The 141698-nt window shown below is 42.1% G+C and overlaps 5 protein-coding genes across 6 annotated transcripts; 1 reads left to right on the top strand and 4 right to left on the bottom strand.

Moving 5' to 3' along the window:
• Nucleotides 1-32593: 32593 nt before the first annotated feature.
• Nucleotides 32594-45264, bottom strand: LOC311142471 (FMR1-interacting protein NUFIP2-like). The gene is made up of 4 exons (XM_084178121.1): nt 45026-45264; nt 40208-41896; nt 39986-40018; nt 32594-39817 (listed from the first exon to the last, which is right to left on the bottom strand). Exons 1-4 carry the CDS (start codon nt 45174-45176, stop codon nt 39765-39767), a joined length of 1926 nt encoding a protein of 641 aa, XP_084034247.1. The 5' UTR covers nt 45177-45264; the 3' UTR covers nt 32594-39764.
• A 19806-nt stretch (nt 45265-65070) lies between these two features.
• Nucleotides 65071-66666, top strand: LOC311142266 (large ribosomal subunit protein eL42). Its single transcript, XM_084177887.1, has 5 exons — nt 65071-65137; nt 65535-65640; nt 65983-66050; nt 66247-66369; nt 66595-66666. The coding sequence occupies exons 1-5, from the start codon at nt 65135-65137 to the stop codon at nt 66613-66615; spliced, it is 321 nt and encodes a 106-aa protein (XP_084034013.1). The 5' UTR covers nt 65071-65134; the 3' UTR covers nt 66616-66666.
• An 892-nt stretch (nt 66667-67558) lies between these two features.
• On the bottom strand, nt 67559-91910 carry LOC311142206 (glycine receptor subunit alpha-4-like). Its single transcript, XM_084177799.1, has 5 exons — nt 91795-91910; nt 72815-72941; nt 72658-72705; nt 70508-70612; nt 67559-68705 (listed from the first exon to the last, which is right to left on the bottom strand). Exons 3-5 carry the CDS (start codon nt 72685-72687, stop codon nt 68436-68438), a joined length of 405 nt encoding a protein of 134 aa, XP_084033925.1. The 5' UTR covers nt 72688-72705; nt 72815-72941; nt 91795-91910; the 3' UTR covers nt 67559-68435.
• Nucleotides 91911-92503: 593 nt separating this feature from the next.
• LOC311143120 (glycine receptor subunit alpha-4-like) lies at nt 92504-98149 on the bottom strand (the record flags this gene model as incomplete). Its single annotated transcript, XM_084178918.1, has 9 exons — nt 92504-92626; nt 92816-92974; nt 93228-93442; nt 93530-93667; nt 93857-93939; nt 94111-94334; nt 94428-94495; nt 97112-97239; nt 98112-98149. The coding sequence occupies 9 exons, from the start codon at nt 98147-98149 to the stop codon at nt 92504-92506; spliced, it is 1176 nt and encodes a 391-aa protein (XP_084035044.1).
• A 1806-nt stretch (nt 98150-99955) lies between these two features.
• LOC311142751 (apoptosis-inducing factor 1, mitochondrial-like) lies at nt 99956-118245 on the bottom strand. 2 transcript variants are annotated; one of them, XM_084178417.1, is made up of 21 exons: nt 118006-118245; nt 116818-116948; nt 116190-116310; nt 116050-116076; nt 110162-110227; nt 109984-110058; nt 109815-109883; nt 109650-109715; nt 109489-109560; nt 108862-109016; nt 108542-108672; nt 108334-108424; nt 107918-108002; nt 107717-107793; nt 107109-107217; nt 106884-106991; nt 105270-105499; nt 104768-104910; nt 100957-101081; nt 100609-100802; nt 99956-100484 (listed from the first exon to the last, which is right to left on the bottom strand). In XM_084178417.1, exons 1-21 carry the CDS (start codon nt 118091-118093, stop codon nt 100413-100415), a joined length of 2235 nt encoding a protein of 744 aa, XP_084034543.1. In that variant the 5' UTR covers nt 118094-118245; the 3' UTR covers nt 99956-100412. The 2 variants fall into 2 exon arrangements, with proteins under 2 accessions (XP_084034543.1, XP_084034544.1); XM_084178418.1 differs by lacking the exon at nt 110162-110227 and having other exon boundaries at nt 118006-118217.
• Between the last annotated feature and the right edge of the window lie 23453 nt (nt 118246-141698).

Here is a 141698-nt window from a genome sequence, read left to right as displayed (position 1 = left end):
ATGCCCACTACCAAGGACTGTGGCCTCTCCTTCTCCATGGCCGATGTGATTAAGACATTTAAGCATGTTAACCCCCGCAAGGCTGCCGGCCCAGAAGGCATCCCTAGCCGCGTCCTCAGAGCATGCGCAGACCAGCTGGCTGGTGTGTTTATGGACATATTCAATCTCTCCCTTTCCCGGTCTGCTGTTCCCACATGCTTCAAGATGGCCACCATTGTTCCTGTACCCAAGAAAGCAAAGGTAACTGAACTAAATGACTATCGCCCTGTAGCACTCACCTCTGTCATCATGACGTGCTTTGAGAGACTAGTCAAGGATCATATCACCTCTACCTTACCTGTCACCCTAGACCCACTTCAATTTGCTTACCGCCCCAATAGATCCACAGACGATGCAATCACCATCACATTGCACACTGCCCTATCCCATATGGACAAGAGGAATACCTATGTAAGAATGCTGTTCATTGACTATATCTCAGCATTCAACACCATAGTACCCTCCAAGCTCATCATTAAGCTCGAGTCCCTGGGTCTGAACCCCGCCCTGTGCAACTGGGTCCTGGACTTCCTGACGGGCCGCCCCCCAGGTGGTGAAGGTAGGAAACAACATCTCCACTTTGCTGATCCTTAACACTGGGGCCCCACAAGGGTGCGTGCTCAGCCCCCTCCTGTACTCCCTGTTCACCCATGACTGCGTGGCCAAGCACGCCTCCAACTCAATCATCAAGTTTGCAGACGACACAACAGTAGTAGGCTTGATTACCAACAATGACGAGACCGCCTACAGGGAGGAGGTGAGGGCTCTGGGAGTGTGGTGCCAGGAAAATAACCTCTCACTCAACATCAATAAAACAAAGGAGATGATCGTGGACTTCAGGAAACCGCAGAGGGTGCACCCCCCTATCCACATCGACGGGACCGCAGTGGAGAAGGTGGAAAGCTTCAAGTTCCTTGGCGTACACATCACCGACAAACTGAAATGGTCCACCCACACAGACAGTGTGGTGAAGAAGGCGCAACAGAGCCTCTTCAACCTCAGGAGGCTGAAGAAATTTGGCTTAGCACCTAAAACCCTCACAAACTTTTACAGATGCACAATTGAGAGCATCCTGTCGGGCTGTATCACCGCCTGGTACGGCAACTGCACCGCCCACAACCGCAGGGCTCTCCAGAGGGTGGTGCGGTCTGCCGAACGCATTACCGGGGGCAAACTACCCGCCCTCCAAGACACATACAACACCCGATGTCACAGGAAGGCCAAAAAGATCATCAAGGACATCAACCACCCGAGCCACTGCCTGTTCACCCTGCTATCATCCAGAAGGCGAGGTCAGTACAGATGCATCAAAGCTGGAACCGAGAGAATGAAAAACAGCTTCTATCTCAAGGTCATCAGACTGTTAAATAGCCATCACTAGCACATTAGAGGCTGCTGCTGCCTATTGAAATCACTGGCCACTTTAAGAAATGGAACACTAGTCACTTTAATAATGTTTACATATCTTGCACTACTCATCTCATATGTATATACTGCATTCTATTCTATAATATTCTACTGTATCTTAGTCCATGCCGCTCTGTCATTGCTTGTCCATATATGTATATATTCTTAAATCCCATTCCTTACTAGTTTTGTGTATATTGGGTATATGTTGTGAATTGTTAGATATTACTGCACTGTCGGAGCTAGAAGCACAAGCATTTCGCTACACCCGCTATAACATCTGCTAAACACGTGTATGTGACAAATACAATTTGATTTGATTTGATTTGACAGCTGTGGCATTGTGTTGTGTGACAAAATTGCACATTTTAGAGTGGCCTTTTATTATCCCCAGCACAAGGTGCAGCTGTGTAATGATCATGCTGTTTAATCAGCTTCTTGATATGCCACACCTGTCAGGTGGATGGATTATCTTGGCAAAGGAGAATTGCTCACTAACAGGGATGTAAAAAAATTAGTGCAAATAAAAATAGAGAAATAAGCTTTTTGTGCATATGGAACATTTCTGGGATCTTATATTTCAGCTCATGAAACATGGGACCAACACTTTACATGTTGGGTTTACATTATTGTTCAGTATAGAAATGTGCACAAGCGGGAATGCTACTGTACAGTATATCTCATATATGAGAGAATGCTCAGAAAAGCAGTATGGATAGCAATTGTGAAGGCAATTTCTGAAAGCTTCTGTCTCATCATCTCCCTCATTCTGGGCACTTTACTGAGATGACTGACAAAGATGATCTGTACGTTTTCAGCCTTCAGTCCGATTTCACGGCACCTAGTTTCTTTGTTACACTATACTTAACTACAGATTCAAAAGTAAAGAGCAAAAAGGGAAGCCAAAATCAAAGGCCTTCCAAACATCTGCGTCGCATCGCATGGCAGGCAACTGCCCTTCTATTTGCTACAGATGACAACTGCTCAGTGAACTGTGCTGCACGCACTTTAGACTGAGAGGCCTTCCTGTCCAGGCACAGATGGAGCCGAACGATAACAGCTTCACCCAGTGGCAGCAGAGGAACGCTACCCTCTCTTGTCAGAGAAACTCTCATGGCTTCAGGCTATTATTCAACAATGACATTTCCCGGCTAATCAATATCTCATCATTGGCAGTCAACACAGCCTGATCCCAGTCCCTGGAAATAGCTGGAGTTCTAAGCGCACAGATACCATTGTGCACAGTGTGTGTTTGTGTGTGTGTGTTTGCGTGCGTGCATGCGTGTATTTGTGGGTGTGTGTGTGTGCATATGTCAGTTGTCACATCTCACAGCTACTATTTCATGATGAATACTTAGGCTACATCAATTAATTGATAAATGTGTGACAGACATTATTAGATTAGATTTCCTAGACATCTAATCTTCTCATACATGAGAATGAGGTGAGAAAATGTGTCTTTACTTTGGTTTCTTTCTCTCTATGCAAATCATCAAAGAAACACACCACAAAACAAAACGCACATCAGGCTCAGAATGGTGAAATGTCAGTCATAGTTCATAAGCTAATAAGCTTTAAGGCCCCATGAGAATCCCATTCTTTTCTTGTGCAAGACAAAGCAGTTGAGGAGGCGGATGATGGAGTGAGATGTGATGATAGGGGGGTTTATGGTAAATATGAGTAGGATATAAGTCAACAGATAAAATAAGTCACTCAAAGCCATTTCCTCTCCATTTCACACGATATAGTTACATTTTAGAGCTGTCCGTCAAAGTGACTGGCAGCCAGTCGCTCTTCAGCGATAACACTAAAAAACCCGACTGTGCTTTCAATATAGAATAATATCCTGTTTTCTATGATAATTACACATTGCCTATTTCATTGTTGTTTTGGGGATACCTTAGATATTACCATGTGCCAGGATTTTTAATGACAAAAATGTGTCGGCTCAATCAGAAATTACCTTTACATTTATTTTAATTTTATTTAATTTCACCTTTATTTAACCAGGTAAGCCAGTTGAGAACAAGTTCTCATTTACAACTGCGACCTGGCCAAGATAAAGCAAAGCAGTGCGATAAAAACAACAACAACACAGAGTTACATATGGAATAAACAAAAACGTACAGTCAATAACACAATAGAAAATAGAACAATCTATATACAGTGTGTGCAAATGTAGTAAGTTATGGAGGTAGGGCAATAAATAGGCCATAGTGCAAAATAACTACAATTTAGTATTAACACTGGAGTGATAGATGTGCAAGAGATTATGTGCAAAGAGAGATACTGGGGTGCAAATTAGCAAAATAAATAACAATATGGGGATGAGGTAGTTGGATGGGCTAATTACAGATGGGCTGTGTACATGTGCAGTGATCGGTAAGCTGCTCTGACAACTGATGCCTAAAGTTAGTGAGGGAGATAAGAGTCTCCAGCTTCAGAGATTTTTGCAGTTCATTTCAGTCATTTGCAGCAGAGAACTGGAAGGAATGGCGGCCAAAGGAGGTGTTGGCTTTGGGGATGACCAGTGAGATATACCTGCTGGAGCGCATACTACGGGTGGGTGTTGCTATGGTGACCAATGAGCTAAAATAAGGCGGGGATTTGCCTAGAAGTGATTTATAGATGACCTAGAGCCAGTGGGTTTGGCGACAAATATGTAGTGAGGGCCAGCCAACGAGAGCATACAGGTCACAATGGTGGGTAGTATATGGGGCTTTGGTGACAAAACGGATGGCACTGTGATAGACTACATCCAATTTGCTGAGTTGAGTGTTGGAAGCTATTTTGTAAATGACATCGCCGAAGTCAAGGATCGGTAGGATAGTCAGTTTTACGAGGGCATGTTTAGCAGCATGAGTGAAGGAGGCTTTGTTGCGAAACAGGAAGCCGATTCTAGATTTCTATCGCACAATCTGTAACACTTTAGCGATACAGATTGAATAGAGCCCTTAATCTCAGAGCCTATACCAAGGCAGGAGATAGAAACACAATACTTTTAAATTGTTTTCTAATTAAGCAATAATGCCCGAGGGGGTGTGGTATATGGCCAATATACCACGGCTAAGGGCTGTTCTTATGCACGGCGCAACGCAGAGTTATATATATTGGCCATATACCACAAATGCCCAAGGTGCCTTATTGCTATTATAAAGTGGTTACCAACGTCATTAGAGCAGTAAAAATAAATGTTTTGTCATACATTTACGTCATTTAGCAGACGCTCTCATACCCGTGGTATACAGTCTGATATACCACGGCTGTCAGCCAATCAGCATTCAGGGCTCGAACAACCCAGTTTAGAATTACAATCAATCTTGCAGAATGTGCGGACAGTGTATGGCACTCACTATAGGTAGCTAGCATGTTTTGAAAAAGTCCTTGCGAAATATCAAAACATTCTGCCCACACAGCTACAGAAATGTGATAAAATTAGCAATTTCTCTTTCTTTTAGAAACTTAATTCATAACCAAGTGGGAAGATGGTATTTACCACATACGACTGGGAAAAATCCACTTGATCACCCCTCGAACTAGTAATAATGCTGTGTTCACATCATGTCGGGAACTCGTAAATACAACCTTCCTACTGGGAAAAATGCATGTGAACGCCCCTCCAACTCATAATTACAACTAGGAAGACCTCGATCTTTCCCACATGCTGAACTCTGACGCCATGCACCACTGAAAATGAAAACAAACATGGCCCCGATTTCAACTGTCAATGGTGAGAATAGTTATTTAGTTCCTTCCGCGCTCCAAGCACGTGAACACTCCAAGTCGTTCCTCCGAAGTACACAAGTCGTTCCTCCGATCACTCCAACATGATGTGAAAGCAGCATTACTAGTGGGAAACTTGTCGATCATCCTTGGGAGGGGGGGTGCAATTCGTATGATATGTTACGAATTCCAATTCATACAATATGTTACGAATTTGTAAGTGCTTAAGATCCCGGACTGCATCTTTAAATGCAACAACAAAACATTATTTATAAAAAGCAATATATTCATACGGTTTTTGAACACTATCATTTGTTTGTGGGTGTGATAGCTGTACTTTTAGTTTATGGTTGACGCAGCTTGACGTTGGTGTTTTACCCAATAAATTACTGGGAGTTTATATATATAGAGTGTGCGACTCTCTTTATTAAAAAAATTGACGCAGCTTGTTCAAGCATGTGAATGCATCCATCTCGTATTTACTACTTTACAAATGGAAATTACCACCTTCCCACTTGGTTATGAACACAGCATAATTCCAATGGCTCCAAATTATACTGCAAATAAAGGGTGTAATTTTCCCCATTTGAATGGAGGGTGTTTTCCAGGTCAGAGTTATAATGCTCATTTATAAAGTTTATAAATCCCTATATTTTTTGACACGTTTAACTTTTCAGAAATGGTGCACATAGATATTTTGTGTGAAATTCATGCAACGGTTATAAATGCGGCCGCTGGGCCCTGCTCATCCATACAGTCTTACTGCAGGTCTGCCTCCTGCCCCATGGAGGAGGACTGATGTCTGGGTAATGGGCCTCCCATCCCTGGGTGAGTCATCTTTCCATTTATCTTAGTTGGAAGGTGGCTGGGTGGGCTGGCAGTGGGGGCCGGATGGATGGGTGGTAATCAAATGAGGGCCAGTGTTGCTGCATCACCTACACAAGGGACGGTCCCTCCTGATGTGACAGCTCCGTTGAAGGCCCACACTCAGCACTCAACGTGGATTCTGATATTAATTGGTGTGTTTGGCACGGACCCCGTTGCTGCTTGGCACTGCCTCCTCAGCTGGTCTGCCAGACGCCGTAAACTTTTCTCCTTTTCTGCATTTATTACACTCAGTCCACTTGAGTGGCAGAGTAGAAGGCATTCTGATCAATTAAATTCCAGTCCATGCTCCATTGGCATCATTTATACCTATACTACAGGTCCTTGCCAGGAATTTAACTGAAAAAACCTAATTACCTGCCTGGGAAGACATTTTCAAAGGAAATATTGGGAAAGCTTGGACTGGTGCCAGCATGAGGAAATACAGCTGAGCGTTGCAGTCCCTGCAGCATCAACCTCACACACACTGACAACACCTAGCACACTTTTAGTCAATCTTCATTCCATCACAGCATGCATTCTAGTAGTACAGTGTATACAAATCCTATGCTTTTATTTTAATTTTAGCAGGGAGTCCCATTGAGACCAAGTTTTGAAGAGCAAGGTATGATAAGAGCCTCTCACTTTCTTCACATTAGGTTAGCTTACACCACTACTACATCAATGGCAGGTAGAATATTTCATTGAGGAATTCTTTGCAACTTACTGATCATGATGGATAACAATTTACTTGAATACACAACCCAGTCTGTCTGTTTAAAGGTGTATTTACAGGAAAGAGAGCCAGGGCTTTTTTAACTTCATTTTAAGCTTAAAAACTCTAAATGAGATCCTCTATTGAGCCATGTTATCATTGTCCAGAGTCACTCTGGAATTCATAGCCTATTTTTTACAATCTCATATCTATCATTTTCATTGCTGTGTTTATAACTCATCTCCACACCAAAGCCAGGCCTCTTACCGTCAGGATTGCTTTCCAGTCGATTGTGCGCAAACAATCACAGGTTCTATTATCATGGAGGCATTTTCCCAGGTACAACAGGGTGAGAGGGAGCATCAAGAAGACCACTGTCTTTTTTCACAGCAAAAATAAGGTTAATAATAAAAGACAGGGACAATGTCATCGCTTTCAAATTACACTTAGCCTGATCTCAAATATCTCTTTTGTCAGCTACAAGGACTGGAGAAATTGAGGCGGTGGGACATCACTAGCTTTCATGAAGCCAAACACCACAAAAGCCCCTTTCATTTAACCCCTAGGCTTTGTAAGCCCAGACTCGCTGGGTTCTTTTTGAATGGAGACCAGGGTGTAGAGACCAGAAATGAATAGGATCAATCTCCCTTCTGGTGCTGGGACATGGAAATGAATTATCCTCTGGTCAGGAACAGGTAGGGAGGGAGGCCATTCATACATTCTGCCAATCCTAATTACTTCATTATATATTTTATACAGGACTTATAACAGACTGGTAGATTCTGATGGTATGAACTGGAAATATTGTAGAGATATTTCTAGGGTTTTTTGAAAATCATATTTGTTAGAAAGTAACATTTAAATGCCAGCTTTTAGCGGATATCTTACAGTATGTGGTGAGGATCACCTTCTCTCTCACTCTCTCATGTCTATTTTTAATGCTGCTATTCTATTACAGCATTACAAAAACACCCCTTATGAATACTGAATACACACAGCCAGAATGTTATGCAAAACAATGTAACAAGCTCTCCTTCTTCTCTACCATATCAGCGATATACCTTCAGTGTTGACACAATACTATCATTACTTTTTTTTTTCTCGCTGCACTCAAATGAAATAATAGCACAGTGACAGTGTGTGCATGGCTGTATTTAACAGCTTTTATCAACCTCCTCCATTCACAGTATTCCATCCATCCATACACTGAGATCTGGACTGGAGCTGGACTGGACTGGAGCATGTTAGCTAACCCTAACCTTAACCTTAACCCATTTAGCTAACCCTTCACCTAACCCTAACCCTTTTAGGTAACACTTCCTCTAACTCTAACCCTAACCTTAACCCTTTAACCTAACTCCTAAATGTAACCCTAACCTTCACCTTAACCCCTAACCCTAACCCAGCTAACGTTAGCCACCTAGCTAGAATTTGTAACATGTCATGCGTTTAGAATTGTTTTAAAATATTGTACATTTTGCAAATTTGTAACATATTGTACATTTGCAAATACGTAACATATAACACGTTTTGCAAATTCCTAACATATTGTAAATCACACAAAATGGGTATTGGACATCCATAACTGAATACATGCCATAAGAAACGTGCTTGTAACGCCAAGGTAGTGGGTTCGATCCCCGGGACCACCCATACACAAAAAATGTATGCACGCATGACTGTAAGTCGCTTTGGATAAAAGCGTCTGCTAAATGGCATATTTAATATCTCATACTAAATGGAGAGCTCGGATTTACGTACAGAATAATACAAAATGCTCTGAGACCAGGTTGCTCCACCATGCAATAAGAGAGGTTCATGTCACAGACAAGGACACCATCTGAGACAAAGTATTATCCATCCAGCCCCCATGTCAAGGGTAATCTTGTTCCCTGTTCGTCATATTGGCCACCACAATGAGAGGCATCATCACTCTTGCCTGGGCCGACAAAAGCGGACAGTGATGGGGAACAGAGAGGACCCATGTTGGACCACAGATTCTGTCAACATAAAGTGAGGGATTTGAGAGAAATGTTAGTGCGAGAGGGACGGACAACAACAACACTATCTCTTCCATTCAAAGCGAAGAGATCTGGAGGCCATCTTTTCAAACTCCCTTTATCTGTGCATTCTTTCAATGATACAATGAATAACAAATACTTGCTTCACTTTGCAAAGGTCACATTTTGGCAACATGTAGTCTTATTTCACAGAACATCTGTTTTCACATTTGATTTGAACAGTTCACTGACGGCTCATACAAACATGCACAGTGCATCTGTGCAGCTATCTTAGTTTACCTGTTTTCTTATTCAGGATTCAGCACCATGTATATGTCAATAGACATATTGTTAGATGGCCATCATACAGTACCCTCTACTGTATTTAAGCCTTGTTGCATTGCAGACAACTAAATCCTAATCAAACGTATACCATATAACGTAAATATTCTAATAAAAAGTCAATTTAAACGCAACCACATCTGTTATGTCTACATCCGGTCATATCAAGTTTTATTAGAGAACATGTTTGAACTGAAAAGCCTTTAAGATGCATGTTGAAGGGGCTTCTCCTTTTCCTTTCCTTAGGAATAATCATGGGCCCACAGCACCATCTACAGGGGACCAGCATTTATGGTAGCCATTGGTAGTGGTAGTACTGTTGTAGTGAGAGTCAAACAAGATTAGGTGGCTCAATGTTTTCTCTTTTTTGAACACCAATAATGTTCCATAATCATTAGTCCGTTAATAATGTCACCGCCTGGTGCTGTGAATTTGCTCTCACCTACTCATCAGCATCAACAAAGAAGAACAAAGAGAACAACAAGAAAAAGGACTGAGCAAAAAACACAGCATTGCTGTTGATGTCATTCATTAGAAACCTTATTCATAAGTCAAACAGGATGGGATGACATGCTACAACATTGCCAATGTTTAACCAGGTGAGTGGATGAAAAACTACACATGGAAGTGATTCAAAACAAACAGCACTGCTTCAGAGTCCACTAGAGGCAACTGTATTTATCTCTCAAGTGGATATACTCTCAAGGGCTGGTGGAGTAATCTGTTCATACTCATGTCCATTCCATTCCAGCATCCCTTAGCAAGGGTTTTTTCAGAGTATTCATGGCATCCCATTTGTTCCTGTTGGTATCTAGTGAAAAACGTATAGCTACAGCTCCTGCTCAGTGGAAGGACGTGTGTGTAGAAGGCTGGCCATGATAGGTCTAATCCAACACAGCTAGAGATGACATACTGTGACCTTGGGACTGACTATAAGGATCTAGCTGACATTTTCATAAAAAATGAGTTATTCACATAGAGTTGCTCTTTAGGTGGTCCTCTACATGTGAGATACACTATATATACAAAAGTAGACACCCCTTCAAATTAGTGGATTTGGCTATTTCAGCCACACCCGTTGCTGACAGGTGTATAAGTGTTGTTATTTTGAAGTGGAAACGTCTAGGAGCAACAACGACTCAGCCGCAAAGTGGTAGGCCACACAAGCTCACAGAACGGGACCGCCGAGTGCTGAAGCGCGTAGCGCGTAAAAATCGTCTGTCCTTGGTTGCAACACTCACTACCGAGTTCCAAACTGCCTCTGGAAGTAACGTTTTGTCGGGAGCTTCATGAAATGGGTTTCCATGGCCAAGCAGCCATACAAGCCTAAGATCACCATGCGCAATGCCAAGCGTTGGCTAGAGTGGTGTAAAGCTCGCTGCCATTGGACTCTGGAGCAGTGGAAACGCGTTCACTGGAGTGATAAATCACGCTTCACCATAAATAATAAATAAATAATATGCCATTTAGCAGACGCTTTTATCCAAAGCGACTTACAGTCATGCGTGCATAAATTTTTTGTGTTTGGGTGGTCCCGGGGATCGAACCCACTACCTTGGCGTTACAAGCGCCGTGCTCTACCAGCTGAGCTACAGAGGACCATCTGGCAGTCTGACGGACAAATCTGTGTTTGGAGCATACCAGGAGAACGCTACCTGCTCGAATCCATAGTGCTAACTGTAAAGTTTGGTGGAGGAGGAATAATGGTCTGGGGCTGTTTTTCATGGTTCGGTCTAGGCCCCTTAGAAATCTTAACGCTACAGCATACAATAACATTCCAGACGATTCCGTGCTTCCAACTTTGTGGCAACAGTTTGGGGAAGGCCCTTTCCTGTTTCAGCATGACAATGCCTCCATGCTCAAAGCGAGGTCCATACAGAAATGGTTTGTCAAGGTTGGTGTGGAAGAACTTGACTGGCCTGCACAGAGCCCTGACCTCAACCCCATTGAACACCTTTGGGATGAATTGGAACGCCAACTGTGAGCCAGGCCTAATCGCCCAACATCAGTGCCCGACCTCACTAATGCTCTTGTGGTTGAATGGAAGCAAGTCCCTGCAGCAATGTTCCAACATCTAGTGGAAAGCCATCCCAGAAGAGTGGAGGCTGTTATAGCAGCAAAGCGGGGACCAACTCCATATTAATGCCCATGATTTTGGAATGAGATGTTCGACGAGCAGGTGTCCACATACTTTTGGTCATGTAGTGTATGTCAGATTTGTGAAAAGGTCAACTGATGATGAAAAAAATGAAAAATCTGAAAGTTATATCTGCGCAAACACCTTTTAACTTGGTGCTATAGGTTCTATCTACAATCCAATCACACAATGCTGGGTTGTCAATCAAAAATAATTGTATGTAAGGTGATACATATTGTACATATTGATTCATGAAAGAAGAAGACATCACAAAACAGCTCTGAGATCTGGGACTTGAAAAATACTAATTATCTCAACACTATACATTTTGCAGATAGAACCTTATAGTCCCAAATCCTTGATTATTCATATCATAGGTTATGGTCCTCTTTTTCAATTACTTAGATTTTTTCTTACCACTTTTTCAGAAGAATGGCCATAACCCAAGCTCTTTGTGGTAAAAACAAATACATGCAGGTGCCTTAGAGCATATGTAAGGCCCTTAGGAGAAGCTTTGCTGTTTTTGTCTTGTTCTATATCAATATGAAAACCTCCATGTAAGGGGTATTTCACAAAAATTACAAACTTACCACATTTTATTGATTAATAGCAAGTAGTTTACTGACTTTGGGTGTCAGAGACCAGAAAAATATGTCAGTTTACTCATCCAGAGCTAAGCTTTAGCAATGTTGCTAGTTATCCATAGGATACAGTGTATTTGTCATTTTAGGGAACTATCGCTTTAACAAATGTGTGATGAACATGAATTCATATATTTGATGCTGTGATTAGAAAGAAGGAAGTGTATTCTCTTTTTTATTGAAATTGAAATGATATTTACATTCTTTGCCAGATAGAACCTTATGGCTGAACCCAGATTGACATCTCCAATTGCACCCCCCTAAAAAAACAGGTTTACAAATATCTTAGGATTTTGATACTCTGCACTTTAGGTAGTTTTAAGGTGAGGACCTTAATGGGTTATGAATGAAGAATTCACTACAAAACAGTTCTGAGATCTGGGATGCAAAACTTTGATACTCAATATCTCAGAATTATGCTTTGCGCAGATTGAACCTTATAGTCCCAAGGTCTCAATACACTAAGTCACAAACCAACTCTCTACTTTAAGGAGAGGTAGACAGACTGACCAGGTAAGACACATAGTCCACATTCTAGGAGTGGACATATATACTGCTTAGGCGGAGATAGGGGTAGATTAGAAATACACAATGTGGTAAAGAAAACCAATTAAATCAACGCATGCTGTGGAAAGCAACAAAGTGTTCAATATGCTACATGCATCTTCCCTTTCCCTGGTACATTGCAAGAGCTCATGGACATCCCGAGGGACTGGATGATCAATCATAGGGTCACACAAAGAACACACACCACACACCATACTGTACACCAGTCATATGTACCAGGGATTTATGTTAGCAAACAGTTGGATACCAGGAGCCAAGCTAATCCCCTGGTGGAGATAATGCCCAGAGAAAGAGAGGAAGGAGTCCCAGTTAATATTGGTAGAAGGTCTGCCTTAAGCCCACAGCCTTCTAATACCAGCTGACAGACTATGCCACAAATCCAAGGCCGTGGCACAGGATGACAGTCCATTACAGGAACACGCGTCCCTGGGGGGATTTCACCAGGCCATGATGGAAGCATTATTACTATCAGCAGAGCAATAGCCTCAGGAATGGATCAGTGTCATAAACACTGACTGATGCGCCATAAGCTCACATGGGAGGTGAGGCACCGGAGGGCTCAGAGCAGGACCCAACAGCAGTCTGAACCACTAACCAGGAGGCAGGAAGGGGAGGCGAGAGAGAGAGTTACATGGAACATGTTCGGTTGTGGATGACCTTTGACCCCTCCGGACAGCAGACAGGTCATTCTCACAACGCCATCATAGAACTTATGGCAAGCTCAAAGTGGCATGTTTAGACCTGGCTTATAGAGGCCAAGCCAAAAGGAGGTGACCAGCCTCATGAGAGGCCTAGTTGGATAAGTAGAACAGGATATAAAGTGATGCCTATGAGGGTGAAAAACAGCCAAAGAAACGTAAACATTATCAACCTTTTTCATCAACCATTCACTCAAATACATATCGATTCGAATGACTTCCCACATCAGAGTTGCTGTATTCAGAGGACACTGATGGGTTGAGGTATAATGCACTGCCCAGCTATCACATAACGTTCTGAGAACCATATGTTTCTTAGAGCTTGGTGAGAGCATGGTTGTCCTATAGTTATTTTGCATACAACCTTCTCACCATGTTCTGGGAATGGTGCAGGATACCCAGTTAGCACATGACGTTCTGAGAACTATATTCCACTGGGCAGGTTTCCTCATGGTTCTATTTAAAGTCATGTTCTCAGAACATTAAGAAAACTTTCCAAAGAATGTTTTAAGAATGTTATTAAAAAACATTTCATTCTCAGCATCAACAAAACTCTCTCTATCCTCTATCTTGTTAAATGTGTTCAGGTTTGTTGGCCGCGCCCACTAATTGGCCACACCTGATCTAAATGAGTGCTTGTTTCTTTTGAAATGGGGTCTGTTTGAATAGACTAAAATGAACAGCTTTGTATGAGTTAAAAATATATGGCATGCTAGAGCCATCCTGGTGGCGCAGTGGACTAATTCCATGGATAGAGAACAGAAGATCACTGATGCCATGCCACAATAAAAAATAAATGTGTTTGCATGATTAATGCCTAAGCAAATTAATTTCCATTTGTCCTATCTGTGCTTGTAGTTCAAAACAGTTAAGCTAGCAGTGTTATTAAAATTATAATTGAAACTTTCAGGGAACCATAGTAAAATGCTCTCAGAACCTCCCTGCAACCTAAAAAATAGCATTCCCCGAACAAACTACATTTTCACTTCCGTTCTCAGAATGTTTAAAAAACACTCAGTTTTACCGGTCAAAAAACGTATGGCTTTCTTCCCAGAACCAATTGGAAACCAAACACTTACATTCCCACAACTTCAAAGCAACTAAATGTGCTGGCTGTGCGCATGGCCATTGCAATCTTTCCCATTTCTCTCTGCACATTCTCCCAGTGGGATTTACAAATGATCTTCAATTATAATTTCTTCCTGTTGATTGCATTTTCATGAGCAGCCAGAAGTATAGTAAAGTCCTGTCTGGTGATTCATTCGTGAGGTGATGGCTTACTGCCCTCCCAAACCCACTTCATCAAAACAGATAGCTACAGTAGCTCTGCTATACCAACCCATCCACCCACTGATAAGAGCAATGCAGTGAAAAGGTCATGGACTGGCAGGTTCATGAAAGAGGCGGCTTAGAGCCCCAGCAAGTCAAAATGAGACAGTGCACACCCGGACCCTTGAATTACATCCTCCATAATTGTTGTCCCCTGACTTACTCCAAAAAAGTCCCAAACGGGATGGGGACATCTCAGAGCTGTGTGAACTCTACTGTCAAGAAATCTCAGGGTTTTCAATTTTCCTTCCCCTCGCCATTTCCTTCATATTGAACTTCTAAGACTACATCTTGAGAGGCCTCATCTGTCCCGCCAATGTCCCCTCAAGCCTTCTTCTCATCTGTTGGCACCCTTTACCCCTCCACCCTTTAGAGCAGGGGTGTCAAACTCATTTTAGCTCAGGGGCCACATGGATGAAAATCTATTCCCAAGTGGGCCGGACCGGTAAAATCATGGTATATATAACTTAAAAACAACAACTTCAGATTGTTTTCTTTGTTTTAATATGATCAACATAAAACATAAAGCTGGAGCCTGAGGACAGTGTGTCCAAAATAGTACAAGCACAACATCACTATTAATCATAAAACACCAAGTTTATTTGAAAATTCTAAAGAAAAAGAACACACAATGCCTCAGTGATTAACAGAACTGTTTCACAGATCACAGAACTATATCAGGGTGTCATTTCTCAGGCAGAAATGTAGATACAAATAATGAAATCCTGTTCCCCAAACAAGTGCAAGAACCACAGAGTCAAGAATAGGTTAAATATACAAATAAAATAAAATCAATTAAAAACAATAGCACATCAACATAAAAACATATAAACATAAAGCTGGAGCCTGAGGACAGTGTGTCCAAAAGCACAACATCACTATTAATCATAAAACACCAAGTTATTTGAAAGTTCTGAGGACAAAGAACACACAAACACACAATGCCTCAGTGATTCACAGAAGTATATCACAGATCACAGAACTATATCAGGGTGTCTCATGCAGCACTTTAAGTGGGGTTGCATAGTTTATTTGACTCCTGATACCTGGCATCTTTTAGCTTTCACCAGCACATCAATATCAGGCGTCACATCCTGAGTGGCAGCCAACTTCAGGATGTGATTCAAGTGCTTGTGCGTGAGCCTTGAGCGCAGCTTTGTTTAATTTATGCTCATTACAGAGAACTTGCTCACAAAGATATGTGGTTCCAAACATGCACAACAGTTTTGCAGCGAGGGCTGTCAAGTTGGGGTAACCTGGCAAGAGATTCTGATAAAATGTGTCCAAGCCAGCTGCGGCAAATTTGCCCTTCAAATCCGAGTCACACTGCAAGTCTATTATTTCAAGTTGGATGCTGACGGGCCGATCAGAGGGATTCACGGTGAATGGCGAGCAAAAAACGTTGAAGTCTTTCTCCAGTTCACCAAAAATCTGAAAGCGTTGCTCAAACTCCCGTAACAGTCCCGTTATTTTATCTTTGAACCGCTTCATGTCTGCCACATGTTGGGTCGCGCACACATTTTTCAGACAGGGGAAGTGAGCTGCATCACCACCGGCGAGTTGCGTCTCCCACAATGACAGCTTCAACTTGAAAGAACGTATGCTGTCATAATACTGCGTGACAACTTTGTTGCGCCCTTGCAGCTGTTTGTTCAAGTTATTCAGGTGCTCTGTAACATCCACCATAAATGCAAGGTCCTGCATCCATTCTGCGGAATGAAATTCTAACACTCCTTTTCTTCCATTAACTGTTCAATTTCTTCTCGTAAATCAAAGAAACGAGGGAACAGCACCTCGGCTTAACCATCTTACCTCAGTGTGGTATGGCAGGCCATAGATGTGGTCTTTCTCTCTGAGAAGGCTGTCAAACTGACGGTGATTCAGGCTTCTGGATCGGATGAAATTATCAGTTTGGATGACCACCTTCATGACGTTATCCATCTTTAATGACTTGCAACACAAAGCCTCCTGGTGCAAAATAGTGAAAAGTCAAAAAATCACGTCCTCCATTTGCAGATTGCACTTTCTCTCTGAACTTTGTCACAATGCCTGCTTTTTTCCCGATCATTGAGGGCGCACCATCTGTAGCCAGGCTGACAGCGCGGGACCAGTCCACTCCGACCCTGTCCAGCGAGTCGATGAGTGCGGTGAAAATATCAGCTGCTGTCGTTGTATCTGTCATCGGCACCAACTCCACAAACTCCTTGGTGACGGTCAATGTGTCATCAACTCCGTGGATGAAAATGGCCAGTTGTGCAACATCTGTAATGTCCGTGCTTTCATCAATTGCAACCGAAAACGCAATAAATGACTTTACTTTTTGCTTCAACTGGCTGTCCAAATCCACTGAAAGATCGGAAATCCTGTCTGCAACTATGTTTCTTGTCAGGCTGATATTTACAAAAGCCTGACGCTTTTCAGGGCACACAAACTCCGCTGCCTTCATCATGCATGTTTTTACAAATTCACCCTCACTAAATGGTTTTGAAGCCACTGCGATTTCATTAGCAATGAGTTAGCTAGCTTTCACTGCAGCTTCACTGATGTCTCGGCTGTGAGTAAACACAGACTACTGTTTCTTCAGACCCGCCAACAGTTCATTCACCTTCTCTCTTCTCCGCTGTCCTTGAAAGTTGTCATATTTGTCGGCATGAAGACTCACATAGTGGCGACGAAGGTTATATTCTTTCAGCACTGCAACATGCTGTGAACACACCAAACATACAGCTTTCCCATTGAATTCCGTGAATAAATAGGAGGATGACCATTTTTCTTGGAACACTCTGCACTCTACGTCCACTTTTCTCTTTTTTGACAGAGACATATTGGGGCAATGAGGGTGCCAAAGCACATAATGTTAAAAGTAGAAGCCATAATAAATATCGCGGGCAAAACAAAGTAGCTCATCCGGACTGGCTGCACGTGCTTGACGTACTTGCTCTGCCCCGGTATAAACAGTTTGCTTGCTTAACACAATTGCTATTGCGCCATCCAGTGGACGCAATTGGAACAGCAGTTTATTTTATAGAAAAATTGCAGCGCATTTTTATACTTTACAAAATCATCTCGCGGGCCGGATTAAACCCGTTTGCGGGCCTGATCCGGCCCGCGGGCCGGACATTTGACACCCCTGCTTTAGAGAGAAAAAGATGGACATAGAGAGTGAGCTGAAGAGAAATGAGAGCAACACTAAGTGTGTCTTTGAATGATAGAGCTAGAGACCCAGACACTGGCAGTCTGGGAACTAAAGTATGTTGACTTTCCTTTCATCTCAGTCCTCTCCTCCACACCTCCTGTCTACCCTGCAACTGCCAGACTTTCTCTCAGACCTGAGGACGCTAAAGGAACCACAACAAAACACAGATTTAAGCTTTTCTGATGCTTATCTGTCTTCAAACCATTCCAGACTTGAGGGGATACACAAAGAATCTCTGGAATTAAGCAGGATGCCTAGCTGATTCAGAACAAGATAACAACATGTTAGTCGTTTGCAGCTAAGTGAATCTAAGCCTTTACATAGTTCACAAAAATCTATGCCAGGAAATAGCAATATCATATCCATGCTCCACAGAATTCATAATCCATCGAACACTATCGAACCTACTAATACTCCCACTAAGAGCTGTAACAGACACCTGAGTGTCAGAAGGCTAAATGAAAAAAGGCCTCAAAGGTAGACTCAGCAATGACATCATACACAGTGGGGCAACTTCTTGCAGACAGAAATCAACAGCAACAATATTCAGAGACCTTTCGTCATTAAAGACAAAAAGGAGATCATTAAAGAGTATAACACAATAGGTTAAACAGGCAAGTTGTGTAGGTGAAAACACTTCATGACTGAGAGGAAGCTAAATAAAAAACATAGCGGGCAATCCTCAAAAAGGGCTTTAGTTTTTGAGATACCCCTACCCGAGGTAGAACAAAACACAACAATGTTTTTTTCACATCTATAATGTCTCCCATTTCTGAAATGGATGGTTGTGAAAAAAAGATTTGACTGCGAAAGTGGTTAAATGTATAGATATTGTGACACACTCCCTAAATGCAAAACGTGCAGAATAATGCCTGGCTGGAGGGGTGGTTGGCCACATAAGCCAATATCTAACCCAATATTACAAGTGCTGATATTGCTAAAATGTGGAATACAATTAGTCAGTTGTCTGGACTACATACACAAATAAACAGCATTGGGATATTTGAATGCAGCTTGGAAATATAGACCTGTAAACACAGAGATACAATAGGCGGAAATATCAACTATGAATATTTATGACAAATGTAAGCTTTACTTTTTGGTAGCTGATTAATAGACAACTTTCCAAGTGAAATTTCGGCTCTTCGCAGTGCTTGAGGCGTCACTACAGCCCTGGGTTCGATCCCAGGCTGTGTCACAGCCGGCCGTGACCGGGAGACCCATGAGGCGGAGCACAATTGGCCCAGCGTCGTCCGGGTTAGGGGAGGGTTTGGCCGGCCGGGATTTCCTTGTCCCATCGCGCTCAAGCGACTCCTTGTGGTGGGCCGGGCGCCTGCAAGCTGACTTCGGTCGCCAGTTGGACAGTGATTCCTCCGACACATTGGTGCGGCTGGCTTCCGGGTTAAGCGAGCAGTGTGTTAAGAAGCAGTGCGGCTTGGCAGGGTCGTGTTTCGGAGGACGCATGGCTCTCGACCGTCGCCTCTCCCGAGTCCGTAGGGGAGTTGCAGCGATGGGACAAGACTGTAACTACCAATTGGATATCACAAAATTGGGGGTAAAAGTACAAAATATATTTAAAAATAATAATAACAATTTGGCTCTAAGGAAAACAAGTGGGCTGAGACAGTGAAAACTGTCATTTGTTTTCAGTCAAAGGTTCCTGTGTGGATTTTATATGTTCAGCCTCTTGCAATTACATTAGGAGGCCCCCCCTAGATTTTTTATTTTTTTATTTAACCTTTATTTAACCAGGTAAGCCAGTTGAGAACAAGTTCTCATTTACAACTGCGACCTGGCCAAGATAAAGCAAAGCAGTGCGATAAAAACAACAACACAGAGTTACATATGGGGTAAAAAACCATAAAGTAAAAAAATACAACAAAATATATATACAGTGTGTGCAAATGTAGCAAGTTATGGAGGTAAGGCAATAAATAGGCTATAGTGCAAAATAATTACAATGAGTATTAACACATTTGAATGCAAATCCATTATGGTGTCCAAAATCCAATATGGCTGCCATTAAACAATACCATTAAACGTTGGTTTAATCACTACATGTTTTAAATGAGAGACATTTTTCAGATTTTTGTACTGTATTTATGACCTGTACGCAATACCATTTTTGTGTAATTCAACTATGTTGGGAATCCAATAGGCCTGCCATAACTACACTCAAACACCACTGTCTGGATATAGAAGGCAGCAGACTGCTTGGCATGCCAACATCAAGTATTCCAAGTCACAAGCCTCTTTGAGGATCAATGAGGCAACTCGGACGCTCCAACGAAAGGAAAGAGAACTCTGGACATCCTACAACTTGAGGTATAACAACTGTGGTAGAGTATTGGGCTCTTAAGTCACCTCATTATTTAGAGGTAAGCTTTGATTCATTGCTAGTCCAATACAGCTGCCTGAATCCAACATGACCTTCCGCTGGCTCACTACATTCTTGATGTGCATTGGGATGTTCCCGTGCACTCTTATGCTGTTTGGGTTGAGCTGGCACATTTCTTAAATTAAAGAAATGATGTCTGTCCACCATCCTGGCTGTCTGTCCTGGAGTTGCCGTATATGTTGACTTGGTGACATTATGGTCTACTCATTGATAAGAAATGCTATCAACTTAGTGGGCCTTCACAAATGTCATAGGAACTGTGCCTATCCATTGTCAATGCCATACTGAATCTCCCAGTCTGACCTGGAGTTGCCGTAAATGTTGACTTGGTGACATTATGGTGTATGGAGAGGATGCAACCACATATGATGACAAGCTCATAAGGCAGGTGTTCACCACATTGAACCAACGTACCTCTCCAATGCAATGCCATCCTGAATCTTCCAGAATTGTCCTGGATAGGCCCACTCCAACATCAGTCCCCCCTCTGGCAGTTAATAAAGACACCATGGAACTGGACTGTCAAATGTCAGGAGGCCATTCAACAGCCAAAATGCCATCTGGAAAGTGCTGGCGTCCATTGCCCTCATATGTACCTATTTTGTTACCACCCATACCTGGCCAGCCCATGTGACACCTGAACTGGACTCGCATATGAAGAATGAGCTTTCATGCTGAGGTGACTCACGTATTGGTCTGGTGAACTGTTCAGTAATCCCAACAAGGACATAATGCCATCTATGGCAAACAAGAGGCCCCTTAGGATAGTCAAACTTAAACAAAGACGCTGTATGTGATTGTGTAAGGTGGCTGGGGATTGACTGTGAGATAGTGGTCTTTGTGCACCATGTTTAATCAGTTCCACCACCTGTGCAACCCCTTTACTTTCCATCAAAGCCCAGGCATCATCTTCAAATGTATATGTGCTACGTCCCTCATAACCAACGCTTCATAGTCGTAGTCTATGACCTACACTCTAAGTAACCTCTAGGTTCTGTCACTCTCTGTCAATCTTCTGCTTGACCTGCCCCAGACCATAATCACAACCAACTACCCACAGTAAATATCAGCCAAATAATCATCCTACACTCTTAGAAATAAAGGTGCTATCTAGAACCTAAAAGGGTTCTTCGGCTGTCCCCATAGCAGAACTCTTTGAATAACCCTTTTTTGGTTCCTGGTAGATCCTTTTTGAGTTCCATGTAGAACCCTTTCCACAGAGGGTTCTACATGGAACCCAAAAGGGTTCTACCTGGAACCAAAAAGGGTTCTACCTGGAACCAAAAAGGGTTCTCCTATGGGGACAGCCAAAGAACCCTTTTGGAACCCTTTGTTAAGAGTGTACCCGGTAACAACACATTTGCCACGCTGATCCTCAACAGGGGGCCCCTCAGGGGTGCATGCCCCTCCTGTACTCCCTGTTCACCCATGACTGCATGGCCAAGCACGACTCCAACACCATCATTAAGTTTGCAGACGACACAACAGTGGTAGGCCATGTCTCCTGAGTGGCGCAGTGGTCTAAGGCACTGCATCGCAGTGTTAACTGTGCCACTAGAGATCCTGGTTCGAATCCAGGCTCTGTCGCAGCCGGCCGCGACCGGGAGACTCATGGGCGGCGCACAATTGGCCCAGCGTCGTCCAGGGTAGGGGAGGGAATGGCCGGCAGGGATGTAGCTCAGTTGATAGAGCATGGCGTTTGCAACGCCAGGGTTGTGGGTTTGATTCCCACGGGGGGCCAGTATAAAAAAAAGATGTATTCACTAACTGTAAGTCGCTCTGGATAAGAGCGTCTGCTAAATGACTAAAATGTAAAATGTAAATGATCACCGACAACGATGAGACAGCCTATAGGGAGGAGGTCAGAGACCTGGCCGTGTGGTGCCAGGATAACAAACTCTCCTTCAACGTGATCAAGACAAAGGAGATGATTGTGGACTACAGGAAAAGGAGGACCGAGCACGCCCCCATTCTCATCGATGGGGCTGTAGTGGAGCAGGTTGAGAGCTTCAAGTTCCTTGGTGTCCACATCACCAACAAACTATCATGGTCCAAACACACCAAGACAGTCATGAAGAGGGCACGACAAAGCCTATTCCCCCTCAGGAGACTGAAAATATTTGGCATGGGTCCTCAGATCCTCAAAAGGTTCTACAGCTGCAGCATCGAGAGCATCCTGACATCACCGTCTGGTATGGCAACTGCTCGGCCTCCGACCGCAAGGCACTACAGAGGGTAGTGCGTACGGCCCAGTACATCGCTGGGGCCAAGGTTCCTGCCATCCAGGACCTCTATACCAGGCGGTGTCAAAGGAAGGCCCTAAAAATTGCCAAAGACTCCAGCCACCCTAGTCATAGACTGTTTTCTCTGCTACCGCACGGCAAGCGGTACCTGAACGCAAAGTCTAGGTCCAAAAGGCTTCTTAACAGCTTCTACCCCCAAGCCATAAGACTCCTGAACAGCTAATCAAATGGCTACCCGGATTCTTCTTATTTTTTTATTTTTACTTATCTATTTTTTACTTAACACTTATTTTCCTTAAAACTGCATTGTTGGTTAAGGGCTTGTACGTAAGCATTTCACTGTAAAGTCTACACCTGTTGTATTCGGCGCAAGTGACAAATGCTACTAGAGTGACTGACTGCTGTGTTACAGGTTGCTTTCCTGTAAATTGGTTACGCTACTATATGCTTGTGTCATGAAAAAAATTAATTATTCAAACACAAGAACTCTTGTTATACCAAGAGCCATATTAAACCCTTTTAAAGACAGAATAACACAATACAAAATAAACCAGGGAAATGTATATGCAGGCAAAGGTGTTTGAGAGTAATTACAGTGCATTCGGAAAGTATTCAGACCCCGCATTTTGTTACGTTACAGCCTTATTCTGAAATTGATTAAATAGTTTTTTCCCCTCATCAATCTACACACAATACCCCATAATGACAAAGCAAAAACAGGTTTTTAGAAATGTTTGCAAATGTATTAAAAATAAATAACTGAAATATCACATTTACACAAGTATTCAGACCCTTTACTCAGTACTTTGTTGAAGCACCTTTGGCAGCGATTACAGCCTCGAGTCTTCTTGGGTATGATGCTACAAGCTTGGCACACCTGTATTTGGGGAGTTTCTCCCATTCTTCTCTGCAGATCCTCTCTCAAGCTCTGTCAGGTTGGATGGGGAGCGTTGTTGCACAGCTATTTTCAGGCCTCTCCAGAGATGTTAGATTGGGTTAAAGTCCGGGCTCTGGCTGGGCCACTCAAGGACAATCAGAGACTTGTCCCGAAGCCACTCCTGCGTTGTCTTGACTGTGTGCTTAGGGTCTTTGTCCTGTTGGAAGATGAACCTTCGCCCCAGTCTGAGGTCCTGAGCACTCTGGAGCATGTTTTTATCAAGGATCTTTCTGTACTTTGCTCCGTTCATCTTTCCCTCGATCCTGACTAGTCTCCCAGTCCCTGCCACTGAAAAACATCCCCACAGCATGATGCTGCCACCACCATGCTTCTCCAGAAGTGACGCTTTGCATACAGGCCAAAGAGTTCGATCTTGGTTTCATCAGACCAGAGAATCTTATTTCTCATGGTCTGAGAGTCTTTAGGTGCCTTTTGGCAAACTCGAAGCGGGCTGTCATGTACCTTTTACTAAGGAGTGGCTTCCGTCTGGCCACTCTACCATAAAGGCCTGATTGGTGGAGTGCTGCAGAGATGGTTGTCCTTCTGGAAGGTTCTCCCATCTCCACAGAGGAACTCTAGAGCTCTGTCAGAGTGACCATCGGGTAGTTGGTCACCTCCCTGACGAAGGCCCTTCTCCCCCGATTGCTTAGTTTGGCCGGGCAGCCAGCTCTAAGAAGAGTCTTGTTGGTTCCAAACTTCTTCCATTTAAGAATGATGGAGGCCACTGTGTTCTTGGGGACCTTCAATGCTGCACCAAAAATAAGTTAGGGATTTTCTTTGAGGGTGACGAAAAACATGTTACCAAGATTTTCTTTCTTTTTATATTGTTATTTTATTGTAAGTGGAAAATTGTCCTCTGTAGTGGTCATTATGACGTAAATATGAAATAATTTACATTACAGTCAATGGGTACAGTAGGTGAAAAACATAGTTACAGCATCTGGGGTGTCCACTGCAAAGGACATTTCTTGATAAGCTATACAAGCTTGATTTAGCTCTTATTTAATGTGAAAAAATTATTACACAGTCCTGACAACTCACTTATCTATTCCTGAGATATTCACTTACTAGAAACAATTTGAATATCACTCACACAAATTATACACTGAAAAACGCAACATGCAACAATTTCAAAGATTTTACTGAGTTACAGTTCATATAAGGAAATCAGTCAATTGAAATAAATTCATTAGGCCCTAATCTATGGATTTCACATGACTGGGAATACAGATATGCATCTGTTGGTCACAGATACTTTTTTTTAGAAGGTAGGGGCGTGGATCTGAAAACCATTCAGTATCTGGTGTGACCACCATTTGCCTCATGCAGCACGACACATCTCCTTCGCTCCTTCGCATAGAGTTAATCAGGCTGTTGATTGTGGCCTGTGGAATGTTGTCCAACTCCTCTTACAGTTACATTTGAGTCATTTAGCAGACACTCTTATCCAGAGCGACTTACAGTTAGTGAGTGCATTCATTATTTTTATTTTTTTCATACTGGCCCCCCGTGGGAATCGAACCCACAACCCTGGCGTTGCAAACGCCATGCTCTACCAACTGAGCTACATCCCTGCCGGCCATTCCCTCCCCTACCCTGGACGACGCTGGGCCAATTGTGCGCCACCCCATGGGTCTCCCGGTCGCGGCTGGCTACGACAGAGCCTGGATTCGAACCAGGATCTCTAGTGGCACAGCTAGCACTGCGATGCAGTGCCTTAGACCACTGCGCCACTCGGGAGACTGGCTGTGCGAAGTTGCTGGATATTGTCAGGAACTGGAACACACTGTCGTACATGTCGATCCAGAGTATCTCAAAATGTGCTCAATGGGTGACATGTCTTGTGAGTATGCAGGCCATGGAAGAACTGGGACATTTTCAGCTTCCAGGAATTGTGTACAGATCCTTGAAACATGGGGCCTTGCATTATCATGCTGAAACATGAGGTGATGGCGGCAGATGAATGGCACGACAATGGGCCTCAGGATCTCGTCACGGTATCTCTGTGCATTCAAATTGCCATCGATCAAATGCAATTGTGTTCGTTGTCCGTAGCTTATGCCTGCCCATACCATAACCCCACCATGGGGCACTCTGTTCACAATGTTGACATCAGCAAACCGCTTGCCCACACGACGCCATACATGCTGTCTGCCATCTGCTCGGTACAGTTGAAACCGGGATTCATCCGCGAAGAGCACACTTCTCCAGCGTGCCAGTGGCCATCGAAGGTGAGCGTTTGCCCACTGAAGTCGGTCACGACACCGAACTGCAGTCAGGTCAAGACCCTGGTGAGGATGACAAGCATGCAGATGAGCTTCCCTGAGACGGTTTCTGACAGTTTGTGCAGAAATCCTTCGGTTGTGCAAACCAACAGTTTTATCAGCTGTCCGGTTGATCGTCTCAGACCATCCCGCAGGGGAAGAAGCCGGATGTGGAGGTCCTGGGCTGGTGTGATTACATGTGGTCTGCAGTTGTGAGGCCGGTTGGACATACTGCCAAATTCTCTAAAACGACATTGGTAGAGAAATGAACATTCAATTCTCTGGCAACAGCTCTGGTGGACATTCCTGCAGTCAGCATGCCAATTGCATGCTCCCTCAAAACTTGAGACATCTGTGGCATTGTGTTGTGTGACAAAACTGCACATTTTAGTGGCCTTTTATTGACTCCAGCACAAGGTGCACATGTGTAATGATCATGCTGTTTAATCAGCTTCTTGATATGCCAGGTGGATGGATTATCTTGGCAAAGGAGAAATGCTCACTAACAGGTACGGCACCAAATGTTTTTAAAATAAGCTTTTTTTGAGTATGGAACATTTCTGGGATCTTTTATTTCAGCTCATGAAACATGGGATCAACAATTTGCATGATGCGTTTATATTTTTGTTTATTCTAATTAATAATTACACACACGTAATTATAAATTACCATAAAATGTGCTAATTTTGATTGCAGAGGTTTTTTTAAGAACCAGGGAGATGAAGTTGTCAAGGTCACACCCCCACACATATGATATCAATGAAAAGCCAAGAATGTCCTCTCAAAGGGACAATAGGACTTAATACAGTGGCTTGTATGGCCTCAGCGATACGGACCAAGTACTGATGTCCACTAGAGAGGACAAAATTGAATTGCTGGGTCTCAGGAGGCTATAGTGAGTGTGCCCACTCTGGTATTGGCATGTGCGCTCTAGCCAACAGCGCTGTTAGCTAGAGCGCACGTATAGCCTACATGATGAGATTATTATGGACAACATTTTTATTTTTCAAATGGCAGTCAAGCATTGATTATCATGTCACCAGAATAAGCCCCTAGATATTTATTGGAAAAGAGCATCAAGCTCATCACCTTGCACTTTCACCACCAAGTAGCCTAATAAATTGCATGCCTTCCCGAAGAGTCGTAGTGGGAAGACCACACAATGTCATCGTGTGACTCCAAGTTTACTTCGATATGATGGTTGTTCTATCAATATTTGTGAATAAAAGCTTTTCCACCGACATTTCTTGCATAATTGATTTTATTGACACAAAAAGATCCCACCATGTCTAGCGTATTTTGTTTTCTCGACATTCGGAAAGTTTACCGAAAAATGTTCTGTTTCCATCAGGCCTGTCATTACATTATTTTGTTCTACGTCCTTTTATCGCACAAATGGTTGGCTGGAAACCTGGTTAACTTAACCACTTTTTCAGTAATATATTTTTACACACCATCCATTTCATAAATAGGAGACATTAGAGATGTGAAAAAACATGGTTGTGTTTTGTTCTACCTCAGGTACCTCAAATTTGGAGGCCTTGCCCTTAGCCTAAAAAGTACTGAGGCAGGTTCAAAGTGGCAGTGAACAGGAAAGGATGGGGGATGGAGTGGGAGAGCAAGGCCCAGCCGGAAATGCACAGGCTATTATTAGAACCAAGGGTCCCTTGTACCAAATCAAACTTCAGCACTAATATACAGTGGGGGAAAAAAGTATTTAGTCAGCCACCAATTGTGCAAGTTCTCCCACTGAAAAAGATGAGAGAGGCCTGTAATTTTCATCATAGGTACACGTCAACTATGACAGACAAATTGAGAATTTTTTTTCCAGAAAATCACATTGTAGGATTTTTTATGAATTTAATTGCAAATTATGGTGGAAAATAAGTATTTGGTCACCTACAAACAAGCAAGATTTCTGGCTCTCACAGACCTGTAACTTCTTTTTTAAGAGGCTCCTCTATCCTCCACTCGTTACCTGTATTAATGGCACCTGTTTGAACTTGTTATCAGTATAAAAGACACCTGTCCACAACCTCAAACAGTCACACTCCAAACTCCACTATGGCCAAGACCAAAGAGCTGTCAAAGGACACCAGAAACAAAATTGTAGACCTGCACCAGGCTGGGAAGACTGAATCTGCAATAGGTAAGCAGCTTGGTTTGAAGAAATCAACTGTGGGAGCAATTATTAGGAAATGGAAGACATACAAGACCACTGATAATCTCCCTCGATCTGGGGCTCCACGCAAGATCTCACCCTGTGGGGTCAAAATGATCACAAGAATGGTGAGCAAAAATCCCAGAACCACACGGGGGGACCTAGTGAATGACCTGCAGAGAGCTGGGACCAAAGTAACAAAGCCTACCATCAGTAACACACTACGCCGCCAGGGACTCAAATCCTGCAGTGCCAGACGTGTCCCCCTGCTTAAGCCAGTACATGTCCAGGCCCATCTGAAGTTTGCTAGAGTGCATTTGGATGATCCAGAAGAGGATTGAGAGAATGTCATATGGTCAGATGAAACCAAAATAGAACTTTTTGGTAAAAACTCAACTCGTCGTGTTTGGAGGACAAAGAATGTTGAGTTGCATCCAAAGAACACCATACCTACTGTGAAGCATGGGGGTGGAAACATCATGCTTTGGGGCTGTTTTTCTGCAAAGGGACCAGGACGACTGATCCGTGTAAAGGAAAGAATGAATGGGGCCATGTATCGTGAGATTTTGAGTGAAAACCTCCTTCCATCAGCAAGGGCATTGAAACGTGGCTGGGTCTTTCAGCATGACAATGATCCCAAACACACCGCCCGGGCAACGAAGGAGTGGCTTCGTAAGAAGCATTTCAAGGTCCTGGAGTGGCCTAGCCAGTCTCCAGATCTCAACCCCATAGAAAATCTTTGGAGGGAGTTGAAAGTCTGTGTTGCCCAGCGACAGCCCCAAAACATCACTGCTCTAGAGGAGATCTGCATGGAGGAATGGGCCAAAATACCAGCAACAGTGTGTGAAAACCTTGTGAAGACTTACAGAAAACGTTTGACCTGTGTCATTGCCAACAAAGGGTATATAACAAAGTATTGAGAAACTTTTGTTATTGACCAAATACTTATTTTCCACCATAATTTGCAAATAAATTCATAAAAATCCTACAATGTGATTTTCTGGAGAGAAAAAAATCTCATTTTGTCTGTCATAGTTGACGTGTACCTATGATGAACATTACAGGCCTCTCTCATCTTTTTAAGTGGGAGAACTTACACAATTGGTGGCTGACTAAATACTTTTCTTCCCCACTGTAAATTAACAGAGATACTCCTGGAAAGTATTCATACAGTACATGGATCATACACTATTGAAAAGAGAAATATGTATGATTTATTCATATTGCCTTATACTTCTTAGATAAATATCAAGTCTACGGTGAATTTGTTTGAACAGCAGCCATACTTGCTGGATGAGGCTGTGTGCCTGGAAGAGGATTTGTCAGATAAGAGATGTGATTAATTTAAACCACAACTAACTTAGCTAAAAACATATGATACACATGCAGAAAGAAAAATAGTAAAATACTAAAGGTTAACAGAAAGCACAGGAGGAAATGGATGAAACCGAGAGAAGAGGACAATATTTGGCAAGAGGGTTGTTGTTCTGGCTTCAGAAATGGAGGTTCAAATCCACTCTCTTCCCTCCTGTTGGGCTTTGCGAATGGATGCCACCAACGCCACCAAGTGAGGCAGACACATTCAAACTAGATCAGAGAAAAATAAGATCTTCTACGCAGCCCCTGAGACAGTCTGAGAGAAACAGAAAGCACAGACACACAGAAACATAGACACAGACATCAGCTTTACACAGCGTCATTCCAGCTAACAGCAAACTCAATCCCCAGGTGCTGCCTGCCACAAAGTATGACTGGCTATACTGTAGTGGTTCAGAACAGCCAGGAGATGGGGGATGTTCTCAGGGTAACTGAGACAGCGTTTCACCACTCGTGTAAATTTTTTTGACATACACAAATGACAAAGTATTTCCCTGCTTTCTAAAGTAGCCTCATACAGTGAGGGAAAAAAGTATTTGATCCCCTGCTGATTTTGTACATTTGCCCACTGACAAAGACATGATCAGTCTATAATTTTAATGGTAGGTTTATTTGAACAGTGAGAGACAGAATAACAACAAACAAATCCAGAAAAACACATGTCAAAAATTTTATAAATTGATTTGCATTTTAATGAGGGAAGTAAGTATTTGACCCCTCTGCAAAACATGACTTAGTACTTGGTGGCAAAACCCTTGTTGGCAATCACAGAGGTCAGATGTTTCTTGTGGTTGGCCATCAGGTTTGCACACATCTCAGGAGGGATTTTGTTCCACTCCTCTTTGCAGATCTTCTCCAAGTCATTAAGGTTTCGAGGCTGACGTTTGGCAACTCGAACCTTCAGCTCCCTCCACAGATTTTCTATGGGATTAAGGTCTGGAGACTGGCTAGGCCACTCCAGGACCTTAATGTGCTTCTTCTTGAGCCACTCCTTTGTTGCCTTAGCCGTGTGTTTTGGGTCATTGTCATGCTGGAATACCCATCCACGACCCATTTTCAATGCCCTGGCTGAGGGAAGGAGGATCTCACCCAAGATTTGAAGGTACATGGCCCCGTCCATCGTCCCTTTGATACGGCGAAGTTGTCCTGTCCCCTTAGCAGAAAAACACTCCCAAAGCATAATGTTTCCACCTCCATGTTCTTGGGGTCATAGACAGCATTCCTCCTCCTCCAAACACGGCGAGTTGAGTTGATGCCAAAGACCTCGATTTAGGTCTCATCTGACCACAACACTTTCACCCAGTTCTCCTCTGAATCATTCAGATGTTCATTGGCAAACTTCAGACGGGCCTGTATATGTGCTTTCTTGAGCAGGGGGACCTTGCGGGCGCTGCAGGATTTCAGTCCTTAACGGCATAGTGTGTTACCAATTGTTTTCTTGGTGACTATGGTCCCAGCTGCCTTGAGATCATTGACAAGATCCTCCCGTGTAGTTCTGGGCTGATTCCTCACCGTTCTCATGATCATTGCAACTTCACAAGGTGAGATCTTGCATGGAGCCCCAGGCCGAGGGAGATTGACAGTTATTTAGTGTTTCTTCCATTTGCGAATAATCGCACCAACTGTTGTCACCTTCTCACCAAGCTGCTTAGCGATAGTCTTGTAGCCCATTCCAGCCTTGTGTAGGTCTACAATCTTGCCCCTGACATCCTTGGAGAGCTCTTTGGTATTGGCCATGGTGGAGAGTTTGGAATCTGATTGATTGATTGCTTCTGTGGACAGGTGTCTTTTATACAGGTAACAAACTGAGATTAGGAGCGCTCCCTTTAAGAGTGTGCTCCTAATCTCAGCTCGTTGCCTGTATAAAAGACACCTGGGAGCCAGAAATCTTTCTGATTGAGAGGGGGTCAAATACTTATTTCCCTCATTAAAATGCAAATCAATTTATAACATTTTTGACATGCATTTTTCTGGATATTTTTTGTTGTTATTCTGTCTCTCACTGTTCAAATAAACCTACCATTAAAATTATAGACTGATAATTTCTTTGTCAGTGGGCAAACGTACAAAATCAGCAGGGGATCAAATACTTTTTTCCCTCACTGTATCTTTATGGACAGGTTACCAACGTAGCCTCTGCTTTGGGTACTTGTTGTTCCTCATTTGCCAACAGTTTCCGTGTTTTGTCCTCTACCTGTAGTTCAAATCAAATCAAATTTTATTGGCCACATGCGCCGAATACAACAGGTGCAGACATTACAGTGAAATGCTTACTTACAGCCCTTAACCAACAGTGCATTTATTTTTAATAAAAAAGTAAAAATAAAACAACAACAAAAAAAGTGTTGAGAAAAAAAAGAGCAGAGGTAAAATAAAATAAACAGTAGGGAGGCTATATATACAGGGGGGTACCGGTGCAGAGTCAATGTGCGGGGCCCCGGCTAGTTGAAGTAATATGTACATGTGGGCAGAGTTAAAGTGACTATGCATAAATAATTAACAGAGTAGCAGCAGCGTAAAAGGATGGGGTGGGGGGGCAGTGCAAATAGTCTGGGTAGCCATGACTAGCTGTTCAGGAGTCTTATGGCTTGGGGGTAGAAGCTGTTGAGAAGTCTTTTGGACCTAGACTTGGCACTCCGGTACCGCTTGCCGTGCGGTAGCAGAGAGAACAGTCTATGACTAGGGTGGCTGGAGTCTTTGACAATTTTGAGGGCTTTCCTCTGACACCGCCTGGTATAGAGGTCCTGGATGGCAGGAAGCTTGGCCCCAGTGATGTACTGGGCCGTACGCACTACCCTCTGTAGTGCCTTGCGGTCAGAGGCCAAGCAGTTGCCATACCAGGCGGTGATGCAACCAGTCATGTCACCCCGCTCCTCCGCACACTCCACTGGCTTCCAGTTAAAGCTTGCATCTACTACAAAACCCTCGTGCTTGCCTACGGAGCTGTGAGGGGAACGGCACCTCCTTACCGTCAGGCTCTGATCAGACCCTACACCCAAACGAGGGCACTACGTTCATCCACCTCTGGCCTGCTAGCTCCCCTACCTCTACGGAAGCACAGTTCCCGCTCAGCCCAGTCAAAGCTATTTGCTGCTCTGGCACCCCAATGGTGGAACAAACTCCCACACGACGCCAGGACAGCGGAGTCACTGACCACCTTCCGGAGACACTTGAAACTCTACCTCTTTAAGGAATACCTGGAATAGTAAAAAAGTAATCCTTCTTTCCCCACCCCCCATAAAAAAAAGTGGTTGTCCCACTGGCTATCATAAGTTGAATGCACCAATTTGTAAGTCGCTCTGGATAAAATAAAATGGCAGAATGGTGCCAGAAATCAGACATGGTATTACTCAACTTTCAATGCTCACCAACATAGCCTATACACAATGAAGTGAGGTGCTGCAGCAACATTCCATGTTAATGGAAATTCAGCAATAGGAGAGTTGCAGTTAAAATGTTCCACGCCTTGTCCCAGACCTACTGTGAAAACCTTTAATTCCATGCAATGAGATTTCAATTGAAAATGTTAGGGGAGAAGAAAACACCTGAAACCAGTGAGGATTTTAAGAAAATTTTACATTTTAATGGAAACTGAAATTGTGAACACTGAATTTCTTTAATTTATTACATTGGTTTGGAAATTGAGGGATATTATCATGCTTAAAAAAAAAAAAGTGATGTTTTTGTTAAATTCAAAAAATGAAACCATTTCAGACATCACACTTTAAAACGTTTAAATGTGAAATTATAAAAACATTTTTAAAAACTTTTCTGCTGTTGCCTCAAATTCTGAGGGGCAAATTTCCTAGGAGCAGATTGATAACCCATCAACAGGCACAACAGTCACAGATGACAGAGAAAGAGTACAAAGTTGGACTTGGCACCACACACAGCTGTATTCTTCAGACACACATCTCAGTATGACCACACCACCTTTCAAAAAGAACAGTAGCACTGTGGAGCCCCAGAAATAAACACTTTCCCTTGTCGTTAACATAGATGTGTCTACAATAGCTCTCATGTGCCAAAGAGAGTAAACAAAATGCCCCCCACCCCAACCAACACCCCCAACATATTTTTACAGGAGGCATGGGAGACAGTGTTTGCTCCATTTTCACCCTAAGTCCAGCATTTCCCATTACAGACAATCGATAACTGGATGAAGAAGCAGCACTTTCGGTATTTTGTGATTATTTCTATTTACATGTTATTTTTTATTTGAGATTTGTCCTCACTCATACCAACACAGAGTCCAGAGTGGCATTCAGCTGCTGTGGTTGGCTCAGACAAAAGCTGGCTTAAACCATCAAAGTCTATCCAATCTAAGAGCATGGACCATACAGTAGCTGAATATCCGAGTTGTGTACCTTTGGCGAACGCAAAATAAGAGTTGTCAAACAGTATATCAATCCCCTTCACATCGCTCCCCTTTAACACGTGATGAAGAACATCAGGGACAAATTCTTTACAGGAACACTCTGGATTTCTTTCAGTGCTCATATCTCCACCATTACTATTTGAGGAAATGCATTGAAAATAAAATAATGTGTACTCAGAAAAATAGCAAAACGAAGCAAGGAGTAGGCTTAACATTGTTTTCAGACACAAGGATCTGAACATTGGGACTTATAAAATTATGAGAATTGAGTTTCAATAACAAAATGGTCTTAAAAAAGTAGGTACTTGTTATGATTTAAAAAGTTTGACCTTAGCCTAATTCTCCCCATCATTTTCCTTTGAAGCAAAATAGTTTCATTCTAATTGTGCACCTACAAATAAATTAAGTGACAATTCAAAAATAAAACACAGCATAAAAAGTTAATAAATTAATGTGTTAGATCAATTCAAAAGTAAAATTCAAAGTTGCTCTACTAACTTAACGATGGACTGACTATAATATACCAGCAAGCAGTTTTCATTCAAACATGGCACAAATCATTTTCGAAACACAAGAAAAGATCCAAATCACTGTAAAAGCATACTTTTCCACACAGGCACCTGAACATGATACAACAAGGGTCTTGAAAAAAAGGGGAAACTTGCATATAATTGGAAGAGCTCACTTTTACGCACACATCAAACAGCAGTCCTCCCATTCAGAACTTGGAGGACTGTGTGAATATCCTTGAGGTGTTTGCACATCCTAAGGGGATGAAAATACAGACAGAAATCACTTTCATGATTTTCTTTCACCACACAAAGCACATCAACTCGCTCTCTTGCAGCAGAGTATTTCTAAAACCAACTCCTCCATTAAGAACCAGTTTTTGGTTTACAGGCTACAACACTATCGTTAAAGTAATATAGCTATATATTTTTTCTTAAAATGCATATATAAAAAATACCCATTTCACTTAATTAAGTGCTTTAAAATATTTAAAGGAGGAAAACTTTTGCATTACTTCCCTAGAGATCAATGAGCCATCTTAAGAATCAAATAAAAGGGGACATGTATGGTTCAAAACAATTAACATATTATGTACTTAGGACTGTTAGAGCACTTTTACACACCGACTCCAAATAGATTGCCTACCCGGTTTCACAAAGAAGCATACTTGTTTTCCCACTCAGGATAAAAATATTTATTTAAAAAGAGGTTAGGCTTATGAAAAAGACAATGAACTTGTTTTGGCTTTTTTACCCCATGGTATGATCTGGTGTTTTCTATTCCAATATTTAGGGGAACCCAGTACAATGTCACCATTGAAAATTCAAAAGTACAATGTCACCATTGCAAACTACTCAAACTTGGTTGTCCATCACACAAAAACAATTCCCACTGCCGATAAAGACAAAATAAAACAGATCTATTCGCCATTGTCCAGCATTAGCCAAATAAGGTATTATTTTGCTCTTGATTGGAGTTTACCTAACTGATAACACTTATTCCACATACTGCATATAATGGAAGAAAAACTAAAGGTTTTAAATACCACATCCCAGAGGTCTATCCTTGGCTTAGAATTCCACAGTGAAGTAACTTAAACCGGCAACTTCACCACTTTTCAACCCCATTTTCATTATCTCCAGCACAATACCAGTGTCTACATGTGAAAATGGTGCATTACTAAAAAGTTATACCCGATGACAAACTGATTTTCAAACCCTATGAGATTCACGATGACGTGTTGAGCCAGAAAATACCCTCCCTCTGGCTAGAAACTCTGTTTTTCTTACTTTTAAATCCTACCCTGTGATGTCACAGAGAAGCATTTGTTAGGACCTTTCTTCTTAACCACAGATCATAGAAACATGCGTTTTCACATATGTAGCCACTGGTATGGTGCTGGAGATAATGAATGAGGTTGAAGTGGCGGAATTGCCCTTTAAGTGTGTGTGAGACACAGTTTTGTACACATCAGGGGTATGCGTTACCTTTTTGTAGTTCCCTCTCAGTCTGCAAGAACAAGCCATGACGTGACCAGAAAACCCAAGAGAGGGCTGGACTAGGAAGCACAGACATAGATTCCTGCCATTGCATATAACCTGGACTGGTACACAGAGAAGTGCTTCAGCCCATGAATGACAAAAGAATCAAGGACAGTAAAAGATCACACTGTCCAATAACAGGTGGAAACCGGTGCAAATCAGTGTGCTTATTAAAGTGAAATTGCCTAAACAGAGAACTTTAAAAAAAGGTTTGAAGCCTACATAACATGTATGGCAGCTGCTTGCAAGCCATGTCAGTGTTTTCTACAAGCTAAATATTTTGGTATTTTAACACAGCTCTGTAGTTTATTATTAAATATGACTCCAATTCAATATTTTAGCAATTCAAATTTGAGCACAATACGAGGATCTTGTTATGAACCATTTGGCAGAAAACAACATTGTTGCAACTTTGTCATGGCTTTACCAATGCTACCTGAGTGACATTTTGTATTTCGGTATTTATGAATTTATTTTTCTTAAAAAGAAAAGCCCAAAGCCATTCTTAAAAGAAGAAGTTAGTATGTCATACACACACACATACATACATACAGAGAGAGAATATCTGTATCTGTAGTAGTTGAAAGATAAAAAACAATTAGTTAAATAAAGTGCTATTAATCCACACAACCAAATAATTTATGCTAGAGAAAATAAACTAAGAAATGTCCTTCCTTAGCTCAAAACCAAAAACCCAACTGAGAGCGAGATGGTAGTACCAATGACATCGTGGCTGTCCACTCATTGTATTGCCAAATTTGGCCTACCTTGACATGTTTAGGCCTCTTGACAGTCACTTTGATCAAAGACACTAACTCGATGATACGGTATTATGAAACATCATCGCCACCAATTCTCTACACACAGTATAACAAAGAGCGGATGGTCTGGGACATGAAATGATTAGTATTGCGATTGTTTACTGTCTGTAATCTTTGCTTGGTTATACTATACTGCAACTTCTCACATCTCATCCACACCAGTAAACATGTGCAAGAAATACATTGTCATAATAACTAGAGAGAGATTAAAGACCAAATGCTGAAATGGCACAAAGTATCCTACGCTGAATAGGTTGGTTAGGAAATCAAACGCAAATTGCTTGAGCAAGAAAATAGGAAATTAGTAATTTCTCCATGTGGTGTCAGCGATTATAAACTGGGTGGTTCGAGCCCTGAATGCTGATTGGCTGACAGCCGCAGTATATCAGACCGTATACCACGGGTATGACAAAACATTTATTTTTACTGCTCTAATTATGTTGGTAACCAGTTTATAATAGCAATAAGGCACCTCGGGGGTTTGTGGTATATTGCCAATATACCACGGCTAAGGGCTGTATCCAGGTAATCCGCGTTGCGTTGTGCGTAATTCATTGGCTATTTGCCACACCCCCTCGTGCCTTATTGCTTAAATATAGCCTAGAAAGGCCTAATGAATTAGACAGACATCTTGAACCTCCTTACTGATGATTTCACTCTTTTTTTTGAAATATCACATACATAGATAGCCCTTGCTCCACAATGTCACTTTTCTCATCTTCCCGAAAACTCCAACAATCAAGTGAAAAGCTCAAGAGAACCTACAACTAAAATTAAGGAATAGCCTACATCAATCTTAATCTCAATTAATTAATGAAATATGTATACTGAAACTGCAAGGGTTTAAGAAGAAATAAAACTAAAAATAAAGCTAAACTCAGATGAAGACAATTAATACCGAAACATTTTTTTTTTTTACTGATTAGCACAGCTACCAAAAACTGACAACCGAACCACAAGATTATGACATGGCTTTAGTTTCATTTTAATTTGACACGTCTCTATCTGTGCTCTGGGAGTTTGTTCCTACTGTAGATCACATCTGAAATCGCTAAACCATACAAGACAAACTAAAATAGTTGTCAAAACAACAGATACCCAGCAGTCGGGTCTTTGCTGGGCATAGTTATTTCACTAAAGTAATTAAGACAAATGCGTTCTCTCAACAAATATATTTATAATTTAACCTGCAGCCTAACAGGACTACCAATACTACCAGCCTTCTCGTAATCTTCCAATTTTGCAAATTTCAAGGCATTCTTAGAATATATACTTCATTTTCTTATATACAGTTGAAGTCGGAAGTTTACATACACTTAGGTTGGAGTCATTAAAACTCGTTTTTCAACCACTCCACAAATTTCTTTATAACAAACTATAGTTTTGGCAAGTCGGTTAGGACATCTACTTTGTGCATGACACAAGTAATTTTTCCAACAATTGTTTACAGACAGATTATTTCATTTATAATTCACTGTATCACAATTCCAGTGGTCAGAAGTTTAAATACACTAAGTTGACTGTGCCTTTAAAAAGCTTGGAAAATTCCAGAAAATGATGTAATGGCTTTAGAAGCTTCTGATAGGCTAATTGACATCATTTGAGTGAATTGGAGGTGTAACTGTGGATGTATTTCAAGGCCTACCTTCAAACTCAGTGACTCTTTGCTTGACATCATGGGAAAATCAAAAGAAATCAGCCAAGACCTCAGAAAAAAAATGGTAGACCTCCACAAGTCTGGTTCATCCTTGGGAGCAATTTCCAAACGTCTGAAGGTACCACGTTCATCTGTACAAACAATAGTATGCAAGTATAAACACCATGGGACCACGCAGCAGTCATACCACTCAGGAAGGAGACGCGTTCTGTCTCCTAGAGATGAACGTACTTTGGTGCGAAAAGTGCAAATCAATCCCAGAACAACAGCAAAGGACCTTGTGAAGATGCTGGAGGAACAGCAAAGGACCTTGTGAAGATGCTGGAGGAAACAGCCACTGTTCCAAAACCGCCATAAAAAAGCCAGACTACGGTTTGCAACTGCACATTGGGACAAAGATCATACTTTTTGGAGAAATGTTCTCTGGTCTGATGAAACAAAAATAGAACTGTTTGGCCATAATGACCATCGTTATGTTTGGAGGAAAAAGGGGAACGCTTGTAAGCCGAAGAACACCATCCCAACCGTGAAGCACGGGGGTGTCAGCATCATGCTTTGGGGGTGCTTTGCTGCAGGAGGGACTGGTGCACTTCACAAAATAGATGGCATCATGAGGAAGGAAAATTATGTGGATATATTGAAGCAACATCTCAAGACATCAGTCAGGAAGTTAAAGCTTGGTCACAAATGGGTCTTCCAAATGGACAATGACCCCAAGCATACTTCCAAAGTTGTGGCAAAATGGCTTAAGGACAACAAAGTCAAGGTATTGGAGTGGCCATCACAAAGCCCTAACCTCAATCCTATAGAAAATGTGTGGGCAGAACTGAAAAATCGTGTGCGAGCAAGGAGGCCTACAAACCTGACTCAGTTACACCAGCTCTGTCAGGAGGAATGGGCCAAAATTCACCCAACTTATTGTGGGAAGCTTGTGGAAGGCTACCAGAAACGTTTGACCCAAGTTAAACAATTTAAAGGCAATGCTACCAAATACTAATTGAGTGTATGTAAACTTCTGACCCACTGGGAACGTGATGAAATAAAAGCTGAAATAAATCACTCTACTTTTATTCTGACATTTCACATTCTTAAAATAAAGTGGTGATCCTAACTGACCTAAGACAGGGAATTTTTACTAGGATTAAATGTCAGGAATTGTGAAAAACTTAGTTTAAATGTATTTGGCTAAGGTGTATGTAAACTTCCGACTACAACTGTATACTGATGTGTATAAATAAATCATAACACACACAAATCTACATATATTGGACTAATTTCAATGCATGAGGAAATAAAACGATTGAGGCATCCTACTGTCAGACTGATAATCGCCACTTTTCAATGGGCAACAGGATAAAGGCTCGGGAGGTGCAGTTTGCGCCTTCCTCCGTCTTATTTGTCCCCAACACCCAGAGGAAGGAGCTATGAGACCAATGTCTATTACAGCAGAAAGTGTCATAAGTGTCCATTCACATGGGAGAGGCACCCAACATTTCTTTCTTTCAAGTGTTTGAGTCTTTGTGCAGTCCAGAGCGTCAGCAGAAGCTCCTGCGCTCAACTTAATGCCAATAATTGGATTAATATGTCCTCATATTACATCTCCCCTTGTCTTCTTCCTCTTCTCCGATGCACCCCCCAAAAAACGAATCCCCATTATCCCATCCTCTATTCCAATAAAAGTTTGTCACAGGACACATCTTTCAGTCCCAATATCACAGTTGACTCGATTTTGTTTTCCAAAGGGATCATAACCACCAAAGATGATAACTGCAGCACCCAGGTAGGGAGAAGGTACATGTAATTGTTGACATTCACTACCTCACTGATCAGGTCCATCCTTGGTCTTGTCATAACAGACTACTCTTTTTGGATCTGGGGGAAGAAAAGGACAGAAATTGAGTGTAGGCCCTGGGGAACTTAGTTAGCAACTCATAATACATGTTATTCAAACTTCAGCTGTATACCTTTGAACATCAAATAGAAAACCCAATTTCACAACTTTAAAAATACACTACACAGAAAAGAGACCTTTTACTTTACCTTGTTTTTGCAAATTGAAAACATATTCCATTTCTGTAGAGAAAAAACAAAGATTGATTATTATCTCCAGATGCATAAGACCTTTTATTATTAGACACATTTTGTCTTTAATGTGATGCTAATGGATTTAAAACTGTTGGTGCAAGTGAAATAGTAGGTTAAAGCTACTAATGTGTAATACATATGTTCATAGAATTGATACAGCAGGGGAAGAGAAGTTACCTTTAGTGTGATAAGTAACAGCAGCTTTAAGATCAAACGACCCCCAGCTACCTCTGTCCAGGCTCTTAGAGTGGGCCTGCTCTTTAGACAGCCCCAACACCATGTTGGTCAGGGGGGCCTGGAAAGGCTCAGCACTTATGTCTTTACAAGAGGCCAACAAAACTGCACCTGGACTCTTAGCCTCGCCCTTTGTCTTGTCCTGTCTAGACAGCTGAGCCTTTTCCCCATCCTCATCTTTCACTGTAGCAGGGGGGCAAGCTAGGGCACTAGTCCTTTTCTCTGAGTCTTGAGCCAAAGTGAGAGGCAAAGGCTCAGGGATTGATAGATTACAGTCAAGGCCTGGCTTGGCAGCAGGGCATTGCTCCCCTTGAAATGTTACCACCACATCCTTGCCCTCCACAGTAGCCACTGGCCCACTTCCTCCTTCTGGCCCCACATTTGGCTCATTGATGAAAGACAGGCCCCACTGATTCTGGAAAATGTCCCCCAAGGCTTTCTGATTTGTCTGAGCGGCCTGGGTGTCCACTTGGCGAGCACTAGGGAGCACAGGTTGCATATTTAAAGGGTTTAGGGGGTAAATGAAAAGAGTACACTTTCTCAGATCTACAGCTGCTGCTGCAGGGTTGGTTAGAGAGTTACAGTCATTGTCCAAAGTGGATGCTACGTTCTCCCCACATGGGAGAGAGGGGGCTGGCGGAATACTACTAGCAGCAGGAGTGAAGAAGGTACCAACAGACGGGCAACTATTTCCATCTCCAGAAACGGGGCCATTAGTAAAGCTAGCGGAGATGATGGTTTTCATAGCGGACATGGGGACCTGTGACAGTCTACCAGGCACCTGAGGAGGCTGTACCTCTCCTCCAGCCTGGGCTGCTTTGTTGAGGTTCTCCTTAACTTTACTTGCATAACTAATCTTGGGCACTATTTTAGCACTACTGTTGTCCACAGGAAATACTGGAGGAGGCTTGAATAAAGTCCAAGAGTCCTCTTTTGAAGAGGAGGAGAGCTTGGCTTTGGGCCTATTCTCAAACCTTTTACCAAAGGCACCTGCAGCAGTCTTACTGTCTGAGTTTTTCTTCTGCAGTTCACCCATAGCCACCTCTGGAGCATCTATCCGCCTGACTGCTGTCTGGGCGTCTGCTTTATGGACAAGTTGCGAGCTCACCATTTTCTCTGTTGGTTCAAGTCCAGAAACCTCTGGCTCCTGTGTGGCATTGCCCTGCTGCATGGCTCTCTCCTTTTCTCTTGTCACATGCTCTGTGTTCTTGATGCTGTTGCGTCTGGCCTTGCGTTTCTTAGGAGTAGTATATCCACCTTCTGAGCCACTGCCATCGTTATCAGGGGGTGACTTGCTGGAGTAACCATTTGTAATATGAGCAGAGTTTACCACCCCATTCAGAAACAATGCAGACTCCTTTTTGTCCAAAAACTTTCCCTCGTAGTGATTAGTGAAATCCAAGGCCTTGTCCTTGTCATTTATACAGTCCATATTCTTCTTATGAACAACACCCTCTTTGCTGCCCACTTTTGAAAAAGTGGTAAAAACATTGCGTGTTGACTTCTGTTTTACATTAGCGTTTATCAAATGTCTGTTACCATTGCTGTTGGTGGGATGAGGGATACCAACTAAATCATTTGCAGACAGAATCTTCTCCCCCTCCACGTCACTGGTGTTTATTTTTCCATTGCCTGTAAAAGAAAACAAAAGCAAGTTAGTTGCACTGCCAGTAATAGGTGTGTAGACTATAAAGTCCATCATTCCCTACCACCTCACTCTCCAAATACACTGCTCAAAAAAATAAAGGGAACACTTAAACAACACAATGTAACTCCAAGTCTATCACACTTCTGTGAAATCAAACTGTCCACTTAGGAAGCAACACTGATTGACAATACATTTCACATGCTGTTGTGCAAATGGAATAGACAACAGGTGGAAATTATAGGCAATTAGCAAGACACCCCCAATAAAGGACTGGTTTTGCATGTGGTGACCACAGACCACTTCTCAGTTCCTATGCTTCCTGGCTGATGTTTTGGTCACTTTTGAATGCTGCCGGTGCTTTCACTCTAGTGGTAGCATGTGACGGAGTCTACAACCCACACAAGTGGCTCAGGTAGTGCAGCTCATCCAGGATGGCACATCAATGCGAGCTGTGGCAAGAAGGTTTGCTGTGTCTGTCAGCGTAGTGTCCAGAGCATGGAGGCGCTACCAGGAGACAGGCCAGTACATCAGGAGACGTGGAGGAGGCCGTAGGAGGGCAACAACCCAGCAGCAGGACTGCTACCTCCGCCTTTGTGCAAGGAGGAGCAGGAGGAGCACTGCCAGAGCCCTGCAAAATGACCTCCAGCAGGCCACAAATGTGCATGTGTCTGCTCAAACGGTCAGAAACAGACTCCATGAGGGTGGTATGAGGGCCCGACGTCCACAGGTGAGGGTTGTGCTTACAGCCCAACACCGTGCAGGACATTTGGCATTTGCCAGAGAACACCAAGATTGGCAAATTCGCCACTGGCGCCCTGTGCTCTTCACAGATGAAAGCAGGTTCACACTGAGCACGTGACAGACGTGACAGAGTCTGGAGACGCCGTGGAGAACGTTCTGCTGCCTGCAACATCCTCCAGCATGACCGGTTTGGCGGTGGGTCAGTCATGGTGTGGGGTGGCATTTCTTTGGGGGGCCGCACAGCCCTCCATGTGCTCGCCAGAGGTAGCCTGACTGCCATTAGGTACCGAGATGAGATCCTCAGACCCCTTGTGAGACCATATACTGGTGCGGTTGGCCCTGGGTTCCTCCTAATGCAAGACAATGTTAGACCTCATGTGGCTGGGGTGTGTCAGCAGTTCCTGCAAGAGGAAGGCATTGATGCTATGGACTGGCCCGCCCGTTCCCCAGACCTGAATCCAATTGAGCACATCTGGGACATCATGTCTCGCTCCATCCACCAACGCCACGTTGCACCACAGACTGTCCAGGAGTTGGAGGATGCTTTAGTCCAGGTCTGGGAGGAGATCCCTCAGGAGACCATCCGCCACCTCATCAGGAGCATGCCCAGGCATTGCAGGGAGGTCGTACAGGCACGTGGAGGCCACATACACTACTGAGCCTCATTTTGACTTGTTTTAAGGACATTACATCAAAGTTGGATCAGCCTGTAGTGTGGTTTTCCACTTTAATTTTGAGGGTGACTCCAAATCCAGACCTCCATGGGTTGATAAATTTGATTTCCATTGATAATTTGTGTGTGATTTTGTTGTCAGCACATTCAACTATGTAAAGAAAAAAGTATTTAATAAGATTATTTCATTCATTCAGATCTAGGATGTGTTATTTTAGTGTTCCCTTTATTTTTTTGAGCAGTGTATATAAAAAAGGGACTAACAGACCTAATCTGTTTACAAGAATGCAACCTCGCAGCTCCTTTTGCAGGAAACATGGCAAGGCCTTTTTAAGATGATGCTGTATCATGACTATTTAGACTGAATAGGTCAGCAAACAACCACACACCAGTGCCCAGATCAGATTCCCTTAAACATAGTAGTCCCATAGCCTACTTGTGAATAGATACCATACATAAATCACTGAAGAAAAATGTGCTGTAGGTAGAAATTACCATTACATTGTCCTATAACTTTTGATAAGGGGAAGGTGGTTGACAGTGTAACTGGGCTTGACTTAGCTAGCCAATAAAAACAAATACTTGCCACACTAGCATCTAAAGACAACATTTTAAACTAGATGAAATATTAGCCATTGCTCCTAAGATACCTCTATAAAATATGGATGAACAAATAACATCTTAAGTAATGTTACAACCAGAATAACTCTAAAATTGTGTTAAGAGTGGTGTTCTATTGTGTTGTCTGAACTGAAGCCAAGGTATGTACCATTTTGTTTTCATGCATGACATCAAGTTTGAACTAGTCTAAAGAAACTGGCGAGGCTACAATTACATTTCAAGTCATGTAGTTTGCTAAAACAATAAGACATTGGTTCTGAATTGTTTATTAAAATCAAAATACCATAAGTCAGCCAGCTTGCTAGCAAGACAATGCTATGTCCTCAAGTCATCTACCCAGGCTAACATGTTTGCGTGGCTTCATGGCTAACTAAACGTAACAGGCCCGACCGAGCCGAAGCTGCTTGCAGGTGAAACATTTCTGGCACTAACTAGCTATTTAATCCCTGAAAAGTCTCAAAAGTAAGTTAGTTAGCCATCTTGCTTTTGCAGCCCTGTCTGCAGTCAGTTGGTAGTAAACAAAATACATTGAAACTTGTTTTATGCACAAATCTCACTCTCGTTGTTAGGATTAACTAGCTAACGTTAGCTTTCCATCTCGCATTTTCTAACATGGCCGACGGGAAACGGCAACTCAGAACATTCCAGTGGAGCCGGCTTGTTTTTGTTTTCAAAATATTTCACGGAATTCCTACCAAATTAGCTTGAGTTTTTTTTACAAAGTCAATGTATGCACGTGACAAAATAATTGAACAACAAAAGGACTAATTAGTAACACAGGGGAATTGTCAGGGAGTACCATAAATGTAGAAATGGGTGGTGAAACCGGCGCACAAGGTCAATCCCCATCTGTCAAACCACCAGCGACAGCTGTCACGCGACGTTTAACTACCCCTATCCAGCGATATTCAGCTCTAGACCCAGCTAACTAATCAGCTAAATATTTTTTAACAGCTTGCTACCATCCTGCTATGACTGTCACGCGAACTAGCAAGCTACATCGACGTCGGTAATAAACTGGCTTGCTAGCTAAGTCATTGACATTAGCTAGCTTGCTAACTTTTCCGGGTGGCCCAACCTGTTTTCTTCGTCTGCGTTTCCTGCTGATGCTGGTACTGGAAGTAGAGCTGATCATTTTTTAGAGATGTTTTGTATTGAATAGGGTGTCTTTCTTCTCCATGGTGGTGATATCGTCTCTCTTGTGCCCGATCTTTGGGCTGTTCCTCCATTGAAGTGTAATAGAATATCCGAGCTCGTCTACCAGTGTGCACTGGGCAAGTGGAGAGCAGACTATTGAACTGTCCAATCAACGCCACTGACAAACGGAAGCTATTTGAGGCCTCTGTATTCGTCAGCAGTATGTCTAAGAAGCATATAAAAATGTTGGTGGTTCCCCCAGCAACATTGCAAAGTTATTGTCAATATATACATTCATGCAGGTTGAACAACTGAAAGTATGATATAGGTCAGAAGCGTAGAGAGATTATATTTTATTCAAGCAAATCTGGACTGCCCTAAGTGGTCTTCACGTCACACACCATTTAGACCTGCTGAGACCTGTATCCATATACGGTCTATGCATGTATCACATTGTGGGGTACTAGCTGCACTGCATGTTGGTTTTTACAATACATAATTCTGTATCATGCATCATTCTAGCCGGCATTCAACTGGCATGGGATATAATTTAATTAACATACAAAAACTGTCTGTGTAAAAAGCATACCAATTAGAAAATATAGTTTAACACATTTTGTAATCTGTGTTGTAGCCATCTGACATGTATTGAGTGGGGAGTGGGGTGTGGTGTGTGGTGGACAACTCTTCTCCAGTCAGTTACAGTAAGTACCTATCCAGGCACCAGGTGGTGCCATTTCATAGTTTATAGATTTCATTCCACCCTAAATTTCAAATACTGGTAGTCAATGTTTGACCACTAAGTGACCACTCAATTTGTCTTTTAAAAGTACATCATGAAACTAATTATTGTATAGACATATAACCTAAGGGTACTACTATGCCATAAGAAGGATTAAACATTGAACTGTGCATAGCTTTCATATAGCATGATAATATGCTACAACATGAAGATAAACTCACTATTTCCCATTACTTATTGATGAACATAAGGCACCAGCACCACTTGACATCTCACCACAGAGGAGATGTAATATTGGTTTAAGCACATCACATGTGAATCCTTCCCCATAGAGAACATATCCCAGTGATTCAGCTACCCCCACCCCTCTTCACCCCTCCCCTCTTCTCCCAGCCTGCTCTCTAAGGCGCTGGAGGTCACTGTGCTTGTGTTGTTGTCTGGATGTCTACTTGAGTGCAGTGAAGATGAGGATGAGTTAATGTGAAATTACCTTGTCGGTTCCGTTGCTGCTGGCTTCTCTCTTTCATTTGCTTTTCAATCTCTCTCCTCCCTTTTGGCGCTGTGGGTGATGCAGCAGGACGGGGTGGCAGTGAGCAGACTGGATGTTCTGTCTCTCAGGAGCCACAGAGACATTTGGTGGTCCTGGGAACATTGTCGTCTCTGTAGATCGACGGAATTTCTCCACCTGCCACTGGGCTTTTCAGCACAATGGTAAGATTCAGCTGTGAGTATAGATGTTCACTTTTGTCAAGTCATTTTTTTCTAAGTAGTTGTCATCGTTTGTAAGTTTATGTATGTTCATTCATACCAATCATGTGTTGTAGTGTGTGTGTGTGTGTGTGTGTGTGTGTGTGTGTGTGTGTGTGTGTGTGTGTGTGTGATCAGTGGCCTTTCAATGGAGAATATTCCAGAGCTGATGTGATAGGGCTACAACAGGTCAATGAGTCTGAGGCAGACTGTGTCTGAGGCTATCTAGTGGTGAGGCTGTCTGAGGCTATCTAGTGGTGAGGCTAAAAGGAAAATAAGTTCAATCGTTTATTGAGTTGTTGGGCGTTCTAGGAGGTAGAAAAAAGACTTAACTCTTGATTCAACTTGTTGACCACCACCATTGTGGAAACTGCTGACAAAACCCTTTCGATCAGAGAAGATCAGATCTCACTCAGGGAATTTTATGCAATGAGTTGTGTGCTCATCAATAAATAATGATGAATACTTATTTGCCGTTACAGCAGCAGATATGCATAAATGGCAAAACAAATTCTGTCATGTAATTCCTTAGGTCACAGTTATAAGTGCCAACATGTTTTTTTATGTTCATTCTTAAGGGCATTTCACTCATTCAAAAGCTCTGGTCCTATGCCGGAAATGGCATCTAAAAGGCTTGTATCAGATCACGTATCAAAGAGCAGGCAGTGTGAGACAAACTTGCTTCTTGTCAGGCAACAGAGCTCTTCCCGCACTAGCTAATCCCCATGTTCCTTTGGAAACATCACTCAATTCACAACCATAGGCAAGGTTCTCAATTCTTACCAAAATTATGTTTTTAAGATTGTGAGAGGGCCATTTATGATAAGGGACTTCTTTCTGTTTAGTCCTGTTTTACAGAGATATTGTGTCATACTGTAACTGTATAATGTGTGAAATTGGGCTATTTTGCCAAATGTCACTGCCCTTGAAGTTAGGTCTGTCACAGGTACTTTATGTTTTTCCAGGCAATCCATGCCTTATGGTAGTAGTGCTGGAGAGCATGACACCCAGTATGCAGTAATGCCAAGTCTCATAGAATGGTTGCCTTATTTGCAGTGACACATCTTACTGCAGTGTAAACAGTGGCTTAGTGGGAATCACAACCATTCATAAAGGTCAGAACATATGGTTTGCAGGAATAAATCACTTGTAAGATTCACTCAGATTTGTGTCTGTATTTGTGTCTATTTGTCTGTCTTTTAATGGCCATCTGACTATACTGTCATGTGTCCCTGTCTCCTCTAGCTCGGGCATGCCTCTCCATGCCACAGTGTCAGTGTGAGCCACAGCCGGGTCCTGGGGTTCCAGGGGGGTCCTGGGGGTACTGGGGACCAGTCCGGCAGAGGACCAGCCAACCAGCAGGGAAGGCAGTGTGAAGACTGTGAGATGTGTTTCTGGTATAGGGAAGTCCAACATAATCCTCATAACAACAGGTATGACAGTGCAAACGGAAGGTTTGTGTTTGCCTCTTTCGAATCCGAGTGTGTCTCCTTACTCGTCTCTAGTATACAGTCCCTTTACAAGTCAGAATGTTGAATAAACTTCATTTGAACTTACTCTACCTGTTGTCTGCTGATTTTGTCCTTCTGCCGTTGAAGATTTTAGCCAAAATATCCACAGGAAAGTATTATTAAACCGACTTCAAAACGCAGGTCTCCTTGTGTGGCTCTCACAATTTGTTTGAGGCACATGCACAAGACGTAAGTGTATACTAAGTCTTGCAGGTGTTTACATGGTTTTGCACATGTCAGGTGATAGAATTCTCAATGGCAATACCAGTGTTTTGAAAAGTCGGTTTAATAATCCTGTGGATATTTTTTCTCAAATTTGTAGATGCATAAGGACCAACAGCACAGACAACCGGTAGACAACCGGTAGTTCAAATGACATTTTATTCAACATTCTGGCTTGTAGATCTCGTGAGAGTACATTTTCCAGACAAATGTATAGCATTGTCTCAGACTGTGTACCCAGAGGTATCACAGTCTGATTTATTAGGCAAGATTTGTGTATAACGAATTATTCCTAATGCTTGGAGAAAAGTGTATAGCACTGAGCAGAAAGGATGTATCTCTGTTGATGGGCCCTGTCTGAAATGATATCCTTAGCCTTGGGTCTGCAGAGACCATACATACTTAGGATGAACTGTATGTAATGTATGCACATATTCATATTTACATTTACATTTACATCATTTAGCAGACGCTCTTATCCAGAGCGACTTACAAATTGGTGCATTCAACTTATGATAGCCAGTGGGACAACCACTTTTTTTCTTTTATGGGGGGAGTGGGGGAGGGGGGGGTAGAAGGATTACTTTATACTATTCCAGGTATTCCTTAAAGAGGTATATGTAATGTAATGTATTGTGCATGAATGTGTTTGCATAATATTATGTACGTGAGTTGTGTCTTTATATGAGCTTGGGTCTATAAAAGAGTCCACAAAGAACATGAGTATTTGTGTAGTGTGTATGCGTGTGTGTGTACTTGTCTGTGTGTGTGCGTGCTTGCTTGCGTGCATGCAGTTGCGCCTGTCCATGTGTGTGTGTGTCTTGTGTACGCTGAAGCGAAGACTGATGTTTCTGGGTTAATTAATACATAAAATAAGCCAGTCAAGCAGAAGGAGAGAGATGCAACCCTGCGTTTCCCCAGGCATTAGCTTTCAGCTTCAGTACAGAACAACCCATCTTGCTTTTTACTGTGATGCCAGTAGAAGTCAAACTCAACCCTGATAGATTGAAGGATGCATGTGTGTGATGGTAACATCACATAATAGACATTTACTCCACAGTATCCTTAACTGGGGTGTGTTGTCTTTAGCAAATGTGCTGTGATGTGCCCTTCTAGATGTGTTTATATCATGGGACTTATCATCTGCCATCTGTTAATTTAGCCCCTGACATTCTGTACCTGTTACTGTGGCTCTGTTTGTCAATTCCATATTTTCCTGTTTGTTTATGGTTTACAATTTTGGTAAATTGCTACTTTGTTTGTGCTGTGTTGTTTTTGTCACTACTGAGGAGGATGGAACTCATTGAACCAGTGAGAATTCTATGGAGAGCGGGGAAATTAGTGCTAACACACAGCTTATCTCGGAGGCTTTAATTGGCACATGAACCATGAAGGGACCCCCACTGACTCTCACAGCACTTAGACAGGCTGGATTTAGCATTTTGATTGCTGGTGTTGACCTTGAACTGACAGAAAGTAGACGTTGCTCTGAATCATAGATAGCACAGAGGGAAACATGCCCTGCAAGAGTGTTACTTGTCATTACCATGTTGGATTGAGCGTTTGAGGGTTCCATCTTTCAGACTGCTGGGCTCAGAGGTGGCCTCTGTCAGGGTGTTGATTGGCTCTGGAGGCTGAGGTCAGGTCATGGGTCACTGATGAACTCTAGGGCATCTTTGTCTGTCTTGTTGCTGGTAGGCTTGGTCTGGTGCGGTGTTCGGAGGAAGTCACTACAGTACATTTCAAACACATCCATTAACCAACCACACATAATGATTTCACACTTTCAAACTTTTCACATGATTTTTCACATGATTTGTGAGGAAAATGCTGTATTTATATGTACAAGATTAGTGTCTGTGTTTTTTTGTGTTTCAAAATGTATTTCCTATCCACACAGTGTAGGACTGGAGAATCTCTCTGACATCCATGAGAGGCTACAGCGTTTGCTACAGGATATCATTAATTAGCTATCTGTGAAGGATGAGGAGCTATCTCTGACAGTTTGCCTTCACATGGCGATATAACAACCTACCAGCATCAGACTGAGGTACATCAGGTAGGCCAAAACAATCTGTGAGATATAACTTTTTATTTGTTTGACTTTTATTGTGTATTTATTGCAGGATATGTACACAATATTCACTGAGTGTATAAAACATTAGGAACACCTTCCTAATATTGAGTTGCACCCCCTTTTGCCCTCAGAACAGTCTCAATTCGTCAGGGCACCGAATCTACAAGGTGTCGAAAGCGTTCCACAGGGTTTCTGGCTCATGTTCACTCCAATGCTTCCCACAGTTGTGTCAAGTTGGTTGGATGACCTTTGGGTGGTGGACCATTCTTGACACACACTGGAAACTGTTGAGCATGAAAAACCCAGCAGCGTTGCAGTTCTTGACACACTCAAACCGGTGCGGCTGGCACCTACTATCATAGCCCGTTCAAAGGCACTTAAATAACTTGTCTTGCCCATTCACCCTCTGAATGGCACATACACAATCCATGTCTCAATTGTCTCAAGGCTTAGAAATCCTTCTTTAACCTGTCTCCACCCCTTCATCTACACTAATTGAAGTGGATTTAACAGGTGATATCAATAAGCTTTCATCTGGATTCACCTGGTCAGTCTATCTCATGGAAAGAGCAGGTATTCCTAATATTTTGTACACTCAGTGCTGTATATAAATCAAATATGAACATTAAAATGGCCTTGTAAAGCTCTTATACATTGAGCAATTGTTTATGAGGTGAGAAATGCTCTGACCAGCCTATACGAGCAGCTGGAGGAGAAACATGGCGTCCTACGCTCAACATCCCCGTCTTTGTGGACATGTCTCAACTGTCTGCTCAACTGATATGACTTGCCTAACCGTAAAATCGTATTAATTTTCTACAGTTCATTCCACTTAATCTTTATCCTTTACCCCCTTCCATTCCCAATCTCTGTCTCTTCCCAAAAATTCACTCTGTCCCTCAAACCTTTTCACTCCTCACTCTCCATCTACATATCTCCCTCTGCCTCTTCCTCTCTTCCTCTAAGAGACATTCCAGGTCAGACCCACAGCAGGGCTTGCTCTCTCTTTCTATTAGGTCCTTTAGCTACAGTACATCACTCAGCAGGGATTCTTGGATCAGTTTAGTGAACAATATTCCCCAGGGCAAGATCACATGGTCATCAATCAAGTAAATTATTAAATGAATATCTACTTCATTGTTGCATGACAGGAGTGTAGGTTGTGTCCAGAGATGGGAAGTATTTCTGTTACATGTATTTGAAATATGTATTTTAATTACATTTACATTGTAGTCATTTAGCAGATGCTCTTATCCAGAGCGACTTACAGTAGCAATTAGGGTTAAGTGCCTTGCTCAAGGGCACATCGACAGATTTTTCACCAAGTCTCCTCTGGGATTCAAACCAGTGTCCTTTCAGTTACTGTCCCAACGCTCTTACCCACTAGGCTACCTGCCTCCCCTACTTCTGAGAATGTTGTATGTTGCATTACACTGGGCTGAACTACACTCCAATGTATTTTGTAACAAGATACTTTCGAAAGCTGTAATTTTGTATTTCATACCATTTCATTATAACGGTTCACAATTTTGTGGCCCCCTTTCACCCTGTATTGGTATTAAAAGTCTGATGGCACTATGGTGTGATGAGAGCATCCATCTGCTAAATGAACTAAATGTATATGTAAAAATGTATTGCAAAGCATGCTGAGTATTACAAGGCCAATGACAATACCCAGTGTACATTGCAGTTGTTCATTTTCACATATACATTTAGGTCATTTAGCAGACACACTTATCCAGAGTGACAGTGCATTCAACTAATGTAGATAAACAACAACATATCACAGTCATAGTGTGACGAGTACTGAGGATACGAAGAGGCAGGACGCAGACGCAGGAATCAACAAGGTAAAGGTTTACTTAACAATGAGAAAGAGAATAATAAGGAGCGAGTAAACGACACAACGCTAACAATTACACAAAACAATGACTGAACAGTCCAGGGCTATATAGTGGTGGTGATGAGAGGATGAGGTACAGGTGCGCTGGAGGTGATTAGGGTGCGTTGGGTTTCCATTCCTGTGTTGCCAAGGTGGTACGCTCAGGCCGGTGGCTCAGTAGACCGGTGAGTCAGAGTGCCGGAGGGGAGCAACGGGAGGAGACGTGACGCATAGCAAGTAAGACGTTTCTGTAACTGTTACTGAGAATGTTGTTGATGTTCGGCCGGCTACTTGCAGATGTATTTTTTTATTTTAAAATACAAAATACATGTATTTTAATTAAATACAATACTTTGGTCTTTAGGGTATTTTGTAGTTGTATTTTGTAATTTATGCCAATCCTTGGCTGTGTCCTATGTCCTAAGGAGAGGATGTTTTGTTCTGGCAGGTGTCTGGTCCTGGTGGATGTGCTGACCAGCAACACCTCAGTGCCCTGCTCCAGGAGCTCATCCAGATCCCAAGGCAGCTAGGAGAGGTGGCCGCCTTCGGAGGGAGCAACGTGGAGCCCAGCATGGCCAGCTGCTTTCGCATGGTGAGCTAGGATTTACGTTGGTCAAACTAAGCATTAGCTACTACTGTTAAGTATAGCTCAAGGTTTTCCTCATGTTAGTCCCTGTTATTGTGCAATATTACAAAAATAAGTCTAGAAGTAAAATCCAATCTGTGTTAGAAACTGTCATTAGATTTCCTCCAATCTTGATATGTGATGCTGTTTATTTTCAAGCTGGATTTTGAACATTCTTTATGCATTTGTAAGGTGTACTTTAATCCATTGTGTGAGCAGCCGACTAATGTCACAGAGGATTTGAGGCTATTTATAAACCATGGTGGAGAAATGCAGATGCCTAAACACTGTGAGCTCTATTAAACTGAGCATCTATGATGACAGTTATGTTAACTCAAACCCTATAATGTAAAAAGTAAAACATTCATGATGAATACTGTGAGACATCAATGCCTTGTTTCTGATAGACTCTTATAGATTAGTCAGTCATATGTCTGCTGCCTTAGTCTCATCTTGACATGTCTGAGATTAGTATACACTAAACTGTTTGAAGGGGTCATGGCATTTTAATAGGCTGTGTTATCTGAAAGGGCTAATCACCACAGGCTCTGTCACTCTGACCTTGTGCTGTCTGTCAGTTTACTTGTGTGGGCTTTACTGGGACACTTATGTGTACATTGGCGTATTGTGTACGTTGTGTGTATTTGTACATGCACACGCATTTTGCATATCTGTTTGTGTAGTAAATATGTGATTTGTCCTCTTATGTACCCCTGAAAGATACCCAGCAGTCCCTTACTCCAGTAGCATCGGGATGCTACTATAGTAGACAGGCTTTATCAGGCTCCACAGCTGTATTAGAGCACACCACTGGAACCCAAACGGGAATAGCAACTTAATTATGTCATTTCTCTCATGTAGGCCCTTAAGAAATTAAACATGGAGTGCCTTTCAAACCCTTTTACATTTTAATTATAATTTTGTCCAGTAATGAACATTAGTGACTCATGAGAATTTTCTTTAACATTTCTTATCATCAATTTCATGACTTATTTCTGGCAATAAATGACTGTGAGGCTAGAGTAATTTACTACAGCTCTACTAAGTCAGTCTCTGAAGGGAACTACTGCCCTCAGGCTGCCAGAGAGCATATGCCCTGCCTCAGGATCTCTGGTGGTCTCATTGTCCTCCTCTCCTCTCATCCCAACCATGTGGCTGCAGGCTCATGGGAAAACCTCCATCCAGCTGCCCCAGTCCGTGGTGGGCTGCCCGTGCTGCAGTGAGTGGTCCAGGCAGAGAACGCCCAACACCAGGCCAAGTGCTCCGTGAACTCTATTTCAACCATATAGAGAATGTCAATAATGTTTGGGATTTTAACTCCTTTCCCCTCAGATACTGAAGCCTCAAGCAGTTCAATGTGGACACTTGTCAGAGCTGCTTCCTGTCCTGGCGTACTACCAAGGGCAAGGCTTTAATTTACCCCATCATGGAGTACTACAGTACACCCCAGTAAAGCGTAAATCATAGTCCACAGACGCTGAGATGCAATAGTCCGGTGTCCCATCTGAGACCACCAAAGCGGGGGATGCACATCCCGAACGCGCACCTTTCCACAATTCCTAACCAATACGACTCCAGTAGCTGTCCTCTATTCATTTCAATGTTTTGACAGTTGGAGAAATTGTTGAGCTGTGCTGAGAATTCGAAAAGTATGAAAGCCAACGGTCCAATGTTCTAGAACACTGCTGTGCGTACGCGTACACGCTTTGGACTCTGATAAACCCATAAGACTAATTTCATTATGCCATCATTGTTTACTACACCCAAGCATTAATTCTATAATATTTCCATGGAATTGAAATGTATGTTATTTTCTGATTTCTGAACAGACCACTTCAGGGGAGAGGATGCGTGATTTTGCCAAAACACTGAAGAACAAGTTCAGATGTACAGTCTGTCTTGGGGGCAGGGAGTGAGGATAATTAGTCCTAAAGCCTGGGAGGTCAGAACATCCAGACTGTCAGCACAGATTGACACTCCTTATCCCCGGCACTGTTATGTTTAGCTCAGCCACGCATCTGTCAGTTCCTTTACTTAAATGTTGAAAAGTTATCTGTAGTAGGCTAACTCCTTAATTTTAATTTGTACATTATACATGCATGCAGTCTTTATATGTCATTATATTCTGCCCTCAGCAGCACTGCTCACGATGTGCCTTTTCTCTGAAATAATCTTCTCCACACAGATGAACATGATGCCACTAATGAGTATGGTGGAGTGGCGTGGCGTGACTCCCTTGTTTGGGCTTAATCATATTAAAACATTTGGTCTGGCGTGTCCTCTTTCTCTGCCAGATCATGTTTATAAAAATGTAAGCAATGAGTGAAGAAAGCACAGAAATGTAATTCTGCCAAAGAAAGTGTCTACAGAAAAGCACATAAACCTGACTTAGCAGCAACAGCTAGTGTTCCCCCTTTGTAATGTTAACACTGCTGGATTTGCACTTCTGCTTCTGCTTCTGTTCAAGACTCGCTGAGATGGAGAACCAGAACTGCTCCTTCTTCACTGAGAGCCTGTGAGTTTATCATATAAAGCTCTTACGATACGACAAGATGAGACTGTGTCCTTAGAGAACATTAGATTAGCTTCACTCAGGTTTCCTCACGTTCGCATAGTTCATTCTGTCCATTACCTGGGTTATACAGGCTGTGAGACCTAGGATGAGCTGCAGAGAACACTGGCAATGCTGGAGAATGAGAACAGGTGAGAGGTCACTAACCCTCATGTCCTTATCATGAGTACCGAAGTCAGTCCACTCACACCCAAATAAAAATATTTCTGCCATCAGGGTCCAGTTTTTCAAAGGTTATCTATCTGGATTTTGCCTATCGGATAGGATTAAATGCATAGACACAGAATGAATAGAACAGACAAATCATTGACTTTAATGGGGACTCCCGTTCTAATCATTCTATTTCTATGCATTTAATCCTATCCGATAGGCGAAATCCAGATAACTTTAGAAAAACCGGGCCCAGAGTATCTAATCTTAATGGGTTTACCTCAGATCTAAGAAAGAAAACAAGTAGGCGGCCAGTACGATACAGAAACCTTTAGAGAACTATTTACAGATAATATATACAAAAGAATACATAAAGTAGGAGCCGATCAGCCTATAGTTTACATCAGGACGCACAACTGCAACGCGTTTAGAGTAATACAAGAGTCTTCTGCCATCAAATCAGAGCACAGTTGTAGACATAAAACACAAAGCGCCTCGGGTCACAAAAGTGTAATTCCCCCCAAGGTACTGTAGGGGGAGTACTGACATTTGAAGTGGCAGCATGCTGAGGCCTGTCCACATCTGAGGGAGGGCTCCCAGAACCAGGCCTTGCTGGCTGAGGCCAGGGACCTGAGGCACCATCAGGGCAGGCTGGAAACCCGCATGCAGATCCTGGGGTACCACAACAAGGAGCTAGAGTCCCAGCTCCACCGGTTCAGGGAGATTCTACAACAGGTGAGTCCCAGTCAGAGGTTAGCAGACAGCGGGATGCCTCGAATGGAGTCCTATCCACATGAAGGTGCATCCTTTTATTTCCTCATGATATTAGTATATGTTTTGTGAGTCCAACAAAACAGAGAGGATTCCAAGGACAATGTATTGACCAGCTGGGGAGACAGCTAAGCACAGGAGCCAGCAACACAGAAACCCCAGGTAAAAGTACGCTAGTTTGATATGAGGATTAACTGTCAAAAGGCATGCTGCCATCAAATCATATTTTATTGGTCACATACACGTGTTTTGCAGATGTTATTGTGGGTGTAGCGAAATGTTTGCGCTTCTAGCTCCAACAGTGCAGTAATATCTAACAATTTCACAACAGATACCCAATACACACAGATCTAAGTAAGGAATGGAATTAAGAATATATTCATATATGGACAAGCAATGACAGAGCGGCATTGGACTAAAATACAGTAGAATAGTATAGAATACAGTATATACATATGAGATGAGTAATACAAGATATGTAAACATTATTAAAGTGACTAGTGTTCCATTTCATAAAGTGGCCAGTGATTTCTAGTCTATGTCTATAGGCAGCAGCCTCTAATGTGCTAGTGAATGCTATTTAAGTCTGATGGCCTTGAGATAGAAGCTGTTTTTCAGTCTTTCGGTCCCAGCTTTGATACACCTGTACTGACCTCACCTTCTGGATGATAGCGGGGTGAACATGCAGTGGCTCGGGTGGTTGCTGTCCTTGATTATCTTTTTGGCCTTCCTGTGACATTGGGTGCTGTAGGTGTCCTGGAGGGCGGATAGTTTGCCCCCGGTAATGCGTTGGGCAGACCGCACCACCCTCTGGAGAGCCCTGCGGTTGCGGGCGGTGCAGTTGCTGTACCAGGCGGTGATACAGCCCGACAGGATGCTCTCAATTGTGCATCTGTAAAAGTTTGTGAGGGTGGATCATTTCAGTTTGTCAGTGATGTGTACGCCAAGGAACTTGAAGCTTTCCACCTTCTCCACTGCGGTCCTGTCAATGTGGATAGGGGGGTGCACCCTCTGCTGCTTCCTGAAGTCCACGATCATCTCCTTTGTTTTGTTGACGTTGAATGAGAGGTTATTTTCCTGGCACCACACTCCCAGAGCCCTCACCTCCTCCATGTAGGCTGTCTCGTCATTGTTGGTAATCAAGCCTACTACTGTTGTGTCGTCTGCAAACTTGATGATTGAGTTGGAGGCGTGCTTGGCCACGCAGTCATGGGTGAACAGGGAGTACAGGAGTGGGCTGAGCACGCACCCTTGTGGGGCCCCAGTGTTGAGGATCAGCGAAGTGGAGATGTTGTTTCCTACCTTCACCACCTGGGGACGGCCCGTCAGGAAGTCCAGTGTTACAAAAGGCAAACCTCTCGATTTCCCTGACTCCACTGTCCTGTCCGCATGACAGTGTGCGATCCAGCGCTGGGTGCCAGCCGGTTACCGGAACGCATCTTAATGCCCAAACCGAGCAATGCTCATTGTGACAACAGTACCCCCAGGTGCCCTGCCAAATCAGGGTACGTCACTGATCACCAGAGCCCTTGTACCCAGCGTGGGCCGGGCTTTAGGCGAACCTTGAGACATTAACAATTGTCTCCCCAGCTAACAATTCTAAAGCAATCGACCTCTCACTAAAGGCTTCAGTCAAACAAAAACTATACTTAAATCCGAACTGGTTCTCTAGCAGATTAGTAAGAATGGCTCACCCCGTGTTCAAGAATGGCCTTTTTCCATTCATTCAGATTACAACCTCTCACTTTGGGTTATTTGAAAATGAAATAATCTCCAAAATATCACTATTTTTAAAACAAGCAATAGAAAGCTGTTTGCAATTTCAGTTTAATCCACCAGAAAAGACAGAACAAATATTAGAACAAATATTATGGTTAAACTCAAATATACTAATTGATAAAAAAAATATATTGCAACCAATAAAATGTTATATATATGGGGGATACAACCATCCCAGCTCTGCAGATTTTGCTGCGAAGAGACAGAATCATAAGATCACTTGTTTTGGTACTGCCCAGATGTTGCTTGTTTTTGGTCGCAGGTTCAGAAATGGCAGAAACATTTCTACATTTACTTGGAGCTAACTCTGCAACTAGCACTGCTGGATGATTTGAAGTCATAGTAAATTGATCAATAATATAATAATACTCTTAGCAAATGTGTTTATCATTTACAATCTGTAGAAACTATGAGAATAGAAAGGTTCAGAACTTTTGTGAAACATCACAGCACAGTGGAAAAATATATGGCAGCTAGAAATCAAAACTGGATGGTCTTCAGAGATAGATGGGAGGGGTTGAGGGTAGCTGAAGGCTGGGAATAAAAATAAACTAAAGATAACTTATGTAAAATATACTGTCCATGAAATGTATGCATATGCTGGAAGTGGAAGCCTACGTATTGTTGTCCATTAGTTTACTTCAATTAGGGGAGGGATGGTAGGCTTAGGGGAAAATATTTGAAAATGATGCAGACAATTACATTGATAGAAGCCACAATCTATCTGCAATATTAAAGCTGATATTAATAAAAAAAATACAAATAAAAAACAATTCTAGGGAGAGAGAACGTTTTTGTAATGTTACCTGTAATGTTCCCGTAATGTTTGAGTTTCCCTTTTTTCGTTAGTTTGGGGAACATTATATCTATGTTAACAAAAACCTTCTGAGAACTTTTTCTGCATGTTTTGGTGTTAAAGTTAGGAAAACATTCCCTTAATATCAAGCAGAACTTATCTAGAACGTGGTTACAATGTTTTCAGAATATACAACATTAATGTTCTAGACACGTTTTATGGGACGTTGCAAGAACATTCATGTGTCCAGTTTTCTGAGAGTTAGGGAGTGAACGTTATTTATAATAAAGGTTACATGGAAAATATCCATTGCAGTGTGTAATGCAGCCTAGTTGTATTTACACCATCGCAGCAGCTATCTTAGAAATATAACTTTGCTCTGTGCTTCTCCGAGCATGCACTTCGTAGCCTATAGCTTATACAGTGGCTTGCGAAAGTATTCACCCCCCTTGGCATTTTTCCTATTTTGTTGCCTTACAACCTGGAATTAAAATGGATTTTTTAAGGGTTTGTATTTTTTGATTTACACAACATGCCTACCACTTTGAAGATGCAAAATATTTTTTATTGTGAAACAAACAAGAAATAAGACAAAAAAACAGAACTTGAGCGTGCATAACTATTCACCCCCCCTTAAAGTCAATACTTTGTAGAGCCACCTTTTGCAGCAATTACAGCTGCAAGTCTCTTGGGGTATGTCTCTATAAGCTTGGCACATCTAGCCACTGGGATTTTTGCCAATTCTTCAAGGAAAAACTGCTCCAGCTCCTTCAAGTTGGATGGGTTCTGCTGGTGTACAGCAATCTTTAAGTCATACCACCGATTCTCAATTGGATTGAGGTCTGGGCTTTGACTAGGCCATTCCAAGACATTTAAATGTTTCCCCTTAAACCACTCGAGTGTTGCTTTAGCAGTATGCTTATGGTCATTGTCCTGATGGAAGGTGAACCTCCGTCCCAGTCTCAAATCTCTGGAAGACTGAAACAGGTTTCCCTCAAGAATTTCCCTGTATTTAGCGCCATCCATCATTCCTTCAATTCCGACCAGTTTCCCAGTCCCTGCCGATGAAAAACATCCCCACAGCATGATGCTGCCACCACCATGCTTCACTGTGGGGATGGTGTTCTCGGGGTGATGAGAAGTGTTGGGTTTGCACCAGACATAGGGTTTTCCTTGATGGCCAACAAGCTAAATTTTAGTCTCATCTGACCAGAGTACCTTCTTCCATATGTTTGGGGAGTCTCCCACAAGCCTTTTGGCGAACACCAAACGTGTTTGCTTATTTTTTTCTTTAAGCAATGGCTTTTTTCTGGCCACTCTTCAGTAAAGCCCAGCTCTGTGGAGTATATGGCTTAAAGTGGTCCTATGGACAGATACTCCTTCAGGGTTATCTTTGGTCTCTTTGTTGCCTCTCTGATTAATGCCCTCCTTGCCTGGTCCGTGGGTTTTGGTGGGCGGCCCTCTCTTGGCAGGTTTGTTGTGGTGCAATATTCTTTCAATTTTTTTATAATGGATTTAATGGTGCTCCGTGGGATGTTCAAAGTTTCTGATATTTTTTTATAACCCAACCCTGATCTGTACTTCTCCACAACTTTGTCCCTGACCTGTTTGGAGAGCTCCTTGGTCTTCATGGTGCCGCTTGCTTGGTGGTGCCCCTTGCTTAGTGGTGTTGCAGACTCTGGGGCCTTTCAGAACATGTGTGTATATATACTGAGATCATGTGACAGATCATGTGACACTTAGATTTTACACAGGTGGACTTTATTTAACTAATTATGTGACTTCTGAAGGTAATTGGTTGCACCAGATCTTATTTAGGGGCTTCATAGCAAAGGGGGTGAATACATATGCACGCACCACTTTTCCGTAATTTATTTATTTATTTATACAAGTTATGTTTTTCATTTCACTTCACCAATCTGGTCTATTTTGTGTATGTCCATTACATGAAATCCAAATAAAAATCCATTTAAATTACAGGTTGTAATGCAACAAAATAGGAAAAACATCAAGGGGGATGAATACTTTTGCAAGGCACTGTATGCTTTGGATCATTTGACTGAGACCACACTAAATAGCCTATAGGCGCACTTGATATTGCGCTTCCAGCGGAGAATCAGAGATGAGGGGCGGCATCGGGCACACATCGATATATAGCCTAATAAGCAACTAATTCTAAAACACTGAGAAATACAAATTACATGACCCTCCCCTGGAATAGATTTTAAAAATACTAAACCCTCCCCTTGAAATTGAAAAGCATGACCCTCCCCCATTTTCCTCCAGGTAACCATTCTGTAAATTTGTATTCATCACTTAGGAGAATATTACATCAACATTCCACCAAACAAACACAGAACATGGTTGCCATGTTCTCAGAATATACAATATTAATGTTCTACACACGTTTCGTGGGACGTTGCAAGAACCTTCATGTGTCCAGTTTTCTGAGGGTTAGGAAAATATTCCATCAACTTTCCACCAAACATTCTCAGAACATGGTTGCCATGTTCTCAGAATGTAAGATACAGTATTAATGTTCTACACACGTTTCATGGGAACGCTGCAAGAACATTTCTGTATATCAGTTGTCAGGACGTCACCTGATGGTCCCAGATAAATGTTCTCCCCCCCCAAAAAAACATTACATATCACAACTTGTTACTGTTGCCAAGCCCATCAAGGCCATTATTCATTCATATCTCTTTGTTTGGCAAGGTAAGGGATACTCACACACACAGTGCTTTTAACATACAGTGTTTTCAACTTACATATTTGACACACATGATTACATTATGCATGTTCATTTATACAGTAATTATTATTCAACATGTCCTCACCTTGGATTTGGACTCACAACCTCTTGGTTCACAGCATTCAGATCTTTCTGCTATGCCACCATGTCTGTGTCAGTTATCAGTTAATTTGACTATTCTCTCATCATTGATTTTATTTATTTAAAAAATGTAAGGGCTTTTGGTATAGTTGTTTTAATTATATTCCTGAATCTCTATGATCAATAAATGTTTTTCTTGAGTATACTTTTAACAGAGCTAAAGGCGCATTCACCCTATTGCTTACACCTATCTAGTTGTTTCAGATCTACACAAGTGCCTAGGGAGGAGGGGTTAGGGTTTATTCTAGACAGGGCCTAACTATACTGGCCCAATAAGCAAATGCCCTAGAGATATCCCTTATTGGGACAGTAGTTAGGGTGTTTGTCATTGGTGCTGGTGGCCTGTGTCCGAGACCCACTAGGGGAGTCACCCTACTCTCACATTCTTAGCAATATATGTTAACGTCATTATTTGGCAACAGTTACAACACACCTATCTAATCTAATTAAAATTAGTTTCTTGTTGAAAGATGGGAATCGGTAGAATTCTAGATAGCTGAGCATCACAAAGAGAACTCTCTGTCGTCTTTTTGAAATCCACACCACATATACCATGTAGAACAAACATGTGTCTCTGATAAGGAATAACATCAGCTCTCGTCATTGCATTTATATCTGTAACATTCCTAATGTGTTTCTGAAACATGGCCCAGGTGGTAGTGATGCTTCAGATAGAAACATACTCAGAACACGGTGGCCATATTCTCAGAATATCAGAAATGTGTTTATTTGCAGTAGCATGTCTGTACTTTCTCACATTTGCCATTTAAGCAATGATGATGCCAGTGATACCAAAACAATACACAACACAGAGTTCCATCTCCAAGTTTTAATGTGGAAAAACAGAATCACTTGGGACCAGTGTTGGGTGTAATATATTACTTACATAAGTAACGGAGTAATATAACAAGTTCCTGTCTTCAAATATTGTAATATTATTAGTTACTTTTCCAAGTAACCCATTTATTACTTTCAGAAGCATATCTCTACCGACATGTTATATACAGTATATATTTTTAAAGCCTTGTCTCATTGTAACGGAATTCATGCTGTAGGCTAACTCGTTTCCAATAGGCTATCGTAAAGCCCAAAAATCAAAGAAAGATGGCAGCTGTGTTGTTAACCTTTTCATGGTGGAAATGCTCCCATTCTTTTTTGTTAATCGAGGAGAAAGAGACATCAGTCAAATACAAACTCTGGAAAGGCAGCATTGATCTCTTCATCCAGAAACACCACATCAAACCTGAAAAAGCATCTGGAGGTCGTGCACAAAGCTGGTAGACGAAGTTCCAGAAATGCGTGAAATAGGATAAATCTACACTGAGTGTACAAAACATTAGGAACACCTTCCTAATATTGAGTTGCACCCCCTTTTGCCCTCAGAACAGCCTCAATTCGTTGGGGCATGGACTTTACAAGGTGTCGAATGCGTTCAACAGGGATGCTGGCCAATGTTGACTCCAATGCTTCCCACAGTTGTGTCAAGTTGGCTGGATGTCATTTGGGTGGTGGACCATTCTTGATACACACAGAAAACGACTCAGTGTGAAAAACCCAGTTCTTGACACACTCAAACCGGTGCGCCTGGCACCTACTACCATACCCCGTTCAAAAGCACTTAAATATTTTGTCTTGCCCATTCACCCTCTGAATGGCACACACACAATCCATGTCTCAAGGCTTAAAAATCCTTCTTTAACCTGTCTCCTCCCCTTCATCTACACTGACTGAAGTGTATTTAACAGGTGACATCAATAAGAGAACATAGCTTTCACATGGTCAGTGTTATGATGCATTTCATAGTGTTGTGGGAACCAGGTTAAATTTAGTAGATAAGTGATTCTGGGTGCCGCACAGTCTGAAAACCAAGGACTCCATTATGTCGAGGGAGCTTACTGAGGTTTATCTTAGAATGATTGATGGACATGATATACTGACTTGGGGTACAAGGTAATAACATCAGAGAAGGGAGTGCCCACTGATGGTTAACAGATGTTGTTGAAGAAACGTGTAACATGACGTATATAAACTAAGAGGTTTTCTTTGTCTAGTAGTTCAGATGACAAGAGGCAAAGCACGCGCCTTTTGTTAGATGAACCCGGTACTGAATCTATTAAATATTTGTATGAACTCTCCATCTAAGTGTTAAATATCTTCTGGCATCATGAATTACTTGATACCTGAGAAACTCATCATGACAGTCAGTCTATGTCATGGAAAGAGCAGGTCTTCCTAATGTTTTGTACACTCAGTGTATTGGTCCGGACAATCTATATACCAAAAATTATTGATTCACATGATGACTTGATTTGTGAAATGTGTAAAAAACTTTAACCCCATGTGTCCAAAGACTAAATATAGTACAATATAGAAACGGCTGTAGTTCACAAACGACAATGAGTTGAATCATATAATTGGCATATTTGGGCTTAGAACAGGTCAAATAACAATACTATATGCTTTTAAACAAATTATTCTGAAATGTATTTTAAAATACATATGCTGAAGTCATTTTAATGATTTTGTAAAATGTTCTCAAAGTCCCAACTTTGATTTTCATTATCTATCATACTTCCAGTGTCAATCTTAACATTTCAATGTGGCCTGTGTAGACACTTGTACTAGGTTGACACCAAACATAATTTTTGATAGTGTATTAAATGCCGTACAAGGACGTGAATGGGTTAATACACATTTGAAATGAATAAACAGGCTGATGATGAGAATCATGACTCCGTTTGACAAAATCAGTCTACTACTGGATGGAAATCTGATGTGTTGTTTTATGGTGTCAGGCCCGTCTTTGTCTATGTTTACATAATATTTCATGATATTAATATTTTTTACATTTTCAATAATTAATATATTCATAATTCAATGTTTCTCTCTAACAGATAATTATTTTCCACAAAAGTACATTTCCACATGCAGTTATTCATGTCAATATTCTGGGCTCTCAGTAATGGTTTCAGTAAATAAAAAAAGTCATATTTCATTGTCACAATGTAGGCCTACAAGTAATTTCTTAATTCTTACATCTGTGGACTGTGAACAGCCATAAAAATCACTTACCTGTGACAAAGATGGTTTAGAAACTCTGCCTGTCCTTTCCATGAAATTATATTCTCTTCTGCTAGGCGGACTTAATCCACAGGACGGCGCTATTGTATTGCACAGATCTCTCCTGTCCAGCTCACACACGCATTTCCGGTTTACATCTACATGCGGTCTCCTGACATATTTTTCTTCCTTTGCGCGCCTGCATCAGGAGTGTGCTGTCATGGTACGTTTGTTCAACGCATTGCTCATTTGTAATCCTCAACTATTTAAAATATGTATATAAACTAGTTTATATTGTATGTAGTAGCTAATGTGATGCAACTATTCTTCTCCCTCCCGTTTCATACGAGCCAGTTGGTTGTATGAAACGGGAGGGAGAAGAATAGCCACAACCAATGTAAATGTTGGTTGTGGCCCTAAAGCGTATTATCAGGAATTATCTAGCTAGCGAACGTTAGCTACGCAAACACTTCCAATGTGTTTTAGCTACTTGGCAAGTTAACTAGCTAACGTTACGGAAATTGCTAGAAAATAATGGGGCACAGGCTACAGCGGAGAAGAAGCCTTAACTATAGTATCTTTGGTACAGTCATTTACTATTTTTTTTATCATGGCTCTAGGTAAACGTACCGAAGACCCGCAGGACTTACTGCAAGAAATGTAAGAAACATCAAACTCACAAAGTTACCCAATACAAGAAGGGGAAGGATTCTTTATATGCACAGGGTAAGTTTGGTATAGAGTCTTACCATAGACCAATGACACAGATATTTCACCGGATTGAGTTATTGCACATGCGCACCTCACAGGGTAGGCGTTCCTTAACTGGTATATGCAGATGTATGCTAGAACGGGCCAATAGCTTGGATCTGCCCACCTCCTTGCTTGTTCTGCCCACTGACTCATTTGTTCCCATTGGAAACGACAGGCTGTGGTCTATCTTGGTTTAGTTATAAAAAATATTTGATCTAACGTTACTTCCCTTTCTCTGTCTACTTGAACATTCACATGTATTTATTATGTGTGGTATCTACCTCTGCATGCATTTATCAGGTAAATGTCTTTCAGGCAAAAGGAGATACGACAGAAAGCAATCTGGTTATGGTGGCCAGACCAAGCCTATTTTCAGGAAGAAGGTATGCAAGAATCATAATGGGAAAATATTTACAAATTCACTGTGACCCTTGTCTTCCCCTCATACAGATGGGACTTGTTTGTTTGCAAATTGCCACTGTATTAGTTTCCATGTCAATACTCAATCAACTAGTCGGCACATAAATAATTTCCATCTTTTTATGTTATTTGCTCAAACCCTTGTGATTTCTCCCGCAGGCTAAAACTACAAAGAAGATCGTGTTGAGGCTGGAGTGTGTGGAGCCCAACTGTCGGCAAAAGAGAATGGTGCCCATCAAGAGATGCAAACACTTTGAACTGGGAGGAGACAAGAAGAGAAAGGTAAGCATATTGGTTCTCCTTAGTTTTCAGAGCCAGCAAACTTGGCTTCTACTCGTAGCCTAATGGCAAACCAGAGCATTGTTTGAAAATAAGGCAGTAGGCAGAGGGTGTTGTTAATGAGATTGACACTAATACAATTGAGTTGATGGGTGGCGATTTGAATCTCTTTGCAGCAATCTGTGAAATGTCAATTTCTTATCTATATTCTTTTTCTCACTCTTTCAGGGCCAGGTCATCCAGTTTTAAGTGTTGCCTTTTCTTGGGTCACTTGTCAATAAAATGTGTATTCTAACTGTACCTGAACTTGTACTGTATTTACTGTGTCAGTTAATAAACCTCTATGCATTGGAACCAGTCAGACAACAGATCTTGAGTTGTCTGGCCCATGTAGTTACACATTAAAGGTGCAATATGCAGAAATCGCTCCGCCATTTCCTGGTTGCTAAAATTCGAATAGTTGCCTAATTTCAGTTTGACAAAACAAGCCGTAATTGTGTAGAGAATCATTGTACCATCTAAACCGCTGTGAAATATATTTTCCATAACCAAAAATATTGTATTTTCAGCAGTTTGAAGCTGGTGTACAAAACCTAAAGTAAGACGCAAAAACGAAACTTAAGACCGGGAAGCATAGAAATAGCGCACATAAAACAGATCTACTGCTTCTTAGACCCGCGTTCAATGAGAATGACAGATCTATAACTCACATTTTTGTGAATTTGGTCAGGTCGTGCAAAAAGTTACATATTGCATTATTTAATGTATCTGTAGTGAAGCTTGGGGATGATACTTTCCCCCTAATTGACTTCCAATTGTGTAAAGCAAAATTGCTACATAATTATCTTCCATGGGGGCAGAATGTAGTTTCTAGTTAAATACTTCTGAAGGGAAACAAACTAGATAATGTCTATGTATTATTCAGTCTTTCTAATGGAATAGCTGTGGATTTCACACTATTGACTCCTGAAGATGTACGCTTCATCCTGAACTTTCATTCCCCTCTTATGTAATTGCTCCTGTAAGTCGCTCTGGATAAGAGCGTCTGCTAAATGACTAAAATGTAAATGTCATGTATGTTTTCGTTCACTGACTTATAAATAAATAATTAATCAATGGAAGCAAGCTTAGAAGTATTACTGAGACATCTGCATGAATTTGTAGTGACGACAGCAGTCATGGTTTTATATTTAAACAAATGATTTATTTTCACACTAACCATTGACAATTTTAAAAACACCCAAGACAAGGTGCATAAAAAAATTCTGGCTGACTAAAAGTATGATAATTAACGAAGGACATCGCCTAACTAGACAATTCAAAATGTCTAGCATTCACTTCTGTTTATTCATGTACCAATAGTACTGTCCCATTACATAGTGTACCATATTAGGTTGAAATCAAGGTATTTGTAGGGATTTATTAACAATTTGCCAATACTGTAATGTGGCAATCACAAGTACAAAATAGAAATGGAATTCCAACATTTCCATGCAGTCCTGCCTCAATATCTGGGCTTGTGCTTGCTCCATGGGGGTGACATTAAAACTATCCATAGTACTAGGTCTACAATATGTGCTAATTAGTGCATTCCATTGAAATTGTAAAAAATTAAAAGTTAAAGGGGCAATGTGCTTGTGGTACATCCATTTTTGGACTTAATTTATATCTACCCATTTGATTCTTGAATAGCAAACACTAGCCTAAAAACATGGTTAACTTAAGTTTGATATCATGGAGGGTCAGTAATTGCATCCATAGCGGTCTATACATTTGAGTGGTTACATTTCTCCAGCCCCATCCCTCGGCTGTTTTCCAAATCAGTGGCGGGGTGGCTTTTGTTATTGTATCAACTGCAGATTGCCCCTTTAAGGATGACACTTGGATGACATCAGGTTTGCTTAGTTTAATGAAAAAAATTAATGGAACTGGACATGCAGTCAAACAATAATTTTTCCATTGGCACAGCGGATGGATTTGACATTGTCTGTAAAAGTGTTCTGTGGAACACTAGGTTCAACTCTGTATTGGTTTTTAGTGCTGTAATTCAGTCCTCAGATGTTGATTTGTCAAAGAGTAGCTTGGATGGCTTCATTCCGCAGCACTTTGTAGGTGAGCCAATAGAAAACATTGAAGCAGAGGAAACTCAGAGGGAACGCAGCCCTAGATATGGTGTCGATCCTTTTTGCCCGATCTACAAACTGCCTGCGGATGTCATACAGTGGGAACCCTGGAGGTAAGGCCTGAAAGATTGGGGCGTCCATCTCTGGTGGTGCATCGCCTGCTACTCCATAACTATGGAGAAAATAGGCCTGGCTCTGCTCCGCCAGCTCCTGCTCCTAACAAAGAAAAGGGAAAGGACTAAATGTCTGTTACCCTCAGTCATAACCTGCAATATTTTCTCCACATTACTTGCTGCATACTGGATTATGATTCAAGTGTTGCAAAGTCAACAAGGCCTTTGTAGGAATTGGATTTTGTGATAAATACATTTCACAAGATTAAACAGATGGTGATAACAAACCCTTACAACTAAGTGAGATCTACAGTGCCTTCAGAAAGTGTTCACACCCCTTGACTTTTCCCACATTGTTACAAAGTGGGATTAAAATTGATTTCATGGCAATTTTTTTTGTCCACGATCTACACAAAATACTCTTTCAAAGTGGAACAATTATATATTTTTTAATTAATGGAAAATAAAAGATAGGTATTCAACCCCCTTGAGTCAATACATGTTAGAATCACTTTTGTTAGCGATTACATGTGAGTCTTTCTAGGTAAATCTAAGAGCTTTGCACACCGGGATTGTAAAATTGTAATACTTCAAGTTCTATCAAATTGGTTGTTGATCATTGCTACACAGCCATTTAAGTCTTGCCATAGATTTTCACGCCTAAACTTTAACTAGACCACTCAGGAATATTCAATGTCGTCTGTGGTATGCAACTCCATTGTATATTTGGCCTTTTGTTGTAGGTAATTGTCCTGCTGAAAGGTGAATTTGTCTCCCAGTGTCTGTTGGAAAGCAGACTGAACCAAGTTTCTCTAGGATTTTGCCTGTGCTTCGCTCTATTCGGTTTATTTTTTATCCCCCACCCCAAAAAAAAATCCCTAGTCCTTGCTAAAGAAAAGTATACCCATAACATAATGCAGCCACCACCATGTTTGAAAATATGAAGAGTGGTACTCAGTGATGTGTTGTTGGATTTGCCCCAAACATAACACTTGGTATTTAGGACAAAAAGTTAAATTTCTTTGCCACTTTTTTTGCAGTTTTACTTTAGTGCCTTATCGCAAACCGGATGCATGTTTTGGAATATTTTTATACTGTACAGGCTCTCTTTTCACTTGGTCATGTATGTTTGTATTGTGGAGTAACTACAATGTTGATGACCCATCCTCAGTTATCTCCTATCACAGCCATTAAACTGTCTTAAAATCACCATTGGCCTTATGATAAAATCCCTGACTGGTTTCCTTCCTCTCCGGCAGCGGAGTTAGGAAGGGCGCCTGTATCTTTGCAGTGACTGGGTGTATTGATACACAATCCAAAGTGTAATTAATAACTGCACCATGCTTAAAGGGATTCAATGTCTGCTTTTTTTATTTTTATCCATCTACCAATAGGTGCCCTTATTTGCGAACCATTCGAAAAACCTCCCTGGTCTTTGTGGTTGACTCTGTTTGAAATTCATTGCTCGACTGAGGGACCTTACAGATAATTATTTGTGTGGTACAGAGATGAGGTAGTCATTTAAATCATGTTAAACACTTATTGCACACAGTGAGTCCATGCAATTTATGTGACTTGTTAAACACATTTGTACTCCTGAATTTATTTAGGCTTGCCACAACAAAAGGGTTGAATACTTATTAACTCAAGACATTTCAGCTTCATTTATTAATTTGTAAACATTTCTAAAAACATAATTCCACTTTGATATATTATGGGGTGTTGTGTGTAGATCAGTGACACAATCTCAATTTAAATTCAAGCTGTAACACAATGTGGAAAAAGTCAAGGGGTGTGAATACTTTCTGAAGGCACTACCATTTTGTTTTTCTAAGTGAACAAACAGTGGAATTCCCCATTAAACTAAACTCCAGTCAGCGTGAGAAATGTAGTAGGAGTTTTTACCCTGGCACAGACACTGCACTGCTGTGGGCCAGGCAGGGTCCCCTGGGAAGAGTTGTTGCCTGGCACGTTACCTTTCACTTGGCTGCTCTCCCCACTTCCACTTCTCTGTTGATAAACCAAGAGCAACATGGAGGTGTAGTAGGCATACAGGAATACTGTGATTCAATCTAAAAGACATGCAGTGGCACATTACTGATGACATTCATTTTTCAAATGTTGTACATTTAATATGTAAACAAAGTCTGAGACATACCAACTGAGCGTAAAGGTCTCAAAATAACATGAGAACTAGGAAAAACAGTAGGCTACCTGGTCCCTGGAACTGATATAGATGCAGGTTTCAGGGAAAAGTATGGATAATTTTCGTAACACTTCATTTTAAGGGGTCCTTATTACAGTGTAATTACACTAACAAGTATTGTAGTTAAGTTATTACAATTAATGTTATACTGTAATAACATGTAACTGGTGATAATTGCGGTCTGTAATTAAAGGTGTAACAAATGCTTGTTACAAATGGGCAAGTTTCCACTAAATTCACCAGACATAGGTTCACCTTACTGGGAGCCAGACATCTTTCTGATTGAGAGGGGGTCAAATACTTATTTCCCTCATTAAAATGCAAATCAATTTATAACATTTTTGACATGCGTCTTTCTGGATTTATTTGTTGTTATTCTGTCTCTCACTGTTCAAATAAACCTACCATTAAAATTATAGACTGATCATGTCTTTGTCAGTGGGCAAACGTACAAAATCAGCAGGGGATCAAATACAGTGAGGGAAAAAAGTATGCTGAGCACTTGTTGGCTGCTTTTCTTTCACTCTGCGGTCCAACTCATCCCAAACCATCTCAATTGGGTTGAGGTCGGGTGATTGTGGAGGCCAGGTCATCTGATGCAACACTCCATCACTCTCCTTCTTGGTCAAATAGCCCTTACACAGCCTGGAGGTGTGTTGGGTCATTGTCCTGTTGAAAAACAAATGATAGTCCCACTAAGCGCAAACCAGATGGGATGGCGTATCGCTGCAGAATGCTGTGGTAGCCATGCTGGTTAAGTGTGCCTTGAATTCTAAATAAATCATTGACAGTGTCACCAACAAAGCACCATCACACCTCCTCCTCCATGCTTCACAGTGGGAACCACACATGCGGAGATCATCAGTTCACCTACTCTGCGTCTCACAAAGACACAGCGGTTGGAACCAAAAATCTTAAATTTGGACAGATTTCCACGGTCTAATGTCCATTGCTCGTTTCTTGGCCCAAGCAAGTCTCTTCTTCTTATTAGTGTCCTTTAGTAGTGGTTTCTTTGCATCAATTCAACCATGAAGGCCTGATTCACACAGTCTCCTCTGAACAGTTGATGTTGAGATGTGTCCGTTACTTGAACTCTGAAGCATTTATTTGGGCTGCAATTTCTGAGGCTGGTAACTCTAATGAACTTATCCTCTGCAGCAGAGGTAACTCTGGGTCTTCCTTTCCTGTGGCGGTCCTCATGAGAGCCAGTTTCATCATAGCGCTTGATGGTTTTTGCGACTGCACTTGAAGAAATGGTCAAAGTTCTTGAAATGTTCCGCATTGACTGACCTTCATGTCTTAAAGTAATGATGGACTGTCGTTTCTCTTTGCTTATTTGAGCTGTTCTTGCCATAATATGGACTTTGTCTTTTACCAAATAGGGCTATCTTCTGAATACCACCCCTACCTTGTCACAACACAACTGATTGGCTCAAACGCATTAAGGAGGAAAGAAATTACACAAATTAACTTTTAACAAGGCACACCTGTTAATTGAAATGCATTCCAGGTGACTACCTCATGAAGCTGGTTGAGAGAATGCCAATAGTGTGCAAACCTGTCATCATGGCAAATGGTGGCTACTTTGAAGAATCTCAAATATAAAATATATTTTGGTTTAACACTTTTTTGTTTACTACATGATTCCATATGTGTTATTTCATAGTTTTGATGTCTTCACTATTATTCTACAATGTATAAAATAGTAAAAATTAAGAAAAACCCTTGAATGAATAGGTGTGTCCAAACTTTCGACTGGTACTGTGTGCATATATATATATATATATATATATATATATATATATATATATATATATATATATATATATATATAACGTGTGTACATTACCCATTTTGACAACCTGAACCTCCTTGCCATCCAAGTGAGAGGATAAATCTACAAGTACAACACAGTACATGTAATATATGTGTAAGTACAATGTAATTACTAGATGTGAAACAGGATTTATCTGCTTAAAATGAAGTGTATCTTGAGGTGAACTTACTTGTAATTAATGTGTACTTATATAGTACATTACCCATCCTGACAACCTGGTCCTCATTTTAAGGCTTCCGGAAGCGCCATCCAAGTGGGAGGATAAACACACTAGTACATCAGAGTGCATGTAATATCTGTAAGTAAAATGCAATTACTAAGTGCTTCACAGGATTTAACTAGTTAAAATTAAGTGTATCTTGGGGGGTACTTATTTGTAATTAATGTGTACTTATATTGTACGTTACCCCTCCTGACCCTCATTTTTAAAGCTTCTGGAAACACCATCCAAGTGAGAAAATAAACACTAATAGACCACAGAGTACATATCTGTAATGAGTACAAGGTTGTTGATAGTTCTTACACAGGATTTAGCTATTTAAAATGAATGGTATCTTTGATGTGTACTTGTAATAATTGCGTACCTACAAAGTACGTTACCCATTCTAACAATCTAATCGTCAGCTTCTGAAAGCACCATCCAAGTGAGAAAATAAACACACTAATAGACCACAGAGTACATATCTGTAATGAGTACAAGGTTGTTGATAGTTCGTACACAGGATTTAGCTATTTAAAGTGAAGTGTAACTGTATAGTTACCTATGAGCAATTTCTATATATTTACTTATTACCAAGTGAAAATACCTTCAAACAAAAGAGCTTCTACTTTAGTCAACTTTATTGCAACATACCCTTACAAAAAAGTCCTGCAGGAATTCAACCATTTGTGAAGGAATTGTGCAGGTGTCCTGCAGGAATCCTGTAGGATTGACAAAATCCTGCAGGAAAAGTCCCTGATGCTCCTGTAGGACACAAACATGACAATTCCTGCAAGAATCCTGCAGGACCAAGTAAATCCCAGCAGAACTGTCCTTACAAAAAAAAGATTGCAGTCAGAGTGCAGTATAACTGCAGTTTGTTGCAAATACTGCATCAGTATCTGCATTGTGATAAATTCATACAACTATAACATCCATGCATATTATTAAATGACGCTGATGTTCACAGTTAGCTTGGTTTTATATTCACCTTATGCATTGATAACTAAATGATAGGCGACATGATGCAATACAACTAGATTAGAAGGCCTAGACCAGGGGTACTCAAGTACTATTTGAGAAGGTCTGGTCACACACATTTCCTAGGTGGCAAAGGTCGGATGGATAATGTAATTTATCGGCGTAGTAACAAAACCCCACCTCACAACCCATGTGACCCGAACTGTTGGTAGAGAGAAATGTTGCAGTTTTAAAGCAAATTTCCAGAAATTCTACATATTTTGCATGGGGCAATTATATGCATTTTCCCATGTCCGTATTGACCCTGTTCTGGGTTCGGATCCGGTCCGCCAGTTGAGTATGGAGGGCCTAGACAATTTCATCCTAATGTAAGCTAAATGCATTGGATACAAAACAAACACTGCCATATTATAAAGGACAATGCCCACTTTAATTATATGCATGCATATCAAACAGGAATATATATTAAATTAAATGAACACACCATTGTAATATTATTAATGCCTTTCTCTCTCCCTACAGGGGATTAGACAGATGAACTACAGCCCCAGATGCCCAAGCCTCAAAACCAGAACAGTAGGGAGACATCAATACTTGTAATTTAATAAATATTAACCCTTTTATTGGTTTTTCTGGATCCGTGCATGAATCCTTAGAACACAGACCATTGTACAAATGTTGTATTAGTCATATGTAAAGGATACACATGGTCCAACTAAATGCTTACTTGCAGGTTGCTTCTTGACAATGAAACAATAAGAACACATTTTAGAATCCCCTAGTGAGGGACATCAAGGAGATTAACATTCAAAAGCTTGTTCAGTACACCTCATTCAACGAATTGTGGTCTAAATTGTAGACAATGAATAGTTGAACATGGTGTTTGCTAGGCAGGAATAAAAACGTGCATATAGTGCAGTACCCTGGGGCAGGAATCATCCACGTCTGTATTTTAGAATGAGCTTCATATGTTACAATGAGCTGACAATTCTGCATGATATAGAATACTACTTCTAACAAAGCGATGTTGCATACTGCTGAATAAACTCCTGGGAGAGGGTGATTTTCCTGGTGGATGGGAGGTTCCTAAGTTCTTTACATCTGTCTGATGGGGTGGGATGTGCTTCAACCTGAGGCGAACAGAGCAGAAACATAAGGCCAAGGGAGGAGAAATGAACCTCACTGCTCAAATTTCAGTGCTGGTTCAAGTTGCTGAGAACCACAACTAGCTTTGTTAATGTGCAATGGTTTTGTAAACAGTTTTGCATATTCATAGGCTTGATCAAGTTGTCACTGATTTACTTTTATTTAATAATTACATTATTTAAAACATGCAATTGTGAAACACGAGGGGAGGGGAAAGTGACAAGAAGAAAGTTAGCTAACGTTAGGTAAACAGACACTGCATGCATGCATTTACTGATCATGTAAGAATGCAAATAACTTGGCTTGCTAACAAGCCTAGATTGAACAGAACACAGCTAGCTGCATTTCCTACGTTTTTAATCAGATGTCGTTAAAATGTCTAAACTCCAAACCAGTCGGCCACAACTATTTTGTCCTGCCAATGCCATGGAGTGAAATTAACACATCAGTTGCCATCTGTCCATGAAAACCTTTTTTTAAAAGAAGATTTGCTACATTTCTCATTAGCTGCCTAGCAAGTTCACCAATTCAGGATTTAAAAAACTGTCCGGGGCTTCACTATTGACACCGCTGATTTTACGATTAGTATGTTTAGTTTGTCATCCCTAAACAGCTGATAACCAGGACGAGATCGCCTGCTAGCTAGCCATCGCGTCCGACGAGCTAACTTAACTTGGCTAGCGGGCTGATAAACAGCAGTGACTCAACATTTGAATTCAAATTTCATATGAAAGTAATTTGTTTAACATTTTCATATAATTTGGTGAATAAATAAATGTAATATATATTCCTCTGGAACATTTTCTCCCAAGCGGGGACTTCAGTCCGCCATTCATTCAGACAATTTTCGCAGTGTCACAAGGTTTTATGGGATAGCCTCCCCGGCATAGGGAATGAAAATGTATGCTCCCATGCGTGTTTTGTTTTCCAGACCTCCCAACTACGCTTATAGAACTTCCGGCAAATCTAGTACATACTTGCCGTTTCACGTTCTTAGGTTTGGAATCGCACTTGAAAAATGACCGTTGACTTCCATACTCGCTATACGCTCTAGATAGAACACATGTGCAATTTTACGCACTAGATAGAACACACGTGCAATTTGGAACACAGACAACGTTTATCTATGAAATATCATAAAGTTCAATGAAATACATTAGGTCTCAATTGAATATACAAATAGTTTGATTTAAATAGAAATTTAGAATTTTAACATTACTTTCTCTCTGTTTTACTTTTAGTTGCTTGGACAGTTTCAACACCACCATGTGAGTTATCTTATTTTCCCTTACAGCTTAGACTACAGGGAGCACAGAAAACACACACACACACACACACCTAGTATTTCACTGTAATTCTTTACCTTGTATTTCTAACAGTTTAGCAGAAGGCCACCACACCACATTAGAGATGGTAAGTGCATGAGAAAACAATACATTTACTAATTCATCTGTTTCTGATTATTTGTTTCATTTGGAGCTCCATTAGTCCAGTAGTCTACTAGTTAAAGGTGAGTAGGTTGTCATTTACAACTACAATATATAATTTGCACTATTTTGTCACTGTTTTTCATGTAACACATGATGTTCTGTAGTTATATTCTGAAGTCTGCCCCTATCATCTCTCTCCTGTCCTCCCCAGTTAAGACAGAGACTGTAAACAATAGTGAGACTGACTACCACAGAAGGCAGCGCTGGACAGCCATGCAGACGCAGGTAACACAACACACAGTTTCAGCCTCTCAATTCTCCCTTTAAAACGGAGCCTAACACACATGCATACTCACAGATGTTGTTGGTGTACCAGCCATATTAAAACCAACTATCACCAAGTTGCAGACAGCCGTTTCCCTTCACACCAATACACATCAACTGTTAATGTGATGTCACCTCTACTCTCTCTCATGTTACAAAATATGCTTTTACCATATTTACTCAAAATCTGATATTTTCTTTCTCCTAGGAACCATATTTTATGTAGTGCTGGTGAAATGGACAATCAAACATACCAACTGTTGCTTCATTGGATAATACAATTGCCATGCAATCTTTTATCTTGTGCAATCTGTCCATTCTTTTGAAAGAATGTGGATTGTCCTACATGAAATTCTCTGAAGGAATAGAAAGGAATCCAGCAGGTTGTCCTACAGGAAAATGACCCTGGAAATCTTGTGGAATTACCTGCAGGACTCTTACCTACAGGATATCCCACAGGATTTTGGGGGCATTTTGGTGTAGGACAATTCCTGCAGGTAGTCCTTAAGGAAACAATCCTGCAGGATTTATTTGAGGACTATCTGCAGAATATTTCGTGCAGAATTCCTGTAGGACCTTTTTGTAAGGGTATAAAAATACCTTACATTTCTTACAAAATAAGGATTGTATGGTTAGATTAATAATTTGATTAATTAAATTAAACCAAGATATAGGCCTACTCAATAAAATTAAAATATAAATTCTAGTGGTGACTCAAATCTGTAGCCTATGGTATGGTGAGTAGCCTAGATAGCTAGCTAATTTAGACAAATGGGATTGTCTTTTTCTTCCCTTTTTAATGTTACAAGAAACAATGGAAATCGACAACTCTGACTGTCTTCATCTGTTTATTTCTTGTAAGCATTTTTCCATTCTGCAGTCTGAGGCCTTGTGGGAATCTGTGGTAGAGAAGAAGATTATGACAATTTATCATTGACACTATACATTACACCTAGTTATCATCAACATTATTTCTGTAGTTTCGGCATATAGCTGCCTAGGCCTAGCTAGTTTTTGTGTTATCCAGCTAGCAATAATAGCGCTTGTGTTGACACAAGTAGCTAGCTAACGTGAAAATGCTGTGTGTCTCACGAAATACCCTTGGGGTACGGATACCCTGAGAGCAAGGTTCAGGGAAGATAACACCATTGAGCCCAGCTGACGTTAGCTAGTGAGTAGCGACATATTATATTTGACAACTTTAGGTAGCTAGCTAGCTAGGAGAGGTTAGAACGCTAGCTAGCGTGCTATCTAATCCAATAAAACTCAACAGATTGCATGGAAAGTATATTATGTAAATGGTAACTAGCTAGCCTGGTTGGTAGGCCCAACAAAAACGCCAGCTAACGTTAACTAGCCAACAGTAGGCTGGCTAGCTAGCAAAAGTATGTGGACACCCCTTCATATTAGTGGATTCGGTTACTTCAGCCACACCTGTTGCTGACAGGTGTATAAAATCGAGCACACAGCCATGCAATCTCCATAGACAAACATTGGCAGTAGAATGGCGTTACTGAAGAGCTCAGTTACTTTCAACGTGTCACCGTCAGAGGATGCCACCTTTCCAGCAAGTCAGTTCGTCAAATTTCTGCCCTGCTAGAGCTGCCCCGGTCAACTGTAAGTGCAGTTATTGTGAAGTGGAAACTAATAGGAGCAACAACTGCTCAGCCGCGAAGTGGTAGGCCACACAAGCTCACAGAAAAGGACCGCCGATTGATAAAGCGCATAGCGTGTAGAAATTGTCTGTCCTCGGTTGCAACACTCACTACCGAGTTCCAAACCGCCTCTGAAAGCAACGTCAGCACAATAACTGTTCGTCGGGAGCTTCATGAAATGGGTTTCCATGGCCGAGCAGCCTAAGATCACCATGCGCAATGCCAAGCGTCGGCTGGAGTGGTGTAAAGCTCACCGCCATTGAACTCTGGAGCAGTGGAAATGCATTCCCTGGAGTCATGAATCACGCTTCACCATCTGGCAGTCCGACAGACAAATCTGGGTTTGGCGGATGCCAGGAGAACGCTACCTGCCCCAATGCATAGTGCCAACTGTAAAGTTTGGTGGAGGAGGAATAATGGTCTGGGGCTGTTTTTCATGGTTCGGGCTAGGCCGATCTTAATGCTACAGCATACAATTACATTCTAGACGATTCTGTGCTTCCAACTTTGTGGCAAACATTTGGGGAAGGCCCTTTCCTGTTTCAGCATGACAATGACCCCGTACACAGAAATGGTTTGTCGAGATCGGTGTGGAAGAACGTGACTGGCCTGCACAGAACCCTGACCTCAACCTTTGGGATGAATTGGAACGCCGACTGCGAGCCAGGCCTAATCGCCCATCATCAGTGCACAACCTCACTAATGCTCTTGTGGCTGAATGGAAGCAAGTCCCTGCAGCAATGTTCCAACATCTAGTGGAAAGCCTTCCCAGAAGAGTGGATGCTGTTATAGCAGCAAAGGGGGGACCAACTCCATATTAATGCCCATGATTTTGGAATGAGATGTTCGACGAGCAGGTGTCCACATACTTTTGGTCATGTAGTGTATATACAGTTGAAGTCGGAAGTTTACATACACCTTAGCCAAATACATTTAAACTCAGTTTTTCCCAATTCCTGACATTTCATCCTAGCAAAAATTCCATGTCTTAGGTCAGTTAGGATCACCACTTTATTTTAAGAATGTGAAATGTCAGAATAATAGTAGAGAGAATGATTTATTTCAGCTTTTATTTATTTCATCACATTCCCAGTGGGTCAGATGTTTACATACACACAATTAGTATTTGGTAGCATTGCCTTTAAATTGTTAAACTTGGGTCAAACGTTTCAGGTAGCCTTCCAAAAGCTTCCCACAATAAGTTGGGTGAATTTTGGCCCATTCCTCCTGACAGAGCTGGTGTAACTGAGTCAGGTTTGTGTCAGGTTATGTCGATATAGGACTCGTTTTACTGTGGATATAGATACTTTTGTACCTGTTTCCTCCAGCATCTCTAGGAGACAGAACGCGTCCCCTTCCTGAGCGGTATGACGGCTGCGTGGTCACATGGTGTTTATACTTGCGTACTATTGTTTGTACAGATGAACGTGGTACCTTCAGATGTTTGGAAATTGGCTGATTTCTTTTGATTTTCCCATGATGTCAAGCAAAGAGGCACTGAGTTTGAAGGTAGGCCTTGAAATACATCCACAGGTACACCTCCAATTGACTCAAATTATGTCAATTAGCCTATCAGAAGCTTCTAAAGCTATGACATCATTTTCTGGAATTTTCCAAGCTGTTTAAAGGCACAGTCAACTTAGTGTATGTAAACTTCTGACCCACTGGAATTGTGATACAGTGAATTATAAGTGAAATAATCTGTCTGTAAACAATTGTTGGAAAAATTACTTTTGTCATGCACAAAGTAGATGTCCTAACCGACTTGCCAAAACTATAGTGGTTGAAAAACGAGTTTTAATGACTCCAACCTAAGTGTATGTAAACTTCCGACTTCAACTGTACCTATGCTAAATCATCCAGCAGAATTCATGTATCCAAAAAAGCTAAACAAATTGCATGGAAAAAGTACTTTCTCTCTCCTGTGTTGACGTTTTTGACCTACAACACTTTGTGTCTTTCGTGGCAATATTTCATGTCTGGATTTTGCACATTGACCTTCTCGACTCCGTTCTTTTCTCACTGTTACATGACTAAAGTGTCAACACGTGGGCACGTTCGAGATTGTCGTTATTTCGAGCGTGTTGTGCAGATGGGCAGATCTTGACATGATGCCTTAATTCCTGGGATAAATAAATAATTGCACCAACGCATCGCATCCAAAAGTGAGAATGTTCCTCAACAGTGAAACCCTTGCAAGGTTACATGATGGAATAAGAGTTTGTCTTATGACCATTTTAAGTGCATTTATAAACTATTATTCAACCAGCTTAATAGACGGGTTGGTTGTTTAGCAACAAAACCGACCTGTGTGCAACTATCAGAGTTGCCATGTAAAGGAGATGGACCCACTGGTTGCAATCTAGGTTACAGAAAGCTGGTAGTCCCATCCACTAAACTACCAGGTGTGAAACGGGAGACTCAAGGGGTATGCTAATTTGGTATAGAGCAGACCTAACACACTCTATTAAATTAGTCAAAACAGGAACATTTTACATCTGGCTAGAAATTAATAAGGAAATGATTTTCACAGAGAAAGATGTCCTCACGTGTGCTACCTATATCCCCCCAATATAATCCCAATACTTTAACGATGACAGCTTCTTCATCCTAGATGTTTTTTTGTTTTTTGTTTTTATAGGACATGTACTAGTCTGTGGTGACCTAAATGCCAGAACTGGACAAGAACCTGACACACTCAGCACACAGGGGGACAAACACCTACCTGGAGGTGACAGCATTCCCTCCCAAATATGCCCACCTAGACACAACTATGACAAAACAACCAACAAAAATGGGTCACAACTCCTGCAGCTCTGTCACACACTGGGTCTATACATGGTAGGCTTTGAGGGGACTGCTATGATAGATACACCTACAGCTCATCCATTGGCAGTAGTACTGTAGATTACTTTATCACTGACATCAACCCAGAGTCTCTCTGAGCGTTCACAGTCAGCCCACTGACACCCCTATCAGATCACAGCAAAATCACAGTCTACTTGAACAGAGCAATCCTCAATCATGAGGCATCAAAGCCAAAGGAACTGCATAATATTAAGAAATGCTATAGATGGAAGGAAAGTAGTGTAGAAATCTATCAAAAAAACAATTAGGCAACAATAAATTCTATCCCTTTTAGACAACTCCCTGGACAAAACATTTCACTGTAATAGTGAAGGTGTAAACTTGGCAGTAGAAAGCCTAAACAGTATATTTGACCTTTCAGCTTCCCTATCAAATCTAAAAATCTCAATCAGACAACCTAAGAAAAACAACAATGACAAATGGTTTGATGAACTATGCAAAAACCTAAGAAAGAAATTGAGAAACCTATCCAACCAAAAACATAGACTTAGGAAACCTGAGCTACGCCTTCACTATGGTGAATCACTAAAACAATACAGAAATACACTAACAAAAAAGAAGGAACAGCACATCAGAAATAATCTCAATGTAATTGAAGAATCCATCAAATCTAACCACTTCTGGGAAAATAGGAACACACTAAACAAACAGCACGAAGAGTTATCTATCCAACACGGAGATGTGTGGATAAACCACTTCTCCAATCTGTATGGCTCAATAACAAAGAACAAACAGCTAAAGCATATACAGTGAGCTCCATAATTCATTGGACAGTGACCAATTTTTTTGTTATTTTGGTTCTGTACTCTAGCACTTTGAGTTTGAAAGGATACAATGAAGGTGAAGTGCAGACTGTCAGCTTTAATTTGAGGGTATTTTCATACATATCGGATGAACCGTTTAGAAATGATAGAAGCTTTTGTACATGGTCCACCCCATTTTCGGGCATCAAAAAACATTGGGCAGTTTAACATAATGTAGAATAAAGTAATAATTGTTAATATTTGGTCGCATATCCTTTGCATGCAATGACTGCTTGAAGTCTGCGATGCATCGACATCACCAGATGCTGGGTATCTTCCCTGGTGATGCTCTGCCAGGCCTGTACTGCAGCCATCTTCAGTTCCTGCTTGTTTCGGGGACTTATTGCATTCAGTCCCTGTTCAGCATGTAAAATACATGTTCAATTGGATTCAGATCCGGTGATTGACTCGGCCAGTCAAGGATTTTCCACTTTTTGGCCATCAAAAACCCCTTTGTTGCTCTAGCAGTATGTTTAGGGTCATTGTCTTGTTGCATGATGAAGTGCCGTCCAATGAGTTTGGAGGCATTTGGTTTTATCTGAGCAGATAAAATATTTCTGTAGACTTCAGAATTCATTGTTCTACTTCTGTCTGCAGTTACATCATCGATGAAGACAAGTGAGCCTGTTCCACTGGCAGCCATACAGGCCCAAGCCATAACACCCCCTCCACCATGTTTCACGGATGAGGTGGTATGCTTTGGATCATGGGCATTTCTTTTTTCTCTCCACACTTTCCTCTTCCCATCACTCTGGTACATGTTAATCTTTGTCTCATCTGTCCACAATACTTTTTCCAGAACTCTTGGGCCTCTTTAGGTGCTTTTTAGCAAACTGTAATCTCGCCTTTCTGTTCTTCAGGCTTATCAGTGGTTTGCATCTTGTAGTGTACCCTCTGTTGTCCTGCTGGTGTAGTCTTCCAAGTATGGTAAACTTTGACACATCTACACCTACATCCAGGAGAGTGTTTTTGATCAGTTGGGCTGTTGTCAGGGGGTTTTCTTCACCATAGAGAGTATTCTCAGGTCATCCACTACAGTGGTCTTCCTCGGTCTACCGGGTCTTTTGACATAATTGAGTTCACCGGTTGTTTTTTTATTGTTCATGATGAACCAAACTGTTGACTTGGGCATGGCCAGGGTTTTTGCAATGTTCCTGATTGATTGATTTTCATTTCTGAGCCTTATGACGGCCAGCTTCATTTGCATCGACACTGCTGTCTTCCTCATGTTGTCACACCCCAACAACAACCTCCAAAAGCAATAGCAAAGTCTAGAATCAATACTATTGTCACGCCCTGATCTAGAGAACTCTTGTTGGTTGGGTCAGGGTGTGAGTTTCTGTTGAGATCTATCTTATTGTATTTCTATGTTGTAGATCTAGGTAGATTTTTCTATGTTTGGCCGGGTGTGATTCCCAATCAGAGGCAGCTGTCGCTCGTTGTCTCTGATTGGGGATCATACTTAGGAAGCCTGGTTGCCTATCATAGTTGTGGGATCTTGTTTGTGTTCCTGTTAGGCTTGTTGTGTGTATAGCCCATAGGACTTCACGTTTTCGTTGTTTTGTTATTTTGTCAAGTGTTTATTCGTATTATTAAAGATGTACGCATATCACGCTGCACCTTGGTCTGACCCGTCTCTCAACGATCGTGACAGAAAATCCCACCAAACAAAGACCAAGCAGCGTGCCCAGGAGGAGCAGAAATCATGGACTTGGGAGGAGATATTAAATGGTAAGGGATCATGGACATGGGAAGAGATCCAGGCTGGGATGGATCGTCTTCCTTGGGAGCAGACAGAGGCAGCGAGGGAGGAGAAACGGCGACTGAAAAGTACTCGGTCACGAAGAAAGCCCGAGAAGCAGCCCCAAGAAGATTTTTTTTGGGGGGCACACGGGGTGGTTGGCGGAGCCAGGGTTCAGAGCAGAGCCAACTACCCGTATTCACGCTAAGAAGCGTGTGACCGTGCAGGCTCCGTGTTATGCGGAGATACGCACTGTGTCGCCAGTGCGCCTGCACAGTCCAGTGCGTCCTGTGCTAGCGCCACTCACGTACCGTGCAAAAATGGGCATCCACCCAGGACGGGTTGTGCCGACTCAACGCTCCTGGTCTCCAGTACGCCTCCTCGGTCCAGCATATCCTGCGCCGGTTCTACGTACTGTGTCTCCAGTGCGCGTTCACAACCCAGTGTGTCCTGTGCTAACGCCACGCACGTACCATGCGGAAGTGGGCATCCAGCCAGGACGGGTTGTGCCAACTCTACGCTCCAGACCTCCAGTGCGCCTCCACATCCCGGTACGGCCTGTGCCAGCTCCTCGCACCAAACCAGTGGTGCCTGTCGCCAGCCCGGTACGCCCCGTACCTGCTTCCCGCACCAAACCAGTGGTGCGTCTATCCAGTCCGGTACGGCCCGTACCTGCTCCTCGCACCAAACCAGTGGTGCGTGTCGCCAGCCCGGTACGCCCCGTACCTGCTCCCCGCACCAAACCAGTGGTGCGCGTAGCCAGTCTGGTACGGCCCGTACCTGCTCCCCGCACCAAACCAGTGGTGCGTGTATCCAGTCCAGTACGGCCCGTACCTAGTCTCCGCACCAAACCAGTGGTGCGCGTATCCAGTCCAGTACGGCCCGTACCTGCTCCCCGCACCAAACCAGTAGTGCGTGTCGCCAGCCTGGTACGCCCCGTACCTGCTCCCCGAACCAGTGGTGCGTGTCGCCAGCCCGGTACGCCCCGTATCTACTCCCCGCACCAAACCAGTGGTGCGTGTATCCAGTCCGGTACGGCCCGTGCGTGTCTCCAGTCCGGCACGACCCGTGCCTGCTCCTCGCACCAAACCAGTGGTGCGTGTCTCCAGTCCGGCACGACCCGTGCCTGCTCCTCCGGAGCCGCCTCCGAGGCTGAATGCCCACCCGGACCCTCCCCTAATGAGTCAGGTTGGTGCGGCCGGAGTACGCACCTTTGGGGGGGGTACTGTCACGCCCTGATCTAGAGAACTCTTGTTGGTTGGGTCAGGGTGTGAGTTTCTGTTGAGATCTATGTTACTGTATTTCTATGTTGTAGATCTAGGTTGATATTTCTATGTTTGGCCGGGTGTGATTCCCAATCAGAGGCAGCTGTCGCTCGTCTCTGATTGGGGATCATACTTAGGTAGCCTGGTTGCCTACCTTAGTTGTGGGATCTTGTTTGTGTTCCTGTTAGGCTTGTTGTGTGTGTAGCCCATAGGACTTCACGTTTTGTTATTTTGTCAAGTGTTTATTCGTATTACTAAAGATGTACGCATATCACGCTGCACCTTGGTCTGACCCGTCTCTCAACGACAACTATTCATCAACAGCTCTCCTGCATTCACTAACGACACAAATGAATACACCTGCCTAACGACACACATCTGTGAAGCCAATTTAACAAATACTTGTAGTACCTTAAAATGGGGGGACCATGTACAAAAGGTGCTGTCATTTCTAAACGGTTCATCCGATATGTATGAAAATACCCTCAAATTAAAGCTGACAGTCTGCACTTCACCCTCATTGTCAGTGTATCCTTTCAAACTCAAAGTGCTAGAGTACAGAACCAAAATAACAAAATAATGGTCACTGTCCAATGAATTATGGAGCTCACTGTAAATGATCATTTAAAAATCTTAGAGTTAGCTATTAAAGACTACCAGAACCCACTGGATTCTCCAATTACATTGACTGAACTACAGGACAAAATACAAACCCTTCAACCCAAAAAGGCCTGTGGTGTTGATGGTATCCTAAAGGAAATGATAGAATATACAGACCACAAATTCCAATTGGCTGTACTTAAAAACTCTTTAACATCATCCTCAGCTCCGGCATCTTCCTCAATATTTGGAACCAAGGACTGATCACCCCAATCCACAAAAGTAGACATTTGACCCCAATAAATACAGTGGGATATGCATCAACAGCAACCTTGGGAAAATCATCTGCATTATCATTAACAGCAGACTCGTACATTTCCTCAGTGAAAACAATGTTCTGAGCAAATGTCAAATAGTTTTTTTACCAAATTACCGTACGACAGACCACGTATTCACTCTGCACACCCTAATTGACAAACAAACAAACCAAAACAAAGGCAAAGTCTTCTCATGCTATGTTGATTTCAAAAAGCTTTTTACTCAATTCGGCGTGAGGGTCTGCTATACAAATTGATGGAAAGCGGTGTTGGGGGAAAAACATACATTATAAAATCCATGTACACAAACAAGTGTGTGGTTAAAATGGGCAAAAAACACATTTCTTTCCAAAGGGTTGTGGGGTGAGACAGGGATGCAGCTTGAGCCCCACCCTTTTCAACGAATTGGCGAGGGCACTAGAACAATCTTCAGCACCCGACCTCACCCTACTAGAATCTGAAGTCTAATGTCTACTGATGTTCTGCTGCTACTGTCCCCAACCAAGGAGGGCCTACAGCATCACGTAGATCTTCTGGACAGATTCTGTCAGACCTGGGCCCTGAAAGTAAATCTCAGGACCACAAAAATAATGGTGTTCCAAAAAAGGTCCAGTTGCCAGGACCACAAATACAAAATTCCATCTAGAGCACACAAAAAACGATATCTAAACATCAGCACCACAGGTAACTTCCACAAAGCTGTGAACGATCTGAGAGACAAGGCAAGAAGGGCCTTCTACGCCATCAAAAGGAACAAAATTCGATCTGGCTAAAAACAAAGCCATCACCTACAGAGAGATTAACCTAGAGAAGAGTCCCCTAAACAAGCTGGTCCGGGGGCTCTGTTCACAAACACAAACAGAGCAGTGGGAAGGGGGAGGGGTGTGTGTGCGTTGAGACTGAGCGCTGCAAGCAGACAGCTGAGCCACTAGAGGAGACAGAGCAAATGTGCACGTCGTGACATCTTTTGACCAGTTGTAAGTAGGCTATTTAGATTGTCATTATGGAGACACCTATTTCCAGCCCTTTTTCCATAAAACATATTAACGCGCTAGAACTGATGCGTATAAAGAAATAACGGCGACAACAGGAAAACGACTTTAGGCGCTCTAGAGCGTATTATATAAATTTGCTCCGTGGTGGTTTAAACTGCCTTCTAATGTCGACTGCTTATGGAAACCATATGAAGCGAAGGGTTTTTAAGCATGCTCCGTTCTTGGGTCTCGAGCGCAGCGTCATAATACCCATAAAACCTAGCGGTCAAACGGAAATGGTGTTTCGTGTAGGCTTACCCTGGCGTGACATTTTGATAACCATGTAAATCTCTTTCGGACAAGGTGACTTTTACCAATATATTCGTCTCTATTTACTCTTAGATTTGAAAATGCTAATTAGCATCAAAGTAGACATCATGCAAGACTACAAATCCCTGCAAGCTCCTGCACGTCATCTCTAGCTGACACCTATGCTAACAGGCATTGTGTCAATTTAAAACTTGCACATGACAGGTCACAGACATTTTGCCAATTTATTAATGACTAAATTGAGCTAACATAAATGTTTATGCCTATGTAGGCTACTGTAGCCTACCATTTTATACAATAAATATGTTGAAATGACAATATCACTGCAGTCATTGCAAATCAATTTGTGCCACTTCTGTAGTCTACCTGGAGCTGTCAAACGGATTTCATCAGTGGTGGAAAAAGTACCCATTGTCATACTTGAGTAGAAGTAAAGATACCTTAATAGAAAATGACTCAAGTAAAAGTGAAAGTCACCCAGTAAAATACTACTTGAGTAAAAGTTTGGTTTTAAATATACTTAAGTATCAAAAGTAAAAGTATAAATAATTTCAAATTATTTTTATTAAGCAAACATTACGGCACCTTTTTCTTTTTTACATTTATGGGCTATCTCCATCACTCAGACATCATTTACAAATGAAGCGTGTATGTTTTGTGAGTCCGCCAGATCAGAGGCTGTAGGGATAACCAGGGATGTTCTACTGATAAGTGCATGAATTGGACCATTTTCCTGTCCTGCTAAGCATTTAAAATGTAACGAGTAATTTTGTGTGTCGGGGAAAGTACATACTTCACTACATACATAAAAGTACAAGTTGTCAAAAATATAAATGGTGAAGTACAGATACAGTGCATTCAGAAGGTATCCAGACCCCTTGAATTTTTCCACATTTTGTTACGTTACAGCCTTATTCTAAAATTGATTAAATACATGTTTTTCCTCATCAATCTACACACAATACCCCATAATGACAAAGCAAAAACAGGTTTTTAGACATTTTTGCAAATATATTAAAAATAAAAAACTGAAATACCTTATTTACATAAGTATTCAGACCCTTTGCTATGAGACTCGAAATTGAGCTCAGGTGCATCCTGTTTCCATTGATCATCCTTGAGATGTTTTTATAACTTGATTGGAGTCCACCTGTGGTAAATTCAATTGATTGGACAGGATTTGGAAAGGCACACACCTGTCTATATAAGGTCCCTCAGTTGACAGTGTGTGTTAGAGCAAAAAACAAGCCAAGAGGTTGAAGGAATTGTCCGTAGAGCTCCGAGACAGGATTGTGTCGAGGCACAGATCTGGGGAAGGGTACCAAAACATATCTGCAGCATTGAAGGTCCCCAAGAACACAGTGGCTTCCATCATTCTTAAATGGAAGAAGTTTGGAACCACCAAGACTCTTCCTAGAGCTGCCCGCCTGGCCAAACTGAGCAATCGAGGGAAAAGGGCCTTGGTCAGGGAGGTGACCAAGAACCCGATGGTCACTCTGACAGAGCTCCAGAGTTCCTCTGTGGAGATGGGAGAACCTTCCAGAAGGACAACCATCTCTGCAGCACTCCACCAATCAGGCCTTTATGGTAGAGTGGCCAGTAAAAGTAAAAGGCACATGACAGCCCGCCTAAAGACTCTCAGACCATGAGAAACAAGATAATCTGGTCTGATGAAACCAAGATGTAACTCTTTGGCCTGAATGCCAAGTGTCACGTCTGGAGGAAACCTGGCACCATCCCTACGGTGAAGCATGGTGGTGGCAGCATCATGCTGTGGGGATGTTTTTCAGCAGCAGGGACTGGGAGACTACTCAGGATCGAGGGAAAGATGAACGGAGCAAAGTGCAGAGATCCTTGATGAAAATCTGCTCCAGAGCACTCAGGACCTCAGACTGGGGCAAAGGTTCACCTTCCAACAGGACAACGACCCTAAGCACACAGCCAAGACAACGCAGGAGTGGCTTCAGGACAAGTCTCTGAATGTCCTTGAGTCGCCCAGCCAGAGCCCAGACTTGAACCCGATCGAACATCTCTGGAGAAACCTGAAAATAGCTGTGCAGCGACACTCCCCATCCAACCTGACAGAGCTTGAGAGGATCTGCAGAGAAGAATGGGAGAAACTCCCCAAATACAGGTGTGCCAAGCTTGTAGCGTCATAACCAAGAAGACTCTGTAATTGATGAAGGGGGAAAAACAATTTAATCAATTTTAGAATAAGGCTGTAATGTAACAAAATGTGGAAAACGTCAAGGGGTCTGAATACTTTCCGAATGCACTGTACCCTCCAAAAAACAACTTAAGTACTTTACACCACTTAATCATTTAATTGATAGGCTATATTATAACTTCAGTTTATTGTTGTTGTAGCCTTGTGTTATTATGCAATTATTAACGTTTAGTTATTGAAATTGGAAGTTATCAGTTCTATCTACATTTTTTAAATATTTTTTTTATAGAATGCAGGTAACAGTCAGTCAGATTAGGCTACAGGTAAAGAAAACACTGGCTGTTGTTGACAAGCATAAACCTAGTCAGTTCATATCCATATTATTAATATTTGATTCAGTGATTGAAATTATGACCCCATTCCAGCAGGCTATTGGGCAACGGAAGCACTTCTTACCTCGAAATCGCCTCGCTATTCATGTTGAATAAATTAGTCTGTCAATTTGAACTAAGCAAGCTGCTAAATCATTCATCTTATATCTTGCCTAGGCTACTGTAGGCTATCTGACATGAGATGTAGGCCTATCAGGCGCTATAGGCTACCTGCATCTAGCTAACCAAACCATAGCAAAGTTGAATTACAATCATAAACCCAGATTTTAGTCAGTAGGCCTAGCCTATGCCTATGTCAATCTCGCAGATAGGCCATTTATAACGGTTTGTAGTCTTAACATCTGGCACATAATAATGGCACAATTGCCAGAAAATAGTCGTACATTTGTTTTTTGAAGTTTAATAAGGGCAAATTATATTTTCTCTTGCGACATATTCAAATTCCTTTATTAGTCACATCAGCTCCCAAGAATGATTATTTTGATGGAAAACCGAATTCTCCTTCTTAGGTCGTTAGAAGTTAAGTCGATATCCCTTCTTATTTCACTCGATAATGTTATTGAAAAAAGTTTTATTGGCTAAATGTGGCAACTCCTCTCTTGCTGCGAAATAAACATTTAGGATAGATTTCAAGGCCTTGTGGGCGGGTTTTGAGTAGTCATTGGGCTAGAAATTTAGCTAGACCTGGCAACTATGGCAAACCAGACGGGGTTGGCTTAGATTGTTGACATGTAAACTATATTTCGTTTCCAATGTTTATTAAAAACATAAATACATTTGCACAATGAGCACTTGTTGTCTCTCAAATACTTTGTTACAGTTGTTGTTTAGCTAGCTAGCGAATTTGAGCCATATTAGCATTGACATGAAATCAGTCAAAACACCTAAAAACAAGACATGTTATAAAGAACAAGATGAAACGAGCCACTTACGATTCCCCACATGGCCGTTTCTTGTCATTCTTGCTAGCAATCTGGCCACCCAGAATCACAATAGCTGACTTCTGCCCAATGGAAGCTCGCACATCATGACGTTGTCAGCTAAGCCGTCTATAGGCTTACAATTTGTCAAGCACAAATGACTATCTCACAATTTCAACCATAGTTTGTTAATGAGTATAAACATATTTAATTGATGGTTAAAGTAATTGACCCATTGTCAAATGCACCGTTAAATGATTTAACAATTTAAAGTTATTGAGGTGAACCGTTTGTGAACCCGTTTTTGCCAATGGGCCTGGGCATCATTTTTACATTATTATTATTTTTTTTTTTACATTTTAGTCATTTAGCAGACGCTCTTATCCAGAGCGACTTACAGTTAGTGAGTGCATACATTTATTTTATTTTTCATACTGGCCCCCCGTGGGAATCGAACCCACATACCAACTACCAACTGAGCTACATCCCTGCCGGCCATTCCCTCCCCTGGACGAAGCAGGGCCAATTGTGCGCCGCCCCATGTGGCAACTCCTCTCTTGCTGCTAAAGAAACATTTAGGATAGATTTCAAGATCTGGCATCAGACTCCAGATCTTTATTGAAGAGTTATGTCAATGAGGTGGTCGGTTTTCAATTGGCTTACGCTTATCACATGGTTTGTGCAGGCTGAAAAATTGTGCGTTTGGATGCTATCGGAAACTTTTAAGATTTGTAACAAGCATTCATTGTTACACCCCTGTAATTACAGACTGCAATTACCACCAGTTACATTTTGTTATTACAGTGTAACTATGAATTCTTACAATTAATTACAATACTTGTTACAATGTAATTACTAGGGGTGTAACGATTCGTTTTAACAACGATTCGATTTGTATCACGATTCGTGGTTGTCGATACGATTCAAGGACGATATTGGTTCATTTAGAACGATACGATCCGAAACGATTCAGTGACTTGAAATCGATTCAGTAACCTTTTAGCCAAAAATTCAACCAGTGTGACTGAAATAAATACCTGGATACTGGACAGTGCAGGTGAAGTTTCCTAGATTCCTGTTTCTTGTAAGGACCGCAATGGTGGCTTGATAATTTCTCGCTCGTCGGCTTCTCCTCTGTCGTCCGCCATGCTATGTTTTGTTGTCTTTGCGCCTTTGCGCTGCTGCTGGCGCGGGGCGATGACGTCACGGATAGGCAGACTGAATCGAGTAATGTTTAAAGCCTTTATCATTAAAAGTGCTAAGAAAAAACATCCATATAAAGTCTGACGTGCTTAAATCCAATGGGTTATTTCCTAGTATCGATACAATCGATTTATTACATTTTAAAACGATGTTAGATTGATATATGTTGTCCAAAAGGCCAACTCGCCGAGCACAGATCGATGTAGTTGGATCATAGGAATATAAATCGATACATCGATGTAGTAGATGGATTGTTACACCCCTAGTAATTACATATGTAATTACACTATAATAAGGACCCCTTAAAATGAAGTGTTACCAGAATTTCCATAATATTGTGGGCAGGCTAACTGTGGCGCTACACACAAACTACTACCATAATTCAGTTAAATCATTCCTGAAAAAATGTTTTAGATCATTCTCTTTTGCGTTACTTGTTTACTTTCATATTTGTCTCATTATTTTGAGATGCAAAGGGAAACGGCAAGCCAAGCTGTTGAGCAGAGCACTTATAGCCAGAAGAAGAAAGAAAAGGACTTGAATTTAGCACAGGCCAGTGGATCTGTGGATCTCCCAGCATGAGATACGACAGCCAGCTGAACTGTGTAGCTGCTGCATAACTGGGCTCAGAGGGAATAGCAGGCGACAGCAGCCTGAGGGGGTGGGCTGCACAGGGGCTTGTACAAATGATTTATACACCAGATGACTGATAGGGGGGCACTGTGTTGAAGCCACCGTGCCTCTATCTTGGCACTCCCCCACCGTTATAAAAAACCCGGTGGCTTCAAAGCCTCTCAATGGCCAATACATAGCATCAGCAATCCAGTGTTTTTTACATCATTGTCTAGTACTCACAGTTCTCTGCCGCTGTTGTTCTTTGATCCTTTTCCTCAGTCTGAAGAACTCTCTGTGCTGCCGTGAAACAAAGTTTACTGCTGCATACTCCAGCAGTGCAGCGAACACAAAAAGAAGACACACAGCCATCCAGATATCGATGGCCTTCACATAAGACACCTACACAACCCACAAAATAAATGAATACAGTTTAGAATCACAACTTCAACATGCAGGTAAACAACACGGTGATGGTGCTCTTAGTACAGGAACGTTCACACCACTGAAATATTGTGTGATGATTAGATATTAAGTATAGAACTGGTAACTGGCAGTTTCTGAATTAAAGTATATTTTTTAATACATTTGTATTGACTATGTTGGTTGTCCAGACAGAACACCTGAGCAGAATAAAATATAATTTATCTATGACCTTAGGCAGGGATGCCCTGGACCCAGAGCTTTGGGTTGTCATGGTGAGCACTGTGGTGATACCAAGGCCCACTCTAGCCGGGGCGGCGTCCATGTTGATCCAGAAGGAGACCCAGGAGAGGATGACTGTTAGCAGGCTGGGGATGTACATCTGGATCAGGTAGTAGCCCATCTGTCTCTCCAGGTGGAACTTTACCTCGATGCAGGCAAATTTACCTGCCAGCATGCCAGATGGTTGGAGATGAAGACATTTTCATTAAGCAAAGTGTGGCAATAACATACCATTGAGAGTCCAGAATCTACCTGTGTTGTAGTGCTTGGTGCAGTAGCCCAAGTCTTTCTCCTCTTTCAACACAAACTGAGGAAGCATCAGGTCATCTGCCACCTGGACAGGACCAATGTCCAGCCACTGGAAACACAGGTCATTCATGGTGTAGCCAACTAGAGCACAGAGGAGAAGAAGGGTCTATTTGATTCATGGTAAAGCCAGCGACAGAGGGAGTTTATTTATAAAGTTGTCAACAGCAAAAGCCTGTCTAGTCAATTGTAGAGAATGGGGAAAAAGAGGCACCAGGGAGTGAAACTAGCCGAGTGCAAAGAATAGATAAAAAGAGGGAAAAGAAAACTCACAGCTTTCCAGCTGCATAGAGCACGTCTGAATGTCCATGGGGAAATTCATCAGATCCATGGGGCAGGACAGGATCAGAGTTAACCTGGCTCACAGAACCAGAAGCACATAGTGAGAAGATGAATAGAAGACAGGTATGAGGAGCTTTGTACACTCTAACATTACCTGTGGCTTCAAATTGAGTGAAGAAAGTCAAATATGTGAACTATTGATAATTATTGTTACTGAACACTACTCTTTTAGAGACACAGGTCACCTGATACTGTAGAGGACATTCCCATTTTGGAATATCCGCAGCAGTTTGTTGTCTGTGGTGACTTCGTGAAAGTTTGCCCCCTTTTCATTGGCAAAGAAAAGGTCAGGTTTCCAGATGGAGTCCAACATGGAAGGATCCAGGTCCAGAGAGTCATCAGGGTACTCCTTATAGGCCAGTCGCGGGTCGTTCCATTGTTGACGTAGAAACACATTGAGACGATAATCCTATGGTAGTTATAGTATAAAAGAGACTATTAAAGGGAGCGAACAGCCACTGTTTGAATGAAAGGTGGATGATGATAGTGAAAAGACCCTCACCATTGTGGTTTCTGTGATGGAACCAAAGCTGTTGATGAAGAGGTTAATGGTGACATTCACAGGAGGACCTGAAAAATCGTCCATGACAAACTCAGCCATTCATATGTAATATATCTGTAATATAAATATAAATTCCATGTTTCACTGCATGCTGCTTTCTGAAACAGGCAGTGTTCTTTGCTTCAAATGCACAGTAAAATGCATTACTTATACACTACTGGTCAAACATTTTAGAACACCTACTCATTCAAGGGTTTTTCTTTATTTTTAAAATGTTGTACATTGTAGAATAATAGTTAAGACATCAAAACTATGAAATAACACATATGGAATCATGTAGTAAACAAAAGAGTGTTAAACAAATGAAAATATATTTGAGATTTGAGATTCTTCAAATAGCCACCCTTTGCCTTGATGACAGCTTTGCACACTCTTGGCATTTTCTCAACCAGCTTCATGAGGTAGTCACCTGGAATGCATTTCAATTAACAGGTGTGCCTTCTTAAAAGTCAATTTGTGGAATTTCTTTCCTTCTTAATGCATTTGAGCCAATCAGTTGTGTTGTGACAATGTGTGTGTGTGTGTGTGTGTGTGTGTGTGTGGGGGGTAAACAGAAGATAGCACTATTTGGTAAAAGACCAAGTCCATATTATGGCAAGAACAGCTCAAATAAGCAAAGAGAATCGACAGTCCATCATTACTTTAAGACATGTAGGTCAGTCAATACGAAACATTTCAAGAACTTTGAAAGTTTCTTCAAGTGCAGTCGCAAAAATCATCAAGCGCTATGATGAAACTGGCTCTCATGAGGACCGCCACAGGAATGGAAGACCAGAGTTACCTCTGCTGCAGAGGATAAGTTCATTAGGGTTACCAGCCTCAGAAATTGCAGCCCAAATCAATGCTTCACAGAGTTCAAGTAACAGACACATCTCAACATCAACTGTTCAGAGGGGACTGTGTGAATTAGGCCTTCATGGTCGAATTGCTGCAAATAAACCTCTACTAAAGGACACCAATAAGAAGAAGAGACCTGCTTGGGCCAAGAAACACGAACATTAGACCTTCCGGAGACACTTGAAACCCCACCTCTTTAAGGAATACCTTGGATAGGATAAAGTAATCCTTCTACCCCCTCTTACCCCACCCCCCAAAAAAAATAAAAAAATATTGTGAAGTGGTTATCCCACTGGCTATAAGGTGAATGCACCAATTTGTAAGTCGCTCTGGATAAGAGCGTCTGCTAAATGATGTAAATGTAATGTAAATGTCTTTGTGAGACGTGTTGTGGGTGAACGGATGATCTCCACATGTGTATTTCACACCGTAAAGCATGGAGGAGGAGGTGTTATGGTGTGGGGGAGCTTTGTTGGTGACACTGTCTGTGATTTATTTAGAATTCAAGGCACACTTAACCAGCATGGCTACCACAGCATTCTGCAGCGATACACCATCCCATCTGGTTTGGGTTTAGTGGGACTATCATTTGTTTTTCAACAGGACAATGACCCAACACACCTCCAGGCTGTGTAAGGGCTATTTTACCAAGAAGGAGAGTGATGGAGTGCTGCATCAGATGACCTGGCCTCCACAATCCCCAGAGCTCAACCCAATTGAGATGGTTTGGGATGAGTCGGACTGCACAGTGAAGGAAAAGCAGCCAACAAGTACTCAGCATATGTGGAAACTCCATCAAGACTGTTGGAAAAGCATTCCAGGTGATGCTGGTTGAGAGAATGCCAAGAGTGTGCAAAGCTGTCATCAAGGCAAAGGGTGGCTATTTGAAGAATCTTAAATATAAAATATATTTTGATTTGTGTAACACTTTTTTGGTTACTACACGATTCCATATGTGTTATTTCATAGTTTTGATATCTTCACTATTATTCTACAATGTAGAAAATAGTAAAAATAAAGAAAAACCCTTGAATGAGTAGGTGTTCTAAAACTTTTGACTGGTAATGTACATGTTCATTCATACATGAAAAAAATTCAGGTCTACAGTATCTACATTGCAATGACATGAGGATTGTATTGTCTACCAGTGCATAATGGAATAACAGCTCTCTTACATTCATAATGTGGCAAGTTGTCTTGTATTAGATTGAGCCACACAAACAGACAGAATAAAATGGTGTTGTCATTTCCAATACACCCATTAGTATATTGCATCTCTCAACTACTGACATCCTACATTTTTCATAATATAATTTCCTAAGAGGGTATAATTTATTGATTCTACTTGAGTTACATGAGTGTATTTATAGACATCAGCAGGGAGTTACCCTGCAAGGCATGTACTGGCATATTTCAGTGATGTGGAGCAAGTATGAAATATATATGACGAGATGTGACCCCTGAGAAATGAAGAGGAAATATGTCAGAGGGAATCTGCTTGCTTCGCTGGCTGTGAAGAAACAAAATAAACTAGGCCTGTGGGTGAACATGCATGCAAAATGACACGTTTCTAACCAAAAACAAACACTGAGTTATTCTGGGTTCAAGTATCACAATAAATAGAAAGTGGAAGTCTTTCTGATTCATGTCACATTGTGTCTTAGATTTATTCTGTAAAACGACTGTACCACACCCACCCACTTAGGATGTACTATACTGTAATGTGTATTACTGTGTGTGTGTATTACTGTACTGTGTAATCTACTGTACTATGTATTACAATATACCTTTGAAGTTGGGTCTAATGCGGGCGTCATACCCAGATGTCCTTCCCATAAGTTTATCCAGAAAATCAGATGGGGAAGGGGCCTTCCCTACCCTGCTAGGTAGCTTCATCTCCTTACAGGACCCAGGCCTGCCAAAGGGGAGGAGGAAACTGTGAGAGGAATGTCAGGAGTGGTATTATCTGGAACTGATGGGCAACTACTGCTTCAGATGATGGCCATGATAAAGGGATGTGATAGAGAGGATTTGATTCATACAGGTGAAGGTGAAGAGTTGCACTGTATCTCAAGTGATTTTCTGCAAAAACATTTCTCAGAAAGTATGAGGAAATAAGATATGCTCTTTGTAATTGCCATTTCTTTGTAATGAACCACATGCACTAAAGTAAAGTCGTTTTTTGTAATAAAATTGTAATATTCTTATAATTACAATTAAAAGGACGGTACTTCTGTGGGAGTGATCAGTTTTATATTATATTGAAATTAGAAAATGCAGGTCATGTAGCTTGCCCATTTATGTAGACTGTTGTATATCTCATCCAATGGACAAAATCCTATCTCCACTGTGTCTTTCCGTCTCAGCGGTTTACAAATCCTACAGTTATTGGTCATTCCTTTTACAAAATGCAATGTAAAACATGTTTAGCTCATCTCCTCAATAAAATATATACGATACATGTATTCCTTAGGCACATTTAAATAACATGAACCTTTCAAAGACCTATATTTCTCTGTAGGTAATTAGCTTAAGTTATTTTAATATAATTGGCAAAACATTGTAAATTCCCTATGGTTCAACAACTTCTCTCCCTTCAAAAGTTGCTGATCTAGATTTCTTCAGTTGATTACACATTATAAATGTACACTGAATCAACATATTAATTTTTTCTTAGTGTCCTCCCTAGTTTTACTCAAACAGCCAGAGGCATAGGCTATAATAAAACAATATGTACCTAAAGGCTTAGTAAGCCTAAGAGCAAGACAATAATTTGATGTTTCTTACCTGCCTTGGAGAAAGCAGACAGACGAAACCCATACCATCCATAGGACTAGTGAAAGCATTCTCTGCTTACAGCACTATGCATAAAATAAAATTAAAATGGATGAAGTATTCAGAGGCATATAACTCAGTGAAGAGTCTGTGAACCTATGCAGAGAGCCATGGTGTTGCTCCGCTACCCAGACAAATCCTTATGGAGCCCTCTGAGCCTCCTGCTCTCTGCAGGTGTAACATCCAAGATGATGCTTGTCTATAACTCAAGGTCTGGGGAAGTTGCTATGCGAGAGTTTGTGTGGAAGAGCACAAGCTTTATCTCTTTTTCATAGCCACATGCATGCTCCAGAAATTACATCAGGAACATTTAAAGAGACAGCAGCATTTTAGACTCTCTTTTCAGTGCGCTTTTGGCACCAAAATACTTTGAGATTTTATCTTATGATGGCTTTAGACTTTGAGCGCAGTTTGGATCCACACTCAATACATTTCCGGTGGAATATATCTGTTTTCTCCCCACAAATAAAAACACAATCATAACAGAGAACGTGGACATACATTCCCCAAATATATATTGGTAGATACATATCTACCTACATTATTAAAATAGTAATTAATTTCAATAATACTTTTTTAAAGAATTTAAAGAAAGAAAGGATTTTGAATTTGAAGTCTAGCATGAGAATTGGGATACTAAAGGCAGTCAAATGCAATAAGGGCACAAATTCAAGTACAATAAGAAACTGCAAAAGGGGAAGACATTTAGCATATTTCTTTATGAGAAATGTTAGTTGTCTCAACTAGTTAATTAAACTCTCCCTCGAAGGGTTACATTTTCTGTTCACATGTTAATTGCTTCAGTCTCTTTGGACATGTAGATAAATTACAACACCTATGGAGGAACCCCACCCCCCCAAAAATAAAAAAGGCACTTCTGTTTTCCCACTAGCAGACTTTGCTGATAAATACTTTGAGGGAAAATGTACATGATACGATTGTGATGTGTAGTTGTATCACCTAGCTACAGTATCTTAAGATGAATGCACTAATTATAAGTCTCTCTGGATAAGAGCGTCTGATAAATTACTAAAATATAAATGTAACTCAGATTTATAGTAAAAGTCAGACATAAGGCGGCAATACATTTCAGTTAAAAAAAAATAGTAATTATGCCTACGACTACCTTAGCAACAGGGATGTTAGCTGCACATATTGTCGTAAGACCTTTCCCGCCTTCCCACAGGAAGGTGTTTAAGAGCCAGTGTCAGCGGATGGGGAAGAATCATTACAATCGTGCAGTAAGTTTTCTGCATGTAAAACCATTTCCAGTTCCATAGTGGTTAAGTAGGCCAGCCTTAATTTTAATGTGGCAGCCTTCTTTAGAGCATAACGTATTCTGCAGAGCATACTGCAGACCTACTTTTCCAGTGAGTGGTTCTGTATGATATAACCCGCACAGGTCAGGTGCCCTCTGAGCAGGACTGCCTGTTCCCAGCCACTCCAAGGATATTTACTTTAACATGGCACTTTAACTTGAGAACTCCCAGGCCAGGAAGAGTCTGTGGGAGCAGTGCAGGCAGGTTAGTAGTGATGGTTGGAATTTGGGAATGGCTCTTTTGATGAACTAAACAGTGTTTCAACATGGTGAACCACTGCACAATAGATTCCAAATTTGAGCTTGTGTCATTTAATTACCAACATTTCAACGATGCGAAACCGTGATGTCTTAATACAGTACATTTCCAAGAAAACGTGTATCAAGGTGCTAGACTATATAGTGCTAGCATTCCATATCAGAACCAGTTCCCCTAACAGAGTGGTCACATCTTTGGACATAATAATGCAAATTGTAGGATAATTTCAAAATATTTTTATTGCAGCCTTTAACATAATGAGCTGCTCTGATCACACTGAAAAACAACCTCCACGTAACAGTATGCTGTTTGTACTTTGTACACCGTCACCTGTATTCCCGGGATGGACAATTTCACCTTGATCACAAAATGCAACATTCATACCATAGAATGATTAGACAGATAGACAGGGTGAATATTTATATTCACCATCTTCAATAGTAAAGAAAAAAACAGATGCATGTGATATAAATTACCAATGTATGAAAATATTCCAGCGACATGAAACGTACATGTACAGAGTAGATGTGTCCAGAGTCTCCCTTTTCTTTTCAAGTGCATCATCATATTAGGGTCTGCCAAAGCCTGGCAATGACTGTGAAAGTTCAAACCCTTTATGAGTAGTGACAGCATACGTCTCCCAGCATAGGCTCAGCCTCCTCAGAGTAGAGAAGACTCAGTCCTCGTGAATGTTGAAGAGCTTAGCCACTTCATTCAGATCTGCGTGTTCCTCTCCATCTTTGATGATCTGCAAAGACAAGAATGCAAAGCAAATCAGTCTATATTTAACTCTGTTTTGAACTTCACTTTAGTGACAATAAACGTTAGAACAGAGAAAATATTTATCCTCCGACATTTGTGACGGTTCTCACCTTCCTTGCGACGGGCATTCTGTTGAACACGTTCCACAGGATAATGCCCACCACCACTTTGTCTCGCAGATAGAAGATCACTCCTTTCCCATAGTCGTCCTTCTGCTGGAGTACTGGAGGGGGTGCAGGGGAAGAGGAGGCTACAGGGCTACTGGCCGTCCCCTCAGTCTCACTCTCCGAACGGATTCCAGTTCCTACAGCAATCAGAGGAAAGACGCTCAGTCTATGTCTTCAAATCAATTGTTTTGGGGGGATATTACATATTTATTATTGATTTGTAAAGTACACAGAGGTCCTTCTGTAGAATCAGATGTTGACGGTAAATCAGTATATTGTGGAAGGTCATACCGGACTTCTCTGTGGCAGCTTTGGGGGTGTCCTTAGCAGTGGCTTTGGCAAACACTCCAACAGTTGGAAGGCTACTGTCTACTATCCCAATGGCCTCATAGCCTACATCAGGCCCCAGGTCACTCCTGTGGAACACAATAGGACATGATATACATAGTCAGGGGTCAGAGGTCAAAGGAGAGGGAATCACTGGCTGAATCTCAAATTATCCCCTTCCCTTTCCCCCGCCCCTCCATTTGCGCGTTCACACGCGCCTCTGCCATATGCGCAAGCATCCCAAAGCTGAGGGAGTGAAAATTATGGAGGGTGTAGGGGTTCATTAGACCCTCCAATAGCCACTGACTGAGCCAGCTACGCTGCCGGCTTCAGAGTTAAGTGGTATCCCATAACGCACTGTGTTGTTTTTTTTAGATTGCGCAATTTCACACAAAAGAATGAAGAGGCGTGCCTAATTATGAGCCACCTGTATTTGTTTGTGTCTGATTTCGAGGCTTGACACACGCATACAAAATACCTCCCAAATTAAATGTTTCACTGTTACTGATATATATATATATATATATATATATATACACACACACAACCAGTCAAAAGTTTGGACACACCTACTCATTCAACGGTTTTTCTTTATTTGTACTATTTTTTACATTGTAGAATAATAGTGAAGACATCAAAACTATGAAATAACACATACGGAATCATGTACAGTCGTGGTCAAAAGTTGAGAATGACACAAATATTAATTTTCACAAAGTCTGCTGCCTCAGTTTTTATGATGGCAATTTGCATATACTCCAGAATGTTATGAAGAGTGATCAGATGAATTGCAAAGTCCCTCTTTGCCATGAACATGAACTTAATCCCCAAAAAACATTTCCACTGCATTTCAGTCCTGCCACAAAAGGACCAGCTGACATCATGTCAGTGATTATCTCGTTAACACAGGTGAGTGTGTTGACGAGGACAAGGCTGGAGATCACTTTGTCATGCTGATTGAGTTAGAATAACAGACTGGAAGCTTTAAAAGGAGGGTGGTGCTTGAAATCATTGTTCTTCCTCTGTTAACCATGGTTATCTGCAAGTCACTTCTCTCCAGGAAAAACATCAGGGACAGACTGATATTCTGCAAAAGGTACAGGGATTGGACTGCTGAGGACTGGGGTAAAGTCATTTTCTCTGATGAATCCCCTTTCCGATTGTTTGGGGCATCCGGAAAAAAGCTTGTCCGGAGAAGACAAGGTGAGCGCTACCATCAGTCCTGTGTCATGCCAACAGTAAAGCATCCTGAGACCATTCATGTGTGGGGTTGCTTCTCAGCCAAGGGAGTGGGCTCACTCACAATTATGCCTAAGAACACAGCCACGAATAAAGAATAGTACCAACACATCCTCCGAGAGCAACTTCTCCCAACCATCCAAGAACAGTTTGGTGACAAACAATGCCTTTTCCAGCATGATGGAGCACCTTGCCATAAGGCAAAAGTGATAATTAAGTGGCTTGGGGAACAAAACATCGACATTTTGGGTCCATGGCCAGGAAACTCCCCAGACCTTAATCCCATTGAGAACTTGTGGTCGATCCTCAAGAGGCGGGTGGACAAACAAAAACCCACAAATTCTGACAAACTCCAAGCATTGATTATGCAAGAATGGGCTGCCATCAGTCAGGATGTGGCCCAGCAGTTAATTGACAGCATGCCAGGGCTGATTGCAGAGATCTTGAAAAAGAAGGGTCAACACTGCAAATATTGACTCTTTGCATAAACTTAATGTAATTGTCAATAAAAGATTTTGACACTTATGGAATGCTTGTAATTATACTTCAGTATACCATAGTAACATCTGACAAAAATATCTAAAAACACTGAAGCAGCAAACTTTGTGAAGACCAATACTTGTGTCAAACTTTTGACAACTGTAGTAACCAAAAAAAAGTGTTAAAGAAATTAAAATAGATTTTATTTGAGATTCTTCAAATAGCCACCCTTTGCCTTGATGACAGCTTTGCACACTCTTGGCATTCTCTCAACCAGCTTCACCTGGAATGCTTTTCCAACAGTCTTGAAGTAGTTCCCACATATGCTGAGCACTTGTTGGCTGCTTTTCCTTCATTCTGCGGTCCGACTCATCCCAAACCATCTCAATTGGGTTGAGGTCGGGGGATTGTGGAGGCCAGGTCATCTGATGCAGCACTCCATCACTCTCCTTCTTGGTAAAATAGCCCTTACACAGCCTGGAGGTGTGTTGGGTCATTGCCCTGTTGAAAAACAAATGATAGTCCCACTAAGCCCAAACCAGATGGGATGGCGTATTGCTGCAGAATGCTGTGGTAGCCATGCTGTTTAAGTGTGCCTTGAATTCTAAATAAAATCACAGACAGTGTCACCAGCAAAGCAACCCACACCATAACACATCCTCCTCCATGCTTTACGGCGGGAAATACACATCATCCGTTCACCCACACCGCGTCTCACAAAGACATGGCGGTTGGAACCAAAAATCTCCAATTTGGACTCCAGACCAAAGGACACATTTCCACCGGTCTAATGTCCATTGCTTGTGCTTCTTGGCCCAAGCAGGTCTCTTCTTATTATTGGTGTTCTTTAGTAGTGGTTTCTTTGCAGCAATTCGACCATGAAGGCCTAATTCACACAGTCCCCTCTGAACAGTTGATGTTGAGATGTGTCTGTTACTTGAACTCTGTGAAGCATTGATTTGGGCTGCAATTTCTGAGGCTGGTAACCCTAATGAACTTATCCTCTGCAGCAGAGGTAACTCTGGGTCTTCCATTCCTGTGGCGGTCCTCATGAGAGCCAGTTTCATCATAGCGCTTGATGATTTTTGCGACTGCACTTGAAGAAACTTTCAAAGTTCTTGAAATGTTCCGTATTGACTGACCTTCATGTCTTAAAGTAATGATGGACTGTCGTTTCTCTTTGCTTATTTGAGCTGTTCTTGCCATAATATGGACTTGGTCTTTTACCAAATAGGGCTATCTTCTGTATAACCCCCCTACCTTGTCACAACACAAATGATTGGCTCAAACGCATTAAGAAGGAAAGAAATTCCACAAATTAACTTTTAAGGCACACTTGTTAATTGAAATGCATTCCAGGTGACTACCTCATGAAGCTGGTTGAGAGAACGCCAAGAGTGTGCAAAGCTGTCATCAAGGCAAAGGGTGGCTATTTGAAGAATCTCAAATATAAAATATATTTTCATTTGTTTAATACTTTATTGGTTACTACATGATTCCATATGTGTTATTTCATAGTTTTGATGTCTTCACTATTATTCTACAATGTAGAAAATAGTAAAAATAAAGAAAAAACCCTTGAATGACTAGGTTTTCTAAAACTGTGTGTGTGTGTGGGGACATTTTCTATTTGAATTTCAGGCTCGTTTTATTTTACCAGGTAAGTTGACTGAGAACACATTGTCATTTACAGCAACAACCTGGTGAATAGTTACAGGGGAGAGGAGGGGGGGTGAATGAGCCAGTTGGAAGCTGGGGATGATTAGGACCTGAGGAAAGAGTGCCTCCTACCGGCCCTCCAAAACCCCTTCCAGCAGCATCTGGTCTCCCACCCAGGATCAACCCTGCTTAGCTTCAGAGGCAAGCCAGCAGTGGGATGCAGGGTGTATTGCTTTTGGCAAATGTTGAACATGAATTGCATCATTCAAGTCACAAGTGTGTCACGCAGCACATAACAACAGAGGGCCCTCCAAGCGAGTTGGTAGGGGCGAGGGGCTGGTTTGGGAATCACCGACTGACAACTACTGACATGGAAACTGAATAATATGACTCATACCAGAACATGGACTGATGCCAGTAGGGCTTGTTGGCTCCCGTCATGTTCTCTCCGGCTAGCCTGCCGCTCACAACTGCATGGTCATGGTGCTCCACTCGCCTGCGGCCCAGTCTGATGTCATAGAAGCACGCTGCATCACCTGCCTGTAAACAGGAGACACAAAGGATCACAACAGTGGCCTACATAGTCATGCCACATAAATGACAAGACATTTTTATAGTTTCCGTGTGCTTGAAAATGAGAGTAAAGGATGCATAACTTATGAGATGTTATCAAACTTTCAAATCGGGGAGCTCTTCTTTACGGAGAATTGACATTTCAGATTAAACTGAAATTATTAAAAGTAGTCCTTGTGCATAGAGTTTTATGGTTTGTTTAACTTTGAAATCATTGGTTTTTGTTTGACATACATTTTAAGTGAAAAATGTGAGTCTCAGCATCACTCTGTTACAGTGGAACTGCCCAGTAGCATCCAAAGAGAACCGCTTGAATTTGTTCTTACCACCCATATATTGGACCTAGCCTGCAGTTCTGCGTTGACCCGATAGCCCCCAAAGTCAGAGTCTACCTCCAGACCTGCTGACTTGGCCAGCTCTACACTGGGATCAAGCCCAACAGCTGCAACAATATGGTCCGTCTTCACCACACGACCATCCTTCAGTTTGATCTCCACTTTGCCATCTTTGTAGCTTACACCTTTTACCAACGCTTCTGTGATGACCTTCACTCCCTCTGTAAAGGCAAGAGATGAGGTTCAGTATAAATAACTTATCTTTAAAAATGTTACTTCTCTTTAACAATTTATCCATCAGGCGAGGTTGGCAATGGCTGTCTCAGTCATTTCTACAGAGTAGAAGCTCCCATATACAGTCCATTAGTGAAACAAAGATAAAGATGTGTTCCGGAGGTTTGAAAACCACCTCGTTATTTTTGTAACCTACTGTTTTTGTCAATGTATGGCATACATGCATAATAAACCATCTACATTCTAACCTGCCATCATTTAGTGCACGAGACATGCACTCGTTCATGTCATGTAGTGAACGGGCGCTCTGTAGCAAGGGGGATTGGCTGGCTACGTGACTTTAACATTAATTATTTTGATAACTGCGAAAATACATAGAATACATCGATCAAATCCATGCATCCTAAGTTAGAAAACATTTGAACATTTTAAGTTAGATCTATTAGACTTCGGTTATAATTTAATGTATCTTTCAATAGCCTACATTTCTCTGGAAGCAAGCAGAGAAATATGTGCACTAAAGATGGCATTGTAGCCAGACAAATACATTAGGAGACAATTGTCAACTCGATCAGAAACACTCTCATAAATGTTGTCGCTGGTGTATTTTGTTCGAATTTTGGAATATATTGCTCAATAGACTAAGGTTTTTACCAGGCGCGAAATCATATAGTTGATACGCTAGAGAAATATATACTGCAAACTTTCACCCACTTACTTTTTAGATAAGAAAATATCGCCCTACCTTTGTTGTTTCAACCATCCATCCCAATCAAATAATCATGTCCCTCCACCTTTTGCCCTTATACGTGGACGCAGCAGGTATTCCATGATAATCCAAAACTGCAGTTGATTGCCAGCAATCACCATTCATCACGTAGACAAATACTAGTCCTATATATAATCATTACACAACTTTAAAAGGAGTAGGTAATTTGATGCAAACATATACTGTAAGTAGGTTATAACTTTTCCATTGTATAAATTACATTATCACAATCAGTGGCTTGCCATACTGGTCTGTACAACAACAGGAATTAGCCACAACAAAGCCTTGAGGGACAATGTTGATTGGCAGGTGGAATGATGTCCAATGAGGTGGCAAGGTTAAAGTGGGAGGCGGGATCAGATCGGCACAGCATTGTCCAATGAGGTTGTGGGGTGAGGCCAAGCACGTGCACAGCTCATGAACACCACACATTTTTTATTCTCTTTGTGCATACTACACAGGTTCGAGAACAATGATGTGATGACAAAGTACACAACTTTCAGGGCCAACGTTTGGCTCGTGAGCGCTACTTTCAGAACTATTGGCTAAAAAGTATAAAAAAGTACAGGAGAATCTCTTTAAGAGTTTTCCCTCCTTCTTACCACTCTTGACTTTGGCTGTTGTCCAGTTACTCAGATACTCAGGCAGCACCTTCCCCATGTTGCCCTTCTCAGGGAACATCTGGATTACCTCCAGATCAGAATCAGCAGCTGGGAGGATGGAAGATGGACAGACAGACACCTTAAAAAGGGGCATTTGACTGTGGTAAGTGTTGGTTCAGTCATAGTGTCATTTCTTCCTTGATTCAGACAGTGGTCTTAACTTACATCTCCTGCCAAGGGCACAGGCCAGCTCACTCCCCAAGAACCCTCCTCCAATGATGGTGATGGATTTGGTGTACCTGGAGACCTTATCCAACGCTTTGAAATCTTCAACCTAGGGATGATAGCAAAAAAGCCTTTTCAAAAGGTGGATTCGAATGGTAAAAAAAAAAAACATACTTGCTGGCACTGTCATCTTGAATGATGGACATTATTCACTAGTTTTTCACAAAACATGAAATAAATCATGTAATTCAGGCTTGTGATGCATAAACTCCAAATAGCATTAATCGTGTGCCAGGTTATCTGATGGGACCAGCCTGAATGTAGCGTTCTATCACGTGCAAGTAAATTAACAATTTTAATTGGATGATGCGCATTTTGAGACTGAGAAACCGTTTAAAGTTTAACTTTTTCTAATGTTCGCAAGTATGGCCCCATCATGTCGTGCAGTCCCTGAAGATAACTACCATAACAGCCCCTACCTAACACTATGCTAGCTTCAGCATGTTGTTGTCAGTGGTACCAAACACCTACATCTAATTAACGCATCATCGTCTTGTGGCTACTGCCCACACTTTTCATAACATCAGATTTGAAGGCAATGTGTTTACCTTTCTAAACAGTGTAGTCCTCTTTGTCACCTCTTCTCCGGCTCTCTCAATCACTTGCAGATTCCTTGGGACTCCACCTTAAGAGAAAAGCTTCAATTAATTGCTGTTCAGTCTACAAGTCATCGCCTGTTGTGAATGTCACATCCAAGTCAGTAACTAAACTGATGCACTCGATAAACTGTATTTATCATCATGGTTTACCTGTGGCAATCAGGCACTTATCATAGGAGATCTCAGTGTTGTCACTCAGTGTCACTTTGTTTCCCCTCACGTCCATGTGCACCACCTGGAGAAAATTGGGGAAGGTTTGATTAAATAAAACAAAAGAACATTGGATTCTCCTTAGTAAAATACATTGAGTGAAATGGTCAGCACTCAAATGATACTGTTTGATAATGAATTCACCAATAAATCATTCACAAATAAGTTAATTATTGAAGAGTATCCTTGGGGTGCTGTCCATTGCATTCTCCAAGGTTTGATAAATCCTTTAACTAAATCTGAAAAAGTATTGTTAGGAAAAAGATAGCATAAGTAATTAAATGTAAGACATTGTTCAATTGTATGGAAAATAGCTCAAGACCAGAATGCTTGCTATAAATACAAAAAGCACCAACCTTTTTCCCAGTGAGCACAGCCACTCCTCCATTCTCCACTTTCTCCAAATCCTGAGGACTGATGTAGAATGAGGGAGGCTGGAAGTAGATGCTGAAAACCAGAAATAAACATGCATTAACACAGGAATGTTGCATAAGATTGTGTCCATGAGAATGTTAAGTTGACTGTTAACAGTGTGAGCACACACACACACACACACACACACACCTCCTCTCCTTGCCGTTCCACTGTTTGAAGCGCAGGGTGTCAACCACACTGGAATCATCAGAGAACCACAGCTCCTTGGAGAGAGGAGGCCTCATGTATGGAAGGTCTGGTTCATCAGTGATAATCAATACCTGTGGACAGATATCAAAACAAAAATATGTTTTGGTTAAGGAATTAAAATGGACTTATCAAAGAAATCAACACAAGGTAGGACTGCATTATTTTTCCAGACTCAAACCAGAATCGGACTACTTATCATAACACCGCTTGCTAAATGATTGGTCAATCCATAGATAAACAACAGAGAGAAGCCCACTAACCCTGGCTCCTGGGTCCCTGGCCCTGATGGAGCGTGCTGCAGCGAAGGAGGCCGTGCCTCCGCCAATCAAGAGGTAGGGGGCATGTGAGGGAAACCCTACAGGGGTGGGTGCAGGGACCTCGGCGGCTGCAATGGTTGCAGGTTCCGCAGCTGGAGCTAGGACAGCAAAGAGAGGTAAAACCATTACATGATCTGATACTGTGGACTTATTCAGAGGTAGACCCCAAGCATGCTGCATCCTGCTGTACAGCAGAAAACCTCTAGTCTAAAAACACCAGAACCATGTGTAGGAGACTATCGTTTAGTCGTACAATGACCAAATACTTCAGCACAAGTAACCTTAAAAGGGAAGAGGGATTAAAATGGGGTCAAGGAAAAACAAAAAGTGAATTGTTATCCATCCATGTGAGAGCTTTATCACTTAGCATTACCAGGATCCAAACACACACCACAACAAGTAACCTTAACAGGGGAGGAGAACATTAAAATCAAGGTAACCATCAACAGTATATTAATAAATAAATAGGAGATGTGTTGCGAGTAACCATATTGTGTTAACAGGGAAAACCATAGTGCTGTGTTGTCTGTCTGCCCCCCCACTCCAGCAGAGGCTAGACTCAGGTCTTACCACTCTCTGTCTCAGTCGTAGTTTGCGGCTCTGCTGTTTCTGCAGGAGGGCTTTCTGCTACTGGTGCTGGTTCTGTTAGTATAACCAAAGCGTTAGGCAAAATCAATTTTGATCATTGAAAATATGGATTCATTTTTCCATGCACTGGTCTGAGGGCTTACCACTCTCCACAATGGGAGCAAGAGGCTCTTCTGTAACCTCTATGGGGGACGGTTCCACTGAAGGTTCTGTTTAGCACAATGGTATATTTAAAATGCAACTGCTTATTAATTTGGCTAGTACCTAGTGACTTCATTAAAAAAAACTTAATTGGCCAAAGCCCTTACCACTCAGAGCTGGAGCACTTGGCCGCTCCACTGCTTCTTCTGGGACGGATTCAGCTAAAGGTGCTGCTTCTGTTAGCATAGGTCCATAAAAAAATAGAAATTACAAACTCTTTCCATTTCCATTCAAATAAAGATTAAAACTTCTATCTTCCATGAAGTCAGATCTTACCACTTTCAACTACTGGTTCAGCAGCAGGCGTCCCTACTGATTCTTCAGGGGCTGGTTCTACCACCGGTTCAGGTGCTGTGGGTGGCAATCCATAGTCCATGATTATAGGATGAACTCCAAATTAAAAACCTATGGGAGCGGAGGGCCTGCCTTCTTCATCCATGCAATCATGCCTTACCAATCTCAGCCTCTGGCGTGGCAGGAGGCTCCTCTGATTCCACTGCAGCAACTTCAGGGGACGTTTCTATGTATTTGAACAAAATTATTTAAAAAAGCTTCTTCACATCAGTGACATTAAAGAGCAAAAAATATATCTTCAACTCTTCTGGAGTCTTCACATTCTTCTGGGGGTCTACTATGATAATTACAGACCAAGCATTGATTCGACTAAAATGGGGGTGCAATCTCTGTTAGCAGGCATGACTGTAAAGGTAAGAGGAGTGGTACAAAAATGGAATGCTTGAAAATGTGCTGCACTGGTTTCAGCTCTTCTCCATTTGATATGAAGGAGGCAGCTCAAAGGACATTAAAGAGGAGTCAACTGTAAAGGTGAGGGTCTGCCTCCCTAAATTAACACAACCAGAACATTAAGGCAAAACATATGCAATATAACAGACACAAAATGCAGTTTCAACAATATGCAATAAAACCGAGCATCTCCATAACATCCAATAGTTATAACCGGAAATGATGCAGAATTAGGAAAGAATGTGGTATTAGTAAAGATTTTTAACTATTAAAATGATTGATACAGAAAATGTGAGACAGGAAGAGATCCATTCACAATCATGGACTTGTGGGCTAGGTATTCTGTCAACCAACGGACATCAATATGTAGCCGACAAACTCCAATGACTATGCCCCCACCAAATCAAATCAAAATGTAAATGTATTTGTCACATGCTTCGTAAACAACAGGTGTAGACTAACAGTGAAATGTTTACGGGCCCTTACCAACACTGCAGAGAGAATAAAATATAAATAATAGAAAAATAATAAGGAATAACTACACAATGAGTAACAATAACTTGGCTATATACACGGGGTACCAGTACTGAGTCGATGTGCAGGGGTACGAGGTAATTGAGGTAGATATGTACATATACAGTGGGGGAAAAAAGTATTTAGTCAGCCACCAATTGTGCAAGTTCTCCCACTTAAAAAGATGAGAGAGGCCTGTAATTTTCATCATAGGTACACGTCAACTATGACAGACAAATTGAGAAAAAAAATTCCAGAAAATCACATTGAAGGATTTGTTATGAATTTATTTGCAAATTATGGTGGAAAATAAGTATTTGGTAATCTACAAACAAGCAAGATTTCTGGCTCTCACAGACCTGTAACTTCTTCTTTAAGAGGCTCCTCTGTCCTCCACTCGTTACCTGTATTAATGGCACCTGTTTGAACTTGTTATCAGTATAAAAGACACCTGTCCACAACCTCAAACAGTCACACTCCAAACTCCACTATGGCCAAGACCAAAGAGCTGTCAAAGGACACCAGAAACAAAATTGTAGACCTGCACCAGGCTGGGAAGACTGAATCTGCAATAGGTAAGCAGCTTGGTTTGAAGAAATCAACTGTGGGAGCAATTATTAGGAAATGGAAGACATACAAGACCACTGATAATCTCCCTCGATCTGGGGCTCCACGCAAGATCTCACCCCGTGGGGTCAAAATGATCACAAGAATGGTGAGCAAAAATCCCAGAACCACACAGGGGGACCTAGTGAATGACCTGCAGAGAGCTGGGACCAAAGTAACAAAGCCTACCATCAGTAACACACTACGCCGCCAGGGACTCAAATCCTGCAGTGCAAGACGTGTCCCCCTGCTTAAGCCAGTACATGTCCAGGCCTGTCTGAAGTTTGCTAGAGTGCATTTGGATGATCCAGAAGAGGATTGGGAGAATGTCAGATGAAACCAAAATATAACTTTTTGGTAAAAACTCAACTCGTCGTGTTTGGAGGACAAAGAATGCTGAGTTGCATCCAAAGAACACCATACCTACTGTGAAGCATGGGGGTGGAAACCCCATAGAAAATCTTTGGAGGGAGTTGAAAGTCTGTGTTGCCCAGCGACAGCCCCAAAACATCACTGCTCTAGAGGAGATCTGCATGGAGGAATGGGCCAAAATACCAGCAACAGTGTGTGAAAACCTTGTGAAGACTTACAGAAAACGTTTGACCTGTGTCATTGCCAACAAAGGGTATATAACAAAGTATTGAGAAACGTTTGTTATTGACCAAATACTTATTTTCCACCATAATTTGCAAATAAATTCATTAAAAATCCTACAATGTGATTTTCTGGATTTTTTTTTCCTCATTTTGTCTGTCATAGTTGACGTGTACCTATGATGAAAATTACAGGCCTCTCTAATCTTTTTAAGTGGGAGAACTTGCACAATTGGTGGCTGACTAAATACTTTTTTTCCCCACTGTAGGTGGGAATAAAGTGACTAGGCAACAGGATAAATAACCTGTCCCATCTAATTGTTACATTCAATTGTCCCATCCTAGCTATACGTTTGAAATAGTACACATTACATTCAAGGACATGGTATGGCGGGGCATGTGAGTAGAGTTCCAGAACACGTGCTGTCACATAACAAGGTCAGATGAGTAACCTACACAGTGTACCCGGAGTTGATCCAAGTTTGAGAAGACAAAAACTTGCAGAATAGGAACAAAGTAGACACAACATAAACTGTGACAACAGGAAAATGTGCTGAGGGGAGGTGAGCCACTTAAAGTGACGTTAAACAGAGAAACAGTCACATGCCACAGGAGGTTATACAGGAAAACGGCCCGTGCAACACTCGGGACATGCAGTCAGGACAGAGAGAACTAGATAGGCTAGTTCTCAGTCTCTGAACTTAAGCACCTCTATACACACAATTCCAAGGTATCAGAGTGATGCTGAGACTTTTCACTTTAAAATGTATGCCAAACAAAACCCAGCATCACTGTTACCTCAGCATCACTCGGTTACTGTGGAATTGCCCATACACATAATGGGGTGTGAATGCTTTCGGAAGTTCAAGACATGTGACGGAGGAATATACATATATGAAAAGCTATAATCTATATATAGAACCTGGAGATAGTTCCGTTGTTTCACAGGGGGTAGGTTCCTCTGGGGGTGGGGAGCTCTCCTCCACAGCTGAAAGCGGGGCTTCACTCTCAGCTGCTATAGGCTCAGAGCCAGAACCCTGCTCAAAAACCTCCTCAAAGGTCTCTTCACGGTGAGAGATGACATGCAAAATCAACACTAGTAGCTAGAGGCCTTCTACTAGGGCTGAGACGATACCAGTATCGCGATACTCGTTAATATCGTTGCAAGGAAACAAAACACGAAGCGGAGTTCACTTCTTTGGAAAACAGCCCTAATGTTGCAAACAAACATCATTATGTTGTCATCCAGAGTCACATTTATTTATTTTCCAAGCTAAAGTACACAATATTTTACATACACTACCAGTCAAAAGTTTGGACACACCTACTCATTCAAGGGTTTTTCTTTATTTTTACATTGTAGAATAATAGTGAAGACATCAAAACTATGAAATAACACATGGACTCATGTAGTAACCCAAAAAGTGTTAAACAATTCCAAATATATTTTATATTTGAGATTCTTCAAATAGCCACCCTTTGCCTTGATGACAGCTTTGCACACTCTTGGCATTCTCTCAACCAGCTTCATGAGGTAGTCACCTGGAATGCATTTCAATTAACAGGTGTGCCTTCTTAAAAGTTAATTTGTGGAATTTCTGTCCTTCTTAATGTGTTTGAGCTAATCAGTTGTGTTGTGACAAGGTAGGGGTGGTATACAGAAGATAGCCCTATTTTGTAAAAGACCAAGTCCATATTATGGCAAGAACAGCTCAAATAAGCAAAGAGAAACGACAGTCCATCATTACTTTAAGACATGAAGGTCAGTCAATACGGAACATTTCAAGAACTTTGAACGTTTCTTCAAGTGCAGTCGCAAAAACCATCAAGCGCTATGATGAAACTGGCTCTCTTGAGGACCGCCACAGGAATGGAAGACCCAGAGTTACCTCTGCTGCAGAGGATAAGTTCATTAGAGTTACCAGCCTCAGAAATTGCAGCCCAAATAAATGCTTCACAGAGTTCAAGTAACAGACACATCTTAACATCAACTGTTCAGAGGAAACTGTGTGAATCAGGCCTTCATGGTCGAATTGCTGCAAAGAAACCACTACTAAAGGACACCAATAATAAGAAGAGACTTGCTTGGGCCAAGAAACACGAGCAATGGACATATTTGTCCTTTGGTCTGTAGTCCAAATTGGAGATTTTTGTTTCCAACTGCTGTGTCTTTGTGAGACGCGTTGTGGGTGAACGGATGATCTCCGAATGTGTATTTCCCACCGTAAAGCATGGAGGAAGAGGAGGTGTTATGGTGACACTGTCTGATTTATTTAGAATTCAAGGCACACTTAACCAGCATGGCAACCACAGCATTCTGCAGCAATACGCCATCCCATCTGGTTTGGGTTTAGTGGGACTATCATTTGTTTTAACAGGACAATGACCCAACACACCTCCAGGCTGTGTAAGGGCTATTTTACCAAGAAGGAGAGTGATGGAGTGCTGCATCAGATTACCTAGTCTCCACAATCCCCCGACCACAACCCAATTGAGATGGTTTGGGATGAGTCGGACCGCAGAGTGAAGGAAAAGCAGCCAACAAGTGCTCAGCATATGTGGGAACTCCTTCAAGACTGTTGGAAAAACATTCCAGGTGAAGCTGGTTGAGAGAATGCCAAGCGTGTGCAAAGCTGTCATCAAGGCAAAGGGTGGCTATTTGAAGAATCTCAAATATAAAATATATTTTGATTTGTTTAACACTTTTTTGGTTACTACATGAGTCCATATGTGTTATTTCATAGTTTTGATGTCTTCATTATTATTCTACAATGTAGAAAATAGTAAAAAATAAAGAAAAACCCTGGAACGAGTAGGTGTGTCCAAACTTGTGACTGGTACTGTAAATTAGGTTTTTAAAGGACGAAAGCGTTCTGGTCTGCTTAGTGTTTTAATTTTTGCCATGGAAAAAATATCACAATACTGGTATCTTCCCGGCCCTACCTTCTACCGTGCTCCAACAGCTAAAAGGGCAGTAACCAAACTTAAAGGATCAAGCTCAGAAAAGCTAAAGGCAGCCTTGGCAAGTGCAGGATGGTGGACAACGGCTAGGTCAAAATAAGGTGTTAGCTTTACTCTTACCAAACAATTCACAACCTATTAATAGGCCAACAGCCAAATTAGTGCTGCATATACAGAGGTAACATTGGTGTGATTTACATTGACATTTTAGTAATAAGAGCGTCTGCTAAATGACTAAAATGTAAATGTAGTAATTTAGCAGCCGCTCTTATCCAGAGCGACTTACAGTTAGTGAGTGCATACATTTTCATACTGGCCCCCTGTGGGAAACGAACCCACAACCCTGGCGTTGCAAGCGCCATGCTCTACCAACTGAGCTACAGGGGACATGATGTCAGGGATAACGTCATAAAATAGCTTTAAAAAATTACAATAAATATTTGACCATGAAAACGTGTCAATGTAGCTATGCCTCCCAAACTTAAAAGTTGGTCACAAATAAAAGAGCCAACCATCCAAATACAAAACATATCCAAACATAAGCACCCATGCCCCCTAGTGGTGCTTTTCCAGAGTTATACAATAAATATCTAAATATCGAACTAGGCCTTCATGCTTTTCATCCTAAGCAAAGTCGTCAAATAAACCTTTATTCTAGGTTTTGAACACTGGTTTATGCAATTTCTCAAAAATAGGCTCAATCCTAGAAAGAATGCACAGGGTCAAATTATCTTACTTTCATCTGGAATATCATCTGGACTATGCAACATAATTCAGCCTTTTATGATTCTCACTTGACTACCAACGTTACACCATGATGCACATTTTCAAATAAAACATAACAGAGAGAGACTATTTGTTAATGTATGGACATGAATAGGGGTTGGGGACAGGACTGTTATCTGCAAGCAACTAAAATTCTCACCTTGTGGAGTTTCAGCAGCTTGTTCGCCTGAAAGACAAGATGTACATCACAAGGCTCATTTTGTTGAAATGTAAAGACATTATAATTATAATGCAACTTCAACAGACTGCCTATGTATGTTAGGCGTCCCACATGCTCACCTGGGGCCTCTGAGGTCAGGTATGTCATTGGTTGTTCTGGGACTACCTTATTTGGTCTGGAAGCAATTTCATCAATTCGTTCCTGATATCGATCTTTGTCTCCTTTGATGGTACGGTAAGCCTGTGAAGATGCAAAACATTACACATTTAAACCTATCTGAAGGCCTCTGTCAAAAGACATGAAGCAAGAGGGCAATGACAACAGTAACTGTAACCATTCCATTGAATCAAGTCCATACATTATCACAATATCATAATAGGGTGACCCACACAGTTCTGGCCTCGCCAAAACCCACAAGACATCAAATGCAGGCCAGACTTAATACAGCACCATACAGTTTGAGGCACTGAAGACTGGTAATGGTGCCATTTGAGTTAACTAAAATGGCCATCTGCTACAAACAGGTCAATGACCAATGGTGTCCAATGTCTTTGCCTGACTTTTTAAAGCTAACCTATAGCACTAACCATGTGCACATGACAGACCATTTTCACAACAAAGCATGATTCACAGTAATAAAATCCAAATTCAAAATCCTTTTCATTCACATTTTGATTAGACAAAAGTATGTCTAAAATTGCACTGAAACTAAAGAGTGCATAACTGGGCAGGATACTTATTACTTACATAAAATCCTCCCCCTACACAGGTTGCTCCCACCAGGAGGTAGTATAAGTTGTTGTCCCCTCCACTCCCTGGAGTTCCTGAGGACATGTGGGCCTGTGGAACCAGTGGCAGTCCTCTTTCATTGTTCAACACTGAAATTAATCAAGGTGTGTGTTAGGTATGCTGGGATGGAGCAAAAGCCTGAACAGGACTGCAGTTGAGGACTCCTGCCATAGTGTTTTCCATGACCTCAAGTAGTACATTACCTTTGAGTGGATTTTAAAAAACATAAATAGCCTGTATGTGACAACTGATGACAAGGAACAGATTCATCTGACATGCTTAACTATCATTAGATGTCATAATGATAGCTAAGCATATCAGATGAATCGGTTCTCAATAAGACCTTATCCGCAAAGAAAACCTGACTGGCTGATGATGCATGGATCAATCATACTTTTGCCAGGCTTCCTAAAATACCTATACACCTGATGGATGATACATTTTGATATTATTATAAACAGTCTGAAAGAAACGTTATGTATTAATATGCACCTGATACTGTTACAAGCCCAGCCCACAAGTTATGTAATTTCTGCAAACATTCGAATAGCCCCCAAACTTATTTTGAAACTGTGAGATCAAAAGTTCCAAATTCACATCTACAGTAGCTCAGGTGGTTTACTAACTATACTGAACTTTTCCCTACAAAAAAACATGTAATGATGACGGTCCAATGAAATTGAGCTGACGGTGCCCACCATGTAACCACGCTGGACATGCTTTCTTGCAACGACCTTGGCGGAATACATGGGGGAGGTTTAACCACACATTTATGATTGACATGGGGAGCACGTCTGTCTACATAATACGATAATATGTTTCTAGTTAGCTAACAGATTTTGAGACCTTCAGACAATGCTCTAGATTAGCTAGACTACTGCTTGATAATCTAACGTTAGCTAGCTATATAGCTTTTCACGCTAATTACATTTTGCTGCACTTGTATCGCGTCAACTGGCTAGATAGCCTAGCTAGCTAACATTATGAAGAATGGTTTGATTTTGGGTTGTTGTGTAACGTTACAGTGATATATATATATACTTTTTTTTAAATATGTATTGCTAGCAAGCTAGCTTACACAACCTGCTACTGCACAGTCTCAGTTGAACTGGCTATCCAGGGATCAGCAAGTTGCTAGCTACTTGCCTGCTCTCCTTGCATTTTGCCGGTACACAGTTGAAGAGGCTCTGGCGAGTGGGGCTAGCTTTTTCCACATGGCTTTACACGTCCACATTGTCACACAACTATGTTGTGAATTCCCGATAGAGAAATCGCTAACTACAAGCTAGAGCTACAACACTGGACACGCTTTTGCCCAATAGTGTGAAACTGAACGCACGACATCTTCATGCGCGTGTGTTTCTTCTTCTTCGATAATGTTTAACCGCGGTTGGCATCCAATAAATGTTGCATTACTGCCACCTACTAGACTGGAGTATAACTCCATAATACTTTGCTTAAAAAAATAAAATAATACTAATACCCTACCATCTAACACTACACGCACAAAACATAAAAAATAAATCAAATAAAAACATACTCCAGTATTTAAATCTATTTAGTCCTACTTCAGCCCAACAGCCTGAAAGGATGGGACACTGCCACTTAACACACCCTGTAACTCTTTTGATGTCAAGGCTCGCACACCCTAATACCTCTCTGCAGCTGCCACCACAACCTCTATTTTCTGCGACTTACATTCCATCGCTGCAGTACAGCTGATAACCATTGCTATAAATGCCAAAAATCCAATCTTACTGAAACATATATCACTTGTTGGTTTATCCCTCTGTACAGGTACAGACCTACTACTCACACCACTCCTCTCAGGATCCCTCCCCCTTGACCCATCTTCCTCTACTTTCTTCACTGCCTCAGCATATGACAACTTATGCACTACTCTAACCCTGGAAACCTCAACCTGCCTCTCTGGCATGGGACATTTCTGATCCCTAGCCCCAAGGGCACCCCTAGAATTAACACATACCACTACTTTCCCCAATGCTACACATTCCTTTGTCTCATGCCCTTCTGCACACTTCTCACACCTAGGAACCTCATTCCTACACACTGCTGCCACATGCCCATAAGCTTGACACCTGTAACAACATAATGTATTCCGCACAAAAGCTTGTACAGGATAACTTATATATCCTAACATCACTTTGTCGGGCAAAGACTCAACATTAAAACTCAAAAGAACAGACAATGACTTCTGTTTCTCCACTCACGCCACCCTATCTGCGTTGCACCAAACGACGAGCATCACAAACACCGGGATTCTTTCCCTTCAGTTGGTCAGCTTTCACATTTACCGCTATCCCAGTAATCACTCCTTTCAATGACGCCATTTTCTTGAGAGCAAAACAATTAACATATCTTGCCCCCATTCGTTTAACACAGAGCGCCTGCTCCCTCTGACCAGCAGAAACACAAACAATTATCACAAGACCACTTCTGGTTACCCTCACCGATTCCACAGCACCCAACTCTGTTTTCACCCACCCTGAAACCACAAATGGATCAGCCAAAAGGCAATGGTCCACTTTTTCCAAAAACTTCACTCCTACTGTCACAGACTCATCTTCATCCTGACCCTCGGTGCAAGTCTCAGGCTCTGAGAACTTCACCACAGCTACCACCTCCGATACTTCGCCCTCATTCACTTCCATTTCTCCTCCTGTCTTCAACTCACTCTGCTTACACTTTCTACCATTCTTCTTTAACAAACCATCTCCCATTTTTAACCGACTCAAGCTCACCCGCTTCCTCCCTCTCTCTCGTAGACCTCCTCTGCCGTAGACCTCCCTCCATTCAGTGAAAACGTTTCGGAACCCCTGGTCTAAATGGAAATAAAAGTATTATCTGAGTTTTTTCCGCCCCCACCTGCCGTGCACCGGAGTCCTCTTTGGTTGCTAGCGGGAGCAACACCGGTAGACAGTGTATGTGCAGTAATAGTGGAATGATAGTGCTTCACAGTATACAGTAACTTACCCACCAGTGTTGTGATTGGCTGTGATATTTGCCTTTCTCTGTGTTATCTAGTGGAAATAGGGTCAAGTGACCAATGTAGAAATCGCTCTGTCATTTCCTGGTTGCTCAAATTCTACACTGTTCGCACAATTTGTGAAAAAACAAGCACTGAATAGTGTAGGGAATGATTGTACCATCTAAATTGTTGTGAAATATATTTTCAATAACAAAAAATATAGATTTTACAGCTGAATGAAGTTGGTAGTGTTAGAAATTGCATAATTCAAATCTGGTATTGGAATAAGAATCAAGAGATCTTCAATCCAAGCTTAATTTATTATATGCAAAATGTATGTATGATAAGTATGAAGGTTCGTATATACGGGTCCACTGAAATACCTCGCAGGGCACTCAGAGAACTAAACCATTGTTTACAGGTTCTTTCTCAAATACTCTGACAGAGAGTTCCCACCTCTTCTGTTGGCCAATCAGAGTAAAGGACTGAGTGTGGTTTAGACTTTACTCAGCCAATCCGTTGGCGCACGGGTTAGTCCCAACCCCTTGGCGCTCCACCCCTTGGCGCTCCACCGTTCCCAGGCATAAGTTGCTATCATAATAACCTGTAGAGTCAGCACCCAAAAGACACCCTTCCAATCTGTACTCTATGTACCTACGTTCAAGGACGGTTTCACAGACAACAAAGAGAGAATGTTCGTATCTGTAAGAAATACAAGTCTTATCTGTCCTACCCCTAACGTTCCTTACATGAATCACAGCCTGTTATGTGAAACAATTTATATCAGTATAGTACAAACCTATGCTTATCATTAATGCATCCCTTCTAAGTTATTCATCACATACAGATCCAATTATGAGAAAAATAGAATCCAACAATCCCCCTTTGACACCCTCTAGGGTGTCACTCATTAAAATACAATACAAACAAAAAGAATCACACTTTTATTAATAGACAATTATGATAATAAAAGGCCTTCAGTCCTTCCATCTACACCCAACTTGCAAACGGTTGGCTACCAGTCACCCAGGAACTTCAAACCTTCACATAAGGAAAGACAAACATTCACAATGGTTAGCTTGATTAATAAAGCATAAAACACAAACAGGGAAGTAAATTGTGGCCCCCTTTAGACACCCTCTAGAGTGTCACTCCACCAAGCCTGGTAGGTCATATCCTTAGGTCGGAGTCCGGGATTGGGCCGTATCTCACCATCTGTTGGGAAACCACCTTCTCCAATCCAAACAGAACACAAACCCCGTCCCGCTCAGCCAAAAGCATATCTAAAGCTATTCTATTCTGCCATGTCATTAAGCTAGTTGCCGCTGTCTGCTCAGCTAATCCCTTTATTGCATCACGAGTGTGGTTTATAAATCTTTTGCTGGTTATATTAAATATAATTTATCCAATCTACATTTTTATTAATTGTTGACCACCAGAAAATACTTGATTCAAACCCAGCTGCGATCTGATTGTGGATCCCATCAATATATATCCTTTCATCAAAGGATCCCGGGAGGAGGTTCTACTTTCTACATGACAACTCACCAGTCTCTGACACGTTTGATTGTTTGCGTATGTAGGTGAGTTCACAATCAGTTATCACCACACAACCATCAGATGTCAGCACGGGCCTGGTTTTGGTTCCTAAAATCCTCTGGCTGCAACAAAGAGGAGAGATTAGTCATGGTCTCTTTTAGTTGTGATATTCTCTGTGTGGGAGCAGGAGCTAAGATGCCCTACCCTGTATCCTATCTTATTAGTCCTAGAAAAACAATAAGACACCCCTGTGACTTCAAACGTAGGCAACCTAGGTCGGAATGACTTTGTTATCGGGGGAAACAGATAGTGCAAGTTACCATAAGACTCTTTCACCACATTCCCAGGTGGCTTGCATGGAGGATAAACCTGACAGAGAGTTAAAGCCTGTCAAGGGGAACGGAGTAGTTGTCAACCTTGGTTTGGCTGTCCTACAGGCATAACAGTCCTCTTTAGACCGTATACTGAATCCATTCCAACCACAGGTTAAAATCTATTTACTCCGTCTCCATCTGTACTACTTCCTTCAGGTCTATAGTTTGCACTGTCTCACTACCTCCCTCAGAGAGGTTTACTCTATAGGGTGCCCCAGTTGAAGAGGATATCTCACTTGTCAGGTCTGTAATCTGTTTTAGCATAATTCAGACTTTCAGACAGTACCTACCCTTATATGGGTCGCACTGCCATTTATGATAATTCCCTACTTTCACAATACTACACCTGTCCCTAAACTGTGTATGGAGATTGACATATCCCCCCCCCCCCCCCCCCCCCCGCTTGGTATAAGCAACTACATAGTCCCAGGATGTACATGGTGACATACATATGGTGATGTCCTTCCCTAAAGTCCCTAGTACTTCCCCTTTCCCTACGTCTAGCTGTCTCCTATGCCTTATCAACTTGTGTTAGGTTAACTACTACTTCTGGCTGATCAGGAGGGTCTGTGTGTGTTAGGAATATGGCCCCCACAATCAGACAGCTACCTACCGTCGGGAAACCTGTGAATCCCCACCCTCGCCCTGAGAACATGTCAGACGCCAGAGGCCAACCCATTGCTTCACCTTCTATCGAACTCACACAGGGATGATCAGACAGGGTAAGGGAATCTTCGTTAAGGAGCCAACCCCCGAGCCCTAGTGGTGATCGGTTCTTTCTCCTAACTCTGTGTTTGTTCGTCAGGTGTAGCTGGGTTTACCTTTTTGCAGTGAGTGACATGCACCCAGATGGATCTCTCAGCTATTCTGCTGGCAAAGGCAGTACTTGGTAGGGCCCTTCCCGCCAGGCCTGCTTCAGTCTCCTGGTTAGATAGAGTGGGTCACCTTCTCCTTTAGTTCACCTGTGGGGCACAAAACCTCTGACATACAGGTGTGGTTAATAAACTATCATACATGTTGTTGTTTTTTAAGTATTTTGTCCTCTCCTTCGTATATATTTAATATTTAATCCTACCATCTCCTACCATACCATCCATCCCATAGTATACCCAACATTACCATTATTCTAAATATTAATTCTAAATATTTCATAAATGTTAGTTATCCCAAGTGTTCATTAAGTCCTACAGTTATTATCAATTCATTCTCATAAGAAATCATATATACCCCAAACTCAGCCAAAACCTAAAAAACTCCATAAAATTCACTGTGTGTGTGCTCCTCTAAGACCTATCACCCTTGACCTGCTGAAAACCCCCCAAAATTGAAACAACAAGGCTTTATAAACATCATGCTAGGTGTGTTGTTTTTTGTTTGAAAAACCCAATTTGAAAAATAACAACCACAAATAGCCAGGCCTCAGTTAATTTGGTAGCTCACTTTTATGACCTAAATACTGCCTAACTGAGATGAGCTAATCTCTTTCTCCTGGTTATAATCTAAAGATGGTAGTACACACAAAACATGATACAGATATCCCCAGTCTTAACCCATCAATAATTGTTTGTATCAATCTAATTCCTCATAACTAATCCATAAAACCACTCAAAATTCCTCGAGTATACAATGATTATTTAATTGATTACCCTAACTCTGCTACATGTGATCTCATCTCAAATGATCCATTATCAATTATTTGTTCAACCCCCTAGGAAAATCTGTCTCCCCTTCTATTGTTCCTGTCCCCCCTGTAAATGTCATATTTGAGTTTTTAGCCAATACAATCACGGTTACATCAAATGTTCCCTCATTTATGTCACACCCTGGCTCTGGGACTCTATATGTTGAGCCAGGGTGTGTTCATTCGATGTGTTCTGTTTCTTTGTTTGGGTGTTCTAGGTTGTCTGTGTCTATGTTTGCCTGTGTGACTCCCAATCAGAGGCAACGAGTGTCAGCTGTCGGCTGGTTGTCTCTGATTGGGAGCCATATTTAAACTGTATGTTTTCCCTTGGGTGTTGTGGGTTTTTGTTCCGTGTCGGTATTGTTAACCATGGACTTCACGAGTCGTGTTTTGTTAGTACTTTAATTAAATAAAGTCATGTTTGTTTCACACGCTGCGCCTTGGTCTACTTCGCTTCAAGACGATCGTGACAGAAAAACCCACCGTAAAAGGACCAAGCAGCGTGTCCAGGAGCAGGCAGACTGGACATGGGAGGAAGCGCCAGGAAAGGAGATGGAGAGGCTGGCGATGGCCCAGGTGGGCAAAGTGTGGTCCTGGGAGGACATGCTCGGGGGCAAGGGACCTTGGGGTAGGATCAAGGCCCTGGCGAGAGAGGAGCAGCGGCGTCAGCAGTGCCATCATCGGACGGACGAGAGGCACCCCCAATAATATTTTAGGGGGGGGGCACACGGCATGGGCGACTGGGCAGCAGGAGGCTGCCACAGGGCGAAATAGGAGACGAGGAGAGAAGGCCACCGGGTTACGGGAGCCATTGGCGAGAGGAGGGAAGGAAGTTGTAGAGGCACGGCGAGAGGTACTGAGGTTTATTGCCAGTCCGGTCCGGCCCGTTCCTGATCCCCGTTTAAAGCCAGTGGTGTGTGTTCCCAGTACGGTCCGGCCTGTTCCTGCTCCACGCACCAAGCCTACGGTGTGCGTCACCAGCCCAGTCCGGCCAGTTGCTGCTCCACGCACCAAGCCTACGGTGGGCGTCACCAGCCCAGTCCGGCCAGTTGCTGCTCCACGCACCAAGCCTACGGTGGGCGTCGCCAGCCCAGCCTGGCCAGTTCCTGCTCCACGCACCAAACCTACGGTGTGCGTCGCCAGCCCTGCCCGGCCTGTTCCTGCTCCACGCTCCAAGCCTATGGTGTGCGTCGCCAGCCCTGCCCGGCCTGTCCCTGCTCCACGCACCAAGCCTACGGTGTGCGTCGCCAGCCCTGTCCGGCCTGTCCCTGCTCCACGCACCAAGCCTACGGTGTGCGTCGTCAGCCCAGCCCGGCCTGTCCCTGCTCCACGCACCAAGCCTACGGTGTGCGTCGCCAGCCCTGTCCGGCCTGTCCCTGCTCCACGCACCAAGCCTGCGGTGTGCGTCGACAGCCCAGCCCGGCCTGTCCCTGCTCCACGCACCAAGCCTGCGGTGGGCGTCGCCAGCCCAGCCCGGCCTGTTCCTGCTCCACGCACCAAACCTACGGTGTGCGTCGCCAGCCCTGCCCGGCCTGTTCCTGCTCCACGCACCAAGCCTACGGTGTGCGTCGACAGCCCAGCCCGGCCTGTCCCTGCTCCACGCACCAAACCTACGGTGTGCGTCGCCAGCCCAGCCCGGCCTGTTCCTGCCCCACGCACCAAGCCTACGGTGTGCGTCGCCAGCCCTGCCCGGCCTGTCCCTGCTCCACGCACCAAGCCTACGGTGTGCGTCGCCAGCCCTGTCCGGCCTGTCCCTGCTCCACGCACCAAGCCTACGGGGTGCGTCGCCAGCCCGGCCCGGCCTGTCCCTGCTCCACGCACCAAGTCTACGGTGCGCGTCGCCAGCCCGGTCCGGCCTGTTCCTGCCACTCGCACCAAGTCTACGGTGCGCGTCGCCAGCCCGGCCCGGCTCGTTCCTGCCACTCGCACCAAGCCAGGGGTGCGAGTCGTCAGTCCGGCACAACCCGTGCCTGGGTCATCGGTGCCAGATCAGGTACCGTGTTATTGCTCCCCAACGGAGCTGAAGCTAGCCGCTCCTGCTACGTCCAGGTCAGCTCCAGCCAGCGGAGCTAGACTGGACCAGGGGCGCTATGGGGGGTTCATTGGAGGGTGGTGGTCAAGGCCGGAGGCAGAACCGCCGCCGAGGAGGTATGCCCGCCCAGCCCTTCCCTGTTTTGCTTTAGTTGAGGCGCGGTCGCAGTCCGCGCCTTTAGGGGGGGGTACTGTCACACCCTGGCTCTGGGACTCTATATGTTGAGCCAGGGTGTGTTCATTCGATGTGTTCTGTTTCTTTGTTTGGGTGTTCTAGGTTGTCTGTGTCTGTGTTTGCCTGTGTGACTCCCAATCAGAGGCAACGAGTGTCAGCTGTCGGCTGGTTGTCTCTGATTGGGAGCCATATTTAAACTGTATGTTTTCCCTTGGGTGTTGTGGGTTTTTGTTCCGTGTCGGTATTGTTAACCGTGGACTTCACGAGTCGTGTTTTGTTAGTACTTTAATTAAATAAAGTCATGTTTGTTTCACACGCTGCGCCTTGGTCTACTCACTCCTACGACGATCGTGACAATTTAATGGTATTTTCTTCCTAATATAACTTCCCTAAATGAGATTAAATCCCCTGCCTTCCTCTACTATCCTTATATCATTACTGGATCAATGATAATAATTGTAATAACTATTTCACATTAAATTGTGCCTTTTTTCTGATAATGTTATAATTGTAGCCTACTCCATCACTTTAGTTTAAAATATACGTTTGTTTTATGTAACAATTCCAGAACCCACCACAGGCTGGCGCTATTCCCCCATCACAACAGCCAATGTCACTTGCATCCACGTAACCAAAATACATTATCGTTCTAAAATGTACCAAAAATTTATATTTTCCCGCTAACCCATTTCAGTTCGCTATTCAATTTATTTAACTGTTCTCTCTGATTATGCCCTAATTAATAAAACAAATACTTGCTATCGTTCATAAGCATACATTTAATGATGTTCCTACCATCTGAACTGTACTGTCTCTCACCCTCCCCTTGCTCCTTCGGGGAAAGCGCATGGTAACCTTATAACATATTTTCATAGACCTTTCTAGAATGCTTCTATTTAAGCTATCTAATTCAACCTTTCACATTTCTCAATCCACATAGTAATCTAGGTATATAGCCCCACTGCGAAAGCTTTGTCTACTGTCCCTACCTGTGTTCGAACCAGGGACCTTTAGATACATCGCCAGTCACTCCACACCATCTACGATTCTCTCAAAGTAAATACTTTCACGTCGCACAACCAGCCACGTCATCACCCCCGTCTAGCCAGCCCTTCCGTCTCAAACACCCTAGTAGCAAAAATAAAACACACTCTCTAACAGCGTTCTGCATTTACCTCTATCATCGGGTTTAAGAACTAACGTAACAACATTAACCATTCTCTATTGCTGTAGTAACGTCTTGTTTGGTTCAGTTTATTTATTACGGAGTGTCCATAATACTATAATAATACATAATCGAATTCCCCTCATGCATATAGATTTCACCTTATGCCATTGAAATGCCAAATAAACCATAATAGTTCAATGGAGCCCCCTATTGGCTCTCCCCTACCTATACATTACTTCCATAACCACATTAGTTATGGTCCGATTAGCCATTAAACCTTATCACATGATCAAACAACGCCACAACCTTAAACTCATATGGGGCGGCAGGCAGCTTAGTGATCAATAGCGCCGCGCCAACAACCGAGAGGTCGCCGGTTCCAATCCCCGAGCCGACCAGGTGACAAATCTGCCGATGTGCCCTCGAGCAAGGCACTCAACCCCAATCGCTCCTGCAAGTCGCTCTGGACAAGAGCGTCTGCCAAATTACCAAAAATGCAAATGTAAATATTCTCTACTTTCCCACCCATGACGTACGTCTACGTTCGGGTGAGCAAGTTTAGAATATCCCTCGTCAGAAACCCACAGACACCTCTCAAATAATCACCCCGTGGTGTTCCCAGCCAACTCCCAGTCTTTCCTGGCTCCAAAAGCCACACTTTCGCTCTCTCCAGCCCCTCCCCTCGCAACTCTCTCTCCAGTGTTCGGTGGGAGTAGGCTCTTTTGAAGAGCTGTTTTTCGTTTTAGTGTTCCCAATATTCTGCCGTTATTTAAAGTACTTTAGTCTATTTATTTAAATCAAATCATTCCCACCTAATTAGTTAAAGTTGGTGCATATTTATATTTCAACGATAAACCGAATTATTTCAGTCTAATTGTTTAACCAGTATTTTGCAGGGTCAAACATCAAAACGCCACAGTTCAATCATATCAGCTCAAACGTTTCAGTTCAGTCACACTAGTCATTCATCACTTTAGCTTTATGTTCCTAATTGTTATTAACGGGTTATATGGTTTAAGCAACCACAAACCCAACAGTTATCCCCAAATTATACAGTTTGGACAGCCACAGACGTTTTAATTCCCAATTAGTTTTCTATCAGGGTATACAGGTTTATCATTCACACTCTCATGCATACAACAACACTCGCACTGTCTAACTTTTAAAGTACCTCCTATGAGTCTCTCAGTCATAGCTCGCACTGTCTAATCTATTTTAAAGTACCCCCTATGAGCCTCTAGTCATAGCTCGCACTGTCTAATCTATTTTAAAGTACCTCCTATGAGCCTTAGTCATAGCGTCGCACTGTCTAATCTATTTTAAAGTACCTCCTATGAGCCTTAGTCATAGCGTCGCACTGTCTAATCTATTTTAAAGTACCTCCTATGAGCCTCAGTCATAGCTCGCACTCCCATGGGTTTAACCATCACAATTATCAAACATTTGCATAGTATATTATGAAATCGAAGTAGTATACTGTAATCGTTATTTATAGTACAATAGGGTTCACTTACATCAAACAAGTGCTTCACAAAATTTATTTGGATAAAGCCAATATGCAGAACTTTAGTTATATAAACAATAGGTGTCTGCTTACCTGTGTTTTTAGAAGCCCGGGCACTTTGTGAAACACACAGTTCGACGACAGCGATGTCCAATAGGCTGGATGAATCCCAGCGAAGTTCCGCTACCAGATCACAGTCGGAGGTCACCAATTGTTAGAAATTGCGTAATTCAAATCTGGTATTGGAATAAGAATCAAGAGATCTTCAATCCAAGCTTAATTTATTATATGCAAAATGTATGTATGATAAGTATGAAGGTTCGTATATACGGGTCCACTGAAATACCTCGCAGGGCACTCAGAGAACTAAACCATTGTTTACAGGTTCTTTCTCAAATACTCTGACAGAGAGTTCCCACCTCTTCTGTTGGCCAATCAGAGTAAAGGACTGAGTGTGGTTTAGACTTTACTCAGCCAATCCGTTGGCGCACGGGTTAGTCCCAACCCCTTGGCACTCCACCCCTTGGCGCTCCACCGTTCCCAGGCATAAGTTGCTATCATAATAACCTCAGCACCCAAAAGACACCCTTCCAATCTGTACTCTATGTACCTACGTTCAAGGACGGTTTCACAGACAACAAAGAGAGAGTGTTCGTATCTGTAAGAAATACAAGTCTTATCTGTCCTACCCCTAACGTTCCTTACATGAATCACAGCCTGTTATGTGAAACAATTTATATCAGTATAGTACAAACCTATGCTTATCATTAATGCATTCCTTCTAAGTTATTCATCACATACAGATCCAATTATGAGAAAAATAGAACCCAACAGTAGACCAAAACCTAAAGTCAAAGGCTCAAGAGCGAGTCTCTGCCATGTTACAAGAAATGGGATGCGGGGGAGGGTGGAGATTTGTTTTGAATGCAGCTTAGTCCAGCAGATAGATGAAATAATTGTTCAATTTTATGATAGAAGTAGCAAACTCGGTACACTTATACTAGATACAGTGCCTTCGGAAAGTATTCAGACCCCTTGACTTTTTCCACATTTTGTTATGTTACAGCCTTTTTCTAAAATGGATAAAATAAATAAAATCCTCAATCTACACACAATACCCCATAATGGCAAAGCGAAAACAGGTTTATAGAAATGTTTGCTAATGTATTAAAAATAAGAGACAGAAATACCTTATTTACATAAGCATTCAGACCCTTTGCTATGAGACTCGAAATTGAGCTCAGGTGCATCCTGTTTCCATTGATCATCCTTGAGATGTTTCTACAACTTGATTGGAGTCCACCTGTGGTACATTCAATTGATTGGACATGATTTGGAAAGGCACACACCTGTATACAGTGGGGAAAAAAGTATTTAGTCAGCCACCAATTGTGCAAGTTCTCCCACTTAAAAAGATGAGAGAGGCCTGTAATTTTCATCATAGGTACAAGTCAACTATGACAGACAAAATGAGAAAAAAAAATCCAGAAAATCACATTGTAAAAAATAAGTATTTGGTCAATAACAAAAGTTTCTCAATACTTTGTTATATACCCTTTGTTGGCAATGACACAGGTCAAACGTTTTCTGTAAGTCTTCACAAGGTTGTCACACACTGTTGCTGGTATTTTGGCCCATTCCTCCATGCAGATCTCCTCTAGAGCAGTGATGTTTTGGGGCTGTCGCTGGGCAACACAGACTTTCAACTCCCTCCAAAGATTTTCTATGGGGTTGAGATCTGGAGACTGGCTAGGCCACTCCAGGACCTTGAAATGCTTCTTACGAAGCCACTCCTTTGTTGCCCGGGCGGTGTGTTTGGGATCATTGTCATGCTGAAAGACCCAGCCACGTTTCATCTTCAATGCCCTTGCTGATGGAAGGAGGTTTTCAGTCAGAATCTCACGATACATGGCCCCATTCATTCTTTACTTTACACGGATCAGTCGTCCTGGTCCCTTTGCAGAAAAACAGCCCCAATGCATGATGTTTCCACCCCCATGCTTCACAGTAGGTATGGTGTTCTTCGGATGCAACTCAGAATTCTTTGTCCTCCAAACACGACGAGTTGAGTTTTTACCAAAAAGTTCTATTTTGGTTTCATCTGACCATATGACATTCTCCCAATCCTCTTCTGGATCATCCAAATGCACCCTAGCAAACTTCAGATGGGCCTGGACATGTACTGGCTTAAGCAGGGGGACACGTCTGGCACTGCAGGATTTGAGTCCCTGGCGGCGTAGTGTGTTACTGATGGTAGGCTTTGTTATTTTGGTCTCAGCTCTCTGCAGGTCATTCACTAGGTCCCCCCGTGTGGTTCTGGGATTTTTGCTCACCGTTCTTGTGATCATTTTGACCCCACGGAGTGAGATCTTGCGTGGAGCCCCAGATCGAGGGAGATTATCAGTGGTCTTGTATGTCTTCCATTTCCTAATAATTGCTCCCACAGTTGATTTCTTCAAACCAAGCTGCTTACCTATTGCAGATTCAGTCTTCCCAGCCTGGTGCAGGTCTACAATTTTGTTTCTGGTGTCCTTTGACAGCTCTTTGGTCTTGGCCATAGTGGAGTTTGGAGTGTGACTGTTTGAGGTTGTGGACAGGTGTCTTTTATACTGATAACAAGTTCAAACAGGTGCCATTAATACAGGTAACGAGTGGAGGACAGAGGAGCCTCTTAAAGAAGAAGTTACAGGTCTGTGAGAGCCAGAAATCTTGCTTGTTTGTAGGTGACCAAATACTTATTTTCCACCATAATTTGCAAATAAATTCATTAAAATTCCTACAATGTGATTTTCTGGATTTTTTTCCTCAATTTGTCTGTCATAGTTGACGTGTACCTATGATGAAAATTACAGGCCTCTCTCTTCTTTTTAAGTGGGAGAACTTGCACAATTGGTGGCTGACTAAATACTTTTTTCCCTTTGTGCCACCAAATTTCACACACAGCTAGGGCATATCTAAATATGCATTTTTGGCTATAGTGCCATCACAGATTTTGTCCATTGCCCCACTGACGAAGGCCTTGAGGCCAATTCGTAAAGCTTAATAAAGAACAGTGATACTAGCAAGAGCAGCATGCGGGTTTCTCTTTTCTCTCATGTTATTCAATTGTTACCATGCACCTGTAACAAAGAGAGCTCAGATGTGCAAGTGCCTTTTGAATTTTCAATATGGCCGCTGAAAAATAGGCTAAGAAACCCAAGATAGGTAACTGGTTAGATGTCACCAGAGATATTAGAGAAAGGAGATAGAAATTACATTGGTCAATGAATGGAGGAATGTATAACGCCCTACCCAGCAGACTGTCAACCAATCCTGTTCATGTTGTCAAATCAAATCAAATCAAATCATATTTGTCACATACACGTGTTTTGCAGATGTTATTGCAGGTGTAGCGAAATGCTTGTGCTTCTAGCTCCGACAGTGCAGTAATATCTAACAAGTAATATCTAACAATTTCACAACATATACCCAATACACACAAATCTAGTAAGGAATGGAATTTAAGAATACATACATATATGGACAAGCAATGACAGAGCGGCATGGACTAAGATACAGTTGAATATTATAGAATAGAATACAGTATATACATATGAGATGAGTAGTGCAAGATATGTAAACATTATTAAAGTGAATAGTGTTCCATTTCTTAAAGTGGATTTCAATAGGCAGCAGCAGCCTCTAATGTGCTAGTGATGGCTATTTAACAGTCTGGATGGCCTTGAGATAGAAGCTGTTTTTCATTCTCTCAGTCCCAACTTTGATGCACCTGTACTGACCTCGCCTTCTGGATGATAGTGGGGTGAACATGCAGTGGCTCAGGTGGTTGATGTCCTTGATGATCTTTTTGGCCTTCCTGTGACATCAGGTGCTGTAGGGTTCTTGGAGGGTGGGTAGTTTTCCCCCGGTAATGCGTTCGGCAGACCGCACCACCCTCTAGAGAGCCCTGCGATTGCGGGCGGTGCAGTTGCCGTACCAGGCGGTGATACAGCCCGACAGGATGCTCTCAATTGTGCATCTGTAAAAGTTTGTGAGGGTTTTAGGTGCCAAGCCAAATGTCTTCAGCCTCCTGAGGTTGAAGAGGCTCTGTTCTTCACCACACTGTCTGCGTGGGTGGACCATTTCAGTTTGTCAGTGATGTGTACGCCAAGGAACTTGAAGCTTTCCACCTTATCCACTGCAGTCCCTCTGCTGTTTCCTGAAGTCCACGATCATCTCCTTTGTTTTGTTGACGTTGAGTGAGAGGTTATTTTCCTGGCACCACACTCCCAGAGCCCTCACCTCCTCCCTGTAGGCTGTCTCGTCATTGTTGGTAATCAAGCCTACTACTGTTGTGTCATCTGCAAACTTGATGATTGAGTTGGAGGCATGCTTGGCCACGCAGTCATAGGTGAACAGGGAGTATAGGAGGGGGCTGAGCATGCACCCTTGTGGGGCCCCAGTGTTGAGGATCAGCGAAGTGGAAATGTTGCACAGGGCGGGGTTCAGACCCAGGGCCTCAAGCTTAATGATGAGCTTGGAGGGTACTATGGTGTTGAATGCTGAGCTATAGTCCATGAACAGCATTCTTACATAGGTATTCCTCTTGTCCAGATGGGATAGGGCAGTGTGCAGTGTGATGGCGATTGCATCGTCTGTGGATCTATTGGGGCGTTAAGCAAATTGAAGTGGGTCTAGGGTGACAGGTAAGGCAGAGGTGATAAGATCCTTGACTAGTCTCTCAAAGCACTTCATGATGACAGAGGTGAGTGCTACGGGGCGATAATCATTTAGTTCAGTTACCTTTGCTTTCTTGGGTACAGGAACAATGGTGGCCATCTTGAAGCATGTGGGAAGAGCAGACTGGGAAAGGGAGAGATTGAATATGTCCGCAAACACACCAGCCAGCTGGTCTGCGCATGCTCTGAGGACGCGGCTAGGGATGCCGTCTGGGCCGGCAGCCTTGCGGGGGTTAATATGCTTAGATGTCTTACTCACATCGGCCATGGAGAAGGAGAGGCCACAGTCCTTGGTAGTGGGCCTCGTCGGTGGCACTGTGTTACCCTCAAAGCGGGCAAAGTAGGTGTTTAGCTTGTCTGGAAGCGAGATGTCGGTGTCTGCAACGTGGCTGGTTTTCCTTTTGTAGTCCGTGATTGTCTGTAGACCCTGCCACATACGTCTCATGTCTGACCCGTTGAATTGCGACACTTTGTCTCTATACTGATGTTTTGCCAGTTTAATTGCCTTGCGGTGTGAGTAGCTACACTGTTTGTACTCTACCATATTCCCAGTCACCCTGCCATGGTTAAATGAGGTGGTTTGCGCTTTCAGTTTTGCGCGAATGCTGCCATCTATCCACGGTTTCTGGTTAGGGTAGGTTTTAATAGTCACAGTTGGCACAACATCATCTATACACTTCCTGATAAAATCAGTCATCGTTTCAGCGTATTCCTCTAAATTATTTTCGCAAGCTACCCGGAACATATCCCAGTCCGCGTGACCAAAACAATCTTGAAGTGTGGATTCCGATTGGTCAGACCAGCATTGACTAGTCCTTAGCACGGGTACTTCCTGTTTGTTTCTGCCTATAGGAAGGGAGGAGCAGAATGGAGTCGTGGTCAGATTTGCCGAAAGGAGGGCGGGGAAGGGCCGTATAACCATCCCGGAAGTTCGAATAGCAATGGTCAAGGATTTTAGCAGCGCGAGTACAACAGTCGATATGTTGATAGAACTTCGGCAGCCTAGTCCTCAAATTTGCTTTAAATGCAATAAATGCAGTCTCAGGATATGTGGTTTCCAGTTTGCATAAAGTCCAGTGAAGTTCTTTGAGGGCCGTCGTGGTATCGGCTTGAGGGGGGATAAGCACGGCCGTGACTATAACTAAAGAAAATTATCTTGGGAGATAATACGGACAGCATTTTTGATTGTGAGGTATTCTAGGTCGGGTGAACAGAAGGACTTGAGTTCCTGTATATTACTACAATTACACCATGAGTCGTTAATCATGAAACACACACCTCCGCCCTTCTGCTTCCCGGAGAGATATTTATTCCTGTCTGCACGATGAACTGAGAACCCATCCCCAGAGAGCCATGTTTCCGTGAAACAAAGTATATTACAGGCCTTGATGTCTCTCTGGAAAGAAATCCTTGCCCGGAGCTCGTCGATCTTGTTTACTAGAGAATGAAAATTAACGAGTAGTATACTTGGAAGCGGTGTGTGGTGTGCGCGCCTCCTAAGTCGAACCAGCAGGCCGCTCCGAGTGCCTCTCCTCCGCCGGCGATGTTTTGGGTCAGCCGCTGGAATCAGTTAAATTGCCCTGGGGAGAGCAAACAAAGGATCTGCTTCAGGAAAGTCGTATTCCTGGTCGTAATGCTGGTGAGTTACCGCCGCTCTGATATCCAATAGTTTTTCCCGGCTGTATCTAATGATACAAAACACTTTCTGAGCTAAAAATGAAAAAAAAAATACATGAAAAAAAAAAAAAACACTGCAAAGTTTCCTAAGAGCTAGTCGCGAGGCCGCCATCCTCGTCGGCGCCAGGTACACTACTAATCATGCTGCGTCATCCGGTTGCTAAGCTAATCATCACACAATCCCTTCTCAAAGTCAGGCTATTGCTGTGTTCAAAACAACTGGGAACTCTGAAAAATACGAGGACAGATCATGACGTCAGTGATCTTCAGGTCGGAGTTGGATGACCGTTCAAATCGATTTTTCCCAGTCGGAGGTAGTTTTTTCCCAGTTGTTTTGAACACACTGAAGTCGGAAGTCTGAGATTTCCAATTTCCCAGTTCCCAGTTCCCAGTTCCCAGTTGTTTTGAACGCAGCATATGGGTAGAGAAACCTGCCTATTTTCCCCGAAGGTGTCACGATTCCATAGTTGTCGGGGATCAGGCCTACCACTGTTGTGTCGTCGGCAAACTTAATGATGGTGTTGGAGTCGTGCCTGGCCATGCAGTCATGGGTGAACAGGGAGTACAGGAGGGGACTGAGCACACACCCCTGAGGGGCCCCCGTGTTGAGGATCAGCGTGGCAGATGTGTTGTTACCTACCCTTACCACCTGGGGGCGGCTCGTCAGGAAGTCCAGGATCCAGTTGCAGAGGAGGTGTTTCGTCCCAGGGTCCTTAGCTTAGTGATGAGCTTTGAGGGCACTATGGTGTTGAATGCTGAGCTGTAGTCAATGAATAGCATTCTCACGTAGGTGTTCCTTTTGTCCAGGTGGGAAAGGGCAGGGTGGAGTGTAATAGAGATTGCATCATCTGTGGATCTGTTGGGGCGGTATGCAAATTGGAGTGGGTCTAGGGTTTCTGGGATAATGGTGTTGATGTGAGCCATGACCAGCCTTTCAAAGCACTTCATGGCTACATACGTGAGTGCTACGGGTCTGTAGTCATTTAGGCAGGTTACCTTAGTGTTCTAGGGCACGGGGACTATGGTGGTCTGCTTGAAACATGTTGGTATTACAGACTCAGGGACAGGTTGAAAATGTCAGTGAAGACACTTGCCAGTTGGTCAGCGCATGCTCGGAGTACACGTCCTGGTAATCCATTGTGACCTCTTGTGGACAATCTGAGCCTTCCATCTAAAAGGCCATCCAAAAGAGAAGGCCCAATCGACCCCTTCCCACGAAGGCCTGGGTCCAACAGAGAGACACGACGAAGACCTCCAACACGTAAATACATGCATTGCTTTTCTTCCCAAACGGGCGGCATTTCGGGTCAAAGTATTAGGATTACTGTGAGCGTAGGTCCATGTGTATCCAAGTGTTTTCTCTCTCTCTCTCTCTCTCTCTCTCTCTCTCTCTCTCTCTCTCTCTCTCTCTCTCTCTCTCTCTCTCTCTCTCTCTCTCTCTCTCTCTCTCTTTAACTCGCCATCTTTTGTAACAAGTGTCATATTGTGTTAGTCCACCGGTTTTCATTGTATTAAGTTTCTAATCCCTACCTATACCGTGTACGTGTTTGTATCTTGTGTTATCATTTTTAATTAGTTAGTAAATAAATAATAAAATCAATTTGTGTGGTACGGAATGATCAGTAAGACCCGGGTTCATGCAGACTTAAAGAGCCTACGACTTTCAGAATGAGACTGATATGAGGTAAATGATTAATAAATTACTGTTAAATGATAAGAGATATCTATATATCTTTAGAGTTAATTCGGGAAATGGTAACTCATTAAACAACTTTTCCCGTGGTGCCCCAAATTCCTAATGAGTTAATTGTTACATGATTAATTGAATCTAGTAACAATTAAACATAGTAGGTAATTATTAGATAAATAATAGTCATCACAATAATGAAAGTCACCTCACGACATCTGTAATAGTTTGCAAGCCCTGCCACATCCGACGAGCATCGGAGCCTACAGGACTTAGTCCTGTATTGATGCTTTGCCTGTTTGATGGTTCTTCGGAGGGCATAGCGGGATTTCTTATTCGGTCACTGTGGGGAAGACATCATCAATGCACTTATTGATGAAGCCAGTGACTGATGTGGTGTACTCCTCAATGTCGGGGATTTGGGCCTTGTCTGGTGTCTGAAGTAAATCCTTTGCGTCCAACTCGTTGAAGAAAAAATCTTTGTCCAGTACGAGGTGGCTATCATACAGAATTACACATCTTGTCACAAGCTTTGATGTCATCCCTGAAGCCACATTTCTCAATGCAAACTCATCGACAAATAGCAAGTAACCTAGCAAGTAGATACTATAGCCTTTTTAGTTTATCGTGTGAATAATTGATATTGTGTATTTCTCGTGTGTATTCTTGTTTAACATTTTTCAACTTACCTAGCTAGCTACCATAGCTTTTTAAAATTACTACTTTTTAAAATTACCCTCTGGCCTTTTTAGGGAACTAGCTAACCTTAGGTCTCTCCATTGATCAGAAGCAAGGATGGTTCTGTGCTATGTACCAGATTGTAACCACTACTCCAATAAGCACACGTGCATTTTTTTGTTTTCTGACCTCTGTAAGTGAGAGGCGTCGCTGTAGCCGTGTGATAATGTAAGCCCTGTTTGCTAGCTGCTAATAATCAATTTTAGTTAGGTCAAAGATCTGTGGTTAGCTAAGTGCTTATGAAATTAGCTAGATGCCCACCAACTGTAGTTACGTGTACACAGTGGTGTAAAGTACTTAAGTAAAAATACTTGAAAGTACTACTTAAGTAGTTTTCTTTGGTATCTGTACTGTACTTTACTTTCCTATTTATATTTTTGACAACTTTTACTTTTTCTTCACTACATTCCTAAAGAAAATGATGTACTTTTTACTCCATACAGTGGGGAAAAAAGTATTTAGTCAGCCACCAATTGTGCAAGTTCTCCCACTCAAAAAGAAGAGAGAGGCCTGTAATTTTCATCATAGGTACACGTCAACTATGACAGACAAATTGAGAATTTTTTTTCCAGAAAATCACATTGTAGGAATTTTAATGAATTTATTTGCAAATTATGGTGGAAAATAAGTATTTGGTCAACTACAAACAAGCAAGATTTCAGGCTCTCACAGACCTGTAACTTCTTCTTTAAGAGGCTCCTCTGTCCTCCACTTGTTACCTGTATTAATGGCACCTGTTTGAACTTGTTATCAGTATAAAAGACACCTGTCAACAACCTCAAACAGTCACACTCCAAACTCCACTATGGCCAAGACAAAAGAGCTGTCAAAGGACACCAGAAACAAAATTGTAGACCTGCACCAGGCTGGGAAGACTGAATCTGCAATAGGTAAGCAGCTGGGTTTGAAGAAATCAACTGTGGAAGCAATTATTAGGAAATGGAAGACATACAAGACCACTGATAATCTCCCTCGATCTGGGGCTCCACGCAAGATCTCACCCCGTGGGGTCAAAATGGGGCAAAAATCCCAGAACCACACGGGGGGACCTAGTGAATGACCTGCAGAGAGCTGGGACCAAAGTAACAAAGCCTACCATCAGTAACACACTACGCCGCCAGGGACTCAAATCCTGCAGTGCCAGACGTGTCCCCCTGCTCAAGCCAGTACATGTCCAGGCCCGTCTGAAGTTTGCTAGAGTGCATTTGGATGATCCAGAAGAGGATTGGGAGAATGTCATATGGTCAGATGAAACCAAAATAGAACTTTTTGGTAAAAACTCAACTCGTTGTGTTTGGAGGACAAAGAATGCTGAGTTGCATCCAAAGAACACCATACCTACTGTGAAGCATGCGGGTGGAAACATCATGCTTTGGGGCTGTTTTTCTGCAAAGGGACCAGGACGACTGATCCGTGTAAAGGAAAGAATGAATGGGGCCATGTATCGTGAGATTTTGAGTGAAAACCTCCTTCCATCAGCAAGGGCATTGAAGATGAAATGTGGCTGGGTCTTTCAGCATGACAATGATCCCAAACACACCGCCCGGGCAACGAAGGAGTGGCTTCGTAAGAAGCATTTCAAGATCCTGGAGTGGCCTAGCCAGTCTCCAGATCTCAACCCCATAGAAAATCTTTGGAGGGAGTTGAAAGTCCGTGTTGCCCAGCGACAGCCCCAAAACATCACTGCTCTAGAGGAGATCTGCATGGAGGAATGGGCCAAAATACCAGCAACATTGTGTGAAAACCTTGTGAAGACTTACAGAAAACTTTTGACCTGTGTCATTGCCAACAAAGGGTATATAACAAAGTACCAAAATACTTATTTTCCACCATAATTTGCAAATAAATTCATTAAAAATCCTACAATGTGATTTTCTGGATTTTTTTCCTCATTTTGTCTGTCATAGTTGACGTGTACCTATGATGAAAATTACAGGCCTCTCTCATCTTTTTAAGTGGGAGAACTTGCACAATTGATGGCTGATTAAATACTTTTTTTCCCCCCACTGTACATTTTCCCTGACATCCAAAAGTAGTCATTACATTTTAAATGCTTAGCAGGACAGGAAAATTGCCTAATTCACATACTTATCAAGAGAACATCCCTGGTCATCCCTACTGCCTCTGATGTGGCAGGCTCACTAAACACAGTGTTGGAGCATGCCCCTGGCTATCCGTAAATAAATAAAAAATTGAAATGATGCCGTCTGGTTTGCTTTATATAAGGAATATGAAATTATTTATACTTTTACTTTTGATACTTAAGTATGTTTTTGCAATTATATTTACTTTTTATACTTAAGTATATTTAAAACCAAATAGTTTTAGACTTTTACTCAAGTAGTATTTTACTGGGTGACTTTCACTTTTACTTGAGTCATTTCCTATTAAGTTATCTTTACTTTTACTCAAGTATGACAATTGGGTACTTTTTCCACCACTGCGTGAACAATGCAAAAAATATGCATAGGCTAGCATAATGACTGCTGTGACCTTTTTATTGACAAGTCTTTAGTGAGATAGCTAGCTACTTTTTCACGTGGTGACATGCTAGCTAGCATTTGTAATTGTATTTATTATGGATCCCCATTAGCTACTGCCAAGGCAGCAGGTACTCTTCCTAGGGTCCAGCAAAATTAAGGCAGTTCATACAATTTTAAAAACATTACAATACATTCACAGATTTCCCAACACACTGTGTGCCCTTAGGCCCCTGCTCCACCACTACCACATATCTACAGTACAATATCCATGTGTACGTATGTGTATAGTGTGTATGTTATCGTGAGGGTATGCATGTATCTGTGCCTATGTTTGTGTTGCTTCACAGTCCCCGCTGTTCCATAAGGTGTTTTCTTATCTGTTTTTTAAATCTAATTGTACTACTTGCATCAGTTACTTGATGTGGAATAGAATTCCATGTAGTCATGGCTCTATGTAGTATTGTGCGCCTCCCATAGTCTGTTCTGGACTTGGGGACTGTGAAGAGACCTCTGGTGGCATGTCTTGTGGGGTATGCATGGGTGTCCGAGCTGTGTGCCAGTAGTTCAAACAGACAGCTCGGTGCATTCAACATTTCAATACCTCTCATAAATACAAGTAGTGATGAAGTCAATCTCTCCTCCACTTTGAGCCAGGAGAGATTGACATATTGACATATTAATATTAGCGCTCTGTGTACATCCAAGGGCCAGCCGTGCTGCCCTGTTCTGAGCCAATTTGTGGCACCTGACCACACAACTTAACAGTAGTCCAGGTGCGACAAAACTAGGGCCTGTAGGACCTGCCTTGTTGATAGTGCTGTTAAGAAGGTAGAGCAGCGCTTTATTATGGACATACTTCTCCCCATCTTAGCTACTGTTGTATCAATATGTTTTGACCATGACAGTTTACAATCCAGGGTTACTCCAAGCAGTTTAGTCACCTCAACCACATTATTTATTACAAGATTTAGTTGAGGTTTATGGTTTAGTGAATGATTTATCCCAAATACAATGCTTTTCGTTTTTGAAATATTTAGGACTAACTTATTCCTTGCCACCCATTCTGAAACTAACTGCAGCTCTTTGTTAAGTGTTGCTGTCATTTCAGTCGCTGTGGTAGCTGACGTGTATAATGTTGAGTCATCCGCATACATAGACACTCTGGCTTTACTCAAAGCCAGTGGCATGTCATTAGTAAAGATTGAAAAAAGTAATGGGCCTAGACAGCTGCCGTGGGGAATTCCTGATTATACCTGGATTGTGTTGGAGAGGCTTCCATTAAAGAACACCCTCTGTGTTCTGTTAGACAGGTAACTCTGTATCCACAATATCGCAGGGGGAGTAAAGCCATAACACACACGTTTTTCCAGCAGCAGACTATGATCGATAATGTCAAAAGCCGCACTGAAGTCTAACAAAACAATTTCTCTCAGCCAATCATCAGTCATTTGTGTAAGTGCTATCTATGCTTGTTGAATGTCCTTCTCTATAAGCATTCTGAAAGTTTGTTGTCAATTTGTTTACTGTAAAATAGCATTGTATCTGGTCAAACATCATTTTTTACAATAGTTTACTAAGGGTTGGTAACAGGCTAATTGGTCGGCTTTTTGAACCAGTAAAGGGGGCTTTACTATTCTTAGGTAGCGGAATGACTTTTGCTTCCCTCCAAGCCTGGGGGCACACACATTCTAGTAGGCTTAAATTGAAAATATGGCAAATAGGAGTGGCAATATCGTCCGCTATTATCCTCAGTAATTTTCCATCCAAGTTGTCAGACACCGGTAGCTTGTCATTGTTGATAGACAACAATCATTTTTTCACCTCTTCCACACTCACGGAATTCAAAATTGCAATGCTCGTCTTTCATAATTTGGTCAGATATACTTGGATGTGTAGTGTCAGCAATTGTTGCTGGCATGTCATGCCTATGTTTGCTAATCTTGCCAATGAAAAAATCATTAAAGTAGTTGGCAATATCAGTTGGTTTTGTGATGAATGAGCCATCTGATTCAAAGAATGATGGAGCTGAATTTGCCTTTTTTCCCAAAATGTCATTTAAGGTGCTCCAAAGCTTT

The sequence above is a fragment of the Coregonus lavaretus genome, assembly GCF_964263955.1.
Source record: "Coregonus lavaretus genome assembly, chromosome: 15".
Taxonomy (NCBI): Eukaryota; Metazoa; Chordata; class Actinopteri; order Salmoniformes; family Salmonidae; genus Coregonus; species Coregonus lavaretus.
Note: the sequence above shows the minus strand (reverse complement) of the source record. Positions and strands in the feature narration are given on the sequence as shown.

Bases quoted from the DNA above. Each gene is read 5' to 3' on its own strand.
- LOC311142751 (XM_084178417.1), bottom strand. From the start codon at position 118,093: ATGTGGACGTGTAAAGCCATGTGGAAAAAGCTAGCCCCACTCGCCAGA. The intron at 107,218-107,716 runs GTAAACACATTG...TATCATCCCTAG, and splicing joins GGACTACACTGTTTAGAAAG to GTTGAAGATTTCAAAGCGTT. The intron at 101,082-104,767 runs GTATGAGTCATA...TGTGTTCCACAG, and splicing joins TGGCATCAGTCCATGTTCTG to GAGTGACCTGGGGCCTGATG.
- LOC311142206 (XM_084177799.1), bottom strand. From the start codon at position 72,687: ATGGCAAGGAGGTTCAGGTTGTCAAAATGG. The intron at 70,613-72,657 runs GTAATGTACACA...GTTTATCAACAG, and splicing joins GGTTCAGGTTGTCAAAATGG to AGAAGTGGAAGTGGGGAGAG. The intron at 68,706-70,507 runs GTAAAAACTCCT...TTTCTTTGTTAG, and splicing joins AGTGCAGTGTCTGTGCCAGG to GAGCAGGAGCTGGCGGAGCA.
- LOC311142471 (XM_084178121.1), bottom strand. From the start codon at position 45,176: ATGGAGGAACAGCCCAAAGATCGGGCACAAGAGAGACGATATCACCAC. The intron at 40,019-40,207 runs GTAACTTCTCTT...TTTTCTCTACAG, and splicing joins TGTTACTTATCACACTAAAG to AAATGGAATATGTTTTCAAT. The intron at 39,818-39,985 runs GTAAAGTAAAAG...TTCTTCCCCCAG, and splicing joins TTTCAATTTGCAAAAACAAG to ATCCAAAAAGAGTAGTCTGT.
- LOC311142266 (XM_084177887.1), top strand. The intron at 65,641-65,982 runs GTAAGTTTGGTA...AATGTCTTTCAG, and splicing joins GGATTCTTTATATGCACAGG to GCAAAAGGAGATACGACAGA. The intron at 66,370-66,594 runs GTAAGCATATTG...TCACTCTTTCAG, and splicing joins GAGGAGACAAGAAGAGAAAG to GGCCAGGTCATCCAGTTTTA.